The sequence below is a fragment of the Drosophila nasuta genome, chromosome 3 (genome assembly GCF_023558535.2).
Source record: "Drosophila nasuta strain 15112-1781.00 chromosome 3, ASM2355853v1, whole genome shotgun sequence".
Taxonomy (NCBI): Eukaryota; Metazoa; Arthropoda; class Insecta; order Diptera; family Drosophilidae; genus Drosophila; species Drosophila nasuta.
In genome coordinates this window covers 46,511,400-46,622,116 of record NC_083457.1, presented here as the reverse complement: position 1 = coordinate 46,622,116, position 110,717 = coordinate 46,511,400, and the positions used below count along the sequence as shown (strand labels likewise).

Sequence of the window (110,717 nt, the reverse complement as noted above, 5' to 3'; positions counted from 1 at the left end):
GCATTTAGCACTCGGTATCATCATTATTTATTTTTGTCAAGCATTTATAGAACTAACAATAAAAAAACTATAAACAAAAAACCACAACAACATATTCACAAGGCTACACAATCAATTTGATTGGCAAGCTGTCCGCCTATTTAGATACGCGACATTAAGTTTGAGGGGATTTGTGTGGGGATTATGTTTGCACCGGCGGCCGGCAGTGGGATTAGTTCTCAATATTCTGATACGTCTGGCTGGCAGCTGGTTTTATGTGTTACAAATTGGGTAATAATTTAAAGCTAAGCGATTGCACAGCCATTAGAAACGTGCTCAGTAATTAAAAAAAAGTAACGTTTTAAAATGAACTATTTTTGTTGCATACTTTCAGTAGCAACTAAATTGAGCAGTTCAGAATATTTTCGTTGCATACTTTTCGGATCTTTGAAAAATGTAAAACTGCAGTTGTTACTTAACATTATGTTAAGAGCATAACAGTGGTCTAACAATAGATTTAGAAAATATACCATATGAAGTATGACCAGGGGAATTTATTTTTTAATTTTGGTATATCTCTTTGACATTTTTGAAATATTGCCAGTGGTCACATCGCGCAGCTTTAAAGAAAGCTCTCTTTCTCTGCGTTGCCGCTCATTCTCGAGAGAGAAGTTGAACGATCGTGTCGTGTTCCGTTGCGGTTCGCAGTATACAAGTTTTATTCGCAAGCGCGCGAAACAATTCGCAAAAAGTTCAATTTGATTTGAAAAATAGTGCTTGCCATAAAAAATAATTGCAATTGAAATTGAATTGGCAAAACATCTGATTCTGCCTGCAGCAAATTTCGTTTGTGCATAATTTTGCAGTCTTTGTGTCTGTGTGTGTGTCCAGTGCTCGCGTGTGTGTGTGTGAGTGTGTGTCAAAAACGTGCGTGAAAAAATGCACTAAACACACGAAAATCAAAAGCGCAATAGGAAAAACATCAACAATGCGAAATTAAAAGCGAGCAAAAGCAAAGTAAAAGAAAAAAAAAAAGAAAGAAATTTATTATCGAAAATCGAATTAAAATCCGGTATGCAAAATACAATGCCAGCGAGTTTTCCAGCTGCTGCTGCTGCTTCTGCCGCGGATGCGTTGACGCCGCCAGACTTTGATTTCCAGATGCCTTGTCGCTACTTTAAAAGTTCTTTTGCGCGTTCGCTTTCACTGAACAACAACAACAACAGTGGTGGGAATGGGAATGGGAGCATTGCGTTGGCATTGGCAAAGAAGTCACCACAGATTCCGATTTCAGCGATTGAGGCCATGCAGCCAGAAGAGAATGGGGAGGGTGAGGTGGAGCTGGAATTGCAATCACCCTGTTTGACGCCGCCGCCAGCGCTTCCAGCGCGTCGTCACACGAGCAGCAGTGGCAGCAACAATTTGACACATTTTAACACTGCGTCGGCTAATCAGCTGCCACCACTACAACAACAACAGCAGCTGCAGCAAAAGAGGAATCTGAATCTTACCGTCGCTTGGTCGCTACAGGTTAGTAACTTCTGCTGCTTCTTCTTCTTTTGTTTCTTCTACTTGTGTGCAAAAAGTTGAGTTTCCTTTTGTGCAAAGCAACTGGATATTTATGTCACCTTGTTGTTTTCCTTGTTCGCTGTTGTGTAGCCTTGACAGCCTGCCTTCTCCCTCTACGTCTAGAGCCGCCAGTTCGTTGCCTGCGTGTTAGTGTGACAGCGACAACAACAGAGGAGGATGCTCTGACAGGGTGGTCATGTTATGACAAACTTTTTTTTGTTGTTTTAAGGTCAACTTGATTTATGTGTGCGAAAATGTAATGGATGCCATGTGAAGTGCGTGTGCGTAACAGAGATGGCAACTTGATCAATGGGAGAACTACGCACAATAAGAGTTGTACCATGAACATCAATGAGAGGAGTGCTTAATTGGGCACACACACATACATACATTGCAAAGTGCTTACTGTTTTCTCTGAGAACATTTTATCACATGCTGTTTGTGACGCACAAAGACGAAATATTAGATGCACGTAGCCAAAAGCAATTTTCATTCTTTGTCAAAATAAGAGACAACTAAAAAAAATAGTTCATAAATAGTGTCATTAAAATTAAATGGGCATTTTAAGAAATTTATAATAATTTCGTGTCGGTTACAAATTGTGGTCTATTATTTTGTAAATCTTTGTTCTAAACACATAACTCGCTACTTCGTTTGAGCCTAAACAAATTGCGACAATTAGCCTAAATGTCAATTTTGTTGACTGGCAAGCAAATTGCTTATAGCGCAATACGTATTTCGGTCATGGTCTAAAACGCACAAAATGAAGACATCTTTTTTTTTGTTGACATCTTAAAGTTGCCTGTCGAGGTTATAAAACAACACCCGCTCGACGCTAGATGGCGCCAGCGAGCGTTGCACAGTGTTGGGTAATCCGTAATCTGTTCGCAATTGAACTTGCCGGCCAAAGCTGTGTGACGTTGTCTCTTCTTCTTCTTCGTCGCTTCACTCTTGGCTTAACGGTATCCAAGCGACGATGCGTCGACTGTTTTGACAGCAGCTGTCTCTCGACGTCGATGTCGATGCGGTTTTGCCAATTGAAAGTGAAAACCCAATGCAATGAACTCTTGGGCATGCCAAGGCGGCCAAGCAACTCCCTCCTCCTCCTCCTCTTTCACCACCCACACTGCTGCTATCGAGGGGTGGAGGAGGGAGGAGAAAGCGTTGTGTGAGCCAAGCAGCTGCGTTAGAAAAATTCAAATTATGCGCCTCAGCGCCATTCAAGTGTGGCCAACAACAACAATGAGTATCGAGTGACAATCATAAAGAGAAATACAAATAATAAACAGGCAACAGTCGCTGATGCTGCTGTTGTTGTTGTTGTTGCTGCTGCTTTTACCCATTACGATTTTAACGGCGTCTATTAAAGCCACAAATCTTGGCGACATTTCGTAATGAGGCAGTCGCCAGTGGCATATCCATTTGCAAAAAGAAAGAGAGATAGAGAGAGGGGGAGAGAGATAGAGAGGGGGAGTGAGTGGCAGATAGACAAAAGGCCATCAAGTTGCTGCTGAAAAGTATCTGACAGATACCGAGTAATCGTGACGCCCGTTTTTCATTGTTGTAGTTGTTGTTGTTTTGCTTTTTCCAATGCTTTTTCATGACCTTTGCAGCCTTAATTAATGACTCAAACTGAAATGTAAATAAATTTCCAGAATTCTTGCTTTTGCCTAATTACAGGTCGAGTGCGAACCTAATCACAGTTCCCACCTCCTTAGCCAAGTTTATAAACAACAATTTAGCCTTATGTTTATGGCCTGAATTATTAACAATTCGCCAGCTAATTAGTGAAGAATTTCGAATGTAGGAAAAACTTTGCTGCATTCTTTTTTTTCCGTTTATTTTTTTTGTAGTTTTTGGTCATGGCCATGAAAAAAAGAAGGAAAAAATTAAGCTAGCTGTCTATAAAAAATAAGTCTGTTTGTTTAAGGTCATTTGCCTAAAATATATTATAGTCGATTAATCCATCTCCAAGTGGTAAAAAACTTTATTGTTTTCTTTTCCACGAATTCTGCGTGTTATGCAGGAAAACTTATCAAACTAAATATTTGCACGCTAAATCAACATTTTGAACACAAACTTTTCTTGCGGTTTCTTCAAGCGCAAAAATATTCTTGGTAATTTGACGAAAAATGTTATTGACTATGAGAATACCTGATATTATATTTGGAGGGTGTGATTAAATAATAACTATTTATTTATATTATTTATCTGCTTTTTTTTAAGAATCTATTATGAAATAAGAACTACGTTTGAAAATAATTTATATTTAATTATACAATTTAATTTAAATTTTACTATGAGCATACTCACTATGAATTTTTCTTAATGATAATGATTTTAATTGAACTTTAATTTTAAGATTTTAATTTTTCTATATATTTTTTTAAATATTGAATTCAATTTAAATAATATAATATAAAAATCTTTTAATCTATATTAGTATAGCTGGAGAATATTGATTTTTTTTGGTTTGGTGAATGTTTGAACAAAATGGACAAAATCTTACTAAAAACAGTTTTTTGTCAACTTAAAATATTACATTCTTTGTTTTGTATTACATTTTTAAAGTTTTGATATGCGATTACATTACATGAGACGAATATTTATATCTGCCAAAAATTGTTTTACAGTATTTTAGGATAGTTAAAAGATTTATTAAACAAAAAACAAAGAATTCGAAAATTTCAAATTCAAATTTTGAAAATTCTTTAGTTACAAATTACGATTTATATTATTTATAAAAGAATATAGAAGTTTCTATGTTTCTAAGTTCTCATAAAAAATAATATATTAATGACTTTTCCCTACTCGTTCTGAAGGTTTGTTAAAGTTGTATTATATTTTTTCTATAATGACAATTTAAGAATTAATAATTTTTTTTTTCAACAAATTTTATACTTTTTCTGAGTATTGCTTTTTTTTGTGAAGTTTCTTTTTAGAATATACTTTTTTATGTTATTCCTTTTTGGGTCCCTGAATTAAGCAAGCCTTGTGTTGTCTGTTTCTAATTAAAATACCCTTTCTAAATTCTGTGTATCGGGTATAAAAATTGGCTGAGTAAGTTGGTTAAAAGAAAACGACATGAAATCCCAACATCATTATAGATATATAGTATATATAGAGAAGCGTGCAGATGTGTTTGAGATTTTGTGCGGGATTCTTGGTGCTTGCAATTGGAATTGGAAATGCCACCGTGATGCCACATTTCCATTTGGCTCGTCAATCGTCGGCACAAGTGTGAGTGCGTGTGTGTGTGTGTGTGTGTGTGTGTGGGGGGGGGGAGGGAGGAAGAGGGAGGTAGGCGTGGCAGCAGTCGCAGGTCGACTGTTGATTTTGCATATGAGACTCGCTCGCATTTCAGCAGAGAAGCGGAGGAGAAGGAGGAGGAAAAGAGGAGAAAGTGGAGGGGGAAGGGATGCGGGAGAAGGAAACTGAAATCGGACAGGTCCCACATAAATTCATCCAGAGACCGCACGAAGAATTTCCTCAACTGGGAAGAGAGAGGAGAGGAGAGACGCAAGTGTTGTATTTATTTATAGTCGAAGTTTTGCGCGTATTGCGTTAAAATAGCTTAATGGCTATATCTACAGACAGACGGACGGACAGACATATCATCCAATCTATATGTATGTTATTTTTGCATGAAGAAAATTGCACGAAAATTCGAGATAAATGGAAATGGGTTAACGTGCTCTCGCCCCGATGTTTTATTCATGACTCGCAAGCCGAGGCAGTGTAATGAATGGAATAAATCTTGCAACAATGTTCGAGCGACAAGAACAGTGTGAATGAGGCGAAAGAGCGAGGGAGATGGAGATGGAGAGATAGAGAGAGCGAAAGAGAGGGAAAGAAATCATAACAATTTAAGTTTCTTCATTGAATAAGAGCCGCAACGGCAATCGCAATATGTTGCAACTGTCGAGACAATTTGCGAAACGGTTCCCGAAATTCCAAGCAACCAAACAAAAATGCAGCCAAAGCGGCGAACACAAAATGAAAATGGAAATGGAGATGGAGATGGTGCGTGTCTCGGCTAGACGTAATTAAAACCAACACACAAAACTCGACAGATTTTTTCGTCTTCTTTAATTTTGTGTTTTTTAGATTGCTATGCGCTACTGCAGAGAAGTAACAGTGGCTATCAGTAGCAGTTGGTCGAATATTAGACAAATATTGACAAACTCTGCTTAAAATTATATAGTTTTTATACCCGTTACCCATAGGGTAGACGATACAGACTATATATACATATCCGTCTGTCCGTCCGTATGCATAAACACATAGATCTCAGAAACTATGAGAGATGGAGATATCATTTTTTTCGACAGCATTTGTTATGTTTGCTCGCAGATTAAGTTTGTTTTAAATTTTGACCACGCCTATTTTCGCTCCCGCAAATAGATAAAAATCGAATAACAAGCGTAATTTTTAAGTAAGATTGGTTTTTGGCACATTCAATAATAACTATTGTATTTAACATTCCTAAAAATTTAGTTGCGATCAGATAAACATTGTACTTCAATAAATTTAAGAAATACTTTTGTATAGACAAAACCGTCTACTTACTTCGGTTCTTAGTTGCTTTGGCTGACAATTCACAATATTTAATATAGTATATTTATAATGTAGTACGCTATAAATATGCCGTTGGAATATTTTTAGTATTTTTGCGGTATATAGTCGAGCACATTCGACTTTAGCTTTCTTAATTTTTTTTTCTTGTGATGACAAATTTTATTATATTGAAATTGTATGTGATTAATAGAATTTCAATTTTTTAAATTATGATCTATTTAAAGTTTCTAATCCTTCGAATACATTCTTGGGTTTATCAATGCAAATATTATTGTTTTACAAAACAAACTTTTACTCAACTTTTTATGGAACTTAATATATTTTGGTATTCATTAAAGACAGATTATTAAATAACTTGTCAATATTTAGAATTGTTTTTTGACTTAAAATATAATCCTTGACATGCTTTGATTGAACATAGCATTTAATATGTTTCTTGATTGCCATTTAAATAGGCTATTTAATAAGTTAGAAATCAGTTGAGTACAAATTCAATGAAAACTTAACGTTTAATTTTTCTAATGGTTATATTGTAATCAATTCATAAATTTTACTTAGCAATATTGTCTAAATGCCAAGTTTTTTCTTCCTCGCATAATTCATTCTTATTGAAAGAGTATTTAGTAGTCACCAATCCATTCAATGTTTTCTTTCTTCTCAATTTTCTTTGACCACACACTTGGGTGCTGCTATTGCGCCAAGCGAAAGAATGCGTTTAACAGCCAAAGAAAGAAAGCAACTAGCTGCGGCGTCTAACCAAGCAAACAACTAAGCAACCAACTAACTAACTAACTAACTAACTAACTAACTAACTAACTGAGTGAGTGACTAACTTGAAGTTTGAGTGGAGTTGTCCATATGGAAAATGCCATCGTAAAGCATTTGGTTTTGGGTTGTGTGTGAAATCGTCGCCAGCTCATTAGGCATTTTCCATACCGGAAACTATTTGGCCATAATATTTGGTCATTTTGCAGTCGCTGTAGTTGTTGTTGTTGTTTAAGTTGTTGTTGCTGCGCCTTGTTGGCCAATTAAGCCATTTCCATGGCAACTTCGAGACAACGAGCAATCTGTCAGCGTGGCCAGCGCTTGATTGACACATTGATACAGTTTGCTTGCTTTTGGGTAACGAGTTGTAAGCTCCGAGAGCTGCGAATGACAACGGTGAGGCATGCAACATGTGGTGGCATGTGGCATGTGGCGACAGGTTGCTGCCTGGGCCACATTTGGTGCGACGCTATTTGCGTTTAGGCCATCATTTAAATGCCAGTCGAAGCAGCAATGGCTCCACAATTAGCTTTGCCATTGAAAGCGATTTAACTTCACGTTGCCCGAGTGCTGGAGTAGAGTGAAGTAAAGTGCTTCAAGTGCGCCTGGCCAAGAGCCATGAAATTGTGCTTACTCTTTGCCATTAGTGATGCACAGATCTACACAGATGGAGCTGACTGGGGCATAATTACCATAAGTGTGTATGAATTGCAACCAGCGGGAGGGGTCGCACTCTTATCTATTCTTCTCTTGTGGCAAGAAAGTTTGTGCTCTACATATCATCCCTCTTTTATTTTGAAGTATCTGCTTCCACATTTGCATTTGCATTTGTCTTCTATGTTTGCTTGGAGGAACTTTTAACTTCGCATACCCGTTAGCTGAAGGATAAAAGAATAAACTCACTTAGTGGCCACTAGTAAATGTTAATGAATTAGAGGTTTCTGTGACGCTTTAAATTATATTCAACTTAAAATTTAAATTTAATATCAATAGGTACACATATATTAATTATGTGAAAATTTTACAAAAGTATAAAAAAGTAACTTAAATGCATGGCAGATAAGTGCACAGTTGATATATTTTTGGGATATCATTATTTTGAAGTATCTGCTTCCACATTAGCACTTGCATTTGTCTGCTATGTTTGCTTGGAGGAACTTTTAACTTCGTATACCCGTTAGCTGAAGGATAAAGGTATAAACTCTCTTAGTGGCCACTAGTGTATGTAAATGAATCATAGGTTTCTTATATTTAATTCCACATCTAAGATAGATAAACATACACAGAAAAAAAAAACAGTTTTAAATTCAAGGATAATAGTATAAACTCACTTAGTGGCCACTAGTTAATGCAAATGAATTAGAGGTTTCTGTGACGCTTTTAATTATATTCAACTTACATTTTTATATTTAATATCACATCTATAATAGGTACACATAATTATGTGAAAATTACACAAAAGGAAGTTTCTGTACTCTTTTAACTTAAATGCAAGACAGAAAAGTGCACAGTTGATGAATTTTTGGATTATCAAATTTTTTATATTGTACTAAGAATGCTGTAAGATCGTTGATTTATCCTGATTGTCAAATTGTCATACAAATTCCTTTCAAATTGAATCAAAAAATCTTTATTTTTGAATTGCACATTGCAGATAATTGCAAAAATTTTTGTATAAACCAAATGTGTGCTATTATCGATATTATACATTATGTTTATACGTGGTGAATTTAACCATTGTATTGTTATGTTTTTTATTTTTATAAATACTGTGATTTGATGTTCTTATAGGATTAAAAATATTTAAAAACATTAAAATTAACTTAAAAGTAAATTGAGTCATTACAAGTAATTGAGTCATATTGCGTAAGTAAAATTTGTTCAATCAAAGTTTTTCATCATATAGTATCATATTGTCATGGTTTTTTTTTAACCTGTGTAAACTTATCAATCTCAGGGATTATTCGATATTTTCAGACAGTAATTCTTCTTTTGCCCTGTGATCAATTTCATATACAAATGCTTATCAGGTATCTCACAGTCGAGCACACTTTAAATAGATTAATTTTCTTATTTTTAGACTGCGCATTAACATGAAATTGCGCACTTTGAATGTTTTCCCAAATTCCGTAAAGTCTTTCACACGATTTTTTATCCAGAACCCATTCCAACCCTTATGTCTGACTCACAGACCCAAAAAAAAAAGAAACAAAATTGTAACTCCCGAAAAAAAAGAAACAATTGAATTTCCCACCAAGCTATTATTATTCACTTCACTCGCGCTGAGTTTTTTTGTGGTTGCCTCTCAGCGTCTTTGCTGCGCTCTTTTAATGCGTTTTTATTTAAACGCTGTTAATTTAGTTGTTACGCTTGAGGTCTGCTTTGGCAGACGGATCAAAGGCAGCAGCGAATAGATAACAAAAATATATGTGTAGAAAAGAAATTTCCCAGTTACATGAGCAACAAAGCAACAAAATAAAACAAATAATAATTTCACTCGCAATCCTTTTGATTTCTTCTTGAATGCTGACAACTCGTAATTGTTTGTAGCACTCTCTTCTGTCTCTCTCGTACGTCATGCTAAACAGCTTCAACAACAAAAAGAAGAAGAGGAGCAACATGTAGGTATTGTTGTCGAGCTAGAATTTATTATTTCCGCCAACATGTTGCACGACTCAAAAAACAGCGATATGCTTCCCCCTCAACAAAAAAAAGCGAAATAAAACGAAAAAAAAAAGAAAAGAGTTGACAGCCCAAGCGACGATGTTCCATTGAGTCATGAGCTGCGGCGTCGACTGCGCAGCAGCAGAGGCAACAGGTACGCATGCGCAACACGAACGTTAACGCCAGCGTCGCAGTCGCAGTCAAAGTTGGCGTCGCTGAGGGTGGCCGCTGAAGGGGAACGCAGCAAACGCAGCGAAACGCGTTCACTGCGGGCTGCTTTACTTTAATTTCGTCTACCTTGTAGTTGTAGTTGTTACAGTTGTTGTTGTAGTCAATGCTGCTCTTGTTTATGTTGTTGTTGCTGTTGTTGCTGTTATCGGCACAATTCCGCCTTTTGAAATTTGCTGCTCTGTTGAGCTTTTTTTTCTAGTTTTTTGTTTTGTTTTACACTTGATGAACTCTCTGCCAGGCAAGGGGGAGCGAGAGTGAGACAAATATATGCTGCTTACACTTGTTAAAGGCTACAACATAACCTCAACTCTGCTTTGGTGATATGTATATCAATTCCCAATATCAAATTATTGTGGTGGCCAACCCTCAAACAAGTTTTTTTCGCTTTTCCGAAACAACTATTTTTTGGAAGAGCTGAAATATAATGTGAATTCTGATTAAATCAAAAGCCAGAATATCACATTAAGTAAACATCTAATTAGCGCTTTGCACTTAATTGCAGTTAGATTTTAGCCAAATATATTTTCTGCTTAAAATTGTAGAATAACGGTAAACCAAACGAAATACTCCGCTAATAATCCTTGTTAAAGGATTTACCATTACTTTAACTTCGCCCTAATCATATTTCAATACCCCAAGTTTACATTAAATATGTACAAACCTCAAAAACACTGCACTTAAATGCACTACTATAGTTGGGTTTTAGTTAAATATATTTTTTTATAATTATTCTCCCAAAGAATATTTTTCAAAAAAACAGAAGACAAGGCGAGGGACCTTTACATATAGTTAGATTTACACCGAATTCATTTTTCATTTATGTCTAGCACTTTACATTTCAAACGGAGCCTAAGCATCACATTTAATATTCTCGAATATAAAAAAATTCTAAAAAAAATAACAAATAAAAATCTTAATAACACCTTGCACTTAACTGCAGCGTTGAAGTGAGATTTTAATTCAATAATGTTGCCTCTTCCAATCAATATTTTTTAGAGTAGCGGGAAAAAAGCGAGAGTCACTTGTTGAATGCTTAAACATAACTTCAATTTTGCTTTAATCATATTTTAATTCGTAATATCATAAATAAATTTGCTAAGCTAAATAGCACTTAATTGCAGTGTTATAGTCAAATTTGAATTTGAATTCTTGCAATTTTTCTTAACAATTCCAAACGGCTACAACATAATCATAACTACTCGTTATTCATATTTTACTTCGCCAATATTACATTAAATAAAGACATAAATATCGCTTTGCACTTAATTGCAGCATTATATTCAAATTAAAGGCAAATCCAAACACTACTTTTCAGAGTTGTTCAAAGTTAACCTCAACTCTGCTCTAATCACATTGCAACTCGCCAATATCACGTTAATGTTGTGTTGGGTTCAGCATTAAATAGCACTTTGCATTTTATTGCAAGTTTTATGGCCAAATCTCAGCGCTTATCCACACAACAATTCTTCTCGTAGAGTCACGCCTTAATGGCCCCAACCGAAGGTTGATATCATCTATTCAATTACTCAGAAAAGTATCTACACAAACAGCGCTGGCAGCGTTGAAGCTTTAAACAAACAAAGCAGACAATCATTTCCTAGGTCAAAGCTATCATTCGAAGATATCTGCATGCCAAGAGGGATAGCAAAAAAAATAGCAACGAAACGAAAATAATCATAATAATACAAAATAAAAACCTTAACAATTTGCTATTACACTTTTATGGCAAAATGCTCAAAACTAATTTCATGGCTTTAGTGTAAAGCTCTGCTGTGGCAGCAACAAATTGAAATGCTCGTAATAAGGTCAAATGTGTAGCCCATAAAGGTCACGGAAACGTGGGTGCGCTGCATCCATTGCATCGCATCGCATCACATCATCAGGGGGCGGGGGCTGCGGCGCTCTCTGAATTTGCATTTGCATTTCAATGCAGAGCGCCCCAAGCGGCCAAAAAAAAAGCGTCGAAACGACGTCGGCCAAGAGACCTCGCAGTTGCAGTCGCCATCACAGTCCTTTCCGCAACGAAACAAACCGAAAAGCTACCCAAAGTGCTTGTCAGGAATGCGGCAGTAGAATTAGTGTACAATGGGGAGAGATACCCTGTAATTTTTATACATTTCAATTCTTTGCTCTTCATGTATTTATTGTTATTTTATTGTAGAACAATCGTTACTATCGACAGCACTATCGTTACTATTAATAACACTATCATTGCTATTGATAGCACCATCGTTACTATCGATGACACTATTCTTACTATCGATAGTGCTGTATCCAGTCATCTCGACTCTAGAAAGTGGTGACCTCTAGAATAAAATTTAGCGAATTTATGAAGTCAATGCGATAATAGTGTCTAAGAAATTACCATGAATCATTTCATTAAAATCCAAATTAATAATAACATAAATACACACAATAATACACTTTTAAAAATGAGTAATTCAATTCATAAAATAATTTCGAAGTTCTGCTTTAATTCCTTTTTTTCTCTTCTTTATTTTGTAGTAGAAAAGTTAACACATGCTGTTGCTAGAGTGAATTAAAATGTGATGTGAAGTAAGGTTAAAATATAGAACTAATTACAAAGATTGTTGGGTCAGATTTGTTGAAGATTTCCATAGGCTTACATTCTTTATATTATTAATAGATTTTAGTGTAATGTATGATTTGAAGTTTTAAATCGAGACTTACGATATGTCATGATCATGATAATTATCAAATACTATCGATAGAGCAGAATAGTTCTTCAATATAATTAAATATCATTACTATCGACGAGTACTATCGATGGCACCGAATATCGATGGTTCTTCAACTCGATTGAAATATTATTACTATCGATAAATATAAATTACTATTGATAACGTCGAATATCGATCTTTCTTCAACTATATCGATATATGTATGTTATTATTACTATCGACGTTTATTATCAATAAATAATTAAGTACTATCGATTGCGCCGTATATCGATAATTCTCTAGTTCACAGTTCACATAAATATAGCTTCCGCCCGCTTCCGGTGTTTGCCATGCATGTCGCAAGTCACAAGTGTGACGCCCCCTTTTTGCTGCCCTTTGGAGTGCAGGGTACAAATAGCTGCAAACAAAACAATGCGAGAGAAAAACGTTGAAATAATGACAGCCCCAGGAGGGGGGCTGAGCTCAGTTCGTTTTTGTTTAATTTTCTCGGTTTTTGGGGAGTGTTGTCTATGAGAGTGTGTGTGTTGATGGCGGCAAGGCGACGCTGACAACTGTGGCTGCTGCCGCTGCTGTTACTGTTGCTGTTGTTGATGATGATGCTGATGCTGAAATCAAAACACGGCTGCAAACAATGCAACAGACAAAAAAGTGCAATGCGCTGCAAGACAATAGCAGAGCAGGCTAAAGGGGACACCCCCAGGGGGCAATGAAGGGGTGGGGAGGAAAGGGGGCAACGCGTATTTTCTATGTGGACCATTAATGAAAATGGCCAAGATGAGGAGATCGGCGGAGAGGAGAGCGGAGAGTGAGGAGCGTTGTCTATGCCCGCATTGTTTTCATTTCAGAAACTATGTTTTCGCATGCTTAATTATGGCCATTGACATGCAACGTGTTGCTGCACGGCCATACAAACTAATAAGCGAACGTTTCAGCATTGTTGCCAGTTGCAAGTTGGAAGTTGCCTCCTCGAGGCCCTATCAAATTAATCATGCGGCAGTATCGCATTTCACCCGAAAAGCCAGCGACGACAATTGCGATTTGCAGTTTTCATTTATAGCTCAATATTGCTGTTGCTGCCACTTTTCCACTTTGTGCCACATGTGGCATATGCACTCCACTCGACGCCACTTGGTTGGAATTTATCTTTTTTGGCGCGCAGCGACATAAATTACTTGCAGCTTGCAAACAAGGTGCACTGCAAAAAAAGGGCAACAAAAACGCGGACGATGATCGTGTTGCACTTTGCCGAGTACTCTTAACGGGCCAAGCTGAGAGCTCTTTTAAATTTAGACTTCGCTACTGTATCTAAATCTGCAACTGCAACTGTATCTATATCTTCATCTGGCTGCTCTTAGTGGCTCATAAATCAACTGACTTTATTTACGACTGTTTATGGCTTAGCTTTTGCCCATATTTTAATTAGTTTTTCCACTTCATTTCTGTTGTAATTGCCCAGATTGTTGAAAATAAACGTTTTAGTGTCGTTTTATAATATTTCTTGAACAACTTCCGTGTATAGCTTTTGATGTAAACAAGATTTCGAGAGATCTTAGCTAATTATATCCACTATCTATTGGGTATTATAAACGGCAGCAGAAGGGAAGATCGACTTCATAAAGTATCCATTCTTGTCTGTCTGTCTGTCCGTCCGTCCGTTTAAACACTTAGATTTCAGAAACTATAAGAGATAGAGCTATAATTTTTTTGACAGCACTTATTATTTATGCACGCTTTTCAAGTTTGCATTACAGTTTGCTTATTTTCCACGCCCACTTCCGTCTCCGAAAATCTAGAATAATAGAATAGCAAGCGTAATTTTAAGGCCAGAGTCGCAATAATAACAACAGTATTTATGATTCCGAGCGGTTAAAAATTGCAGAAGTTATTTTACAAATACTTTTGTATGGCATAAAACGTCCACTGAAATCTAGTTTTAGTTCTTTTGGCTGACAATCTGATTTATTTGTTATACTTTACGGTATATTTTCAATGCAGTAATATATCGGCTTTCTAAATATAGCCTTTGGTATTTTTGTGGTATTCTAATTTAGTATATTTTAAAATGAATGCCCCACAGATTTGTTTTGAACAAATAATAAAAACTAATAACAATAAAGTCTTTTGGTGCATTCAAAAATAACAACAGTATAAATAATGTTTCCCAAAAATTTCTTTGCAATCGGATAAAAATTGTAGAAGTTATTTACGATTTGATTTTTGTATTGCCGAAACGATATAATATATACAGCCTTCAGTATATTTTATTTTGGTATATGTTTAGAACATGGTTTTATTTGAAATTTGTAACGGATATTTCAAAGTTCAGCCCACTCGACTACTACACCGATATACCAAATATAACCTTCGGTATATTTGTTGCTTATGATTTATTACAAATGTGTAATGGGTATCTTTCAGTCGAGCCCACTCGACTATAAATTTCTTACTTATTTTTTGGCTAGTTTAAGCACTTTGCCAATTACGATTAACAAATTATTAAAAATGAAAATACACATCCTGCTCTTAGACATTTGTGTAGCTTAAGCGTGTGTGTGGCCAACTTGGCTAACTAATGAGCTCCGACGCATAGACACATTAAATGTATATTTTAATTAAACAATTTGCACAGCTTCCAGGCAACTGTGTGTGTGTGTGTTAAGAGGCCATTAAACGCAATTAGCCAATTAGCATGGGTCATCTGCGTCAGCCGAGTCGCCAAGAGCTGCCAACGAGTTGTTGTGGCAACAACTTCCGTTAGAATAAAAAAAAATACATTTCAGCTTTATTATACGTCATGTTTTGTTTTGATTTTTGTTGTATTTTTTGGTTTTGTTTCAACTCCGAGCGTGCAAATTGCTGTCCCAATTTTTCAAGCATAAAAACTGACGACCGCTAGAAATAGAGAGAGAGAGACTGCTCCACGAGAGAGAGAGAGAGAGACAGCAATAGAAAGGCGCCAAAGAGCTCATGAAGTTACTTAAAAATACTTAAAAAATATATATATATAATATTTTTGCTGTAAATGTATTAATGTTGCAATCAACAAGCGCGAGTTCGAGAGACATAAAAAAGAATTGTTATGCAATTTTTTGTTAGTCGCGCGATGATAATAGTTTTTTTTTTCCTTTTTCGCTTCGCTGGGCAGCTGGATGACTTGACTTGACTTGAGTTGAGTTAAGTTGAGATGACCTAACAAGTCAAAAGAGGCTAAAGAACTTGTTGATTATGCTAAAGATGTCATCATGGGTTGGGTTACATAAAAAGCAAAGTAGGTCCGAGTTCTGAAAGTTGCTTTCTTTCCATTTTGGGATCGTCATGAAATTCAGAGTTGAGAATCAAAGTCCGTTTATTGATCGAGTGTGATAAATTTAACGCCTCTTTTGGTTCCTTTTTTCACATGAATTTTTGATTTGATTTGACAGTTCAATGAACTCTTTACTTGGAATATATTTATAAGATTGTATGTACGTAACATCGCGTGATTTATAAATAATGTAAGATCCCCAAGGTTCACTCTCCTCTCCTCTCCTCTTCATTTCTTTTTTTTTTCGATCCCTCTCTCTCTTTCCCTCTCGACACGTCGAGCATTTTAAAACCAATTTCCACAGCTATTTGAGTTTATGTGCAATTTTAAAATTTATGCTAACGGGCAGTAAAGTTTTATGAGTGCTTCTGGGGTAGCCACAAACTGAAAGACTGAGTGCAGAACGTTAATTGAATTGCTCGGCAAACTATTAGTTGAAATGCAAACAGTGAACAATTTAATTCCCATATCCTTGACATTAGCGGAGTAGAGAGCAAAAAAAAGAGGCCCATCTGTACCCACTAAAGTGAAATAAAAAAAACACTCCGACCCACCCATTGAGACGACGCGCGTCTTTTCCAATGAAGTCAGCGAAGTGAACCAATTAAATTGCAGCGAGGAGCTCACATTGGTCGCTTGCTGTAGTTGCTGCTGCTGCTGCAGCGTCAGTTTGCAAATTAATGTTACTTCACACACTGAATTATGAGGTTGCCACAAGCGGCGCATAAATAAAATCAGTCTACCGAACCCAACAACGAACGCCGACACGACCTAAAAGAATCAAAACACACACCGGCAACGTGCAAATGTAACGAAAGTGTGACAAAGTGAAGACGACGAGGAGATACTCTAGCAAAAGCTTTCTAGAATGATGTTGCTACTTGCACTTAGTTTAGGTAACGCAATGAAAAACATATTTCCATATATGAAATTTAAAAATTCATAAAATTGTTTTTGTTGGTTTGATTTTAATTTAATTGCAACATTAAAACGAAATGATATTGTCAAATAGTTTTTGAATTTCTTAATAATTAGTTAAGGTAAAACTTCTAAAATAATTTCAGAAATTAAAATTTTAAAATGAATTATCATTATTTAGTTTGTTTTTAATTTAATTGCAGTTTAAAATAATTTACATATTGTTTGTACAATTTACACGTTTTAAGTCATATGTTGAATAGTTATTTCAATTTCATAAGACCTAATTTGGGCAAACTATCAAAAATAATTTCAGAAATTTAATTTAAAATTAATTTCAATTATATAGTTTTTTTTTTAATTTTACAAAATTTTTTTTTATAAAATTATTGACATTATACTATAGGTATACTATAGGAATAGGTATGTCAATTTCATAATAATTTTATTGATACAGATATTGTCTGTACGTTCGTATAAAGCTCTAACCAAACTTATTATTGGAATTATTGGGGATCATTTTACATGATTAAATCGTACATACCCTTTTCGCACAAGTGAACACATTCTGTCTAGTGAGAATCGTGCTGAGCTTTAGCTCGCGTCGTCATCACCTTTGTAGCTGCTGGGGCACTCAAAGAGTGGTGAGCTCATCACGTATGCAGGGCGCGCATTATGTTTGGATTTTTCTACCCCTCTAGTCTCCACTCTCCACACAGCAAAAGCAGCGGTAAAATTTGCTGCACGAGTGTCGAACCTATTTGTAGTTATCAGAAAATTAAAAAGAACGTGCGCGGGCAGAGGAAGGAGGAGGAAAGGGAATTCAGAGTGATTGAGAGGCAATGCGGCGTCGCGCAGTCGTGCGATTCTAACTGTGCTTGCGAGTAAGTGAATTAAATTTATGGCAAGAGGGCTAAATTGTTAAAGCCAATGAGCCAATGATAGCTAACTCTAAAGCAAGAGCAGCTCCACAAACACTGAAAAAGCTTTAAAGCAAAGCCAATAATATTGCGTACATGTCAAGATAAAGTTAAGCTTTCGTGGTGGGTTTTGTATGTGTGTGTGTGGGTGAGAGGGGGAGGGCAATGCAAGCTCGTCACGTTTTACGATGCCAAAGGCAAACTGTGCGTATATGTTCCTCAATATCGCATAACTATTGATTTCAAATTGTATATAATGGCTTTATAAGCTGCTGCACGTTCTCACACAGATAGCAAAACACATCAATAACAATAAAAGTTGCTTAGATGATGCACTTAAACAAAGCCACTTAATAGCTGCACTTGTGCAAGATTTTTCACCTTGAATGGTCGTCACTAAGTGACCTGCATACATACAAACTACTGCTAAACGGACACACGCAAACTCACCATCACTCTAGTAGTGGGTTAGAACCCTATTGTCAAGCGAGAAAAGGAGACAGCTTATAGCTTTTTCACCTTGAATACGCATCAACTAACCTCACACACACATAATTATGCATGTAAGTACGTACTTACTGCTGCTAAGCAGGCGCACGCAAACTCACCACGATTCTAGTAGAGGCTTAGAACCCACCCTACTGTCAAGTGACCGCGAGAATGGGAGACAGCAGCGTCGTCAGATTTGTCACCTTGAATACGCATCAACTAACGTCACTCACACATTCATATCTTTATGTATGCTTGTAAGTACATATGTAAGTACACGTACTGCGCACGCAAACTCACCACGATTCTAGTTGTGGTAAAATTTGACATTGATGCTGGTTTAAAACCCTCACAGTAAAGGGACAGCGAGAAAGAGAGAGCAGCGTATGCAATTTAGTAGCTCATTAATTGTAGCATTTGTCAAAGCGAGACAGCTGCGTGTCGCATTTACTGTCTAACTGACTGACTGACTGGGCCCATCAATATGTTAGTTGAACAATTTTCAAGTTCCGTTCAGCGCTTTGTTGCTTTGCATTTCCGTTCTACGGCTACGTGCATGACGACAACAACAGGCGGCCACTCCCCTTCCCCCTCCCCTTTCCCTTTTGCCACACGCGTCCGTTTGGTTCCGCCACTTTGGTCAACGAAGGCCAATGGCTTTTGGAAAACAAGCGACAATAACAACAACAACAGGTCTGAAGCGCAGCTGCTGCAGAAGAATATTCCATTCAATATTCCATTGATCGATGTTGTTGTTGTTGGATGCTGGCTGGATGTTGCAATTTCGACTTGGGACTCAACTTTCGTGCTGGCCTGACCAATTGATTGGAACGTTAGGCAAACTGATAATTGACTCTGAAGTAAAAGGTTAAGAACGGGCCAACTTGCTAAATTGCTAAGCGTTTCAGCGTTTCACAACGTGAAAATTTTCAATTTATTATTGGCGTTGCTGTTGCGAATTTCGTTTCGTTTCAGCTTTTTGAAAGTCTCTAGAAAGCTGAGAATTTACTCTGCCAGCCGCCTGTTAAAATTTCATTTCGAATTCTCTATAATTCAAGCGTATAAAAATACTCAAATCCCGCAAAACAAAAACAACAACAAAAATAAAGAAACAACTTCAAAGCGTCAGCATCAAAGGCGTTGGCGATGACGAAGCGTTTTTTTTGCACTCAAGCAAAGCAGGGTATGATTTAGTCGAGCATGTAGAACATGGAATTTTTGCGCCGTTCTATATATTTTGTGTACGTCTATTAATTCAATTAAATTCTGTTGCTTTTGAAATTCGTAGAACATTTTTTTTGAAAGTTTTTATGTCACGTTTGCACAGCAAAATTAATCAATTTAAAGCGTAATCAAAGCATTTTGCGTGATTCGCCAAAATTATGGATAGCTCCCAAAAACCGAAAACAAAAACAACGCGCAAACATTTTGTGAAGTGTTTTGCTTGTTTGAGTTTTATTTTTTGTGGTTTTTTTGTTTTGCCGCAGGGGCGAACCAAATTGAAGCTACTCGAAGCTTGAAGCTTGAGAAATGCTGGCAACTTTTTGCTGCAGGGCAATCAGATAAAAAAATAAAACTGTATTTCAATTGGGGTAAAACGACTCAAGTGGCTGCGAAAAAATTGACAAAAAATAACAAGAAAAAAATATGAATAATAGTTGCGAACAATCATAGAAAGCAAAGTGAATTTTTGCTTATTCATAGAAATTATCAAAAATCAACAGTTCAGCGGGTAAAGTTGTTAAATAACGCGTTAAAATTGATTCAATTTTTGACATTTTTATATTTCAAGTATGTAATGTAAATCGATATACGAAATACATACATATGTATATATTATGGTATATTTTGTAATCTATGGTATATTTTGAAAGTATACGTATATAAATATACTAAACATGTATTTTGTCGTATTTGAAAAAATTTTTATATGTCAATTTTCCATATTTCGCACTCTTAAAAAACATTTTTTTTATTTAGTAATTTGTTTAAAATGTTGGAAATTTCGTACTCCATTAAACAATAACAGAAATCAAAATTAATTTGTGATTCTTCATAGAAATTATCAAAAGTTGTTTAATAACGCGTTAAAATTGTTTCAATTTGTGACATATTTACTTTGTAGTGCAACTCGATATACGAAATACATATACATAATTTGGTATATTTTGTACTGCGTGGTATATTTTGAACGTAGCCGTATGCATGAAATACATGACATATTTTAAGTTTCTTTTTTTTTATATATATATAAATTTAGCATATTACGTACTCTATGAAATCATAACAGAAAACAATGTGAATTTCTGCTTATTCATAGAAATTATCAAAAATCAACAACATTTCATCGGGCAAACTTGTTAAATAATCGCGTTGAAATTGCTTCAATTTCTGACCCATTTCTGTTGTATATTTTAATTTTTGTTTTTGGTATATTTTGTACTCTATGGTATATTTTGCATGTAGTTGTATATCGGTATACTAAATATATATTTTAAGTATTGTTGTTTTATAGTAATTTGTTTAACAATTTAGCATATTTCGTTCCATGAACTAAAAACAGAAAACAAAATGAATTTTTGCTTATTCATGAAATTATGAAAAATCAACAAAAGTTCAACAGTTAAAGCTGTTAAATAAACGCGTTGAAATTGCTTCAATTTCTGACCTCTTCGGCAAGAAAATCTCAACCAGCAGTTAGCGTGATTTAATTACCCAATAAGAAGAAGAAGAAGAAGAGGCAAATCGACAGCAGGCGGCGAATCAGCAACGCGTTAAACAACAATTGAAATTGATTGTGCGTAAAGAGAAGCAGCAGCTACAATACAAATAGTTGTAACAAAAGCGAACAGGGAGGCGAACAAAAGGGCTTTGGCGAACAGTTGGCCATTAGGGCGCCATTTAAAATTACATTTAACCCTCCACACTCCCCTTTCGAGTCTCTCTCCCAAACATGGTTAACATGGCCAGGCCCAAAAGCAATGCGATGGTCAACTGTGTGTGTGTGTGTGGTTCACTGTCAATGCAATTGCCATGAAATGGAACGCGACACGGGCTTAAAATGTGAGCTTAACTCAACTGAGATCGCAACTCGCATTCGGTGCTTGCAACATCATCAGCACCTTGCACCACCCGCAACAAAAGACGGCTGGCCAATGCCAACTGAAGATTGACAATGACGTTGACGTTGATGTTCAAGTTGATGAGATGACGTCGCGTCGTCGCTTGGTTAATCACCAAAGCGTTTCCTTATGAAGGTCAAATGTGGTGACAACAGGCGCAGCTCGGCTGCATTCGGCAGCGTCTTCAGTTAATGCTTCAGCTTTAGGGGGCAATTGTCATTTGGATTGTTTACTCTGTCATTATAAGATAGTTGCAATGTTACGACAGCTTAATGATTAAAATATTTGACAAGGAAAGTGGAATAGGCTTGTACATTATTATAAATACAGATCAGCAAGAAACTTAAGATGCATTTCAATATTAACAATTATTAAAAAAAAAAACCATTAAACCATCTACAAAATGAATTTACATAAAATTTAATGAACAAACAAGTTTCAGTCAGAAAGTATAGCAAAAATTAATATAAACATTCATGGCTTTAGAATCTTAATAATGATGTTGGATTATTTTGATAAAATTTAAGCATACACTGAAAAGAATCTACAAAAAGAAGAGCAAATAAATAATATTAAAGTACTAACAAGAAATCTCTGCGAACATTGAATTCATGTTCATAGAATATAGAACAGATTATTTTGAAAAGATTTAAATAATGAATTTCCATCAAATTTATAATTATAATCTTTTTTTTGGATTAAGTAAAACATAAATTTCTCTGAATATTGAATTAATGTGTATAGAATAAAATACATCATTTGGATATGATTTAAACACTCAACAAAATAAAATTCATTAAAATTAAAAAATATAATTTTCTACTCTTGAAATCTTGAATCCACACAATGTTTGTTGCTATTGTATTTATTATTTTTAATTTTCTAACAACATTTCAAGAAGCAGAGAAATCTCGTTTCTGGTGGAAGGATGTTTATCCTAAATGTTCTTTTGCAAAGTATAGTCCAATACAATTTTTAACAAGAATTAATTCCAAACTGTAATATTTTGTATGATATAATTTTTAAAGAGAATTAACAAGATACTTTGACTATAATCTTGTTTTTAAATAAATCTCAAATCAAAGTTGAAGTATTGAACTTTAAATTCGGGAGTAGATATAATTTTGAGCTTAGTCTAATATTTTATAGTCCAGTAAATTCTTAAGAATAGATTATAACATGTGTTAATTTGTCATTTTCCAAAAAGGGAATCTGTCTGTCGAGAGAGTTTAATCTGCCAGATGATTCTTTGTAACATACTCGTACAATACATATATAGTTGTTGCCTGGCGGATATTGAAATACGTTCCACTTCGCAGCTCGTGCATTCGAGTTATTCGCGCAGAGCAGCATTTGTATCTCTGTATCCAGCAGATGCACAACGTAAACACATACCACGAATGTGTATTATATAGACCTGCGAAGTGATCCACTAATGGCGGCAATTTCATGGAAATGCGACAGTCTGTTGTCTGTCTGTTGTTGAATCGGCAGACGACATGACGTATGAGTAACCTAATTTCAAATGATCAAAATGAAAAGCAAAACAACGAACGGAAGCCAAATTAAAGCGACGACGCGACGTGCTGAAGATTTCCGTCATTGAAAAGTGAGAGATTTGTTTGTCGAAAATGAAATGGAATTCCTATGCAAAATAATAATAATCATAGTAGTAAAAACGAATGCAAAATAAACAATAATAATTATGCTCAATAATAAACTTGTCGATTGCAAAATGCCGGACAAACAATTGAAACTTCAAGTTTGTCATTTTGTTGCTGGTTTTTGTTTTTGTTTTTGCTGTGCGCACTCATGTGAGAAAGTTGTGCCAAATGCAGATATTTTTGTTGGCCATAATGATAATGTACCAATGATAGCGCAACAATTTGTTTATTTTGTTTTTTTCGTTATAGTATGTCTTCGTTTCCATTTGAAAGCAAAAATTTAGCTTCACTTGTTTTGTTGTTGAGGGCGTTGCGAATGACATTTTGTAGGCGGTTAGTTTTTTTTTCTGTTTAATTCAAGTGTACATAATTGTAATGACATCAATTTGGCTTAGTTGTGCGTTTGGTCAAGCCACAACAATTTGTGTGTGGCATTTAAAGTTTCCTTACCTTGAAATTAAAGAGGCCCTCCCCCACCCTCCTCCCCCCATTCAATTTGAAGTGTATTGTACTCGAAGCAGAGCACAAATGGGCATTGTGCCAAATGATATTGTTTATAACAATAAAATGGCATTAGATGTGCCTCGAGATTATGCTCACCACAACTGTCTGTAGTCTGTAGTCTGTAGTTTCATGTAGATTGTGCAATTAACATGTCTTGCATCATGTGGCAGGCAAAACTGAATGCTTATTTTGATAGCTTTCAAGTCACAGATAGAAAAGGGTTGTTATTTAAATTGTATTCAAGTGACTGTTGCAGTCGAGCATTTCCTGTATATCTGATGACAAGTTCTGTTTTAAATGTGTTTTTAATACCCGTTAAGCAGAGGGTAGAAGGGTATGATAACTTTGTAGCAACAGGAGATGCACTTAAAAGGTAGAAAGAGACACAAAGTATTTATTGTCTTGACCGTTGAGATTAGAATTGATTTAGGTTATTATTTTATATAGCAAAACAGGTTCTCTACTGTGTGCCCTTAATTGCTCTGTTTGCCATGTGATATATTTTGTACTTATATACTTATACTTGGTATATTCTGAATATATATTGATAATATGAGTATCAGTTTAATATACGAAATATATCAGTGGCTTATCTTGAACTCGAATATATAGTTGGTATATTTTTAACCCTATGGTATATTTTGAATGTAGTAGAATACCAATATACGAAATTTATACATGCAGTAGTACATACTTATAACGATATTCGAAAAACATTTTCATATTTTAGTATATTAATATACGAATTATATATTTTGGTATGTACATATGTTTTGTACTCTTTTATATATGTATATTTTAAATGCAGTAGTACATCGATATTTAAAATAAATATTTTGTCAGATTCCTAAATATCAATATATAGGTATAATTGGTATATTTTCAATGTAGTAGTATGTTCCAAATACAGTATTTTTTAAATACCTGAATATCAATATCCCAAATATATCTTTTGTTGTATATATTATTTTTACTCTTTGGTATATTGTGAATATACCATAGTATAGTATATCAATTTTCGATATACATACATTGTTTTGCCAAATTTCTGAGTATCAATATACGAAATATTTTGGTACTCTTTGGTATATTTTGAATGTAGTAGTATATCGATATTCCAAATACATTTTTTGCCATATTTCGAAATATCAGTATACGAAATTTAATATTTTAGTATGTATATTTGTATGTACTCTTTGGTATATTATTTTTAGTATTTTTGTATATACTGATTTGATATATTTGAATGTACTCTTTGGTATATTATTTTTAGTATTTTTGTATATACTGATTTGATATATTTGAACGATATTTTGATTTTATTTAAAATGGATAGCGAGTATCTCACAGCCTAGCATACTCTGTAGTTTTTCTACTTGTTCAAACACAGTTTTTTTCACACAGAACGAAAAAATCAATTCATTTTAAATTAGTTTGTTATACTCCATACTTATTATGATACTTTAATCATAATAAAGTTTTGTTGTAACTACCCAGCTCTTAAACTTTAAGTTTATAATAATTACATTATGCAAATCTTCAGTTTTCTCATTTGGAGTTTATTATTATTTTTCTCTCTGTATGTAAAACTCCCTCCAACATCCGCTTTTACAACTTCTCTTTAACACACTCCCCCTCCCTCTCCACTTCTGTGTGTCTCTGTCTCTGTCTGTTTTTTATGCATAACTTTTAGTCCAAAACAATTTAAATAACAAGCTGGTAATGGAGCTGCGCTGCTCTGCTTTTGCTCTGCTCCGCTTTGGCCTGGGAATCTTCTATTCTCTTTTCCATATGTGGCAAACCTTTGCAGCACTTGTTGCAGCTCGCTCGTGTTGTTGTAAAATTACTGGAGCATGCAATTGCCTGCTGCTGTTGTTGTTACTGGCGCTGATTTAAAATGCAGATTTCCTTTGCCAAGTGGAAACTGGCAACTTTACGGAGGTTTCATTGCATTAAAATAGTCCATTGATGTGCTAGGAACTCTGAACTGCAAATGTTGTTGTTGTTGCTGCTGTTCCTGTTCTTATTGTTGCTGTTGTTGTTGTTGCAATTGACATTTGTTGGCAGCCAGCGAAAAATTAGCATGCCAAAGCCATTTTGCAATGAGGTCGCCAGCAGCCGTCTGTTTATGCGAATTGTAACGCGCATTTTAATTAGATTTTGATTGAGAACATGGTATAATAAGCAGCATAAGGGCAGCAAAGAGAGGGAAAAACAAGAGGCAAGTGTGAGCTCCAGCATCATGTATATTGGATTACGCTGGCAACAAAACATTGCTCTTGCAAATGCGGAGCGGAGCGTGCATCTAATGGAAACCCAACCCAGCCGCTAACTTTGGGAAATGGATCTAAAAGCGTCACACGAGCTGAATATGTAATTGTTGTCTGTAGAAAAATGACGGAGGGGGAGCTCAGTTATAAGCATAATAATAATGTGCAACTGTGCAACATCGCTTTAAAAAGATACTTTAATTCAAAATGCGCAATAACAATGCATATTATAATTATGCATTATTATTATTTGGTTAGGATCAGTTAAAGGTTGATAATGTGGTATATTTTCAACTTTAAGGAATATTTTAAATTTGTTGGTATAATTTCTAGTATATTATATTTGTATGTATAACTTCTAGTATATTTGAATATGAATCTGAAATTCAAAATATGGAATATATTTTGTATTTTTTGGTTCTACCAAGTACAGATTTTAGTATATTTGAATATGAAAATTTTAAAAGTTTATCAAATTATTTGCTCTATTTTGAACTTCGAGGTATATTTTGAATTTTTTGGTATAACTTTTAGGATATTTGTATGTATAACTTATAGTATATTCGAATATGAATATGAATATGAATGTGAAACTTTTAAAAGTTTTTCAAGTTATTTGGTATATTTTGATCTTCGAAGTATTGAATTCAATTATATTTTGAATTTTTTGGAATACAGTACAAGTACCAAGTACAGCTTTTTTATTTGTACCAGTACCAAGTACAGCTTTTTTATTTGAATACTAATATGAAAAATTGAAAAGTTTTTCAAGTTCTTTGGTATATTTTGAACTTCGACGTATATTTTGAATTTTTTGGTATACCGTACTACCAAGTATAACTTGTAGTATATTTGAATATGAATATAAATGTGAACATTTCAAAAGTTATCTGGAATATTTTGTACTATAGAATACTTTTTGAACTTTTTGGTATATTGAAATACCAAATATAATGTTTAGCATATTTAAGAATTCCTTGGGTATGTTAATTGTGTATATTTGAACAAAAATTCAGTTCTCACACTGTTTTGCTTTTATTGTAAATGGATAGCTGGTATCACACAGTCGAGCACACTTGACTGTAGTTTACTCACTTGTTTAATATCAAAATAATGATTGAAGCTAAAAATCCAGTTTCAAGATTGAAATCTTGTTTAAATTGAAAAAATATAAAAATCAAAATTTTTGTCCTACATTTTAGAATGTCATGTTTTTGGGAAACATTTAATTCTAACAAATTCAACTTTTAATGTGCTAAGCGTTTATTTAAGAGTCTTAAGAAAGCTTCACAAAATAATATGTTTGTTGAAATTTCGTTAACCTAGTAAATTATATAATTAATAAATTAAACAAATGTAACACAGTTAGAGGACCATAAACACAACTCATTTGCTGTGCATTAATTAGTTGATGCACTTTAAAGTAAACTTGTATGAAGCGAAATGAAAACACTAATTAACAAGCGTTAAAATTGAACCAAATTGAGTGTTGGCCTTGTCCACACTTAATACAAAATCGAAAAAGTGGGCGGGTCAGCCACAAATGGCAGAGACTTGAAGTTTAATATTATGGCCAGTCAACAAGTCAGGTAATTTATTTAAAGAAGGGTATGTTTGAAGCTGGATGAAAGAGATTTTGAGTTCATTATTGTGCCGATGATGATTATCAGCTGAGGAAAGTGCGCAACAATTAGCTAATTATTTTTTGGTAGACACTTTTTTAAATGCGGGTCAAATGGGCTTGTGAATTGTGATTACTTTTAAGCACATGGCTGTTTTCTTTTTCTATGCTGCATTGTGGGTCAAAGTCTTTGGAAAAATGACGTTATAAAAGAAAAAGTAAACCACGAACATAAAGCCCAAAAACAAAAAATGTTGTTATATGAAAACAAAACAAAAACAAAAGCAGAAAAAAACCAAAATATAATATGGCGCATAACTGAGAAACGGGTTCTGCCAGACAGACAGATAACAAACAGACAGCAAAAAACTGAAACTGAAACTAAAACTACAACTAAAAAGCTGCGCTTGAATAAATGTTGAAAATTTTAAGTATACCAGAAATTTATTGCAGCGCATTTTTTAATGTAGTGTGAAAAAAAGCGCACTGGAAATACACATGTTGTTAGATGAAATGGAATCGCAAGAAAATAAAACAAGTGAGAAAGCTATAGTCGATGTGCTCGACTGTGAGATACCAGTTATCGATTTTAAGTAGAAGCAAAATAGTACGGTATTATTCTTAAAACATACCGAATTAATATACTGAAATGTACTAAAATATACCACTGAAGCTATGGTCGAGTGTGCTCGACTGTGAGATACCAGCTTTGCATTTTTAGCAAAAGCAAAACAGTGCGGTATTTTTCTTGAAATATACCAAATTAATATACTAAACAAATACTAAACTATACCAATAAAGAAGGCTATAGTCGAGTGTAGTCTACTGCTTGCAAAAAAGTGTGGCAGTCTTAAAATATACCAAATTATTATACTGAACAAATACTAAAATATACCAAATGCTATATTTGGTATATCGCTGTACAAGTTGGAAAGCTATAGTCGAGTGTGCTCGACTTTGACATTTTCAATTAATGAAAAAGAGTGCAATATTTTTCTTAAAATATACCAAATTCGGATATTAAAAAACTAAGATATATCAGTAATGAAAAGTATAATCGAGTGTGCAACAACATTCGGTAGTATTCTTATAATTTCATACCAACCTTATCTTTTAACAAATTAATATACTGAAAAAATAGTAAATATACCATATGCCATATATGGTATATCAATACTGTTACATACTGGCATGTCTATACTGTATCGCGCTTTAACGCTGATCTAGAATAGTAGAATGGTAGATGACTCCTTCTGTCTCTTACATTCATCTTTTGCAGGCACAAACTTATAACACCCTTTTAGCCTATAGATACCCGGTATAAAAAGAGCAATGGCGAAAAGCTAGTTGCAATGCTTGTACAAAATTGTGGAAATGGCAAAAAAAAAACAAACAAACGAATGCGTTGTAAAACAATTTCTCTCTAATTAATTGTGTACATTTAGTTGGAGGTGGGGGAATTTGCTTTAGTTTTGATTTAGTTTGTGTATTTTATGTGTGTGCATTTTCCGCTTTTGGGCCTTGTGTTTATACGCCTGAAAAGTGCGAAACATGGCGCAAGATTGCTGCCATGTTGCAAGTGCCACCCAGGGAGGTTGCAAGCAGCGACAACATTGTTGAGATGGCAAAGCTGTTGGCTAATTTAACGCGCATTTTTTCTAATCTGTTGACAACATTTGCAGGATGCCGCACCCAACAACAGCAGCAACAACAACAACTACAACTTGGCACAGCATCAACAGCAACCACAGCAATCGGCAGCAACAGCGCAGCAACAAACAGCACATGAGCAGTCGTTAAATGTCGAGGCTGTCATATTGCAAAATCAGGTGGATACATTGCAATGGCAATTGAAGCAGGTGAGTGCAACAACAACCACAACAACAACAACGAGAATGACAACGACAACTTGCAGATTGAAAGACTTAAGACACAAACCTAGCATGGCAGCCAGACAAAAGACTTAAGACACAAACGTGACTTCGAGCCGCTCACTTTGCATTGTTAACTATGCACAACTATATTCTGCCCTTCTCCTACCTCCCCCCTCCCCTTACCCCTGCCCCTCTGCTAAGCAGACCTGCTCCAAATACCTTCAACTTCAACCTGTTCCCTTGACTTGTCTTTGTCTTTTGCTTTTTTTTTATCTCTCTGCCATTCTCGACTTGGCAGCTTGTGTTCTCACGCCTAATACGCTCATAATTACCACTCAATGCCAACGCGAAAGAGAGACGTTGTTATCCGCCTGGCTTCCAGCTTGCTTTTCCCTGTCTTTCCCCCCTCCCATTCCTCTCCTCCACTTTCTTGTCTAGGCTTTTCAGCGCCATGTTAAGTGGCCTTTGTTGTTGTTGTCGGGTTTATCTATAGTGTTGGCAGCAGCATTTCCTTCATTTGTTTTTCTTTATTTCCATTTCTTTTGTATTGTATTCCATGTTCTACGTTCTGTGTTCTGTTTTGTGCAGCTCTTCAAATTGATGGGTTGTGTGTGTTAGGGCGAATACGACGTCCAGAATACCACGTCCACACAATTAGGCGGCACATTCTTTTTTAACGCTTAATTATAGAGCCCGGTGGTCGTTTCAAGTCATTCTGTTCTATGAGTATTCTGTTCTGGTCATCATCTTATTGTCTTTTGGCTTTGACCATTTCCTCAATGCCGACATTAATTTTATATTTCCTCATTGAATACTGCATAGAAATGCTTAAAGATTACGACGAAAAGATTTTAAACTTTTTATAAAGGAAAGGCAACTTCCTTTATTAGGAACAAGTCGAGTGTGCTCGACTGTGAGATGCCCGATTTTGAATAAAATCAAAACTGTACGGTTTTAGTCTTAAAATATACCATAAATATCGCAAAAATACTAATATGTAACTAGAGCTATATTTGGCATATTGACATAGTAGTATTTTGTATAACAAACGAATATACCACAAAAATACTGAAATAAACCTAGGGCTATTTTTGGTATATTGGCATAATGGTAAATGGTAAAACTGTGTGGTCTTATTCTTAAAATATACTAAATTAATATACCACAAAAATATGGAGAAAAAACTTTATTCTTAAAATATACCGAATTAATATACCTTAAAGTACTACAAACAAAATTCGTATGTGGTATTATTCTTAAAATATACCAATTTAATATATCGCAAAAATACTGAAATATCCACCTATGACTATATTTGGTATATTGACATAGTGGCATTTTAGTGCTTGAAGAACAGCAGTACGGTAATATTCTTAAAATATACTGAATTAATTAATATATATACCACAAAAATACTGAAATTTACTTAGGGCTATTTTTGATATATTGACATAGTACTGCATTTAAAATATGGAGTACAAAATATGCCAGATTGTCAGCAAAATCAGCTAAGATCCGTAGACGTTCATACGGTCGACAGACAGACAAACGGACATGTCTATATCGTCTTGTCAAGAATATACATCCGAGATGCCTTCTTCTCCCTCTTACACACAAAATTATAATACCCTTTTAATTCTATGGGCACCGAGTATAAAAAGTGGAAGGGAGTCTCGATCACATTGCGTAATTCCCATTAGCCACAAGCCAAACGAATCGACTTGACTCGCCTCAAAAAGAGAGCAGAAGACTTACCAAATATTTAGGCCAACTTCTTGGTTTCTGCGTTAGAGCCAGTTAACCGGGTTAAAATTTAAAGCTTGTCTTGTTCCCAATACTTTGACTTATTTCAAGCATTTTTCCAATCCATATTTGAACCACAATGACCTTCAACTTTCTTTGCAACACTTGCTGAACAGATTCTATATATAATTCATCAGTTAGTGGCCAACAATGGGAAAATATTTACGCTTTCATTTCGTTTTAATGCGACTCTTAAATGAAGTTGTCTGCAACCGAAGCTGTGTGTGTGTGTTTGTGTGAGGAAAGCCGTCGAGGTGCCAGGAAAATTGCAATATAATCAGTGATAAACATTTTCCATTTCCATTTTACTTTGGACCGTGTCTATCGACACCGTGAGCGCTGCCAGCGTTTGGAATGTTAGCAAGCAGAGAAGGAAAACTTGGCAACGAGGCAAAAAACTGGGTTACAAGACAAACCAAAGGCGGTCAGCACGAGCAGCAGCAGCAGCAACAACAGCAAACTGGCAGCAGCATAAAAAAAAACTTCATTAAACTGCAAACAAATCACAGACGAAGCGTGGGCTGAGACCAGACCCAGAGACTTAGCCGGTTTGATTGATGGCGTCGATTGATTGCGGCGTGGACGGAAGCTTAATCTATGCAACAGTCTTGGAACAGCAGTCCAGAGCGGATGCTGTTCCAGCTCTGAGATGACTTTTTAATGAACCAAATTTCAAAGTTGAGTACTGGGAAGGGAGGGGGAGACAGGAAGTGCGGCCAGGCAAAAGGCGATTCGCTTGTCAAATGCAACTGAAATGCGCATTAATGAATTAAACAAGGCATAACCGAGCTACAGGCATATTTCAACATAACTACAACTAATGAAACTACAACAATACAAATAAAAATACCTGGAGAGCGATTCCTACTCGACAACAACAACAACAACAACGTCTCATCGCGTAACTCGCATTTTGCCATCCTCAGTGCAATAAACACGCAGTAGGAAAACGTTTGGCTGCTTAAACGGCAGCTGCTAAAAACCCCAAAACGGAAAAACACAACAACAACAGCAACAACAACATCTGAAACAAGCAAAATAAAGCTACTGTTGAGTGTGCTCAACTCGGTGATACTTGCTATTAAATGTTAACTAATTTTGGAAACAATTTAATAAATCATACCAAATGAGTTATAAAAGATTTTTGCGCTTTGAAATTGCGTATGAAATAATTACTTTTGGATATATACTTTGGATAATTACTTTGGATATCGAAGGATTTATGTAGATGATTGTTGTTCATAACAATAATCGTTCCAGCGAGACATTAGTTAATAAATGTAATATTCTATTAATAAAAAATAATAATATTATTAATAAAAAACATAGTCATTTTTCTTGACAGTTTTCTAAAGCCTTTGGACGCTAGTTATTTTTCTTAAAATTTTTAACATTAGCTTAAAAACTGAACTTAGTTTTTATATTTATTTAAAGTGATTCCTTTCGCTACAAGTATTATGACATTTTGATGAATGCCAAAGTCAGTTCAAATCTATTTTTTTAGAGTGTTTATTTATATAGATTTCATACACTCTTATTTTTTTTTTTTTTTTTTTTTTGTAGATACAAAAATAATTTTAAATTTTTTTTTCTTTAATGTGTACAAATGCGAAATTAAAAAAAGCACAGATTTTAAATTTTACCATTTTTTGTTAATCATAATTTATTTATTTATTTTAATCATAATTCAAATACAATTCCGAAATGAAATGAGCCAGAACAACTAAAGCTTCCAGGCGATGTTGATCATAATACTAATATCCAAACAATTTTTATTTGATATAATGTAATAAATCTTAAATTGGGATGTTATGCCAAGGCTAAGGTTACTTTTTATAAGCATAGGAACTGTTGAAAGTTGTGATTTTTTTAATATTCACAGCTGTACGTTATGAATTTTAGGTTCATGTATATAAAATTAGATATTTTTTTAAGATTTCAGTTACATTTCTGGCTTTAATATCACTAAATTATACTGCACTTCTACCATCCAAACTAGCAAGTATCGACATTAACAACGATTTGAACCACCGCAGCAACCAACATCAGCAACAACCAACGACAGCAACAACAACTGCAACTACAACGACAACTACAACAAGTCTTATGCAATCAGCAGACTGGCTTGCTGGCCAAAATACACATTGGATAAATTCACCGCCTGCCAAATTGCATTTGCCAACGGTTTTTTTTTTCTTTTTTGGGCGTCGTGTGAAACTCTTTTTTTCCTCTCTATTGGTGTGGCCAAATTCGGTTGCTGTGTGGGCGTGGCAGTGGGAGATAAAATGGGCATATTGGTCAGGTGGCATCTTAACACTTTGAGTTGCCAATTTGGCAAAGTGTTGCCTCTTAATTAGGCACTGGAATTATAATATCTTGCTAGCCTAAAGACTGTGTGCTATTTGGCTCGAGTCGTGATTCCATAAAAGTACATTGAAGAAAAGATATATATCAGATTTCAAGTGAAAGTTGAGAGAGAAAGAGAGAGAAAAGTTCGATGACTGCTCCAATAGAAAATAATCACAGAAAACGAAAATTAACATAATCGATTAATCGCCAATAGATTCATATCAAATATGATTTTCATTAGAGGTTATTGTGACACACGACACGCTGCATGCAACCAACGACCTTGCAACGTGCTGCTGCTGCTGCTGCCACGAAAGTGAGTGAAATGCGAAGCAGAGATGATCGAAGAATGTGTTAATGCATTCGCAAAAGAAATACAGAAAGCACAGACTTTAAAAACTGGATCTGAGTCTGAGTTATTAGAGCAGCGAGAGAGAAAAACAGTTACAAAGAAAACAACAAACAACATTCCAGCTGATTGGGAAAATGTGTGCGAGAAAAGTGCATAAATCACAAAGAAGAAGACACATACTCGTAACATATCACAAAAAGAATCTCAAATACCCTCAAAGATTGAAAAACTGTCCAAGCTCAATTTGCATGCAAAATTACTCGAGATAATTAGCATAACAAATTGCTACAAATGAATTTAAACTGCGCTGAGTAGACGAAGCGTAAAATGATATCTACAAGAGTCAAAGAGACAGACACACACTGTTGAACACATAAAGAACAAAGAACACAAACTGTTTTGAGACAATCAAGATTCCAGACTTGTTACGTTTACAACACGACAAAATCTCTGTTGCGCAACAGTCCCTGAATTATTATTAAATTTTCTACTGAGATCACTTCTGCTTAGCTTAAGACTCTCGCTTTGGTGTTTTAAGTCGAGTTAGAAACCTGATTTCGTTACACTTTCTCTGTGGGTTGGGCTCGTGTTTTATAGATCTTTGGTTTTTACAATAAATGTAAATCAATCTTTCTTTTAGCAAAGTGAATCATATCGCTGCGAGCATCTATAAAAGATAGTAACAACTCTGACAAATTACTTTTACTTTTACTTGCTTTTTACTATTATTGTGCCTGTTTCTCACATTACAAAGAAAAATATAAATTGCAGCTAAAACAAAATGTATAACTTATAAATTTATAAGCTCATGAGAAACTAAACAAAGTAAGAAAGCTACAGTCGAGTATGCCTGAAACAACTTTTATTGGTTTCTGAAAATTTGGAAAATTTAGAAGTTATTTAGAAAATATTTTGTATTAGTTACTTTGACTGACAATCTGGTATATTTTGTACTTTTTGGTATATTTTGATTATAGTACCATATATAGCCTTTGTTTTAGTATTTGTGCAGTATATTAATTTGGTACATTTCATGCATCGTACCGCACTGTTTTACTTTTATTCAAAATGGGTAGGGAGTATCTCACAGTCGATCACACTTGACTTTAGCTTTCCTACTTGTTTCTAATAGTGGGAAAACATTAAACAAATTTTATTGACATACGAAATGATTTGAGTTGAAACTATAAAATAAATATTGGAGCTGGCGAACAAATGAAGCTAGAATAGTTTTTTTTAATTAGATATAATTCTTGCGCGGATGAAAGCTGTTAAGAGAGTTTATACTGTACTTAATCAATGCTCTCAAATGCCAAGGCAGCTATGCTAATTATTCTCCACTAACATTAACATTATTGACGATTTATTGATTCCTACTCTTTGAGATGAGATAAATCACAGAATACGTCTGAGATTAAAATGAAACAAATGTTGCATTTTTCAAGACATTCTTAACAAAGGGTGGAAAGCCAATATGCAAGAGTAACCAAAGTGGCATTAAATCACATCTTACAAATCTTAACGATAGTATGTCTATGTATGTGGGTTTAAATGTTTTATTGTGGTCTTCTCTATTTTCACTTCTAGAAACACCTGACAATATCTGCCATTATTCACACATTCTTTTGCTTTCTATCAAATGTCTAATTTAATGTCCACTTTTGCAGACGGAAACGAATTGCGAAATGTACCGCGCTGTTATGGAGGAAGTTGCTCGCTTCTTCGAGCGCTATCAACAACAACAGCAGCAGCAACAACAACAGCAGCAACAACTGCAGCAGCAACAACATCTCCTGCGCCAGCAGCAAATGCAAGCGAATCGCCACAGTCTAGGCGGAGGCAGTGGAGAGCAAATCTCGCGCTCAAAGAGTTTGCATCATGTGCAGGGCAGCGTTCAAAGTGATCCCAATGGCTTCACGGAGAACTCGACAAGTTCTGCATCGAACTCAGCCTCTGCATCGTATCTGCGAGCACGCAGCAGCACCAACTTGATGTTGAATCAATCGATGCTGACGATGAACGAGGATCACAATTACGAAAGCATTGCGCCCGCTGGCAGTTATAATGCCTTCAAGGATTTTACCTGGTAAGTGAAAATCGAAATGCCAAATGACAAGTAATTTAACTATTTGTCTTTTTTTTTTTACAGGCGACGTTCGCCGAAAAAAGTTTGGCGGCTGCAAGGCGCGATTGTCATCGCCGGAAGCAGCCGAGGAGAAACTGAACCAGGAGGCGTTTCGCCTGGCGCGCACCATACGCAATCTGTTGCACACATCGCAACAGCAACCGGATCTCACGCAGCCGCGTCATTCGATTGGAGTTGGAGTTGGAGCTGCAGGTCATCGGCTGTGCATGACGCAAAAGACGAGCTCAGTGCTGACTCTGCACAATGCCACAATGGATGCTACGACGCCTAGTTTGCCAGCTGCCAAGACAAGCAGCAACAGCAACAACAACACCACCGCAACTGCCACAGCAACTGCCACCGCTGCTGAGATGCTCTTTCTGCGCGCCAACACAATGCGAGACTCACGTCTCTCGCTGCGCAGCTCCACCGACAGCTCTGTGCATTCCACCATCTCCTCGACATCGTCATCGAAGCTGGAAACCGACGAGGAGATCAACGCAATAACCACAGCCAACAACAGCAGCAGCAACTGCAGCACCAGCAGCAACAGCAGCGGCAGCAACAAGCAGAGTCCAACCACTGGCTCCAGCACTGAGGATGAGAGTGGATTCAGTTCGATTAGCTCCTTTCACGATGTCGGTTTGCCGCTGAGCTCTACTCTCATTGGGGACACTTCGTCGAGACGCCTCTCGATGTCCACGGAGAGCCGCAACTCGACGCTGAAGTCGGCGCTGAATGTGGTGGGCGTGCCGACCTGCTCGCTGAGCAGCAACCAGTCGCCAGTGCAATCGCCCGCCAAGACGTATCGCAATGCCAATCGCTATCAGCAGCGCTTCTCGACGCTCTCCAACGAGGATGCAGCCGCTGTGCTTTGGGTTTAATCTCAACCCATTAACTATGTACAGTGGTTCTTTCCCCGCATAAATTATTTACATATTACATTTTAGTTTTTAATGATATTTCTTGCGCCGCGTCGTCGTGAAGTGCCTCCTTCTTTTTTAGTAGTTATCAGTTGTTGCATAAGTTGATGGCAACTTTCTTAAATACTTTTACGATACAATTTTATCGATTGCATTTTTACATTTAACGCTTTTTTTATATCATATGTATGTAAAGTGTTAGGCTAAGTTTTGCAGTATTTATGTTTAATTGTGCAGTTTGTAACAAAATAAAACGACAACTCTAAAAGTTATATGACTGACAGTTAGTTGACTTTCGATTTCGATAGCATAGGCCTTAGAGCTTGTGTCAAAAGAAAAAAAAGGGACATTCTCTAATTTTATTCGATTCGTTGTTTCGGTTTTTGGCACGTTTCGTTTCGCTCAAAACTTTTCGGTATTTCTTTCCGCAATATTCCGGCACTCAACTTTTCGTACTTTCAATCAAGTGCACTTTCCAATTTTCTTTCCCAATCAAAGCAAAATCAATACCTAAAAAAAAAGAGAAGAAAATGGCCAGCGCTGAGATCCAAATCCCTGAGCCATCGGTGTTCGAACCAAACAAGTTTTTGCAGAGCCGCCTCGAGCTGCAAGCTCAAGCGCAGTCGCCGCAATCGGCACATGATGCCAAGCAGGAGCTGCAGAAGCCACCACGGGATCAAGAGCTGGAAGGAGCTAATAATAAAAGTGTGCCCGAGCAACAAAACGAGCAAACATACAAAATCGAATATAAACATCCACTTGAGCATGTCTGGACGCTGTGGTATCTGGAGAACGATCGCACCAAGCACTGGCGGGACATGCTCAATGAAATAACACAGATTGACAGTATAGAAACATTCTGGAGGTAAGTATAAGGACCTTATCTTATACCCGATACACATAGAGTTGAATGGTATAATAACTTTGTGCCTCCCTGAAATGTATGTAGCAGGCAGAAGTAGAAATCTCCGACCCTATAAAGAATACATATTATTGATCAGTATCAACAGCCGAGACGATATAGCCATATCAGAAACTGTATGAGATAGAGCTATCATTTTTTTCTACAGCACTTGTTATGTTTGCACTCAGATCAATTTGTTTCGAATTTTTGCCACGCCCACTTTCAACCCCCCAAAACGACAAAAACGCACTCTTACTACGGGCCTTAGTATGTAGCTTCGGCTGACAATATAGTATACAGTAGAATCCGGTTATAACGACGCAGCTTATAGCGTCCGTCCGGTTTTTGAGACGAAAATTCTATGACTTCTTGGGTCCCCATACAAATTAAATTGATTAAAACATTAATTAGTTGCATTTTAAAAACCTATGGCAACCATAAAATAAACAAAATGTTATTTTTCAACTTTTGGTTTGTAGGTGTTCCGGATATAACGACGGTCCCTTGAATATACCAAACAAAAATTTTGATATATATATCAAAAATAGATGTTGGTATTTTTGTGGTATTTTAATTCTTGTATATTTTATGAATAATACTGCAGTAGTAATATATTAATATACCGATTACAAATTATGGTATATTTTGGTATTTTTAGTATATTGATTTGGAATATCTTAATAATAATACCTCACTGTTTCGCTTTTATTCAAAATGCTTAGCGGTATCTCACAGTGACTTGCGTTCTGTTAATCAAAATTAATTTTACTTTTACTTTCAGTTTGTACTACACTATCAAAACACCATCGGAACTCAAGGTTAACTGCGATTACTATATGTTCAAGCAGGGCATTCAGTATGTATAAAATACTAAATTCTTTCACTTACTAAATCTACTCTACTCCATTCTTAGGCCCATGTGGGAAGACGAGGCCAATATTAAAGGTGGTCGTTGGCTTTTCACAATGGGCAAGAGCTCGAAGGATGCACTCGATCGCGTTTGGCTGGACATCTTGCTCATGATGGTGGGCGAATCCTTCGAATATGCCAGCGACATTTGCGGCGCTGTCGTCAACATACGCGGCAAAAGCAATAAAATTTGTAAGTCAATCGAATATATTTCATACTATATTTTATATATACTTTATCAAATTCTCACTCATTTATTTTCGATTTCTACAGCTGTCTGGACTGCGAATTACACAAATGAATTGGCTGTCTTGGAGATTGGCTTTAAGCTGAAAACATTGTTGCATCTACAGTCGCATAATTTGCAATATCAACTGCATTCGGATGCCATGTCGAAAATGAATTCAGCAGTTCGATCGGTATATAGCCTGTAAAGTATTCTACTTTGTATATTTACAGATTAGGATGGACAGCTGAGATAAGATTCGCGTAATTATGCAATGCATGTCGTTGAAGAATTGTGCATGTAGTATATGAAATTATTCTGGCATCAGCCCAAATTGTACACATTGAAATTCCAGCAAATTCTGTCACAAAAAATGCGTGTTTATAGATTATACAAATAAAATTATTCGCCGTAAAATCGGTAAAACAGCATTGAATTATTATTTTCTCCAAGTTTAAGAAATTTTAGTTAACTGTTAGCTCTTAACTTCTTCGCATCCTTGTAAATTGGAAAAGGATATGGTTTTTGGGCTCATCAAGACCCAATCTATCGATTTGCATTCAAAGTTTTTGAAAAAAATTTTTTGAAATTTTTTTAAGGGGACCATGCAAAAATTGATCAAAAATCACAAAATGAGCTGTAACTCCTGCATTTTAAGGACTAGCTGGATGTCCTTTACAGCAATGATAGAAATTGGCATTAGAGACCAGAAAGTGCAATAAAAAGGACGAAAGTCCTTACAGGAGCTGAGATATTCGCAATTTTATCTATAGCAAAAATACGTTATAACTCGAGAGTCCTTCAAAGGATAACAGTGAAACTAGTGTCAATCGATGGCTTTTGAATATATCTATCACTTGGCCAAAGGACATCCCAATCGCGCCAGTAGTTCAGCAGTTATCCTGGATTTTGTGTTTTTGAACAGTTTCTGTGCAAATTTTTTAAGCCTTCCCACCGAATTTTTTTTCCCTCGAAACTTTCCAAATCTTTTTGAATTCCGCGCTTTCTAAGAGCTTCCTTACATCCTTCGACAGGATGCGCAAGGATATACAACATTTATAGAAATAATGCGCATTTTCCGCTTATCCTGCGGAATGCCAAATCCAAAAACAATGGGAGAAATAAAAAATCGCATTCTTGATAGATTTATGTCATAGTTCATATATTTAAGATTATCATACTCAGTTAGGATTAAACTGCTTAGCTGTACGCCGTCCTCAAAACAATATTAATTGAGTATAACATTAACTGTTACATAATTTTTAAAAAATTTACTCAGTAAACATTCACAGCTTTTGTGCAAAAGTGGCGACAAGCCGACGAAAGGACATGAAATCGAACCGAACCGATTCGAATCGATCGAGAATGACCGATTAAAAACGTTTTCAGTGCGTGAATGCGATTTCAAGTCACTAATACAATTAGTTACATTATGCGGTTATACATTGAACATATCGATAAAAATTAGTTTTTAGTTGTAGCGTATAATAGAGAACTATTTACAAATTAATAATAGACTTGACTTTACTTTGGGGAGAACAGAAATCAATTCGAGATCGCCAAATTCGAATGCAAACGCTTCAACATTTGCGAAATACGAAAGCTCTGACAATCAAAACGAAACTTACGAATTTGTAGCTTATAAACTAAGGGAGATTGGACGCGTGAATGTGAGATTACAATTTTGAAATAATAGTTACAGTTAAAATTAAATGTTAATGCTTAGCCTACGTTGAGCACAAATTTGAAACACATTTCAAGCGAGTTTTTTTGTTGTGCCTACACAAAAAAAGAGAGTTCAAATGGAATACACTTTTTGGGAGCATCTCAGCTCAACAGCATTCATGGCTAAATTCGACCCACGACGGCCTTGTTTTTGCGCGTGGGCTGCACAGAAAGAGGTGGCACGACCAGCATCTCGGACTGCGCGGATGGTGAATTGCTGCGCATGCTTGAGCAATCCTCATCTGCAACTTCCTGTAATTGAAATTAGTTTTAATTAGATTCCAGTACACACAAAAAGAAGTCATTAAAACTTACGTTAATGTTGGTGCAGCTGGCAAGACGCATCTGTGCCAACTGCGAGGCGGGCGTCAAGGAGTTGGTGCTGCCAAAGGGGGAAGTCATCATCGTGGATACGGCACGCTTCAGCTTATTGGGTGTTTTGTTAAAGGAAAAGGCGCGTCCCACCTAGAGAAAAGCTACACAGATTAATAAAACATACTTTCGACTTGGGAGCTGTTAATTAAAATTACCTTCAGGCGCGTTTTGGCTGCCAATTTAAATGCTTTGCTCAATGTGCTGACATTCACATCGCTGATGTCCACTTCCAGTTCCAGTGAGGTGCGACTCAGCAGCATTTTGTCCTGCAGAATAAGAGTTTTAGTTAGCACTCAATTCAATCATCACTTGGCGCTTTTACTTACCGCATCTGTGCGACAGGTGTGCGCTGCAATCTGCATGCAAAGCTTTTTGAGATAGACCAGCTTATCCGTCTCCTCATCGATAATGCTAAATGTGTATAGCTTCTCCTTCTCGCCACGCTGCAGCAGTCCAAATGCACGCGGACTGTCCGTGATGTCAATGACAAAGCGTATCGTATTCAGTGATATCAGCTTGATGTGTTTATGCGTCTTGGCCGTGCTCGGCGATTTGGCTGCGTTGAAGCCACGCGAACGCTTCTTACAAAGTTCAATGGAATCGGAGAACAAATATAGCAGCAAACTATCGCCACGACCGCTGAGTGAATCGGACAGCTCGTTGACCTCACATTTGGAGATGAAGCTGCGATTCGAGCTGACCAAATGCGCAGGACAACCATCGATATCGTTGAATATATCAAAGATGGCCATGCGTGACTCTGTGCGTCGCTTGTCCTCATTGATGTGTAGCGTCACCTGCTTGATGGCCTTCAGCGCCTCCTCAAGACGTGCATGATCCACATTTGCGTTGCCCGTGTGCTTCAGTATATCGTTGAGCAGCAGACTAATGCTAGGCAATCGCTGCACGGGCCGTATCATCAGATCCTGTAGACTCTGGCGACCGCATTCGGGCTTTGTCTGATTGATCTTGAGGAAGGCGTGGAAGCGCGGGTATTCCCGATCACAGTATAGCAGCTGTTCCTTCATCTGCTCATAGAAGTTCACATAGGGCGGATAGGCTTTGATAAGTTCATCGCGATGCTGAATGATAATATCGCCAATGAGGCAATCCTCTCGCCAATTGGCGTGCAGTTTACGCAAATGCTCCAGCATGCTCTGATGCACCTCGTGTATGGGCAGAAAGTTGCCAAAGATGGATTTGATCTCTGATTTATTCAGCAGTGGATCATTCGTCTCCGCGAGTTCTTCCAATTTGTTTTTAAAGAGCTGTGAAATAGAATGAGATTAGAACTGATTGTTTTGGCATTTCATCAAGCTACTCACATTTAATATGGTATCTAGAATGCCCACATAATTCGACTCTGTGGTGAAGAAGTCCATAAAATGATTGAAGCGCATGGATTTCTTTGTGGGCGTCGCTTCACTTGCTTCAGGCTCAGCGTGCAACAGTTTATCATTCTCCAGCTTATCAGGACTGGTGGTGCAATCAAAGAAGCTATTCGAAACGGACAACAGACCAGCATCGGACACCGAAGAGCGTCGCTTGCCCGAGCCCAAAGGTGTGCCCTCCAATTGAATGCGCTGTGAGAAACGCTTCCGTTTCCGCTTGTTGAAGCTAATAGGCAGCGAATCGCGACGATCGGTGCTGGGCGTATTCGTAATGCTGTCCAGATACTGCAGACAAAACACATACGTCAATAAATGTATAACAAAGGGAAAGAGCTGTCAATCTTACATCGCCGAATAGAAAGTCCATCTCGTTGGCGTATCCATTCTGGATCGTGTACCAGAACCAATCCGATTTCAGAATGTGCGTATTGTGATTCTTTGGCTCCGGCTTCGCGGCAGCCGTGTGTTGATCGACAACCTGATGGAATGAACAAACAAATAATTAACAATTGTTGCCAATCTATATAGTGCAAAAATGTGGGGAATAAAAATGTTTTGTTTGTTGCCCAATAAATTTGATCGAAACTCGCATGCGTCTAACTAATTAAATCTATTGTACAGTGTTCACACAACGCAGCAACAGCAGAAGCAGCAGCAGCAGCACAATATATGATGATGTTCTTCATTATAAAAAAAAAGAGGCCAAACAAAACATTTTTAATGCACACACATTATATCTTTTTTTTTCATTTTTTGGCAACACACTTTGAAACGGCATAAAAAGAAATCGCAAGCAAAATGTACAAGAATAATTGGAAATAACGAAATGGAGTGAGCAATAAAAGTGAATAAAAAAAATGAGTGAACAAGCAAATTGTTGAACAAAATTCCTTCCATCTCAAGTGTAGTGAAACATTTGTGCAAATATTTGTTAGTCTATAATCAAATGGAATTCTTTAAAGTCTCTCTGACGCGAATTATAGATCTAGATATGTATGTGTTCATTATATTGTTTAATTATTTCAACTTTTTTTTTGTGCGTTTTGTTCTTGTGTGAGTTTGAAGAAGGCATTTGAAACATTTATTCACGTGGAACGACGAAAACGACGTGTGCTTTAGCTGCTCTCGCCTTTCGCAAATAAATGTTTATCAATATTTATTGTGCTGCTTCTGTTTTTTGTACGCTTATTTTGTTTGTTGTTGTTGTTGCGCGTGATCGGATACCATAAAGTATATAGCATAGCATTAGAGAGGAAGTGTTTGGATATGAAAAGAATAAAGGGATAGAAGTCAAATTTACCGCACCCAAAATCAAAAAATTATGACTTAAGCTACATAACATAACCATTAACAATTAACATGTAATTTAATTTGAAGAGTGAGATCATTAAATCTGATTAAAAAGCAGATAAAATCGTGACGAACATGATTCGCGAAATGAAATACGATTTAATAAAGAGCACAAAATGTTTCAATGCAAGTGGAGGGGCGAAGCGAAGTGCGAGAAGCGTGTGAAAGAGAAGCGATGAAGAGAAGAGACGTTGAGGGGAACCATTTCTCAATTGCAATTAGAATTCCCTATGCGAGTCGTTTCAAAGCGTATTCCAAGTGTTAAAGTGTATGCCTTATCCTGGCTATTTTAAGTGTACCATTGGCTCATCTGCATCTGCATCTGCAGCGGGTGTCTGCTTGACACCATCGACATCAATTACTTCCACAGCTGGTATCAACGATGATGGGGACGGCGACGTTGATGATGATGAGGTGATTTGAAGTGGCACCATGGCCGTGACAGCAGCACAGCAGGCAATTGTGGATGAAGTGTCATTGGATGTGGTGGAATTGCAAATGACATTGGGATTGTTAGTTGTTGTGAATGCAGCAGCACCAACACCACCTCCAACAGCAGCAGCAGCAGCAGTTGCACCCACCGGCGGACCAAAGAGACGTTTCGCTGTTTTCTTCGTCGATGCCGATGCACTTCCGCTGGCGCCAAAACGTTGCAGTGGCGCCTTGGGCGTCTTGAAACCGCTGTCCAACAGTCCCAACTCTGGCGTTCCTTCACGTTCGACACGTCGACTGCTGCTACGTGTAATGCGACCGCAAATGCTGCGCAGCTTCTCCTTGACTGGTTTGCGTATGGATTCATTCAGCGTTGTACTGATGCTGCTGGCCAGCGAACAAACCGAATCATCTGCGGCATCGAGTGTCTCACTCCCTAGTATGGAAGCATCTGCACCAGCAATCGAGCTGCGACGCGTGCGCAGCGTCTTGATGATGGGCGTGCGATCGGCCACAAAACTCATGGAACGCTTCAAGGTGCGCGTTATGGAACCGGTGCGTATTAGTTTCGGTTTCTTGGTGCTGGCGGGCAAAGCAAACGAATCCACAGACATCAGCGAGACGCTGTCAAAGCTGTCGCGTTTGCGCTTCAAATCATTCTCGGTGGCCAGCAAATCATCCGACTCCATGTCGCATTCATTGATTGTCTCGATGGCCAGCAGCTTGGCGGGTGCTTTGAGTATGGGCGAAAGACTTTCGGTGGTCGGTTGAAAGCCATCGGTAGATGGACTGCCATTGCAGCTGGTGGGCGTGCCAGCTGTGATCGTGATGCTTGGTTGTTCCAACTTGTGCTGCATGTGATTGCTCTTCTTGGGTGTGCTTGCCTGCACATCTTCCTCGTCAGCGGAGTCGGGCAGCGGCAATTCCTCCTCTGGTTGTTGCATGTCGGCTGCCTCCACAAAGAGGCGATCATCAAAGTGTATATCATCGAGATCCTCCGCTTCTAGATTCTCCTTATCTGTAGTTGGTGATGTTTCCATCTTGAACTCCTTTTGCTCGGCAGCTGAGAGATCAGCAATGTCCGCGTCATTGTATTGAGTTGTGGTGTTGGGTGGTGTGTGTTTTGGACTGTTGTTCCTGCTGCTGCTGTTGCTGCTACAGCTGGTGTTGCTTATGGGATGGGGGGGCTTGGGGTTAGTGCTGTGGTTAGTAGTAGTAGTGTCAGTGCTAGTAGTAGTGCTAGTGCTAGAGCTTGTAAAGACTGCGCCCGTATTGGGCATCACCTGCAAGATATATACACGAGAATCGAACCATAAGACACACATAGAATATAAATCAAACTCAAACAAATAAAGTAACAAGAAACCAAATGCCAGCATGCAAGTGTTTACTTCAACTACTGTAAGTAAGATTGGTTGGTAACTAAATAAGTGGCTGTTTAACTCACGACATGCGAGCACTCGGGATCATCCAGTTCAGCACAGACTCCGCCATTCTCCAGCAGCACATCGACCATGTGCTGATGCTCCTCGGCGGGAAAGCCAAAGAAACAGATCTTCTGTCCCTCGAATGCCCTCAGCCGATGCGTCTTCGTGAAACTGTCTTGCGTCGCCTCAAACTCCAGTGAATCGCGTGCTGACCAAGCGGCATAGACCCAAGCCGGACGCACCACAGTCAACCGAAAGGTCTTGGCGTATCTGTGGAGAGCAGAAAGTGATGTTAATAAAAGGAAGCAAATAAAAGGGAGAAAGGAAACACTATTTAACATGTCTAATATCCCTTTAAGTATTGACTTTTTATCAAAATAAATAATAATGAAAAGAAGTAAATATAAAGAGGGAAGAAAGCACTTAAAACCTCTTAATTTATTCACTTTTTAATAATATAAATAATAATAATAGGAATTAGATTAAAATTAGAAAAGAAGCACTCCATAAAATATCTAAAATCCCTTCAAATATTCACTTTTTTGACAACATAAATAATAATAAGAGGAAGTTAACAAAAAGGAGACTCCTTAACATGTCTAAATACCTTAAAATATTCATTATTATTCGAGCTTTTATCTCTTAACATATTAAAGATGTTTAGAGATCAGCGAAAAAAGTACTGATAATAAATTTAAATGCTACATTTCAAATAAATGGAACAATTTTCAATTTTTACGTTGGAATAAATCATCTAAAAAAATTAATGTGTCTATTAGAGTCAATACTTGGTTGAAGTAAATAATGTTTAAATGATGCCAATAAAGTAATAATTCAATTTAATTTAAGCTTAAAATGATGTGAGTCAATTAATATCTAAAGAAATTGCAGTTTATGTAAAGTCTTTATTTGTATGTTGGAGTAAAAAAATAAAGCCAAATGAAAGGGTCTATTACAGTCAATACTTGGTTGAAGTAAATAAAGTTTAAGTGATGCTAATCAATTAATATTTGAAGAAAATACTAATAATATTTTAAAAATCAATGATCTATTAAATTAAGGAAAGTCTAATCAAACTCTAGTCATTGACGAAGTAATTCTAAATAAGTCTCAATTAAAATCAATAAAATGAAATTGAAAGCTCTTATATTTCTAGTCTTGCACACTTACTGATACTTTTCGCCGCCACTGTGATTGCATATCAGATGCGTGGTCTTTGTGTTCAGATCCTTCTTGATGCAGCCGCCCATGGAGTGAATGAGATTCACCAGCTTTGTCTGCAATGAAGAAGAGTTTTGTTAGCTTTGCTTGCTGTTCAATAAAAGAAGCAGATCTCGCATCCACTTACCAGCTCATCCTTTTTGCGTATGCCGGTGAAGCAAGTGACGACGCCGCGCATTGCATAGTTGTAAATGGGCCGCGTGTTCTGGCCAAGAGTTTGCTTCATCTCGGCGGCATACTTCAAAGCGGGTGGACCCAAAATGCTGTAAAGAGAGAATTGTAGAGAAAAGCCCATTAAATATTTATGTTTGTGGCACACATTTTGAGTTATGCAAGGTTATAGACGAGACGAGACGAGACTATAATCTGTATCATGTAACTTTCTGTATCTTGTTTTTAATGCCCTCCCCAATTGACCTTGGCGTTGACCATTGCGATGATGCTGCAGCCATATCTCAATTGCTCGATACACAATAAATCGGTTATAAGCGCTTCCAAATAGTTGAGGCAATCGTCGTCGTCGTTGTTGTCGGTGTGTGCACAACCGTGCGATCAGGCCATCCACGAGTGACTGCAAGTCAACAATCAGTTGAGATCAAGCATGTCGAGTGGCAAGCAACAAGATGTGAGAAGAAATATACACACGCGACACCAGGTGGCAAATTGCTTGAGGCAATGTAAACAACAATCAACAAGACGAACTTTGCCTCCCAGAGATCACATCGTTTAAGGGCCTTTTGTTTATGACTAAGAGACACAGAGAGTGAGAGAGAGAGAGAGAGATAGAGAGCGAGAGGCAGATGCACAAGCGCTGCCAGCTGATGATGGGAGCGTCCACAACTGGCCACGAACCGGAAGTTTTTGTAAACAAATCAATCGAGCCGAGCCAAGCGAGCGAACGGAAGTGGGCGGATGCCGATTGCTCCTCTTCGCTCCTTCATCTGCCTCTGCCTCTGCACTTGTATTTATGATTATTTTTAAATGAACCACAAATCCAACAATATTGCCAATTAATTTATGTACATCGTTTTGTATTCATCATCATTCAAGCATATTCATTCATTCATGCGTTCGTTCGTTCGGTTCGTTATTTGCGGCTAGGATACGCGAGTTGGTTGAGTAACAATGAGCAATGAACAACAATAATAATCAAAAGTCAGAAATAAATATGGGAATTCCAGGAAACACTTTTTTTGGCATACAAATGAAAAGTGGATTATTAAAATAGCACGACGATTGACATGCGAAATGTTGCCACAATAATAATAATCAATTACATATTACGAATTACAGTTTTATTCATTTTATTCTACACAATGGATTCCTCTCAGTTAACCGGCATTTAAATAACACGATAAGAACTGACTTTTCATTTTAGGGGCGACATTTTTCACACACAATTGAAAGCGATGCAACTCGCATTTTCCCACACACATCACGTTGCACATTTGACCTTACCAAAGTTGAAAAATTTCCATGTGCAGAGCACAACAAACAAATATATTTAAACACAAAACGTTGACTTTTATTTCCGTAAAAAGTAGAAAGAATCCCTTGTAGTTCACGTGGAAAACTCTTGAGCAAACACACAACTGTTGACCACGGGGGAAAATTGCCGAAAAATGCGAACAGCGAAAAACCAGCCAAATGCCTGAACTGAACGCAATGGAATGAAAAATTGTGGAAATAGAAAAATGCCATACGAATATATATTTGTGGCACTCACACTCAAGTGCCAAATGTCATATATAGTATACACACTCCCACACACACACATATTAACACACACTCACACTCACTCACACATTGTCTATGAGTCAAGTGTTCTCTGTAAGCTGTGCAAACATTTAGGCAACGTTAGAGAGAAGAATCCACAATGACAAAAAAGGAAAAATGGTAAACAAAAAGCGCGACAGGTGCATAAATTGCAAATATTTCAATTCAAAGCGAAAGCATATCATTTTATAGGAATTTCTTTGGAAACAGGAAAACCCAGTCAATGCTTAGTCAAAGCACAAAAATGCGCAGCAAAGAGTTCATAATGATGATGATGATGATGATTTCTCATCGACGACCTCCGCGTTTTGGGCTGCTTGTAAAGTGCGCTGATCTTTTGCCCCCCAACACGAGACAACACAGAAAAAACCAATCGAACTTTGCGAGGGTCAAAACTATAGAACAGTCAATGACAGCAGTATTCTGACCCCCTTTCCCCTCCTCTCTGTCATCACCCCCTCCACAATTAATTAGCCATGCTGAAGCATATAAATTATAAACATGCATATACATAAATAAATACACGCACTGCCACAACTTCGTAGTATATAAGCTACAATAAAAATGTATGCATATACTTTTATATATATTTATTTTCCTGCGATTTTTTTCGAATACTTTCCCAGCAGCGAGTGTGTTCAAGAATTTCGGAATCGTTGGCGACGATTTTCACACTTTCTTCTACGCGTCGAGTTCCCCCAAAAACAGACGACATTTTTTATAGAGAATAGAAAGAATCTTGGCGCCAAACGATTACTGCAACATCCCCCACCCAAAGATCATCACCAAATATCGTCCCACCTCAAGTATTTATCAAAGGCGTACGATTCATTTCGATTTCGTTTGAACTACCCAAAAGTTTTTCCTCTATGAGAAAATTGTCATCTATTTGTAATTTTAATTTTCATTTGAATTTTTTCCCAGCATTGTTTATTTAATGTCAAAGCCTTGGATGGTCGATGAATGAAAGCGCCCCAAAATAGGCAATGCAATCGTGAGTTGCTATGATTCAGATCGTCATCGTCAGCTATATATAATATATGTAAATCTCTTTATGTATAGTATATAAAGATACGTATATAGCCATGTTGCCGAATAGCAATTAACGAGATCTTTGTGGCATTATTCGAATGAGTTTAAGTGGTCGTCAAGTATACGCAGCGTTGTGTCTGTCTCTGGTGCAATTCTTGCAAAGTGTTCAGGGAATTTTCTCAATAGCCTGATCCAATTTGTTTCACTTCATTCTTCACAGGAAGTTAACGCAATTTCTTCAGAATTATGCATACACTTTGTATTGTATTTATTTTCGCAACTTGCAGCGCGTGTTGCAAGGCAAAGGTTATCATCAGCAGAGATTCGATATTGAGGGCAATGAAAGCCAGAAGGAAGGAATTTATGAATCAAAATTTCCCATTCGAATTGTGTCATAATTTTGTGAAAGCAATAATTCTTAGCTGAGAGATAATTGCCATATTATGTAAAATATTGTTGTAAGTGTGCCCATTTTACATATCATAATTAGCATAACAAAAGTGACCGTATTAAGTTTAAAATATCCTTTACTTTGTTGTATGGTCACACTTGATCTTAACTCTGTTTTCATCTGTATATTCGATGTGGTGAGATACGAAAATATAAGTTCATTGAACGTATTTAAAACTAAAATATAAAATTAAATAATTATTGCAAAAGTGACCATATTACATATTTAGCATAAAAAAGTGACCGTATTCACTTTTAAATATCCTTTACTTTGGTGTATGGACACACTTAATCTTAACTCTCTCATTGTTATTATATGCGAAAATATACGTTCATTATATGTACTTAAAACTAATTTGATGTTGTTTTCATTTGGAAAAAGATATTGACAATCAAATAGGTTTGTTATGCTAATTATAATATAAAAAATATGGGCACATTTACAAGATGTATGAAGTTAAAGATAAGTTGAATTTTACTGAACAATTATGATACTATAATTACTAAAGAATTTGGATAATGTGTTTTGGAACTTTCTTTGCTACAGAAATATCTAAGAAATAATTTTTAACTAATTAGGGATTATTTTTAAAACATATGATAAATGTATTTCGAGCAGTATGCCATAAAAAATATCCACCACTTATATTTATATATGCTCCCCGTTCGGAATCGGGGTGTACGTATTTCTGTATTTACTGCTAACTAAAAACAATTTTATGTGCACAAAACAATAACAATAACAGAAATGAAAAAAACCAAAAAGATGAAAATACAAACATTCGAAACATGAATGAAATTTTGGCAAATAAATAATAACGTTGTGGGTGGTGTATGATACCGAGGGGCAAAGGGTGGAGAGAGGGAGGAGATGCTGGGGGCTGAAGGTGCTTTGGTGGCTTCCGCTTGCGGTGCTCTTCTGACGATTTTTACATGTTGTGTGCGAAAAGTAGGAACGATGTTTAACATGAAAGCAAAAGCATAGCGAAAACAGGGAAAAGAACTCCCCCTCACTTCTCTCCCATATGGACTGCAGGCACAACAAACGCATTTGTTGACCTTGAATATGAGTTGGTAAATATAATAAATAAAATAAAAATTATTGTTAATCACTACTAATGAGGCAAGTCGCAAGAGTTTCTGCTGCTGTTGATATTGATGTTGTTCTTTGTTGTTATTGATGTTTTATTTGAATGCTGCTATTACTGCGCAGCGGGTAAATTAATCAAGCGTGGCGAATAATGCCGCAAGTTCCAAATTTGACAACAATTTGTAGCAAATGTGCAAAAAAATAAAGAGGAGATTGCGGGGAAATGTCAGCGGTTTGCTGCTGTCAATCTCCCGCAAAAGTCAGCCAGCTAAATGGCAAAAGGGAGGCGGAGGGATTGTTGTTGTTGTTGTATTAAGAGAAGTAGATGATGGGGCAACACATGCGTGTCTCAATTTCAAATTTGGCTGCGACTACAGCTCCACTCGTGGCATTTTGTGGCGTCTGTTGTGTCGTGTCCAATTTGGTGACATTATTGTGCTAAGGCAGCGATATTTTTAGATCTACTAGCAACGTTTTTTTCGTTTTTTTTGTGTTCCTGCTTCACCCGCATTTTCATATCAACTTTGACCTTAGAATTGACCAGCTTGCAATGCAAATTAGGTTAAAAGGCGTCACATATTTAAAGTAAAACAAGACCTTCTGGCGTCTGTGAAAATTGCAGCCTTCTAGCTACTACCGTTTGTGCAGAACGTTGACAAATGAGTCAGGCAGCCAGTCACACAAAAATATTAAACTTAAGGCAACAACAGCTGTGTTGTACAAAAATAGCAACCTCTTAGCCACTACCGTGTATTGCTGTGAGGTTGATAAATCAGTCAAATAATTAAGTATGGAGTCTGTCATTCAGGGCAAATATTATACCCAGGACAACAATAAGTTGTGTATAAATTACAGCCTTCTAGCTAATACCGCTTGTGCTGTACTTTGATAAATTAGTCAGACAGTCAAAAATATTAAACTTAAAAATAGCAACCTTCTAGCTACTACCGCTTATGCTGTACATAGATAAATAAGCGAAAAAAGTCGAACAGTCAGTAAGTAATTAATGACAAATTGCATACAGTGTAAAAATAAGAACCATCTAGCTACTACCGATTGTGTTTTACGTTGATAAATGAGTAAGGATGTCCATCAGTCCGTCAATCGAGACATATAATACGCATCGAGTAACGTTATCTGTATTCTATAAAAATAACAACCTTCTAGTTACTACTTTTATTGTTATTCAAAATGAATATTACACCCATGACAATACTGAGCTGTGCAGCCTTCCAGCTACTACCGTTTCTGCTGTTGGTTGATAAATGTGTCAAGAAGTCAGCCAGTTATCAGAAATATTAAACTTTAAGCCTATGAGTTGTATAAAAATATCAGCCCTTAAGCTACTACCGCTTAGACTGAAAGTTTGATAGAACAGTTAGCATTTAGTCAGTCATTCGAAACAAATAGTACACCAAGGGCCTCTTAGCTACTACCGTGTAAGTTGTACATTGAAAAATCAATAAAAATTACAGCCTTCCAACTACTACCGAGATAATGAGCTGTACTTACCATTCCTTTTGCTTGTGTATGGCATCAAAGATCTCATCTTCGAAATCCTGCAGCACATAGAACGTGCGCCATTCCGTGTCGTTGATGATGTCCAGACCCGTTTGCGATTGGATGACGGGCATGCCGAAACTCTCGGCCGCCTGCACCGTGCCAGCATCTCGACCAGCCTCGCCCACCAGACAGATGCGTGTGGGCAGCTTCGACATGATGGACATCTCTGCAAAAAAAAGAGAAAATCGCAAACGCAAACGAATGACAAAGGCATTAGGATCTATATATACACATAATACTTTCTATATTTATAACTATAGATTATAGTACTTAAGTGCAGTGAGAATCATCGCGATACGACTCGAAAGACTTTCTCATGCGCTACAAATTTTTCATTAGCATCACATTTGACTAATTTGAGATCGACAATTGTGCAGTCGATTGTTTTGGCTATTTTAGCCTTCAACCCCTCGCCGCCCTATTGAGTGGATAAACAGATAAACAAACCCAATAAATTTAAGTACACTTTTGGGCGAGCGTAGAGAACGTCATATTAAAAGTTTGGCGCTATGATTTATGGCCATCGCTTTTGTTTGTTTATGCAAATTGCAAATTGCAAAGTGAGGCGCTGACAATGGCATTGACAAGAGGAGAGCGGAGAGCAGAGTAAAGCAGATCTTAAGCAGAGGGCAGCGAAAACAAAACAAAACAAACGAACGAACTGAATGATGAGCAGAACTAAGAGCAGGAACTCGAAAGATCGAAGGGCAGCAACAGAGACAGAGAGAAAGTGAGAGATAGATAGAGGGAGAGAGAGAGAGAGAGAGAGAGAGAGAGAGAGACAGCCTCACGTTCGTCGATCATTTAACAGCATTTTGTGAGCTGTTGACATCAGTTTTAATTGTGATCGCCAAGTGATGATTGTTGTTATTATTATTGTTGTTGTTGTTGTTGCTTGGCATAACATACTACAACGCTCTGCTAGTTGCGCCCCGCCCCCTGTGACCTTCACATCAATGCCAGGCTTCTTAGATTTTGACAAGCCAAAAAACAAAAAATGCAAACAAGAAAATGCAACGATGCTGCTGCTGCACTGCGTCGCCACCCACACGAGAGCTCCACAAAAATGTTCAAGTGCATTCAATTTTTCCACAGCACAAGCAGCACCAAGCTCCGCTCCGCCCCCCCCCTGCTCCATGCATATTAATTTTATCCAGAACTTGGCGGCTGTAACTGATGCCAATTGCGCTTTTGTATCTCCGCCGCCTCGATTCAAAGCGAAACGAAACGAGACGCAGTCGCCATCGCCATCGTTGTCGTCGGGGCAAATTGAGCAAAGTCCAGACTCCCCCAGGAGAATGGGGATGATGATGATGATGATGATGATGAGCAGCAGATGCACTCACTGCTGCTGATGCCTTTGTCGTCGCCATATGACGCATGGAATGTTTTAGAATAATCTCGGTTCATAAACACGGCAAAGGCAATGGAATTTTCTGCAGCTATTCCAAATATTTATAGTGTTTATAAAGGTATTAAAATGGGGCTGAGGAATGTGCATCGCATGACATGCACTGTTAATCCACTCTCTCTCTAACATTATTATTATTATTGTTGCTGTTGTTGTGAGTCAAGTTTTGAGAAATGACAGTGGAAACAACACTCAGCAGCAGCAACAATAATTGCCATAATGATACCAAAGCAGTTCGTACACTTGACAACTGAGAAAACAACAGTCACAGTTCACTATTTACATTAAAGGTGGCTAACACTCCATTTATATAATATTATAAGCTGTCTGTGACTGTTACCGCTTTAAAGACCAATTCCGAATTGAATCACTTGATATATATTGATTTATTTGTGCAGCCAACTCGAAAATCTGTTTGGATATATTTCATTTCATTCCAAAGAAATGGAAAAACATTTTGAAAATATTTTAAACAAGTACGAGGCATAAAATTACATTAACAAGCAATACAAATGTCCCAAGGGGTGGGATAATAAATTAGGTATATATTGATTTTAAAATAACACTTATGATTTCATTTTAAACAAAATTGTTTAAAGTTACATAACAAAAACTTTAAGGTACGATTCCAATTACATTTAATTCATTTTGTATTGTGGGTGGGTAATAAATCACTTGATTGCCTACTGAATATTTCCCTTTATTTTTATTCACTAGATTCCATTAATTTCAGTTTTCAACGTGCTGCGTGTAGACTTTATATATTCTATGTGTGTGTCTGGACTGCAATATTTATTTATCTTGCATGCAATTTGCTATCGGAAATAAAGAATTTATTTGCTTCAATTAAGAGTTTCTCTATGTTCGTCTGGCTTTCTACAAATTTAAATGCACTGACTGCATTTATATTGTAGTTTCCCAAGCGTAGAAAGAATGCATATATGTATGTATGTAAATATCTTCGAGGAACTAACAAAGACATGCTTGAGAAAATCCATGTGATCCTGAGATTTTCGAAATAAATACCTGTGAAATCCTCATACACTTGACAAAGTGCAGCCTGCTTAAGGTTCCGCTGTTTGCTGAGTTCATCCTGCTCCGAGTAAGTGAAATATGACCAGGCATCGCGACGAACCGTGACCAAATTAAGGTTCTTCTTGTAGACAGAACCGAGCTGAGCAGAAGCACCAGCTTGTGGCAAGTGTAGCATGGTGAACAGTCGACGTTTATGGATCAAACACAAAATTGCAACTGAGACCCAGACGAATTTCTGCATGAAAACGCAGTCAGGCGAAAGCCACAGGTGTTGCCCCTTGTTGAGGAGGCACGAAAGCAAGGAGAAGAACTCTCACTCTCACACACACACCAATTCATGTGCAGAAGTTAAGGGCAAAGTGCGAAACAAACTCACACAGGTGGCCACTGGGCATGGGAACGAGCAAAGGACAAGGAAAGGGCATGTGACTGAAGGTGGGACTTGGAACAGGGAAATAACGGCAAGCAATTTGCGTTTGGGAATTTCCTTTTAGTGAGTGCGGTCTACTGTTGCTCTGCTCTTCTCTACTTAAGCTTCTTCTTTACACTCACTGGCCGCATGCCAAAGACAAGGCGAAAAACTAATTGAATAGCATTTGCTGCTTCACACACACTCACACGCACACTCACGCAGATTCGTCGTCAAACTTTTGTCAAACAGACTCATCAAAGTGGAATCTTGTAAAAAAATCACACGAAATTTACGTTTACGTTTGTCAAGCCTTGACGCCGTCTCTGTCTCCCTCATTCACCTCACGCTGACCTGAGACCTTCGCGTCGGCGTACATCTCTCTACACACAGACACACACACTCATTCGCGCATATGCATGTGCAGCATGTCATTAACATTGAAACAACAGCCGATTGCAATGGCATGTTGTTGTCCTCTGTTAATCAGCGACCCGGAAAGAAGGAAGAAGGGAAAAACAGGACGTGCAAGCGCAATAGGTAAATCTCTAGGCAAATGTATCAATAACAAACGCCAGACAGAGATAGAGAGAGAGTGTGCGCAACCAAATTTGTTTCCTTCGCTACCTAAGACAGGCAAGCTGGCCTAGGGCTGCAAGCGAGTTTATTTTGTTGTTGTTCTCGGGTACAGTGCCGGTAGAATAGGGGGAATCTGAGGGTAGAGGGTAGCTGGTCAAGAGGGGTGCAAAATATTTAGCACACATTTTTATGCGTGGTCGACGATACATCAGTTGAAAGCGAAATAAATTAAAAAAATAAGAAAGCAGCTTAAAATTCTCTGACGCGTTGGCGCTAGCTTTTTTTAGTCTCTGCTACAACAGCAACAACCAGAAATAAGTACTACACATAATATTTATCTGCTGTTAGTGACATTTTTTATGCTTCTCTGGCGGCGACATTGAAAATTCAACAAATATAATAAAAAAAACTACAAAAAGCTATCCAAACAGCTGCTGCTTGCTTTCGTCTTTGTTCTCTTCTAACTCACCTGTTTTTGATTGTTCCTCTATGGTTTCCATTTCGTTTGAATTGCATTAAATTTGGCAGAAGACGCCACACACAACACACGCACTTAAACGCACACAGTCACAGTAATAGGCCTTTTTGCAACTGTCCTGCTAAACGTTTCTTTGTTTTAATTTCAATAGTGGTTTGTTTACTATGTTTTACTCATTTCTGCGACAGATTCATCGTTGTTTTTCAAACAATTAAATTGAACAAATGTGTTTGGTCAATTAAAAAAGCGGCGCGCAAAATTGCTCAGCGTTCACACACACTCTCAACAAATACAAGCCAGTCACAAACACAGCCACATTAATCGACGAACTCCATTGAATGCAAGTCGGCGTCGCTTTTATTTTAGCACTTTTCTTCAATTCTCAGTACTCGACTACGAATTACTTTCGAATGCACACGATTAATTGCACCAATGTCTATTGTAAAATTGTTTTACAAATTAATTACACCGCGCCTAGTACGTGAGTTTAAGTTGCTGGCGCAGCAGCGCGTCGGAATTAAAAAAATCAAAATCAACGGCCAAACACGTCCGGTCGCACGGCTGTTCGTCTCGCTTTATTTTACATAAATGTTAAAGCTGCTGCCTCTTCACACTCAAAACTGCTCTGTTAAAATACTAATTTTTAGCATACAACTCACAATGGCACTGTTAAACTGTATTAACACTGACGAAAATTGATATCGATAAGTGCGCATCGGTCGCGGCATTGATACTAAACAGTGTTACCCTATAAGCTGAAAGCAAGCACTTATGAAAATAGTCCACACGCCAATCTGCTTATAACCCATGTAATGTTAAATATGTGGGCGTTTTCGAAAGATGTCTGTAAAAATAATTAGTAACGATAAATCTGCAATCGATGTTAAAACAGTGTTCACATATGAGTAGCGGGAAAAATAAAGCGAGCAACACTTGTTGCTGTGACGTCACACACACAAGCGCAGTTACGTCAATGTAGCAATATGCCCAGCAATCTGTCAAACAACCCACCACCAACACAACTACAACAACAACAACAACAGCCCACTGACATTTCGTCAATAGGTCCATACATAAATTTGTCATTTTTTCAGCCAAGTGCAAGCAAAGCAAGAGGCAACATTTTCGGTGGCTAATTTTTTGAAAGTTGCATTTGAAAAAATGCTCCATCAACCGCCGCCACCGCCACCGCAATCGACGCACAGCATCAAGATCATGTCCGGAGCCGAGGAAAATCGTCATTATCTGCGTGCCTTTATCCAAACGTATCGCGACATGCCCGTGCTCTGGGACACTTCACTGCGCGATTACACGAATCGGGAGAAACGCGCCGAGGCCTATCAGCGTCTGGTGCCCATCTATCATTATCTGAAGCGCGATGCGACAGTCGAGGATGTGAAGAAAAAGATCAACACGCTGCGGACCAACTATCGCAAGGAACTCAAGGTGGTGGAGAGCGCCATGCGCTCGGGCAACTTGCACACACCACGTTGCTGGACATTTCAGGAGCTCGACTTTCTGCGCAACACCGAAAAGTTTTTGGCTGTCAATCCGACGTTCAAGAACGAACCAAGCTTTTCGTTCAGCGAGAACTCCAGCTCAACGGCCGCCTTCATGGAGCAGCACTCGGGTGGAGGAAGTGTATCAGCCGCATTGCATTATCCATATCGCCAGACGCCCAACATCAGCGAAATGTTTCACAAATCATTTGGCCATGTGCAAAAGGTGGATCCGCTGCCACCGCCAGCGGTGCCTGTCATGCACCACCAACAACAACAGCAGCAGCCGCAGCAGGCGACGCATGCCACACAAGGTGACTACGCGGGCGCCAAGCGAGCGCGACAAACGCCGCCTTGCAACAACGCCTCCTCCAGCACCGTAAGCACTCACAACACGGATGAGCTGCTGAACATTGCCTGTGAGTACTTGGCGGGCACATATCCCGAAGAGGAATCGATAGCGCGCACCTGGACACACAAGCTGAAGCGGTTGCCACGCGAGCAACGACTTCTGGCAGAGCGATTCATTAATGAGATTTTGTTCGAAGCCGAGTCGAATAATCTGCATCGCGGATCGGTGCAGATCAACAACAGTTTCGAGCCCTACGTGCGCTTTGAGGAGCCGCCCGCTTGTCACGAGGAGCAGGACAAGTCACAGAGTCCCAGCGTACACACTTCCTCGGAGTCGACGCCTAAACCCAGCGCTGGAGGTACAGGGGGAGGAGGTGGAGGTGCGGCAGCAGCAAGCAGCGCACTCAACGAGACGCCGAATGCGGGCATTCGAGAGTTCTAGAATTAGTTATATTGTATTAATAAGTGTTATCCAGTTTTTATTGACGTCACAAATTGTAAATAGCTAAAGCAGTGGCTCCAGTGAGTCTTTGGTATCTGAGATTCACAGCTGTACTCTCAATCGATACGATTGTAATCGACGAGATTACGCGTCAGCCAAACGTACGGCGAGGCGCCAGCGAGAAAGAGGCAGGCGCCAATCACGGGACGATGCAATATCCAGGCGACGGCAGCGATGGTCAAGGCCAGTGAGAAGGCAATGATGAAGTTTCCTGTGACGGGGAAATGTGAATCCGGAGCCAGAGCAATCAACAAAGGAACACGAAGCACTGCAAGATGAAGGTGTAAATGTTAATATTAAGTATTAAGACTAAAAATAATATAGAATATTATTATAAAATGAAATTGGAGAATTGTTTAAAATTAGTGTGAGAAGGAAGTGCATATATTTGTGAAGAATCGACAATTTCTTTAGTTGAGCCACAAATTATAGCAAGGATTTTAACCAGTGCTTAGCGAAAGAATCAGCTGCAACTCCCAAACGTATTTTAAAAGTTGCTTTGATCATTATGAACTTACGAATTACGCGCAGCAGCTTTGAGTTGCACGTCACGCCGAAGAAGATGAGCACCCAGCCAATGAAGCGCCACCACCAAGTGTGCAGCACCTGTGCCCGATACTCCAAGCGAAACACTTCCAGCGCGCTAATTTCACCCGGATAAACGAGCAGAACGGGCACACCGCGAGTGGTTAGATATGGCTCCACCTTGTTGCCCTGCAGTCGACCCACTATGCTGTACATTTCACCCTCCATGCCGGCGTAAGTGAACAATATGCGCAGATCTCCAATCTCGGGATTAAACACATCATTTGTATGATAATATAAACCCAGATGAAGTTTGATGCTGCTGTCATCCGGGCGAATGTCCGAAGTCAGCTCATTAAAGCTATTGAATTTGTGCTTGACCTGGGCGCCTAGCTCGTATTTGCCAATGTAGACGGCGTCTGCCACCTGGACGGCGCTCTCGATGGGAAAACGAGTGGGATTCGTGTGTCCGTGGCGATTGTTAAAGTTGCGCGAGTCGACAATCTTGTCGCGCCACTCTCTAGTGTAATAATAGGTGGTCGAATCCGATTCCAGACTGCTGCCGGCCCCAACACTTTCGCCAAAATTGTGTTCTACCTTTTCCTCGACCCATTGATACATTTGAACGCGACGCTTCAGCTTCACAGCCATCAGCTGTATGTTGTAGTCGGGTTCGGTGAGCGGTTCACCGCATATGATGGGACCCGACAGATGTACTATGCGATTCTCAAAGTTCTGATCCTGCTCCTCCTCTGTGAACTGCATCGAATAAACATCGGCGTAGGCCTCATCCAAGGCGAGCATTGTGTGCACCGCTCGTCCCTCATTCCAGTAGAGAACGCTGCCGCCCGCTGCGAATAGAATCAGGCCAAACACCGATATCAGCCAGTGGGCGCGAAATGTGTCCTGTAGTGTGGCCATTTGCACTGTTTGCGCCGCTAGTCACGCATTTAAATTGTTATTAAACAGCAAATAATGCTGTGCCGAAATTTTTGCAGTTCTTCTTCTTGAACCGTAAGCAGTCGCAAGCCACCGTTTAGCCGTTGCAGCAACAGCTGTTGAGCATAAAACAGCTGTTGCGTTTGTTTATTAAATTATATTAAGACAATATTGTGGAAGGATAATTATTTGCTGTTTTACTTTTATTGTTGTTTCAATATTAATTGAAAACTTATTCAACTAACAACCGAAAACTCGTTCTTCAAAAATAATCCCATTCATTGCTCCACTTAAACCCATTTAGTATATTTATACCAGACGGTCAAGTCGTGGTCACACTGGCGTCAGATGTTTTGCAGTAACAGCTGTTCGTTGGAGCTAGCAAACGAATTTTTAACAAAAATACAAATAAGAAAATGTTTAGCAGTAGTTTGTCCGATTATCAGTTCACAAAGCTATTTAAAAATGGAAAATTCAGTTCAGTTTACAAAGCCAATCATACGATCAACAATCGTGTTATTGTCATCAAAAAGTTTACGCTCGAGGAGGAAAACGATGAAGCATTGAAGAAACTCTTTGCCGAAATTTTATGTTGTCGTCAGTTCAATCATCCAAATATCAATAAAATTCTGCACAGTTTTATATCGGACATGGATGTGTATGTCCTGTATCCCTATATGTGTTTCGGAACGTGCCAAATTTTACTCGATAGCATTTTCATCAACGGTTTGCCAGAAACATTGATTGCCCTGATCTTTAAAGATGTGCTCTCGGCTCTTATGTATATTCACTCCAATGACTTTGTTCATGGTGCGGTAAGAGCACATCACATTCTACTGGACAGCCAGAGAGCAGTATTATCGAATTTTCACGAAAGTCGCAGTTTCATAAAGCATGGAAAGAAGAAGAACGTGCTGCACGGTGTCTCTCAGATGAAAAACTTAAACTGGGCGGCACCCGAAGTCCTTGATCAAAATATCCATGGATTCACCGAGAAGTGTGACATTTACTCCGTAGGCATTACGGCGTGTGAGTTGGCCAACGGAATTCAACCATATATTGAGACACAGCCCACACTAATGTATACGGAAAAGATACGAGGAAATGTGCCTTCATTGCTGGATAGATCGACTTATACCATGCTCCTCGATGATCAGGGAAAAATGCCATTTGAAAATTCAACAAGACGACGATCGTTTGAAGTGTACAGTCAACGTGTTCTATCCGAAGATTTCCATCAGTTTGCAGAGATCTGCCTGAATCGCAATGCTGAGAATCGTTGGAGTGCCAAGAAGCTGATGACACACGCCTTCTTCAAACAATGTCGACACTCGAGCATCTCGGATCACATCAAGAAATGTCGCACCGAGTTGCAACACAATTCGTCGCTGGACGATGAAGTAATAATTGGACTTCAAGATGAGCAGCAAACCGAAAGACGAGGCAACTCGGATCATGTTCAATGGAATTTTTAATGTGTTCGTTGCGATTTGTAAAATGTCATAGACAAATAAGCATAAGATTAATAATAAACAAAATATACAGACAAAGAAAGATATATTTAACCAGATGCATTTATCTATGTATATAAGACGCTGTTCAATTGAAATCAATAATTTATTTCACATAATTTTCTATATTATAAATGTGGCTTTATTTACAGTATATTTGTTTCGTTTTTATATGTAATATATATATATATTTCTTTTGTTTTGTTTGTTAGTTGTTGTTACTCAAGCCAAAGCCAATAATGCCGTATTTTTGTATTTGCATTTAAATGTTTCTTAAATTGTGTCTCCCATAATATATATATATATAGTTTGTATATAAATGTGCTTGACAAAAAATAAAATATCACTTGGCGCCTTTAAAAACTAATCGAAATGATATGCATTGGAAACAGAAACAAAAAAAAACTGCAACTGAAAACGAGGAATTAATTAGTTAGTCACTTTTGGTTTCCCTTTCTTTCGTTTTATTATGTATAAACAAATTAATAACAACTATGCGAACTAAAATTAAAATTATTTAACAAATAACTCTATATAGAAAGTTGCGTTGTTGTTGTCTTCTTTGCGTTAGTTAACTTAAAAGAATTAAAATTCAACTAAATATTTGGACAAACATCACGCACAAAATTTGCTTCCGAAAATGGGCGCTTCTTTAGTATGCTTAAGGTTTCTTGGGCATTTTCTTTAAAACTATAATAGAGATATAAAAACATAACTTGCTTCATCTTCTTCTTCTTTAACTGTCAGTAGAGCGCATAAAATGTACAAATTTAAATCTTAGTATTTATGTAGATGTATATATATATATTTATATATTGTTTATACTTTATATTTGCAAATATTTAGCGGGCTATCACTGACAAATAACGATTATTTCATCTAGATTTATTTAGTACGTAGCTAACTCTTTGCATATGTGAAGCATAATTATTAGCACAATTTGTGTGTGTTATTTTTAACTAAAAATGTGTTACGACCCAATTGTGTATTTTCTCTTTTTTTAGGCAATGCTGCGGCGCACTGAATTAGTTAAATAAATTTTGGGTGTATTAATAGAAACTAAAGTACGGTGTTATTTTTGCTAGCCCTTAAGAGTTGGTATCTCTCCATAACTTGTTTATAAATATATTCATATCGACTTAAAGCAAAGTTAACAGTTAAGAATTCCACAGTCGATGGCGTTCGACTGTCCGATACCCGGTACTCGATACAATCTTCAATCGTAAAGAAATTTTCTTGAAATATTTAAAAGAAAAACGCTGGTAACTCAATATTTAGGAGTTATAACTGTCGGACAGATATAGATCAGGAATATATATACTTTATGGTATCGGAAATGTGTACCGGGTATAATTGTTAATTAGATTTAACGTTGACTAACATGCCACACAATTAAATAACTCTTATCGCCTCGATTTTCGATCGTTTGATTTGGTTCCAGTTGAATACTGTTTTCCATGTCATTGTCATCTGTAAAATGCGATAAAACATCATTAGCAATCATTGATCATAATTAATTATACACTATTTACACATAGTTAGTGCTGCAGCGAAACACAACTACAAAGGATCATGAAAGATTTCTCATATAGTATATTACAGAAAAGCATTGGAATATTATAATTATTATTGTTTAATCTATTATTTTAATTTGCTGCAAAGCTACTTGGAGTATTTTTTGTTTAGTTTTAGATTAGTATTATTTTTGTTTTGTTCTTTTAAACTGAAAGTGCGCGTATTGTTTGGTAGTTTGTAAGTAAGCCAAGATTTCTTTACAATTTAAAAGATAATAAATAATATTAAATTGAAATAAAATAGAATTGTTAAAATAAAAAGCAAAAAGATCAAGAACTAATACCATAATAATAAGTTAAACACCGCGTTTAAGTAAAAGTGTGAGTCTTTGGCTTAAGCTTTTGCCTTTGCTCCGAGTTGAAAACTAGATCAATAGAAATATGGCACAGAATTAGAATTAGAATTCATTTATATACACAAGTTCGGAGATATATTTTTTTATATAATTGTTCCTTTGATTCGAGTAGGACATTTTACAAGGACACCACGTGTGACCAGTGTGTGGATTTTTGGTGGATTTTTGGAACTGATAAGAACGTGATAAGGTGCACAAAACATATACAGGAAAGTGATGTCAAAATTTGCAACAGAACGAAAATAAAACATTGAACATAAAGTATTCGCATAAACCTTAACGGGGGTCGGGTACTGAATCAGGTCACAACACAGGTCACGGCACTCGGGGCTCAGTTAAAATGCTGCATTCCAATTTGAACTTGTGCCTAGCTACAAGCTACAAGAGGAAGCCGTCCACGGAGGCGCTGAGCCGAAGCTGAGCACTACAAATTGAAGGTACTACGCTCGGCCGTTGGCAGGTTAAACAACAAAAAGAAAATGCGATTAAATCAACGAATACGAATGCGATTACGAATAATAAAAAACGTTTACAAAACGAAGCAAAAAAAATAATCAAAAAAGTAATCGATGCAAATCAAAAGATACAGAACGCAAAATCGAAATCAAAAACAAAAAGTCAAAATCAAAAAAAAAATGCAAAAGGCTTACGTATCGACTTTCCAAACTATCAAATGCGCTGCATTATCACTAGCATCGAATTTATCATGTCCTGCAGGAGGAATATGGAACGATTATACAATTTGCATTTGCACATTATTTTTGTTTGTGTGTAGTAGAAAGCTGGTCGCGTTTTGGCGGCTTTACTTTTTTAGAGATCTGATCTGATCTCTGTTCTGGGTAAGCTAGAGCTTGCACGGCCGTTGGCTCCACTTACTTATGCGAAAATCGATGTAACCCTCGCCGCCGCACATGACCAACATATCGGGACGTTTGTTGCTAAAGGTTAACGTGCTGCTATTCGGTTGTTGCAGCATCGGCACCGACACAAAGAACTTGACCGCATCGCGATGACCGTGGAAGGACAGTTGAGCATTGGCCATGCAGCACAATGGCATTTGGCCATGGGGATCAGCTGATGAGAAAGAGAGTATTAGATTGGTGATTGAAAAAAGATAGAGGTAAACTTCAGACTCACATGACTTTTGTTGCGCCTCTGCAAGCGGTACAGAGATGATGACACCATTGCTGGTGCCTATCCAGAGGCGATTGCAGGACACCATCAGCGCTGTGATGCGCACAAAGCTAAAGCCCAGCTTGCCAGTGCCCAGCATCTTGGACACGTAAGGCTCAATGTCCACGTCCTGCTTGTGCTCAAACGTATGCGTGTTGTACAGACGCAGCGTGGAGTCCAGACTGAAAATGAAATAGAATACAATATATAAAATAATATATACAATATAATATATATAATAATATAATGTGAAAATATAAAATGAAAACCTTAGTTGCTCTGGCTCATTGCATTCCAATATATAATAAAATAATTGAACACCAATAAAAATACTATAATAAAAATATAAGTTGAATTTGTGGTTGTCTGTACAGTGAATTGTTTAGAAAGCTTGAGAATTTATATTAAAAGTCTTTTTGGAGACATCTGCAAATTATTTGCTTTTGCTTGCCTAGTAAAATTAGGTATTCATGCTATTCAATTCCAGAATAAACTAATTGGGTAAAGATACTATTCAATTCAAGAATACTAACTTACTTTAGTGCTCAAATTAAAAATAAAATAAATATATACTATTGATTTCCTTATCTTTTAAGAGTAAAGGTTTGTTCTGGCAAAATGTTGGCTTTTGTACGGATTGAGAATTAGAGGACAACAACTTTGGATCGCCTATACTTTATAAAAGCAATAAAAAGCTAACGAAAGCTTGTTCATTGATCTGGGTTTTGTGTTTTGCGACCTTTAGACTATCAGCAACACGATTGTAATTTTATTTCGAACAACAAACGTTTGAAATATTAAAACTAAACATTTCTTTAAGTCGCGTTTTTTGCAAAAATGATTTTTTCCTCCGAATTCATAATTTTTCAACTTCAAACCGAACAAACATAATTTGTGGACTTCCTTTGTGGACTTAGCAAAACTAAGAACGAAGATAAAAAGCAATAAGGACAGAAAATTAAAGGGTTAAGATATATGATAGTTAAAATGGAGATGATGCCATAGTGCGTTAAAGTTTTAGTTGAATTGTTTGGGAATTGTCTTCTGCCATTTCAATCTCTTTCTCTCTTTTTAGCTATCTTTTGCTTTATGAAGGGGAAACTTATGTTTATCAACTCAACTATGAATTCGGAGTGTATAAACATTTGCTTTAATTTAGGCTTCTCTCTTCATCTTGTCAACTGACTGGGCTTAAGAATTTCTTTCTTTTTATTGCTAATCCTATTAACTTACCGTATGGAAACCCAAACGCCGGCACCTGTGGCTGCCATCTGTCGCACTTGGCTCTCCTTGCGCGGATGTGCGTCCAGCGAGTGCACAATGTTGAGCGATATGGGATCAACAATGAAGATCTTGTTGCGATGCGCCGCCCAAATGCGCTCGCCAGCCACGCAGAGGCAACGTATCGAATGATTGCGATCACCGAGCGTAACCAGGTGATAACTATTCAGATCCCATTGGCCGTCTGTTTGGCGGCGAAACACAGCCAACTGAGCATTGGCCAGCGCAACAACCACACGCGACTCCACATGCACAATCGCCAGCACCGCATCAGGCAAGAGCACCTTGTGCAGACACTCGTGCCACCTTCCCACGCTGCTGTGGACATATAGCCAACCCTCCTGGTCACCCAGCCACATTGTCGGTCCCACCGAACTCATGGCGGGTTCATCACGCTCCTTGGTACCCAGTATGGGATTCAGCGACTTGATCGTAAACTGCGAACTGTTGCTGCTGTTGTTGTTGTTGTTCGCCTGATTGTTGCTCTCGCTGCTGTTGCTGGGCAAGCGTTGCGGTGCTCCAGGCAACGCCTGACGTATCTTGATAGCCTCCACATTGCCCAAAGGTTCGGCTGCATCCACCGCAGGCAACTGCTCATTGGACTTCTCGGTTGCCTCCTTGGCCTCAGCCACGCCAGGCACAGCAACTGCTGTGGCTGCTGCTGCTGTCGCTGCGTCATCGCCATCCTCCTGCGAGTGCTGCTTGCTGTTGCTGTTCTGATCCGCTTTGGGACGCACGCGTATAAACTCCACCTTGCCCAGGAGTTCGGCACCTTCGCCCGGTCGCTGCAGCATCTCACCGGCCTTGACCACTTCTGATTGCTCCAGCAGCGCATAGTCACTCTCCATGGCACCCTGAACCGAGGCTATGCAGAGTAGATGCGATGCACAGATGGGAAATGCATCCAGCACAGTCGCCGATTGATTCGCATCCACCACACTCACAGTGCTTGCGCCGTGAGTACTTGTGCAGATCCAAACATACGAACTGAGCTGCGTCTCCGGCTCCAGAGTCTCGAGGCTGGCCCGCGCCATTTGGCGATCCAGCGCCTCGGCGCTTTGCTCGGCCGTTGGACTAGTAATCTCAGCGATTTTGAGCGTCGAGCGTGGCGCATACGGCGAGTCGGCGGGTATCAGCGATTGGCCATCCTTGGTGAAGCCGCCCTGAAGATTGACGCCCGCGGCACAAAAGACCTTCATGTGTGGCGATGCCTCTGCGAGTGGATTACAATAGACGGGCACTGGGACACCGCCAGAATGGCGACTCGGATTCGCATCCTGATTGGTCTTGTTGATGGGCAGACTCCAGCCGTAGGCATGCAAGCGTCCGTCCTCCTTTTGCACATGGGCACGCAGCTGACGATACTGTTCACGCCTCCGGGCGCTAATGCGTTCCGAACTGCCTTCCTCCGCATAGTCCTTGGCCATGATTAGCGCATTGGCGAGTCCGGCGCTGGCCGGATGCGGCGGCGGATGGGCACCGGCTAGGGCAAGGCGATTGTCGCTTCCTCCACGGCTGGGTGATCCATGGCTGTGGGCAGGGCTTCCTCCGCCTGTGTGACGAAACATCGGCCCCCCTCCAAGCCCGTCGGCAACGCGTTCCGTCGGGCGATTGGAAGGGCTGAAAGTAAGGAAAATAATCAATAGAAAATCGTTGAACAAATTACAAAAGACTTACGTAAAAAGATTGCTAAAATATTTCCAAATGCTTTGCTTCGACTTCTTGTCCAAGTTGTCGACTGTGCGCGAGGCGCGCAATATCTCCGTGAGACGCACCGCCTCCTGCAGCTCCATCAGCCTCTCCTTGTACTGATTGCGCTCCATCAGCACCATGGCCATCTCGACACGCGTGAAGCGCTTGCGTTGCGCCAACGGCACATCGTTCTCTTCCTGTTCGGTGTCTGTTTGAATGGAGAGAGGTGAAGTGAATTAGTTTCTGGGCATATTTAAATTCGAAACGAACTTGCAAACTTACTTTGTTGCTTCACCTGTTCCTTGACCTTCTTCAGCTCGTCCTCCAGCTCACTGATGCGTTGCCGCAGCTTCGTTCTCGACTGTTGCATTGCGTTCAGCTCTTCGCGCACAATTTCGATTTCGCCCGTCAGCTCATCCACTTTGACTATCAAATCGTCCTTGACAATGTTGAGTGCATTTCTGTGCGGTTGAATGAACGTTTGATTGATTGATTGATTGCCAAGTGGGTCGATTGGTTTAGTCACACTTACTTGGTTGCCAGCAGCTCATTGTTCTCCATGATGAGGTTCTCCACCTCTTTGCCCATGCCTGTAAATGCATTCAGAATGTCGTTAGCATCATTTGAAAGTGTATGAAAATGTAAATTGTGAACAAACGAAATCCAATTAAAATGTGTGTGTGGAATGCAGGTGGATGTTAAGTGTGGATTGTAAGTAGATGAAATAAATTAGGGTAAATGTTAATCTGAATGAAGGGAAAGGACATGCTTTTGGGTGATATTGATGTGGAACATAAGTGGATCGTATGTGGAACGTCAGTAAATTAGTGAAATAACGAGAAACGGAACGTTAAATTAAAGTTTGCGCAAGAATTGATGTAGATCGAAATCAAAAATTAAAAAAACCTGAACCAAAAATTGTTTACAAAACTGATCTACAAATAATAATGTCAACTGAAAACCAAACTATGATTAACCCCAATATCCATTATATGGCTAGCTCACCCACTGACACCAAACGTAAAAGGTAAAGATCAATGTGTGGAAGAGAGAAAGTTCAAATAGAGACGCTACTTACAAGAGACTACGATAGTTTATGAACTATATGGGAACTATAGCTATTTACTATGTGTGTGTATGAATATCAAAGTTATATCACACTACAGAACTTACCAAAATAGTTGTCGTTTGCTTCATAATCATAAAAAATTTGTTGTTTTTTTTTTGTTGTGCATGTCGGTGTTTTGGGTTTGTTTTGTGTTTTGTGGGTATTTTTGTACAGAAGATTTGTTGTTTTGGGAAAATGGGATTTGATATTGAGAGAATAAGTTTAAGAGGTTTCGGCATAAAAAGAGAAATTGAAATTTTCATTAGAGGTCAATTGGTTATAAAGATAGTTTTTATTAGGTTTTGCAATTGTGACAACAGTATCTCTCTCGAGCACATCAATTCCAACACATAAGAGTATCACAAAAATATTAATTTCTTTTTTCCGATGTCATATTTCAGTCGAATCAGTTGATTGATTGATTGATCAGTCGATAATCGTATGATATTTGATGTATTTACAGGTTATATAGATGAATCCATATATGTAGGAATTATATGGTGTTGGTGGTGGAGTTTGTTGTTGTTCGCGATCGCGTTCGCGGACTTGAACTTGATCGAGTGTTGTGTTCTTGTTCTTGTTGTGGTACCTACCTGAGGATGCGTACTCTCCGGGATGTACCCAGCTGCCTGCAACAGGAAGACAGAAGACATACAGAGAGAGTGTGTGTGTGTTTGAGGCAGATTCGCAAGTTTCCGATTTAGTTGAGTTGAGTTCAGTTGTGTGTGTTTTTTGGGTGCATTGTGTAACGTATTGTTGTGCATTCAAGTCAGAGAGAGAGAGAGAGAAAAAAAAGAGAGATGAAAACAAGGCATTGAATTGAGTATTGGGATACATTTCAAAAGACAAACGCGTGCGAAGAACAGGCAGCTGGAAGCCACCTCTTCTTACCTGTGACAATCTCATTCTCTTCGCTCTCTTCATTATCCTGGAAGGACAACTCTTGGTATAGGTTATTGTCCGACCGTTGCTCCTTCTTCGTGGTCGATCGACCAACTGGGGGAATTGTTTTAGTTTTTTTGGTGGGTTCGATTTGTTTTTTTTTGGTTTTGATTTTTAGTGAAGTTAACACAAACACAAAAGAAAGTAGAAAATTGTCGGAAAATTAGTACGAGTTGCAGTTACAGGTTAGCTAATGGATCAACCAGATCAGTTGCTCTAGATATCTCCACCTACCATTTGCGGGCACATTTGGCACAACGGGACTGATGTCGGGACTCTGTGGCGATGTCGCTTGATGTTGTTGCTGCAACGCATCTGTTGCTGCACCACGTTCCACAGTGCCAGCCAAATTGTCGAGCTCATTCTGCAGCGAAGGCGGACCCGAGTCATCCGACTGACTGCCGACACTGCAAATCGTCTCCGTGTCGAGCATCACCGAGTTCTCCAGCGATGCAAAGCCATAGGAAACGGGACCCGAGCTGCGTGCGACGGGATTGAGACGTGCTCGACTCACTTCCATGCGATCGGAGGCTGTGCTCATCTGCGAATGCGTTGAGCCCATTAGCATCTTTGTGCGCTCCATGTAGTCCACATGGTTCTTGAATAACTCCGTGTATCGTTCATGCAACCTGGCATATTCCTGAAAAGGAGAAAATTTTTGAAATGAGTAAAGTTCAATGAATTGTCTATGATTACTGCTCACCTTCTTGAGGTCTGTCTCACGCTCCTCCAGGCGACTGGCGTGCTCCACGCTGTTCTTGTGCTTCAGCTCCAGCATGCGCACAATGCTCTCCAGCGATTCCAGACGGCTGGCCAGCTCTTTGTTCTCCTGCTCGGCCAAGTCCTCAGCCTCCAGCAGCTGCGCAGAGAAAGTTTTAACTTCTGACTTCGAATTAATTCAACTTCGACTCACCTTTTGCTCCGACTGTTTGCGAGCACTTTTCTCTCGCTCATATTGTGTGACAAGCTGTTCGTTGTCCTCGCGCAGCAGCTCCACCTCAACGTCCTGCTCCTGATTGATGCGATAGGAGGCATCCAGGCACTCCAGCACGTTCACCAGCAACGGCATCAGGTTCTTCACCACATCCTCATCGTAGCGATTGATCATTCGCTCGAACTCCTGATAAATGCTACCCGCCAGCTGCTGCACCTGAAGTATTAAATTTTTGTGGGTGGCATCAGTTTCAAAACGTTTGCAATTCAGACATTCACAACAACAACAACGACAACAAGACAAAAAGAGAAAGAGAGAGAAAGATAGAGAGTGTGTTAGAGACAGAGCTAGAGAAAGATGGGCGCACTTTAATGGCTAATTAAATGCCAAGTATCGTATTCGCGGTTTGCGGCTGCTTTTGTTTTTATTATTATTTTTATGAATGAAATTGTAAATGAAAGCGCTGGAAATTGTGGCCTAATGAAAACGCAAGTCATGCGTTGCCAACAACAAGAGATGTTTCCAAAAAAAAAATATATAGTTAAGTTAAGTAAGATAGAGGAGGAGATGGGAAAGCTGAAAGGTCAAAGTTAAAAACTTCCCATGCCATTTTGTTAGGTAGAAAAAAACAAATAAAAAACAAAAACAAAATGCAAAACAAAGCTCAGATAGTGCAGAGCGTAACAAATTAGGAGAGTAGAAGTTATACACAAACGAAATAAACAAATTTAAAATTTAAATATCGTGCAATTAGAAAGAAAACGAATAAAGTGAGTGACAACAATAATTACAAAACAAAAAAACCACCAACAAAATTTTGAACTCACGATGCTGACAACCTGTTCATTCTGAAAGAGAAAGAAAAAGAAGAGAAAAGGACACATAAAAAACCAAAAATTAACAACAAAAAATTGGTATTTTAATTTACATTTAAAAATGAATATAAAACACAAAATAAATCAGGTTAAATCCCACATAGTGCAATGAATAAATGAGGAATGGGTGAAATGGCATTGAATATAAAAAATTAAATAATGTTTTAAAATTTTAGAGTTAAAATAAAATTTAGTTTAAACACATATAAGAAAATATATAAAAATCATAATTGAATTGGAAATGTTTTAAATTCAATCAGTCGTGACTCTCTTTCCGCATTTTAGAAGCCCCCAAAGTAATGTCTTACTCAAGGCTAGACTCCGATCCACACAACTTCGACTTATAAGGCCAGCAGCAAATCATGCATAGACAAGTGATAAAGCTGCTTAAGAGGGTTTGACTATAAAATACCCGCTACCCGTTTTTAGTGAAATGTAAGAAAGCTACAGTAAAGCTTGGAGTACAACTAACTATTTTCTTTTGTTTGAGTTAATATGAACAGTAATTTTTAAGTTCAAATTCGTTTACGCTTACTTAACTTAAACCCAAAATTGTGTTTTTTTCTGCAAGGGATTTGAACAACCTTTTATGAATGGTTAGCACATTATTCGAAATTCCCGGAGTTTTGAGAAAAATGTTTTTGAAGTAAGCGAGCAAAATATTATTTTTAAAAAATGTGCTAATAGTGTTTATATACACAATCATCGCAATTTGACTTTTATATAAATTAATGCAATCTTTATGTAATCCCGTAATCTTCCAACGTTACTACGACCAAGGTATTAATACAGACTAATGTGACTAAGTTTACTACGTTTCTGATGCTGATTCATATATATTTATAGTTCATGTCATAAGGTTTCTGATAATTACGAACCTTTTTCACTTAAACAACAAACTTTTTCAAATAATTAAAGAAGTAATTTATATGATTATTACTATCATAATGAAAATGTTTGAAATTATTTTAAATATCGATTTTATAGCTATACAATTATTCTTCTAATAGGTTCTCTTTGCAATCTGAAAGAAACGTGTTCGATACTTCCTCGAGACTTAAACATTTATTTACAATTAGCACTAAACTAATATACCCCACTACCCAACTAGAGCATGTGAAGTTGCTGAAATGTTAAAACCAGTTTTACTGCTCAGCTGCAAATGTTTGTAAGCTTATGCGTCACATCTGTGACGGAGTCGCTTGAATGAGTTAAATTGAGTTGAGTCGAGTTGGGGGCGGAACTGAACGGAGCAGTAGAACTGGGAGGGGCTTTAACACAATTAACAGGTAGTCAATAAGGTTAGTAAAGCATATGTCTATGTCTAAAGGGTTCTTGTCGTTGTCGTTCATTTAGTCGGTCGATGAGCTCATTTGCATGGATGGCGATTAAAAAAGCCCTGCGACGAAGCTGATAAAGTGCAAAAATCAATGACGCTGCTTTGATTGCCAGAAAAATGGCAAACGTCGGTCGGAGGGTAAAAGAGGAGGGGACGAAATGCACATAAAAATAAACTGGTCATAGAAGCAGTAAAACAAGAAGAAGAAGAAGGAAAAGGGAATTGCGTGAGGCGACATTACATTATGGCAACTGACTCTTTATTGATTTCTATGTTTCGTACTCATTCTCGCTCTCTCTCGCGCTCTCTGTTGCTCTTTTGCGGTGTCTGCATGTCTCGCTATTTTTGAACTCCTTTTTGGTCAAGTATTTTGAATGTCAATGACTTGGGCTGTGGTCAGCTGATGCATAATAAACAAGCCAAGGCGACAGAGAGAATGAGTGAGCGAGAGAGCGAATAAGGAATGAGATAGCTTAAGAGACAGAGTGCAGACATGAACTGCGATTATAACACTTCCTGCTGGGGCAAAAATGCTTTCAATTATAAGAAACAACAACACAATATAGATATGATTGTCCCCTTATCAGCAAATGAACCGTTACTGTGAGTTGAATCATATCGTTTATTATAGCAAACATATCGTAACATAACGTACCTTCTCCGACATGACCATATTGTTGTCCTCGGTGCCATAAACGGTCTCGGCGCCCGACTGTGGACCACAGTTATTGAGCATTGTGTCATCGTTGTCCATCATTTTGGGTGTTTTTGGTGTTCAGTTGTTGTCTCTCTTTTGAGTCTCTTGTGGCTTCTGTTTCGTCTCGAGTCGATTTCCTAATTACGCATTTGTGGGTGTGAGGTGGCACTTGTAACTTGTAACGTGTGCGACACTTTAAAGGGGGTTGTATAGAGACACTACCAAAAACACACACACACACTCACACGTCACGCGTTATGCAGCTTTCAACCCCAAAAACAACAACAACTCAATAACACCAGCTATTGTGTGTGTGAGATGCGCCCACACACACTCACAAGTAATACACAAGTGCAGTTCGTTTGGATTTTTGATCTCTTTCTCTCTTTCACCGTATGTGTGTATGGTAGTGTCAATGAATATATTTTTGTATATTAATTTGTCTTGCTTATTTACAAATACAATTGCATTATCTTGCTCTGCGTGTCACTTATTTGCGTTTTTTCGCTCTGTGGCTATGTTTGGCCATCCATCATCATCCTCTTTCCCCCTCCATTTGCGACGTATTTTTGACTAGATTTCATTTTTTCGTTTTACGTTTTTCGCACATTCCTACCACGTATTGCATGTGCATTTAATTTTTATGACATGACCGCACTGTCATAGCACAAGCTTATGCACTATTTATAACAAACAAACACTTTGTTTTTAACACATTTTTGGCATAAATATTGGGAAAATTGTTGGCGACCGAACGATTTTCATGATGAATGAGAGAATGACTGCAGCGTGACCGCATTTCCAATTTTAAGATTTATTTTTTATTGTCGATAAATATACTAGAACTACTACATCCGCAACTGCATGTTGGGTCTTACTTTGTTGAGAACGGGGAGCTCACTCATTGAAGGCGCAGTTATTTGAATGGGTTTCTGCTGCTAACTTAAAGGACTTTCTTAACAATTTAAATGCTCTTATTAACTTATACAGCAGGCTTGTGAAAATTTGGATTATAGAATAGCAAATTTTCTTATTAGCTGTCTCTTATAAAGTCAAATATTAAATAAGCAATTTTGTCACCGGCCAGTATTAAAAAACGAGAAAAGACTATCAGAAGCTACTCTCGGAGTTCTTCCCAGTGTAACCAGATTGCATTTTCATTGCGGAAGCGGTATGTTTTTTGTATTAGTAGCAAATAGTATATTAGACAATTAAAAAACGGTCACACTGTCTTTTGACGTTTACGTTGTTGCATTTTGCTTTCGCAGCTGAGTTTCGTATTTTGCATTTAGAAACTTCGAATATCATCATCATGGTTTATGTGAAGAACTGGGAAGATTTTGAAATCGCTGCCGAGAATATGTATATGGCGAATCCACAAAATTGCCGATATACAATGAAATACGTGCACTCCAAGGGTCACATACTGCTCAAAATGACGGACAATGTCAAGGTACGAAATGTGCAAATTGATTAAAAACGTGTATTATTAACATTATTGTTTACATTGCAGTGCGTACAATACAAGGCGGAGAACATGCCCGATCTAAAGAAAATTGAGAAAATCACAAGCAATCTGGTCGGTCACATGGCGTCCAAGGAGTAAAGCAAGCACACAAAATTGGCCACGGCAGCAGTTTGGATGTGGAGCAAAAACAACAATAACAACAAATGCCTTGATGTTATTGTCACTGTCGTTGTTGCTGTTGTCTGATGCTGAATAGCCGTGTGTCCCACCTGCAATTGTTTAGTTTGTAAGCGCCCTGACCAATGAGGCGACTAATTAAGTGTGTGGTAACAAGAGTAGTTGTTTAAATAACATTTTATAAATGTTAGCTCTGTACACACCAGTCAGCCTAATTGGCGCCAGTGCAGTTTTAATAATTACGATACTTGTATATTTATTGTAATGAAGAATGAATGGGTAAAGTTATAGCTGCATTATTGTGACATATTGAGTTTAGTGCATATTTCCATGAAATGCTTAAAAAACGAATTAAATGGGGTGTTTTCTAAGAAAATTTCGTGTTTTTGTATTCGAATCAGGAAACTTAGCTAATTTCTCTAAAACCTAGCTGTAAATATCTCAAGTGGCATCACTGACGTTTCAGTTGCTAGTGTTGTTAGTTTTCGCAGAGAGCAGCAAAATTCGAGCCATAGATGGCGCTACTATAAACGTTGAAGTTTAAAAATTCAAGGCGCGTGTTTAAATTGAAATGTTTCGCAACATTTTGTACACTTGTAAGCAAGTCGTTTTGTTTTTATGATTTTAGTAATTTTGTGGCTACCACTTTGGTTGAAAAAATGTTAATTGCCTAGCCATTAAAGCGATTAAACAGGCAAAGCAAACAATTTGCAATGCACAGCTGAATGACTCAGTGTGAAGAAGAACGCTGCTGTTGATGTTGTTGTTGTTGCTGTTGCTGTTGATGCTCAGTCGCTGACCGCTGTTACTCACTTAATAAGCGGACAGTAAATATTTGGTTATTTGCATATCGAGACACTCGAGTTTATTTGCCACAGGAGATTGACAGCAGCAATATGAGCTGCGTAAAGTTTCGATGGATGAGAAACAGAGAGAAAGAGAGAGACTGAGAGAGATCAGTAGCTGGCGAAGCAAAGTGTTGTTGACCAAATGCCATAAGAAGTGTTTGCACTTTTGCAAGAATGAGTACCTGCAACTAGGCAACTCAGTAGCCACTTTGGATTAAGGCAACGCTTCGCATCGCATCGCATAGCATCGTTCTCTCTCTTTGTGTTTGACCCAAAGAATCGATTCGGCCGCGTTTGATCGACACCGTCACAGGCCCTACAGTTGCAGCTCAAGCAGTTGCACTTGGCTTTGATTAGAGACCGCAGAAGCCGACGAAGTTGACATCGTCACCAGACAGTTTCCGGCCATGCGATGGCTTCAGCGATGAGAGAGAGACAAGCTCATTTGGCTTCTGTTTGTCGACTTGGCCTTGTTAGAGACTACTTGACTTGAAAGTGTGGAAGGGTATGATGAGTGAGTGCAACAGGTAGTAGAAAGAGAGTATATATTTGGCAATAAACTTATGAAAGATATTTTTTATAATTTGCAATTTTTGAGTTGACTTGAATTAGATTTATATAAAAAAATGAATCATAAGCTTTAAAGAACTTAGCATTCATTATAATAATTTCAATTTTCAAAATATTTAATAGTTATTCTCAAAGAGAAGATTCTATAAATAAAAGCAAAACATATTTACCTTAAAGTATTTTATACAACAAATTAAAATTTTTTCAATATGAAATTCTCGTTTGAAGATTTTTTTTAAGATCGACTTTGATTCTAGTTTTTAGTAGGTAATATATTCACTCTGTATGGAATGGATTCCAAAAAAAAGATTTTAATTTTAAAATAAGATCTTTTAATTTTAAAATGCTAATTGAGGTTGAAAGAATTTTAGCTCTAGATATTGATTTCAGTTTTTAGAAGTTCATTTTGTCTTTTCGTATCGAATAAATGATTCTTGAAGCAAGATTTCAAAATAAAATTTATCTTGTCCTAAAATGCAAATTTAATATTTGAAAACTAGGTTTACGATTGTTTAAGATCAACAACTTTTTTAGTCAAAATTTTCATTCTTTATGTATAAAAGCAAGATTTTAATCTTAAGAAAAGACTTTATAAATCTTAAAATAGAAATTTAACTTTGAAATCTTGTTTTAAGATTTGTTCAATAGAGAATTTCGGCTTCAAGATTTTTTTTAAGATTGAAAATTTTTCAAAATTAAGATTTGCAATATATACTTCTTAACATGTTTTGTTTTTCGTTCTGAGTACTTATACATCTATAAATAAATGCAAACAAACAATTTTATTGGGTATTTCAAAGTCGCGCACACTCTCTTTCCCTTACAGCTTTCTTCATGAAGACATCTTCGTCGATCGGATGTTTGTGTTTGACGTCTTGTGCTTTTGAATACGCTGTTTACCGTGCATGCATTGCAATCACAATCTCAATCTCAATCACAATCACAATCACTTTAGGCGGTTAGCTTGAACACCACTGCAAATGCACCATCGTAAAGCATTTCCCTCTCTTCCCCCCCCTGAGTTCTCCTCCTTCTCCTGAGTCTTGGTTCCATAAATTTAAAGCACAATTGCGGCGGCAGCTATCGAAATATAGAAATCAAATATAGAAATAAATAAAAAGAGTCAATCTGAAATATACGACACGAGCAGAGGCAGAAAGTCAAGTCAAGCTACTGGTATTTGAAAATCATAAACGCAACATTCAAGCGATCGTTACATGTCGATAAAGCAACACCTCCTCCTCCACCTCCCCTACCTCCCCCCACCTCCCCCACCTTCTCCACCTCATCGACTACTTGCTTGGGGTTTAATTAGGCACAGTGGTTGGCCATAGAAGTCATATTCGTATCCACATCGATGTCGCTTCACTGCGCTGCGATAAACTTGACAAATAACATAAATGCTTTTTATTGCGGGTGGTGAGGTTCCTTCACCCCTCTAACTCGCCCCTCCTCTGTGTAAGCTTAGTCAAACACATGGACATGAACTATGTGTATGTATGTGAGTACTTACTACCCGTATTACGCTGCGATGCATTTTACGACACCCACTGGCGTCAATTATAAAGATATTTAAGTACAGTTAGCATGCAATTAGATAGGCCAAAGGCAAAGGGATCTGTTTCGACTGCGCCTTCGTCGCAACTTATAACTTATAACTGCAATCACACACACATGCCGAGCAATAAATCCCCCGAGATTTCACATTCTACTTGTATATAAATTACAGCCATTGATATAGTCGCTTTGGTCATATGACAATTAGTTGTAAATTAAGACCATGTCGCCGCGTCTTATGCAAGTGCAAAAAACTTTAAAAGGCTTTGCAACTCGAGGCTAGTCAGCGAACTAACTGCAAAAGTATTACCAACTCAATTTTAGACACTTTCTTTCCTCTACACAAAATGGTGGCCATGGCAGTTGAAGTTGTTGCCTGCCTGCCTGCTCTTAGCCCTTCACTTCAGTTATGCAAATAAGCCAAGTTTAATTATGACCATTAGCCACTGTTGAGCTACCGTTTAAAGTCAATACTTTTGGTCGGCTTTCGATGGGTTGGCACACAGCGAGAAATTGAGAATTGCTAAGTGATTTCATTTGTCTTCGAATCGAGTCACTAAACTCAAATATGGTCTATCAACCTATAAAAAAAATAAATCCTATATTTGAATTGATTGCCAATTTATTATTTATTTATTTCAAAATGTTAGATATAATTAAAATTAACAATAACACTATTACTAAAGCAGTCAGTGCTTGAAGGCCTTAAGCTTAATTGTTAATTTATATAATTTATTATTCAAATTAAACGTGGCTTTCTTTAACTCTTATATATCTTTGGTTATTATAACAATATTGATACTACTTATTGCTATTTAAAATTGTATGAAAATGATTAAGGAATAAAAACTATTTAAATATGGATCCAAGAAATCTTTCTTGAATTTAAAGTTAAAATAAATAAATAGAATATATAGTCGCTTTAAGAATATATAGTCGCTATAATAATGTTTTAAATGTAATTGTTGTAAATGTGCCCATATATTATTTATATCATAATTAGCATAACAAACGTGATCGTATTAAGTTTTAGTTATCCTTTACTTTGTCCTTTACTTGATCTTACTTAATCATCATTCTTGCTTTGTCTGTGCTCTCAGTGTGATTAGATGAAAATATAAGCTCATTATATATACTTAAAACTAAATTGATCTTGAGCGTTTTATTTTAGAAACGGATATTGACTATGAAATAATAATAGCATAAAAATAATTGTTAAAATATAACTGAAGAATATAGAAAAATGTAGATCTTTTAATGTTTAAAATAAAGAAATTTAATACTTGTGAAATTAAAAAAGAAAAAACTAATAGGGAAATTGTATTAGTCAAAGTTACAGCCAAGAACAGTTCGAAATGATTAGTAAAATTCCTTAAAACCTTAAAAATGTTGCAATTTCTGTGGCATTGTTGAAATTATTGAACGAAATCAATTCCGGTAGCGATTTTTGGGGCACTCCGGATTATCTGAAGATAAAGCTCATAAAATAGAATTAAATTAAAATAGGATAGAATCTAACAGTTAAGAATATAATTAGATCTTTTTCAAAATTAAGAATAAATATAATTTAGTTGAGGATTCGAGATTTCTATCTGTATTTACAGTTGATAATGATGAAACTTAAAATAATAATAGAATTTTTCAGTTATAATACTAAGTAAAGCCATATAATGATGAATGGATAATTTCGTAGAAGTAGAGTTTTAAACAACTTTATTCAACCGTAATAAAAAGAAAATAATAGCACAAAAAAACTTTCAAAAGTGAGATTTGCTTTGATTTATGATTGGGATTTTGAATTTAATCTGAAGCTAATAAGCGAATAATCACGTGAAAGTTAAATAAGAATGGGATTTATATGCACAGCTATTTGAATGATTTAAATTTAGAACTAGTCGAAGGCAGCCATTGCTATCAAAATTTATTATGTAGTGTTAGCTGTCTGATAAGTTTATAAATAAAAAACCATGTATAATTTATAATTTAAAGAGGTAATGCTTGATGTGAAGAATACGGACTATGACTAATGCTACAATTAATAAGCTTAAACTTGTTGAACTAGAAAGCACTAGAAAATATAAATAAATACAAATATCAAAAAAAGATAGAAAGCACTAGAAAATATAAATAAATACAAGAATCGAAAGAGATAATCACAAGTGAAAAATGATTACAAATAATGTTAATTTTCTAGGCCACTTTTTTCTCACTGTGCAAGTTTTTATGTTAGTCTGAAGTTTGTGACTTAAACTTGGTCGGCTTGGGTTAAAGATTCGCTTTGTTGTGCAAATGGCAGCAGCAGTAGAAGCAAAAGCAAAAGCAGTGGCAGTGGCGATAATGGCCATTAATGAGCACTTTATTGACGCAAGCCATTGACCGTATGCCGAAATGATATGCCAAATATCGGTGACTCAACCCCCGATCATCGAGTTGTGGGGCGTCATGAAACTTGTCATTGAATAAAGAGTACTTTTAACAGTAATGAAAGTAATGCTGGCTCATTAAATGGGCAATGGGTAACATATCTATTATTAACAACTGACCCTCCCTTTTTTTTCAATCGAATTCACACAAGGAACTGAGCCCGCGAATTTCAAATACATTATGATTAACCGGAAGATACAATATCTTTTGGACTTTGGCTGACGTCAAAAGCTAAATGCCCTTAGTAATAACTAGAGCTTGTCGTATCAATGTCATTCATCATCAGTCAGTTAGTTGTTAGAGTTGCTCAGCTGGCTAATCAACGGTGACACAATGTCTATAAGGAAGCAATAAAATGACAAAAAAAACGTATATAGTATAGCATATAATTTCATTACAATTGAATCACGATGAATGCGTTCGACACACATATTTCGAGAATTGCCCAGAGATACTTCCTATCACTGCGCTGATACTGAGCGATAGAGAAGTGCTACAACTAATTGGCAAATATGTAGGTAAACAGTAAACAGATTTGTCATCCCATTCAACCACAAGGACTTCCGCGCCTCCCCGCTTTCCCCACACATTGTAAAGTCTAACGATTAAGTTTAATTAGTTTTTTTGTACCCCAAAGAGATTTTCGATAAAATTCTTTAAAAATATAGAATTGATTGTTTAATATTAAGCACAAAATTTTCGAGAATGTACTTTAACAAAACTTGAATTTGAATGGTGTAATAAAAAATATACATACATACTTACTAACTTTGCTTAACAATAAAATACAAAATAAATTCCTATCGTGAGTTTGGGTTTTTCTTTCAATTTGTGTACGTAAAATTTGATGAACATTTATAATTTAATCATTAATTTGAAAGCAACAAAATTTAAAACTTACGATATTTGACCACTTTCTTTAAAAATATAATTTTTTTTTTATTCGAAAACTAATAAAATTAAAAAATATATTTAATTGATTCTTGAATTTTAAGCCTTTGATTTTCTTTAAAATTAAAAAAAAAAATATTGATTCTTAAATTTAAAATGTAAGAGTTTTTATCATATTCCTTAATAATTTGATTGATTCTTCACTTTGAAGTACAGATTTTTAATACGAATCTTTAAAAATGTAGAATTGATTCTTCAATTTGAAACACAAAAATGCTTTAAAATATATAATTGTTGCGTAAATGTAAAATACTATATTTCTAATAAAATTGTGAGAATATGATTCTAATAAACTTCCTTTTAAAAATAAAGAATAAATTCCTAAAAGATGAACAGAATAAAATTCTCTTGGAATGTAAGTTTGAATATTATCGATGTGGCAACATTAATTAATTAACAGTGCTCTGAAAGCATTGAAAAAATGTATTATTTGAACATCCGCATTCCGTTTTGTAATCTTGAATAAATAACAACCAATTTTGATTTAACTTTGCGTTAAAGTATTGCGGATGCGAAGCACACCATTTAAACCATTTAAAATACATTTTTTTCAAAAATATCGATTTACTTATTAAGTAATTGAACCTGTACAGTAATAAACTTATTCGGGCTAAGCATCGTACTTTTCAAAAATATAGAATTAATTCTAACATTTTAATGCTGGCTTACATATTCTAATTTTATTTGATAAATAAGCTGAAGGCCTTTGCAGCCATGACTTTACTAACAGTGTTAGTATTAATTTCAATTATAGCTAAGCTTTTTAAATAATTAAATAAATTGGTAAATACTAATAATTTCAAGACAAAAAATGTACAATATAAACATTGATTTTTGAATTTATTTTAAAGTTTATACTCAGTTAAAACCCCTTTTAGTTGCTAGTATTAAAATTAATAAGCATTGTTACTTTTAGTTTTAATATTCCATATTATTTGCAGGTATATAAAATAAAATGAAAAAATATTAATATAAATATAAAATATGAATAATATATAAATATTTAGGTTATTGAAAACCGATTTGAGCAGCCTTGATATATTGAATGGTTGCCAATAATAATAATAATAATAAGTACAACAATTATATGTTATACGACTCGGCGATTCGTAATGTGTTATTTATAACGAGGCTGCCTGGTAAATCAACGTCTATGATTAGAGCTTAATACATCTTGATAGGCAAGTGTAGCAAATTGATAAATCAAATATTTCTACTGGACTTGGTCGCTTATCTAGGGAAAACCAATCTAACATATTATTAAGGCTAATCACGCGATTTGCCACACAACTTTATAGAGGAACTTGAAGTGCCCATTTCCGTGCGATAGTTTTCCATAAGCACGAGACGCGCACGACTCGCGACTCGCGACTTCGAAGCTCGAACTTTGTCACCGCCTTTGGATCTTCACCGCATCATCACCGCAGCTCTGTTTACCCATTAGCGTTTTTGGGCGACTAAAATGTTTGCTCTGTGGCGTCGATAACTTCGCTGTCGTCTGGCGTCGGAGTCGGAGTCAGAGTCTGTGTCTGTGTCTTTGGGGGCCTTTTTTGGGGGCGCGGCTTGAAATCAGTTTTCTCTAAGCATTTTTGGCATTTGTTTGCCTTCGAATTATTGCAAATGTACAAAAGTACAAGCAAAACGCGTAAGTGCGGTAGCTTCAGCTTCAGGTTTCCACTTTTAAGCCACCAAATTTGACAACCACTGGCGCCACGTTTTTTTTTCCATTGAAATTCCCTTTTAATGGAGATTAATACGCAGCTTTTTATACTCGGTATTTATAGGGTAGAAGGGTATTATAAATTTATGGTGGCAGGAAATGTATGTACGTAACAGGCAGAAGGAGGCATCTCCTGCCTATAAGGTATATATGTATTATATATTATTCATCATCTTCAAGATGTCCGTCTGTCTGTCCGTCTGTCCGTCTGTCCGTTTGAACTCCTAGATCTCAGAGACTATAAGAGATAGAGCTATAATTTTCGACAGCACTTGTTTGCACGCAGATCAAGTTTGTTTCAAATTTTTGCTACGCCCACTTCCATCCCCGCAAATCAATAAAAAATCCAATAACAAAAATACTTTTGACTCTAGAGTCGCATTTTTTGGTAGATACATATAATAATATTTATGATTCCTGCAAATTTGGTTTCAATCAGATAAAAAAATTGTTTCAGATTTCAGAAATACTTTTGTATGGATAAAACGCCAACTTGTCATACTCAATATACCAAATATAGCCCTTGATACATTTATAGTATTGTTGTGGTATATTAAATTGGCATATTTTAAAATTAATACCGCACTGTTTTGCTTTTATTGAAAATGTAGTACGAACTCAATATATAAAGTGTAACATTCGGTATATTTTTAGTATATTTGCGGTATATTGTTTTGACATATTTTCAAATTAATACTGCAACGCTTTTTGATGTGTTCAAAATGTCGTACTATATATTAATGTGCAAAACATAGCATTTGACATATTTTTTGAGTATATTTGCAGTATATTAATTAGGAATATTTGTAAATTTGCTCGTTATGGTATATTTTACAGACATACCAAAAATGACATTAGGTGTATTTTTAGTATTTTTTTTTTGTTTATTAATTTGTTATATTTTCAAATTAAAACCGCACTGTTTTGCTTATATTTAAAATGGGTGGCGGGTATCTCACAGTCGAGCACACTCGACTCTTACTTGTGGTTTTTTGATGTGTGGTTGAAGAGGCGCCCGATGCTGTTGACATTGCTAAATGTTTTCGAAAAACTTTGGCAGCTATTTGTACAGACATACATTTTGCATTGAGCGAGCTAATTAAGAACGTGGGAAACACATGACGTATACGCAATATCTGGGAAGCAAAGCGGATGTTTTGGTTATAATTTGATTACAGCTTATTCCATTGAATACTATTTATTACAATTATCTTATTATTCTAAAAAAAAAGATAAACGTACTTAATTTCCTGCTAATTTATCGCTTTATTTTTCATTTTTCGTTTTTATTTCGGGTTTTCTATGCCTATCGGGGTCGATTGAGAAATGACCCTCTGGCCACTTGAGGAGGCAACAAATCTATAGCCCACATAACCCAACAAATAGTAAACCGATTAACAAACAATGGGAGCTAAGAAATGCGCCACGACTATTTCACATTTATGAGCAAATCAATCAAATTCAATGCAATTTCAATTAGAGTGCCACAAAGTGGAGGACCGATAAGGCCTAAAGCATAGTACGAGTATGTGGTTGGGGATTGTATTTGTGGTGGCTTCTGGTGGCGACCACAAACCAATCAAACTGACCGAATGGTGGCCATAAAACATCGACAGCTCGAAACCCGACGTCAAATGAAACTCCAAATGGGCAGCAGATGAAATGCTCGCTAGCTCGTTATCAATGGCATTCAGGGGGAATGGGAATCGGAATGGGAATGGGAATGGGAATGGGCCGTGTATAATAAACAATTTTAATATTTTTTAATTATGAAAACAAGCTGATTATATAAATTAAATCGCAGACGGCGATTAGATTGTGGCTGAAGTGACACAACGACGCTTAAAGTGCAATTTAAATGGCTTTAAACAAATTTCTATAATTTTTTCGTTTTTTCCAACACAAACAAAAAAAAAAGGCTAAACCAAGCTGACGTTATCGCAGTTGATTAAAGACCCGAAAAAAAAAAAGACGAAAGACGAAACGGGGTCTTGAAACTGATATGCGCTTTGAATTAATTGAAAATTGATTATTGGCGATGGACGAAAGAAGAAAAAGATAAGGCCACAATGGAGCTCAACTAGTTGCCCAGCTATTGGCTCGATAAGCAGCTTGGACAGCGACATAGTGACAGAGCTACAGAGGTTTTAATAATTGAAAATTAATCCATCATAATAGACGTCAAAGTCAAGAGAGAGAGAGAGTTGAGCGAGAGGACAACTCAAGAAGAGTGAGAAAAAAAAACTGAACAGAACAGAGATAATAAATTATGAGCACACACAAGAAGATAAACAGAGCCTAACCGAAAATAAAATATTGATATCTAAATAGGGACAGCGACGAAGACATCAGGATATCAGCAGCAGAAGCAGCGTCATCATTATCTGGCAATTGAATTTACAAAACAAATAATTACAAAATGCAGTTCAAATATAAATACGGTAAATGTGACAGTCGTAACTCTGATCAAATACGGAATACGGAATACAAATCAAAATGCGATTTTCAAGCAGCCCAAAAAAAAAGAAAAAATAAAGGTTGTGCTCTTATCTCTCAGCTCAGCTCACGTTTACCTCTGAGCTTGGGGTTCAGTTCAGTTTACGATTACGCCCTGGCGCTACAAGGAAGAAGCGTATGCCCTCTCTTTCTACTTTCTCTCCCTCCCTCTCTCTCTCTCTCTCAGTTTGGAAAAGGTTAAAAAACTTTGTCGCAACAACTTCGACGGCAGCAAATGTATCTGAGCAAACAACTGCTGTGTTGTATTGCTACACATTTTCTTCCACTATCCAAGTGGTTGACTGACTGAATGAATAACTGACTGACTGACTGAGAGAATGACTGACTAACTGCCTGACTGACAGATTGACTGAGTGACTGACTGGCTCGTTGCCTGACTGATGGTTTCAATGGCAGCGAATTTGTTTACGCTGCGCCTAATGAGCCAACTTTATTTGTGCAGCGCAGCAAGTCGCGACCGCAGCTCACAGACTGAACAACATACACATAGGTGTGTGTGTGTGTGTAGAGACAACTGCAGATACAGATACAGCTCAAAATGCAGATACTGTTGCAGATAAAGATATCCAGTTACAGATATTTGTATTTAGTTTTAAAGTGCTTGCTCAAGACAGCAAATAATTTACATTTTCAATTGTTTAAATACACACAAGAGTTGTAGATACTTTTAAGCCGAAAGATACATTCGTTGATCAGCTTTAACTGCATATAATAGCAGGTGCAACTATTAAGATAAATAGCATATCTATAATATTTTGACTATATATATTTCACATACATAGCTGTGTAAAGAGACAAATGCAGTTTGAAGATAGAACTGAAGATACACCTATATATATAACAGATACAGATATTCTTCTTGAAGATAAAGACAAGAGTTGAAGATACTTTTAAGCCAAAAGATATATAAACTGATCAGCTCTAACAATATAAATTAATTAAATAGTATTTCTATAATAATTTTACAACATCTATTTAACAGCTATTTAGTTGTGCAACACAAAAACTGCAGTCTGTAGATACAGATGCAATAGAACTGAAGATACACCCACATATAAAGCAGATACAGATACTCTTCTTGCAGATAAAGATGTGAAGCAGTAGATACTAGTTCGAAATCTAAAAATGATTGTTCAAAAGAGCAATTAATTTATATTTTCAATTATTTAAATACATATTAAAGATATAAATACTTTTGAACTAAAAGATACATTAACTGATCAACTTTAACTATATATAATGACAGGTGAAGTTGTTTAAAATTCAATTTTGTTTATTAGCTAATCCTGCCAGAGCTGAATGGAATAATTTGACAACATATAAATAAATTATATGTGCATTGAGACAACCGCAGAAAGAGATGCAGATACAAAAAGAACTGCAGAAAAGAAAAAGAACTTCTAAGGCTAAAGCTTTTGCAGATAAAGATATGCAATTACATTCGTTCATATTCTTTAAATAATTGCTGAATACAGAAAGTTATTCACATTTTCAACTATTGAAATTCAAATAAAAATTGTAGATACTCTCAATAGCCTTAACCCAAGAGATAAGAATGTATCTCAAGAGCTTTAACCACATTTAGCAAACAGGTGTAACTGCTTAAAATCCCATTCATTTATTATCACTAGAAATCTAATCCTTCCACAGCTGATTGGAATAATTTGTAATCGTTTAGCAATCGCTTAACACTCGCCCACTTCACAGCGCGATTTCCTCTTTAAATCCTCTTTTATAACTCGACAGATTAAGGTGCAAAGCGTTCGCAGCAGTTGCTTATCAATTACGGAGGCAAGAATTATAAGCACACCCAAAAAAAAAATGAAAGAATTCATGAGTATTCACGTCATTGCTGGAAATCAAAAGTCCGAGTCCCCATTAAAGAGCATAATATCATAGCTGTACATATAGTATAGTAAAAAGTATATATTGTAGTCATATACATACATAATAAATTAAATTCATTGAAAGTCATTTATCAGTTTTTAATAAGTTTGCTCTGTTCACGAAGCCCAACAGCAACAACAATAGCAGCAACAACAACAAATCAATTCGCACACTTAATGAAAAAAAAACACAACTCAATTATAAAGTTTATCATGCGTCCGAGGCGACCAAAAGGGGTGACGGAAGTGGGGGGTGAAAAGTCCATACGTTATAAGTATTTTTCAATGTTGGAATTGAATTAAAATTTTGTGTCAATAAATGGCATTTACTTTAGTAGCGCCATAATTTTCCGTACATTTGTACAATATACGTATATACATATGTATGTATGTTTATATGTATGTCTGTGCACTCGAATTTCCATTATGACAAACATCGTATATACCTTTAAGTTGCTTTTTAATGCAACTTTAAAGAGCTGGCTGGGGAATGACTGAAATGACTGACTCAAGTTTTGTGTTGATGAAGAGTTTACTGTTCTATAGAACCCATTAGGAACGGGGTTTCCCTTCTGTTGGCTAACTTATAAATGTAAAGTTCAAAGTTCAAAGATAAAAAAAATAGATATATTACTTATATTTTTGACGGGTTCTTTTTGAGGGCTTACAACTCAAGTGTACTCCAGTGTTTAGTAGGAAAAACTATTTCCGCTTTATAAATACAATATAAATTGCTATATTATTAATTTGATATATTATATTCCGCAAATTGTACTACTGCTTTAGTACATATATTTGTTTATATCTACATATTTATATGTTTATAGGTATTAATGAACCTGTAAAGGGCTGTCTGCCAACTCAAGTTGCGTTTTTATACTTTTGAATCTATAAAATTTATCTTGAAAACTTGTATGTTTAAAATTTCCAAATTTATTTTATTTATTTTTGTGAATTGCCTGTTTGAGAGATTCCAACTCAAGGGAAATACCGTATATAGTATATCCTATATATTCATCTCACTTTGTCTTTTTAAACTGTCATTTCCCAAGTTTATTAAATAAAATATTTTTTGTGTTATAGTTTTTAGTACATACATATACATATACATATACATAATGAAACTTTAAAGAGCTGCCTTTGGGAATTTTTCGGGAATTGACTGATCTACAGAAGTATTTCTTATAGAACCTTATTACTACAGAGTTTCACTTGGAAAACTTTTACATTTTATAGTGATAATTTATATTATTTTATATTTATTTTTGCTTCTAATTCAAGGGCTTCCGTACTTAAAAGATTCCATTTCCCATCGGAGTAAACTCTTATTTTTAAATTTCATTTTTTTTTACAAGTTTATTAATAAAATTATTACAAAATAAACAAAAATGGTTATTATACTTTTGGTACTATAGAACTACATTTATAGTATGTTAGATTTATTGAAATTAAATAAATTTTAGTAGACTTTCTGAGGAGCATAGTAAATGTTGAACTTCAGTTTGACAACTTTTATATGTGAGAGACAAAATGAGTTAAGAAAGGAGCAAATGAAGTGAAACTCTTGTTTAATGAATAATCTATATAACATTAGAGTATAGCAAACGATTCTAATAAAATTTGTATTTTCTTTTTAGTTTAATTAATAAACATTTAATACTTAGAAATATATTTTAAATATTTTTATGAAGAGTATCAACGAAAGTTATTTAGAAGATTTTATATAACATCAGAGTAAACTTTATGATGAGTCTGTTTAACATCAGAATACATTTGGCTATGTTCTATTTTTATTATTACAAATATTTATTATATCATAATATAAATATATGCTTTCCTTTTAATTCGATTTATATTTATTATATCATAATCTTAATATATAGTTTCTTTTTTATTTGATTTATAAGATAGTTATTAAATCAATAGTAAATTATCTTTAGTTAATCTTAACTAAATAAATTGTTGCTAACTATAGCCTTAAGCTTCGTTATATATGCTGCATCGGTTAATAAAGTGCTGCAACTTAATCAATCAACGTCTCGCCTCAGTTTACATTGTAAATTACAAGCGAAATAAATAATAAATAAAAAAAGCAGCACTCCGCAGTTACAATTTAATCCAGATAAAGCGACTGCAACTCGATCAACATAATTAGCCAATGCTTAAATATGCGCCACGCTACGTGCAATCTGTAACTGCAACTCGCTTTGTATCTGTATCTGTATCTGCAGCTATGGACGTATCTGTATCTGTAGCTGTGAGTGCAACTGCAACTCTGTGACTGTTTAACCATGACAGTTTATATCAGCGCTCAATTGTAAAAATTATTTATTGATAACGCAATTTAATGCCAATTATTTGTACATAAATATTTGTTTAATTATCAATTGCATGTCGAGCTCAATTGACGTGGGTGTGTGTGTGTGTGTGTGTGTGTGTGTGTGTTTGGCATCGCCATCGCCATCCGCGTGATTAATGACATCGTTTTTACGATAAAGATACTGCGCATTGTTTTTCAAAATGTTTGCAAATCTTGTCAAATTTGCTGGCCAAACAAATCGTTATGCTTTAAAGTGAGGAATTCACAAAAAAAAGTTACCCTCTACATTGTTTACTCAGAAATTACGTGCAACTTTGGCTGGCGTTTAGCATTTTTATGGCATTATTGTGCACTTATCGGATGAATTAACACCCCAAAAGGGGTTGCAGCCCTTAAACCGAGAGAGGGTTGCCAGCTGGCACGCCCTTCTCTTCCCCCTCCAGCCTCGCTTAACCACAAACTAAATTGCAGCAACATATGCGACAATTTTACGATTTTTATTGGCATCTCAATTTTTGACATTTGCCAGCTGATTATAATCGTCGTACTAATGTCATTTAATGGTTTGCAGCTCTAATTGCATCAAAAACTAAAACCCAATTCCAACATTCTGCAGTCGTTGTTTATTTTATATAATATTTGGAAAACAAAAGCACAAATCATGCTGCAGACGTTCATTCTCTGTTCTCTGCTGTTGTTGGCCGTTGGCCAGCTTGTCTATTCTGTTTGCTCCCCAACTGCAAATGTTGGTTAAATGCACGTGGATGAGTAGATAAATATCGTATAATGAAAATAAAATAGGAACGGGCTCGAACAACAACAACAATAACAATAACATTTGAGCAATCAGTCGCAATCCAACGTTGCAGTCATCGCACTAATTTGGAGCTAGTTTTCGGGGTTTACAAACTGGACTCGAGCTAAGACTGAAGCTGAAGCTGAGTACGTGGCCAAAGAAAATACACTTTAGCACGTTTCTTGTTAGCGCACAGTTTTCCACATTGCATGATATACTTACACACGTTTGAAGCGAAGAAGTGAGAGAGAGAGTTTTGGAGAGTTCTACTCTGGTTGTGGCAGCTGCAAGGTCCGTTTGTTTATCTTGGCATAGGTGAATAGTTCAAATTAAGGCTCAGACATAGAGCATGAACAACAAAACTTGAGTTGGGAGTTGGAGTAAAAGAGCTGCAACTTCCTCTCGAATTGAGTTTCTTACTTTATTTTAACAGATCGCTTTGTAATCCATCAGTTGCGAATCAAGAGCCATAAAACGCTTGCTAAACGAACCGAATCGAACCCAAAATCGTGTACTTAATATAAAAAATGCATTATTTTGATATTAGCGGCAGTTCGCAAGCATCATTAATATCATTTATTGTGCGCTCCTCAGACGCGACACAACGATTTGAGTGGTCATAACAATTGAATATCAATGAGCGAGAGTTGGAAAGGAAAATGGCGCAAGGACATTATCGATTTTCATCGGAGCTTAAAGCGCAAAAGAATTTCACGGCTTGAAGCGACGTTGTGTGTCAAGTCAAGTAACAAACTGCCTCCTTAATTGCTGCTCTAATGATGTGCCGGAATGGCATCCTGGCAGACAGAGACAGAGTCAGCGACAGCGACAGAGACAGACTGGAGACAGGCCCAAGTTGATTATGAAGTCCAGTCCCCCCCATAAAAAAACCCAATGCGAGGTTTGCTGCTCAGCTCAACTGGCTCAACACTCCATAATGATGGCAATTATAGCTCGTTTTTCCAACAATTTATATGAAATTTTTGTGCCCGACCAGCAGCAGAGTCAACTCAACTGGCCACGCCCTCCCATCTACAGGCACACGACATTTTTTTCGTGTGCTATGTGGCCCACGCATCGCAGCAGCAGCAAAAGTAACAGCAGCTGGCAACGCCCAGCGCATATTGCCGGCCTGCTCTAGCCGACGGCGGTGTGAATGAGTCGGCATGCGCTGAGCGCCTCCATCTTGAAAGCACGCCAGCCAAAAGAGAACGGCAAACCAACACAGAGCGAGAGCGAACGACAGAGAGAGAGCAGACAACACGAGTGAGCGCACACTCGGCATGCAATGCGGAAAGCAAACGTGAGCGAAGAAGGTGCTAACGAGTTTCGTCTGGTGGTGGGCAATTATCAGCTTACAGTACTCTACACTGAGAGAAATGAGTGGTGAGTGAAGTTGTCAAAAGAGCGTAAGGGAAAAAAGTTAAATACTTGAAATTTTATTTAAGATATAGAGGAAGTCAAAATTTATGTCAATTAGTAGAAAAGAAATTTAAGATTGAGTAAAATTATAGAAAATATTTAAACATTTCAGTTGATAACAAACATTTAAAAAAGTAAGCGAAAGCATAGTTAAGCTAAGCTAAAGAGTACAAAATATTTTAGGATGAGTTAAATTGTAGAATACTTTTAAATATTTGAAGTAGTGGTAACTGAATGCAAAAAATGTTATGAATAAAAAAACTAGATTTAAATAATGCCATGAAGATTGATTGCAAATCAAACTTATTAGTTTAGGTTGAGTGAAGATGCTGACAAATTTATAAAATAAAAATTATATATTTATATTATGTAGTCAAGTAAAAATATTAAAAAAAAAAACAAAGTGAAGACGCTGAAAATTTATAAAATAACAATTATATCAATATTATGAAAGCAAGTAAAAATATTGAAAAAATAAGCAAAATATTATGTTAAATAAAAATGTAAAATTAATTATGAAAGTTAAAATCTGGAGTACGTCAAAGTGTTGCGAATTAAAGAAGCAAACTAAATGTTTAGAGCACTTATGAAAATATTTTAATTATTTCAGTTATGACAATTTATGAATTTTGAATAAAAGGGTGATTAAATTTTAATGATATTAAATTCAAAAAGAAAATAAAAACAAACTATAAACAAACTCAACATACGCATAAGGGAGTATTTAGATAGATCTAAGAAAGAATGCAATATTAGTATTACCAGAAAATGTTAATTTAAAAATGCAAGTTTTTAAATAAATTAATTTACAATGAAATATTTTTAAAAAATACAAGCAATCAAATAATATTGAAAATAAAAAAAATTCTTATATTTTTTTTTATTATTATTATAAATTAAAAATATATAAATACAATATTTTAACATTTAAATAAATATTATAATAAAAGAATTATTGTGTATTCCTTTAAATTTATTGAAAATGTTCAACTTTCTTTAATTATATTAAGTAAGTATTTTAAATCTTAAGTATTATGATTTTTAAATTATTAAATATTGTAAAGAAAGAATTATTTTGTGTTCCCCTAAATTTACTGAAAATGCTCAACATACTTTACTTGTACTTGGTTTGTTTCGCACAGTGCACGCTTGGCATTGCTCTCGCAGCCACCCCGGCACAATTACGCTCTCCTTACAACACACACACACTAACGCACTCACACACCGAGGCATTTGGGAACAGCCCAATCATCGCGATATGCGACTCTATATGACACAGCGACGGACCGGCAATGAACACAGTCGTTGATTAGCGCTCGTCGCGTCGAGTTCGCAGTCGCAGTCGCAGTAGAATTCCACAGACTCAAAGACGTCAATCGTTCGTACGTTTTACCAACGTCGTTTCAGTGTTACACCCAAAAGTGTGTTTGCCAAGTGTCAGAAGCAAAGAAAAGAACGCATTGCATAAGAAAGCAATTAGAAGCAAATAAGTCGCGTGCGCAGACAAAGCATGTCCAGTGCACAAGTGTCACAGCCGCCGCCGCCCACAACGCAGCAGCCGTCGCAGCAGCCCCAACAACTGCAACAACAACAGCAGGCGCCACACATTAGCCAGCTGCTCATCAGTCACATTGCCGCCGCACAGCATCAACAGAGCCGTGCCACAACAACAACGCCACCAGTTGCCAACGATTACGATCAGAGTAGCAACAACTCGACGTTGTCGCCTTCGCCACGATCGAGTGGCAGCCACAGTCCAGCGGCAGCAGCAGCCGCTGCAAGTCCCACACACTCCTCAGCCACCACAGGATCACCGCACAGCGCCTACGCCCCAACACACAGTCCAGCTGCAGCTCAAGAGGCAGTTATCCAAGAGCAGCAACAACAGCTTCAACATCATCAGTTGCAATCGCAATCGCAGTCACATCTTGCAACAGGCATGCCGCTGCTTGTGGCACCCATTCCCATGGGTCCAGTTGGTGCACCGCCAACGCATCATCCACACGCTGCACCGCCACATCCGCGTCTCTATGTAGAAGGCGGCTTTGCCCCCCATCATATGCCACATTCCGCTCTAGTCAATGGCGCTTATCCGCTGCCCCGTTTGCCACTTGCCGCCGTCATGTTGCCCGCCAATGCACCACAAGCTGCACCAGCCACAGCTGCTGTTCCACCTCCTCCGCTGCCCGTTCCCATTCCCGTGTCCAGCTGCTCGCCTCCCTCGACGGGCACCGCGTTGCAACAAGCGCAGAGTCAGCCAAAGAAATCGTTTTGCATCGATGCGCTGCTCGCCAAGAATCAACATCAGCAGTCAGCCAGCGATAGACAACCTGCAGCGGCTGCTGTCGACATGATTGTCGATGATCATCGCTTGGCCGCCTTGCATTACGCCCGCGATCAGGCGGAACTCAATCACGCCTTCGTTGCTGCATCGAATGCGGCTGCCGCAGCCGCTGCCGCCGGCATCAGCGATCATGAGGCTCTGCAGCGGATACGCGAGTCGCGGGAATACGATTCACCCAGTCCCGACGGCATGTCCAGGTGTGTATTGCAATTCAACTGAATTAATGTGATTCATTTTATTGGTTAGTAATGATATTCATGAGAGAAGATACACAGAAATATGTCTGGTGAAGTGATTCTATCATGTTTGAATTGCTCTTAAGACAAGCGGTATTCATTATTATTTAAGAAGGTTAGATGTAATTAAAATTAACACTAACGTAATTTTAAAAGGCCTTCGGCTTATAATAGGAATGATATGTTTTAAGTGATATATCATTACAGCAGTTTAAATATTCAATGCAGATCTTTTGCAATACAATTACATTTATTTTTCATGATCAGTATTATTATTATGAATATTTGTAGAAGTTTGAATACCCAACACGTTTTTTCAGAATTTAAATTGCAGCCTATTTCAAACCGTCACGCAATTTAAATTCATTTTATAGTTATTTATTCAATTCATAAATTTACTTCAATAGAAAACTAAACAACAATACTAAAAATAATTCTTTTCGAAAATATTTTCAAAATTGTTAGATTTTATCAGAGATTAATACTTGCAACAGTCAAATTCTGTTTGATAAGTTGAAGGTCAAGAATGTTAACGATTATCTTTTGTAAATAGATTATATTATTATAGATTATTCGGAAATATATTCACAATATGATTAAAACCATTATTGAAAAATAAAATACTTTTTTAATTTTGCATTAAAACTAATTCTCGGACTAATTATAAAGTACATATTACTTCGTGTTAGTCAAATCATCATTATACGAATTACTTTTAAACTTGTGTTAAATATTAATAAATTTTCAAATTTTCATTGGAAATATCATTGAAAGATTTATTACTTATCTATGATATACAATAAATTCATATTCTTATTACTAATTTTATGGTGATTTATATTGTGACATTTATATTATTTGACACAAATATTATTTCATTTCAATTTGCGTTATTGAAATAATTATTATTTTATTTAAATTTTCAATAAATTCCCAATCTTATTATAAATAACTTATACTATTATTTTATAGTGCTTTATAAGGTGATTTAAATGCTTACTGAAGCAATTATTATCTTATTTTATATTGTTTTCTTATTGCAAAATAACTTATAAGACAATATTTATTTATTTATTTAAAAGGTTAGCTATAAGTAAAATTAATACTAACGCTATTGGTAAAGCAATAACACAATAATATTTAATAGTGCTTCATAAAGTGAATGAAATCATTATTGAAATCATTTTGATTTTGAATTGTTTCCTAAGTCTATTTCTTTTTCTTAAATGAGACCTTCAACCCTCAACATGCACAAACATTGGAAAAAATATATTGGGAAACACAATTGCTTTGTCAATTCTTTTAAGGCTAACACTTGACTCCGCTGAGAGCAGCAAATGCAGCTAAATCCAATAAAATGCAATTAGCAAAACCTCAAATCGAGCAAGCCTGCAATGTTGTTGGCCAACGGGCTTTAAAGCGGCTTTGTTAGCACTTGACAACATGGCCGAAAAGCTTAATGGGAGTAGCCTGAGTTACCGAAACTGGTCACGTTACGCTCTCCCTCTCTCTATAACGTATACGCAGCGAGTGACGGGTGGGGTAAAAGCAAACACATTAGACAGTCGAGGGCTTTTAATTGTTTTTCAAATTGTAATTGGACGCTATTTATGCAGCTGCTTAGCTAAAACAGGGTGTGCATTTTATTTATATCAACTTTTTCCTATGACTTTTACAGATCTGAATCTCCCAGCTCATCGCATCGCTCCAGTCCGCCCATCAGCCCCGGCTGCGAAGATCAACAGCCGCTGCCCGCGCATCATCATCACGCCCAGCATCTGGGCATGCGAATGTCCGATCTTCACGATGAGTTCAAGAAACCCGTGCCACCACACAGTCCGATCAGACCGCAGGACTTTCCTCTTTATGCCGGCGGACATCCTTATCAGCTGCTGGCGCAAGGTGGCTCTGCTTTCCATCGGCCACTCGATCCCTCTGGGAAACCCATTCCGGTAAGTAAAAGACAACTCTTCAGGTTTTTATACCGGTTATCTTTAGGGTTGAAGGGTATTATAAGTTTGTACCGACAGGAAATGTATGTAACAAGCAGAAGGAGGTATCTCCGACCCCATAAAGTATTTATATTCTTGATCAACGTCAACAGCCGAGACTATTTAGCCATGTCCGTCTGTCTGTCCGTCCGTCCGTATGAAACACTGGATCTCAGGGACTATAAGAGATAGAGCTATACATTTTTTTCTACAATTTTGTTATGTTAGCACGCAGATCAAGTTTGTTTCAAATTTTGCCACGCTCATTTCCGCCCCCGAAAAGTCAAAAAAAATCGAATAACAAGCGTAATTTTAAAGCTAGAGTTGCGAATTTTGGTATATACAATAATTACTACAGTTGTTATGATTCCTGAAAATTTGATCAGATAAAAATTTTCGAAGTTATTAAAGAAATACTTTTGTATGGGCAAAAATAACTACTTTCTGGGGGTCTTAGTTGCTTTGGGTGACAATCTGGTATATTTGCATTATATGGTATATTTTGAATGTGACACTATATCGATATACCGAATATACCATTTGCTATTTTTCTAGAATTTTGTAGTATATTTTTTTTGTATATTTTGAGAATAATACCGCAATATTTGGCTTTTATTCAAAATGGGTAACGGGTATCACACAGTTGAGCACACTCGACTGTAGCTTTCATACTTGTTTTAATGTAGTGTTATATCAACATACCAAATATACCATAATGTATATTTGTAGTATTTTTGCAGTATATTATTTCGGTATATTTTGAGAAAAATACCGCACACTCGACTGTAGCTTTCTTACTTGTTGTAATAAATATTTTACTAATTGGAACTTTGTTTTATTCTTCACTTTTTACAGATCCCCATGGGTCCCAATTTCATGCCTTCCCAGCTGCAGTTTGAGTTCCTGGCACGCGCTGGCATGCTGCATCATCGCATACCCGAGCTGGCCGCGTATCCGCATCATGCAATTCTGGGCAAGACGCGGCGTCCACGCACCGCGTTCACCTCACAGCAGCTGCTCGAGCTGGAGAAACAGTTCAAGCAGAACAAATACTTGTCGCGACCCAAACGCTTTGAGGTTGCTAGTGGCTTGATGCTTTCGGAGACGCAGGTTAAGATCTGGTTTCAGAATCGACGCATGAAATGGAAGCGCTCGAAGAAGGCACAACAAGAGGCCAAAGAGCGTGCCAAGCAACAGCAACAGCAGCAACAACAGCAACAGAGCAACTCGAATTCGAACTCAGCATCGGGAAGTTAGTTTGTTGTGAAGCGAGGAGAGAGCTGAAACTGAAAAGCATTTCTAGTCAACCACATCGAACAACCGTCCACCTGGTGAGACACCCTGTATGCGACAACCCCCCCTCTACCCACACTTCCCTCCCCACCACTTTGAAATCATTTCATGAGATTGCGCAAAATTAGCTTCGCAATTAGTTGAAATTTTGTTGGTCGTCGCGATGTTGTTGTTACCGCGTTGTTGTGATTTTATATTGTTGTATTTATTATAAAATCGATGTGGGAATTGACAACAGCAACAGCAGCAACAACAACAACAACAGCGAACGCACTGTGTGATATATGTAAACAAACAACACAAAAAAAAAAAAAAATAAATATAAATTAAACACTGCTCTACAAAAGTATTTTCCAATGTACATAAAACTCACCCAAAAAAAAAAAAAGAAGAGAAATAAACATTAACATTAACATCAACATACATTTGAATTACGTTAAATATAATGCAAAAACATTACAATAAATGAGATTAGTTTAGTTAAGTTTAGTTTACTTTTATTGTACAATGGTAACGACACCTTTTCTTATATAATTGTGTAAATATATCTTTGTCATGTAATTATGTAATGTATGACTAAAAAACCGCAAATGCTGCGGTCGAGTTAGTAAATTTTATTAAATTTATTTTCAAATTCAGAGAATGGCGTTGAAATGTGGTATAAATTTGAAAAAAGGGATTTTGCAGCGCGGACAATTTTGGGCAGATCTAATAGCTCGGTTTTGATTGTAAAATATGGAACAAATTTCATCACTTTTAAAAAGGATTTTTTGCTGACGGTAAAAGCTTGCAATTATTTGTATAACATGGAACAAAGTTCATAAATTTTAACCAATTATTTTGCAGTACGGGCAGATTAAATACCTTGCTTTTATTTGTAAAATATGAAACAAGTTTCATACATTTTAACAAATTATTTCAGCGCGTACAATACCGGGCAAACATATGGAATAACTCGCTATTTTTTTGTGAAATATTTTACAGATTTCAAAAATTTTTAATAACCTTGTTTTGTATCGGACAGACAAAATATGAAACAAAATTTTCTAAACTTCAACATAATATTTTGTGTTTAATGCCGGTCAAATTAAATACATCCCAATTATTTGTGAAATATGAACCAAATTTCATAAATTATAATAAATTATTTTGCAGCGTAGGCAAATATGAAACGAATTTTATAAATTTAAATGCCGCGCAAAATATCAAACAAATTTCATAAATTTGATCACATTTTTTGCATTGCGGGTTTTCTTTAAAAAATATGGAACACAGTTTACAAATTTGAACAAATTATATAATAGATCGCTTTTCCTTGCAAAATATAAAACAAATTTCATTAATTTTTTAAAAATATTTTTGCTGCGCAAGCTCGGCAAAATATGAAACAAACTTTCAAGATTTGAACAAAGAATTTGGCAGTACAGCAATGTTAGTCAGACATATTAAAAATCTCGCTATTTTTTGTAAAATATGAAAGAAATTTTCTAAACTTCAAAAAAATATATTGTAGCGCTAGCAATGCTGATCGAAATATCCAACAAATTTCGTAAACTTCAACAATTATTTTGCCAAATATGGAACGCATTTCATACATTCGAAAAATTATATAATTGCTCACATTTTTTTCTAAAATATAAAACAATTTGTAGCGCGGGCAGTCATAATAGCTAGCTATTATTTGTAAATAACTCTTATAGCTCTCGAAAAACCAAATAAGAGATTAGATACTTGGCCAGAATTCGGTGCGGAGCTATCTTCGGGTGTCCGGAGTGCTATTAAAGGTGTATTTATAAATGCCATATATACTTACATATACTCGTATAGTCGAAGTCTGTTGTGGTTGACTGTGAGGGGGCCAATCAGGTACAATTTTTAATTTTATACGAGCCTCGTTTCACAGAGATAGCGACTATCATGGCAAATAAATCAAAAGCGAGCAGATAATCAATTTAATTGTTGAGACAATAATTATGTCTAAATTTATAGTGTCACTTAAAAATTATTTCGCTAATTAAAATGTTGCTCGCATTAGCAACAATAACAATAACCAAATGCCACTTATATAAAATCCAAAATCATGGTGAGCCTCCATTTCCGCAATCAACTTGGTAAAAAAAAAATTAATAACAAAATGGAATTACAAATCGAGGGAATTCAACTTTGAAACGTTTTTTTTTATCATCACCAAGCAGGGGAATCATTTTCGAATTTCTAGATACGTGGCCTAATCGAAGCTAATACGGCTAATCAAATGTGACAACATCGTTGAAGAAATCATTCAACGATCGATTGAATGTCCAATAATCAGTGTTAATTGGAGCAAAGTTTTCCCAGTTTAGAACACGATGTCATAACTCTAAAAATACCGAACAAATCTTTCATCGATTCACAGAGTCCTGTGACACAATAAGCTATTGAGGATTATGATCGAAATGGGGCCTGTGAATGGTCGCTAATTGTTGTTGAGTGGGGGGGAAATCGGGGAACAATTCTGGCCACTTTATCACGTAGTCATCAAGTATCGCTTGGCTCGACCTCAGCTCATAAACAGCTCGAGAGGGAGGACTTTGGTTTGCTTTTCTTTTCGGGAATTGCCCCGAACTATGTGTCGCATTTCATTGTCGTTGTTCTTGTCTGATATGATGTTGTTGTTGTTGTTGTTGTTGCTGTTGCTGTAGCTCTTGTTGTTATTATTATGCAGCAGTTCTTGTGTTGATTATGCGCCTGTGATGGGCTAATAAAAATTCATTTGTTACCCGCCAGACACTCGTCAGCCACTCACAAACACGTAACGCATTGCGTCAACAAAACTAGTGACGAGAGCAAAAAGGGTGGAGAAACAAAGGAATGCGGAGTGAAAAGAGCAGACGAGATAGTTCCATGAATGAATTGTACGCGTATATTGAGCTTGAGCTTTCATTTCACAGTGGTTCACAAGCTGCATAAATTTATTCGAACTATAAAAGATTTACTTATTTTTGTATTTTGTAATATTATTCTTTATTACAGAGATTAAACTGATTTGTCCATAAATAAGATAGGAAAACATAAAATTTGAAATTAAATGAAAATGTGAAATTTATTTATGAATTTAAAAAAAAAAAATAGGAAGCATACATAGTAGGATTGATAGAGGATTATGTTCAAAATAGTATCTTTTTATTTCTTTATTTTCAATATTATCAATTTTTAAAAAGTTAATTCTCTATTTCATTCAAAATATTGAATAAACTTTTTTGAAAATTAATATTTACTTATTATTTCATTTTTAATATTATCAATAGTTCGTTGGTTGCTATAATTACAAACTTTAAAAGAAAATATTTAAACATTATTTTGTAATTGAAGAGAATAAATATTTTAAAATATTGTGCTTCGAAATCGAGAAGTATTTGCTAGAAAAAAGTTGATATATTTGAAATTTGTATAAGATTTTTTTTGTAAGCATATTTTTCCCAAAAAAATCGTATATTACATTACATTACATTTAATAAAATTATTACATTATATTTAATAGAATTATGTAAAAAATTAAAAATAAAAATAAAATTATGTTTATGCAAAATAGAGAAAATTAACCTTTTTTTATTCTTTTTAAAATAAATAACATTGCCTTATAACATTCATTTATTTTGATTAATTTAATAATGTATTCTACAAATATGGAATAAGGTAGAATATATTCTTATTTACATAAATACTTATATGTTTTTTTTTTTATGAAAGTTTCATGTTAAATGATCCTCTATTTATATATGACGACTTTAGATATTTTATCATGCATTTCTCTGTGGTGCTCCTTAGCAATAAATTAAACTGAAATTAATTGAAATTAATTGTTAATTGAAAATGACAGGTAATATTTTTTAGGTAACCTCAGCAAATTAAACTGCAATTCCATTGAAGTAACCCTCTCACCGATCTCTTTAAAATCCAAGCAAGTTCAACAGCTTCCACCTCTACACTTTTGAACCACTGTGCGCTGTGATGCTGTGTCTGTAGTTGTGGTTGCGCTGCCTTGAAGTGGCCAAAAGTGTTGAAGCAACAGTGGCAGCAGAAGCATTAAAAGCAAGAATACAAAGGATGTCAGAGCAAATTCAATTCATGAGCTATTAGCGGGTAATTTGTAACAATTGCCGAGCACAATTTCAGACGCAAAATAAAAAAAATAAAGAAAAGGGTGTCAGAGTTCAAACCGAAAACCGGAGTAGGAAAAAGGAACGAGGAAAAGCAAGGAGAGGGGATTGAGATGACGATTGGCATCGCTTAATTGTGGCACAATCGCAGTTGGATTTTGATGCTGTCGCATCTGTTGCAAATTAAATTTCAGTTATAATTTCCTATAAACAGACAATGAATGAATATCCGAGCGTGTGTGTAAGTGTGTGTGTGTGTGCGTGTGTGTACACACCCAGTAAATTGCCATTTGAATTGAGGGGTCGAAAATTCCCCCCCGCCCTTTCTTTTTGCGCTCATGACTTTCAACACCAGTTTTTAGCATTGTTGTTGCTGTCGCTGTTGTTGCTGTTGTTGTTGTTGCTGGTGTTACAATTTGGTTACCCTCGGGGTTGTTCCCCCCTCTCTTCCAACAAGCATCGTCGTTGATCTTCATGTCAACACAGATGATCACATTTTATGCTTAATTTTCTATATGTGTTTTTCGACCCGTTGCTGCTTGTGTTTACTTTTGTGATTTCCAGCTGAATTTAGCTAATATTTCGAGGGGTGGGGGAGGGGAAACGGGGGGAAAACATTTTCCCTAGTTGCATTTTCGTGCATTTTCCGTTTGATTTTATTGTCAAATATGTGCGATTATTTGTCATATGTTGCATTTTATTATTGCCAAATTTGCATTCGCCTCGCAAAATTCGCTCGTTAGTCAGCGTTCATGTTTTGTTAGCCGGGTCAAAAATAGGAGTAAGAGAGACGGGATGCGGAAGTCAGTTTCAATTGATTGTTTGCCTGGATAAATTGCGAAACTGATATCACAATTTATGTGACAATTTTGTTTTAATTGCGCATTTTACAGAGCTTTGTTTATGCCCCAAAATACACAATGAAATATGATTTGATTTCGTATTACATTTTTGGATTGCATATTTGGAATAGAAAACTGAATTATTATTGCAACAAATTTAGAATATAGATACACCAATAAACCTAAACTATGGATATGCAGCTGAAGCGGAGACTACGAATAAAATTGTTTGATTTACTTGAATAAAATGCAAAGTTTTTGAACTGTGTTTCCTTTTAATTTATTATTAGAAAGTATGCTATGTTACGTCTTAATATAAATATTTATGAGTTATGTGCAATTTATTTATATTTTTGCACGAACTATTTTCTGTTTAATTTTTTTATTTGAAAAACTTCTAAGTCTTGTAAAAAACAAGTAAGAAATCTACAGTCAAGTGTGAATAAAAGTAAAACAGTGCGGTATTAAAATATACCAAAGGTATATTGGTGTAGTACTGCATTCAAAATATACCATAGAGTGAGTGCCAAATATACCTAGAAAGTAAGTTTTTGTCCCATATAGAAGTATTTCTCAAATAACTTCAAAAAAAAAAAAAAAAGGAATAATTTAAACTTGATTACATACTTTCTATGACTATTTATTCCCGCTACCCATGGGGTTTTATATTAACTCTACAAAGTAAAATGAATAAGTTTAAATTCTGTATATCTCAAGATTTTTCTTAAAATTTTCTATAAGTATTTTCAGTGTTATATTAAGTCTACTAAATAAAATGAAAATCTTTGATATCTTTGTCAATTTTATTTCTTATTTAAAAAATTTTTTCTTTTCAATACTTCTACGTATTACTCTTGCAATCATAGAAAGAGTTCTATGTTGAGACTACTAAAGAAAATAAATAATTTCAAATCTTTTCTGTACATTGTATGATAATTCTTTTTAGTAATTAGGATCTCTTTTCTATTAGGCCCACAAAGTAAAATGAATAGGTTTAAACTATGTTTATATATTTTATAATTATCTTACTTTTTTTTTTTCAAGCAACTTCTATATATAATATATTTTCTATTTAATTTGTTATAGGAAATACTTCTTTGTTGAGTCTACTAAAAGAAAAGGAATAATTTAAAATAGTTTAAACATATTCGATAACTCTCTTGGCATTTTCTATTTGATTTGTTATTAAAAAGAATTCTATGTTAAGTCTACTTACATTACTATAACAATTTATACTTAGAAAGTATTTTATTTAAATTGTGTACATATTTTCTATGACTATCTTAACATTTTCTATTTGATTTTAGTTCTTTGTTATATCTACTTCCATTCCTGGGGAACAATTTACATGGCATTTAAGCAGTTCTGGCTCAATATTGATTTATGTCTCTGGTTATCAATTAATACTCGTACTTTCACTGACAAGAACTACAACGCATATTGCTGCTTAATGCCATAATTTCCAGCTTGTTTACACAATTCATCTGGCTATATTTTCCTCAAACACACACATGGACACTCACACACACACACAGACACATGTCCGGTACAATCATCAGGCCCAAGCTGAAGTCGCAGTCATCAATCTATTGAAGGAAATCCGTGCGTGCGCGTTGAGTAAACAACAAAAATGTGCGACAGAGAAACGCAGCCAAAAACTGAATTAGAGGAAGAGACACCGAACCAGAAACAGAAACAGAACCAGAACCAGAGCAATCCTCATCAGACAGCACAAAGAGCCATTAGGGCACTACAAGCACATACAAACACACACACACACACATACTTAAACGTTGCATTGAATTTGTCAAATGATTTCGATTTAATCGCCGGGAAATTTTGCAATCAAAATGCACGAATATCAGCGGCTAATTGCAAATTGGCGAATGCACTGCATTCTGTTTGATTCTCATTCTGTTTATATCAAGAGGCTACACTGAAAGAAAAATTATTATATGTTGTACATAGTACTTTATCAATCTATCAGGTTTATATTTTTAATTCAATACAATTCTTCATTGAGTATTAATAGCTTGATAATTAATAGAAAGTATTTACTATACTTATATATTAGTCATTATTATAATAAATACCACATTTTCAGCTCTATTTAAAATTAAGATAAATTCAGTTTTATACATTAATAGATTTATAGGTTTGTAGATGCAAAAGTGTAAAACACGTTTAATACGCTAAGTTCAAAGGTTTGTATCTTCTCTTCTAATTTAGTTTTATTTTTTTTTCGTAGGTTTAATTTATCAAAAAGTTTAAGCCATTTGATAATAGGAGAAAAAATCTATATATTTTTGTAAATATTAGAATAATAACAAAACACATTTTACAAGTGAACGAAACTTCAATTATAATTTGACTTTTTCTACTCAATCAAACATATTTGAAGACAAAACAATGAAAAGAACAGAATATATGAATTTGTAACAAAAAATATTATTTTATATTAAGAAAATATATATATTTAAATATATTATATTTTAAAAATAAAATCTAAAATAATATGAAAATAAATAAAAAAAATGTTGTTCCTATAAAAATTGATTAAAAATATTAGTCGATTTGATTCAACTCAAAACATAAAAATATTTTATCAAAGATTTCAATTTTTTTTCTAACAAAAATAAAAAAAAATTTCTAGTTTTAATTACAAATATTTTATCAAAAAATTCAAAAAATTTTCTGACAAAAATGAAAAATTTTGAGTGTCTTTAACATTTAAATAAAAATATTTTATCAAAGAAGTCCAATTTTTTCTGATAAAAATAAAAAATTTTTAGTTTCAGTAAAATTTGATTTCAAATATTTTATCAGAGAATTAATATTTTTTATTTTACTTTACTATAGTAAAGAAAATTAGTCGCTTTGATTCAACTGAAAACTTAAAAACATTTTTTCAAAGAATTTAAATTTTTTTCTGACAAAAATAAAAAAAAATTTCTAGTTATTGTAACATTTGATTAAAAACATTTTGTTAAAGAATGAATATTTTTTATAGTAAAGTCAAGGCAATTAGTCGGTACGATTCAACCCAAAAGTAATTGGATTTTTCTCTCAGTGTAAGCGCATTAGATCCCCAGAGAAAGCGACAGATTCGAAGCTGACGGCAGATCCATGGAGAGACTGAGCAAATTGTCACCATATGCGTCAACACGCAATAATTCACCAGAAAAGTAATCCAAACAATTGACCAGGAAGGACGACGACGAAGCATCGACTCGTAATGGAGCGGGTGTGTCTGCTGATGCTGACTCTTAACTGCCTGCAGCAAGTGCGGCAACACCCCTCTGCTGACTCGCCTCCCCTTCCCTCTCAAACACTCTCTCTCTGTCTCTGCCAAAGGGAAAACCCATCGCTGGTCTCTAACTCTCAGCTCGCTGGGTGTTTTGGTGCTAATTGAATTCATTGCCGTTGATCAAGTGCTGCCAAACAACAAATCATCCCCAGAGACTAATGATACGGACGAACGAGCTAACTGACTGACTGACTGACTGCAGTGCTAGGGAACAGGACGAGGACCAGAACAGGACGAAGTTAAAACCCAGAGCAGAACTTCAGACAGGGCAGAAGAGGCAACGAGGGTGCTAAATGGGAGGGCAACAATCGACAAGTTCTTTCTCTCGATGCGTTAAATGAAATTAGAAAACCTTATGTTGAGTTAATTAGCAAATTTAAGGACATTGCGGATAGTTAAGGACTCTAGGGAAAAGGGAGGGTGTGAGGTGGAATGGGAAAGCGGAAAATGAGGAAATTAGATCAGCAATTAAGTATTGGAAATATACAATTCATGTTGACTTTGAAGTACGAAATGGGAATAGGAATTACAAATTAATTAAAAAGAATTTAAATATATAAAAACATTAATAAGAAGATGGCTTTTAACAAGTGAAAAAGTTATAGTTAAATTTTGATTTCACTCTTTGATGGTCTCTTGAAAATTGTTGGATCTTGAATACATTTACAATTATTAGTATAAACAAAGTTCGGGTTCTCTATAATTTTTTAAAGAGACTTAGTATTTTGATAAATTAAAAGTTAATAAAACTATCTGAATTATAGTAATCTTATTCAATTTCTTTGCTTTACTACAAATTTAATGAATTCGAATAACTAAATAAAAAATAATACAAATATTCTTTCTTTCTACAAAATGATTCTTGACTTATTTGAAATCGTGTTTTAATCACTAAAACTTAATGAATTATCCAATTAAAAATACCTGCGATTTGAACGTCATTTAAGATATATTTTAATTAAAATAGTCATTAATAATTGATTTGTTTTCTTTCTTCTCCCAAAGTTCAGTAAGTAATAAGTAATATCGAAATAAAATATTATAATTGATAAATATAAAATAAATAACTCTTTTTATAAATCTTTCATAAATGGTTTTTGCCTAAAAAGGGTTTTAATTAGTTAAAATAACCTAATCTTTTAACTACTTAAAAACATATTATATAAACTATCTGAATTTGACTACCATTTAATTAATTGCTTTACCCAGTATTCAGTTATCATAAAAATCTATTTCATAAGCAGGAAGTAAGAATACTATACAATTATTGCCAATAAAAATGTCCACATATTTCTTAGGATTTATCTTTTCATTATATCCGCTTAACCAACTATGGGAAACCCTTTTGCCAATTAACCACCTTGAATCCAGCCAAGTGCTGACAATTTGGCAAATTCGAAGTAAGTTGCAACCCTTTTGGGCCACGTTAATTGCAACAATTAAACTACAAATGTTTTGCCACAAAAGTCGAGGCGTATGCTAATTAAGCTGTTGTGTGCTGCTGTTGTTAATGTCGTCAGCTACCTTTTTGTCGAATTGTGCTCTAAACTCTAAACAAACAACCGAATAACAACAACTACAACAACATGAAGAACAACAAAACAAACAGAAATATTAAATTGTAATCCGCTTAAATGAGTACGAAAGCAAAGGCATTAGAGCGCATTTGCATAATTGTTGGAAATACGCGAGCGCAGAAGCAGGACTAAAAGTATCTGCAACTTTTTGTTGTTCAGCCAGAGCAATCCAATCAAAAGTGAGGAACACAACCCTCAAGGGCCTCCAGAGCTCGGCACGATGCACGTGAGGACAATATTTAAAAATGTTTAGCATAATTAATGCGGACCTCGGGTACGCTTCGCTTCGCTACGTTTCCTTTTGCATTTTGCCTTCAGTTCGGCATTTTGGTATTGGGATTTGTTGTTCGTCAGACAAGTGCACGGCAAAGTTAACAAAGAATTTGGCGTGCCTAATCAACCCCTAAAACGGCGTTAATTGGCGAGGTGCTCCGGGAATGCCGACGGGTCGCATTATTCACACATACGCTCAACTGCATCCCCTCTTACCCATTCCTATTCCTTTTCCCATTCCCATTCCCTAGGGTCTGGCCAAAAACTGGATCCACAACCGCAGCGTGTGCGTGAAATTGAATTTATTTTATTGCCACTAATTGGCTGAAATACCTGAGGGCGCTTTGGTTTTTGCTTTTTAGGGTCGCGTCCATGTTCCACCATGTGATGTGTGGGTGTGAAGTCGGATGCGGATTCGGTTTCGGTATCCAGTTGAGGTTGTTTGTTTTGGCTAGTAAGATAAGCACAAAGTTTGCATAGTTTTGTCTTTGTTAACTTAAGACGAACTGGGGATGGAATAGGTCTAAAATATATTCTGAAAAGCAAGAAATAATCCCAAATTAATAAGAATAATAAAAGCTTTAACTTTAATCTATAATTTTCTTCACAATCTTTCCCAAAAATAAGATTTCGAGACCTCTCTATAACTTAATAATAATATTCAGCTTAAACTTCAATCTCACAATTTATTAAATTGTTATTAAGAAAAAATGGTTTCCATAAAATCAAAGCCAAATCTTAAGAACTCTCTAAACACTTTTCGTAATAATAACTATCCTTCAATACATACAATTGGATTCGAATTTTATGAATTAAAATGTTTTAAATTTAGATTTTATGAAAAACAAGCTTTCCCAACAGTCAGACTCAAGACCTCAAATATGTTTTTAATATATATTAAGCTTTATGTTTAACCTTAAAGTGTTTCAATTTTTTAGAAAAAAGTTTCCATAAATCCAAAGATAATTCGTAAGGTTTCTCTAAACACATTTCATAATATAATTTTAATTTCCCGAAAGCCTTAGTCGCTCAGGCTTATCTCATTGCAACAAGGTATTGTATTCATTATTTCAATAAAATCAAAATCATTCATTAATTACATCATTAGAACTTCATTAATTAACATTTCTTGAATTTAAATATTATGGAAAATACATTTTCCAACAAACCTTATAATATTTTTATATATTTGAATATCTTAATATTCAAAGATATTTTTTAAGACATCACGAAATAACACGTTCTCAGCTTAAGATGTAATCTTAAAACTTACCTCTCCATACACTTAAATATTCATAAATTTTCTTAAATCCTAAAATTAAAGTCAAATCTAAGATATCACTCTTACAATTTCTGCATGTTATGTTTAAAATAAATATTCACAAAATTTCCGAAAATCTTAGAAATCAAAGACAAATCTTAAGTTCTCACTAGACGCATTACATAACATGGAGAAAACAGAAATAAAAAAATGGTACTCCATTTTTTGCACACACACTCAGATGATATGATAATGGAAATAAAAGATGATAATGTGCAAAATCCTTTGGCCAGATTCGCAACAGCAGCCCCAGAAAACCGAGCAAAGCCACTGACCCAAAATAATATGAAGAGAAAAAAGTAACTTAAAAAGTATCAAAGGGACGAAAGAGACGGAAAGAGAGAAAAACAACGCACAAGATGAAGAAAAGTAGCAACAAACTACGACAACAACAATAAACATGAAAACGAACAAGTAGAAAAGGAAGAAGAAGAAGAAGCGACGGAGCCGTAAAAGCTATTAACATATTAAAGCAATAAAAGAAATGGCATATAAAATGCTGCAGACAAAAAGGCCAACCTCTGGATGGGCACCACACCCAAATGTTTAGCGGCAAGTGGCATTTACCCTCTTGCCACACTGTGTCTCGTTGTCTCGCTGTCTCTGCGTCTGCCATCATCAACATCAACATCAACGCCGTCGCCATCAGCAGCAGCAGAAACAGCGGCAACCCTGGCGAACAACCGCAGCGCTCTCTCTCTCTCTGCTCAGACTGAGGGGGAGGTAAAGTGGGGGGAGGAGGACTGATGATAATCATACTAAATGCTGCCATTTGCCATTTGTGAGGTTTTGCCACTTGCCCTATAGAACAATACAAGTGTACGACTGTGCGTGTGTGTGTGTGTGCGTGTGTCTGGGTTGAGTTGAAAATGGGCGTGCTTCGAGGGTGGTTGGCAAAGGCAAATTGTGAAAAGTTTCATCGGCAAGTACT

General features: G+C 36.5%; 9 protein-coding genes across 25 annotated transcripts; 6 read left to right on the top strand and 3 right to left on the bottom strand.

Annotated features, from left to right (window-relative positions):
• The first annotated feature begins 649 nt into the window (after positions 1-649).
• Positions 650-36,237, top strand: LOC132790537 (GATA zinc finger domain-containing protein 10). The gene is made up of 4 exons (XM_060799094.1): positions 650-1,509; positions 28,983-29,159; positions 35,346-35,764; positions 35,828-36,237. The coding sequence occupies exons 1-4, from the start codon at positions 1,054-1,056 to the stop codon at positions 36,093-36,095; spliced, it is 1,320 nt and encodes a 439-aa protein (XP_060655077.1). The 5' UTR covers positions 650-1,053; the 3' UTR covers positions 36,096-36,237.
• Positions 36,238-37,035: 798 nt separating this feature from the next.
• LOC132790538 (eukaryotic translation initiation factor 4E1) lies at positions 37,036-39,190 on the top strand. Its single transcript, XM_060799095.1, has 4 exons — positions 37,036-37,591; positions 38,412-38,486; positions 38,544-38,731; positions 38,813-39,190. Exons 1-4 carry the CDS (start codon positions 37,257-37,259, stop codon positions 38,971-38,973), a joined length of 759 nt encoding a protein of 252 aa, XP_060655078.1. The 5' UTR covers positions 37,036-37,256; the 3' UTR covers positions 38,974-39,190.
• A 709-nt stretch (positions 39,191-39,899) lies between these two features.
• LOC132792041 (protein ECT2) lies at positions 39,900-95,272 on the bottom strand. Of its 6 annotated transcripts, none has more exons than XM_060801243.1 (12): positions 56,501-57,099; positions 52,547-52,763; positions 46,814-46,949; positions 46,636-46,742; positions 45,486-45,735; positions 43,906-45,321; positions 42,603-42,734; positions 42,191-42,541; positions 41,192-42,133; positions 41,021-41,131; positions 40,806-40,955; positions 39,900-40,742 (listed from the first exon to the last, which is right to left on the bottom strand). In XM_060801243.1, exons 1-12 carry the CDS (start codon positions 56,529-56,531, stop codon positions 40,614-40,616), a joined length of 3,972 nt encoding a protein of 1,323 aa, XP_060657226.1. In that variant the 5' UTR covers positions 56,532-57,099; the 3' UTR covers positions 39,900-40,613. The 6 variants fall into 6 exon arrangements, 5 of the variants coding, with proteins under 5 accessions (XP_060657226.1, XP_060657229.1, XP_060657227.1 ...); XR_009632961.1 differs by having other exon boundaries at positions 40,601-40,742; positions 40,806-40,966; positions 56,501-57,101; XM_060801246.1 differs by lacking the exon at positions 43,906-45,321 and having other exon boundaries at positions 56,501-57,095.
• LOC132792047 (uncharacterized) lies at positions 57,262-58,803 on the top strand. Its single transcript, XM_060801260.1, has one exon. The coding sequence runs from the start codon at positions 57,671-57,673 to the stop codon at positions 58,799-58,801; it is 1,131 nt and encodes a 376-aa protein (XP_060657243.1). The 5' UTR covers positions 57,262-57,670; the 3' UTR covers positions 58,802-58,803.
• On the bottom strand, positions 58,822-60,479 carry LOC132792046 (transmembrane protein 43 homolog). Its single transcript, XM_060801259.1, has 2 exons — positions 59,380-60,479; positions 58,822-59,129 (listed from the first exon to the last, which is right to left on the bottom strand). Exons 1-2 carry the CDS (start codon positions 60,305-60,307, stop codon positions 58,918-58,920), a joined length of 1,140 nt encoding a protein of 379 aa, XP_060657242.1. The 5' UTR covers positions 60,308-60,479; the 3' UTR covers positions 58,822-58,917.
• LOC132792048 (putative serine/threonine-protein kinase STE20-like) lies at positions 60,659-61,845 on the top strand. Its single transcript, XM_060801262.1, has one exon. The coding sequence runs from the start codon at positions 60,742-60,744 to the stop codon at positions 61,798-61,800; it is 1,059 nt and encodes a 352-aa protein (XP_060657245.1). The 5' UTR covers positions 60,659-60,741; the 3' UTR covers positions 61,801-61,845.
• LOC132792043 (JNK-interacting protein 3) lies at positions 62,825-74,600 on the bottom strand. 12 transcript variants are annotated; one of them, XR_009632962.1, is made up of 17 exons: positions 73,766-74,600; positions 71,724-71,744; positions 70,876-71,112; positions 70,666-70,821; positions 70,197-70,602; positions 69,912-70,016; positions 69,614-69,649; positions 69,086-69,103; positions 68,445-68,502; positions 68,195-68,373; positions 67,898-68,120; positions 66,173-67,840; positions 64,904-65,121; positions 64,643-64,840; positions 64,417-64,477; positions 64,042-64,206; positions 63,220-63,306 (listed from the first exon to the last, which is right to left on the bottom strand). XR_009632962.1 is itself a non-coding variant. In XM_060801253.1 (16 exons), the coding sequence occupies exons 1-16, from the start codon at positions 73,865-73,867 to the stop codon at positions 63,303-63,305; spliced, it is 3,690 nt and encodes a 1,229-aa protein (XP_060657236.1). In that variant the 5' UTR covers positions 73,868-74,600; the 3' UTR covers positions 63,215-63,302. The 12 variants fall into 12 exon arrangements, 9 of the variants coding, with proteins under 9 accessions (XP_060657232.1, XP_060657233.1, XP_060657234.1 ...); XM_060801253.1 differs by lacking the exon at positions 64,042-64,206 and having other exon boundaries at positions 63,215-63,306; XR_009632963.1 differs by lacking the exon at positions 71,724-71,744 and having other exon boundaries at positions 73,766-74,599.
• Positions 74,964-75,736, top strand: LOC132792049 (signal recognition particle 9 kDa protein). Its single transcript, XM_060801263.1, has 3 exons — positions 74,964-74,978; positions 75,076-75,260; positions 75,321-75,736. The coding sequence occupies exons 2-3, from the start codon at positions 75,120-75,122 to the stop codon at positions 75,411-75,413; spliced, it is 234 nt and encodes a 77-aa protein (XP_060657246.1). The 5' UTR covers positions 74,964-74,978; positions 75,076-75,119; the 3' UTR covers positions 75,414-75,736.
• On the top strand, positions 93,765-98,696 carry LOC132792045 (muscle segmentation homeobox). The gene is made up of 3 exons (XM_060801258.1): positions 93,765-95,004; positions 96,722-96,995; positions 97,890-98,696. Exons 1-3 carry the CDS (start codon positions 93,974-93,976, stop codon positions 98,289-98,291), a joined length of 1,707 nt encoding a protein of 568 aa, XP_060657241.1. The 5' UTR covers positions 93,765-93,973; the 3' UTR covers positions 98,292-98,696.
• Positions 98,697-110,717: the final 12,021 nt, after the last annotated feature.

Bases quoted from the DNA above. Each gene is read 5' to 3' on its own strand.
- LOC132790537 (XM_060799094.1), top strand. From the start codon at position 1,054: ATGCAAAATACAATGCCAGCGAGTTTTCCAGCTGCTGCTGCTGCTTCT. The intron at 1,510-28,982 runs GTTAGTAACTTC...CAACATTTGCAG, and splicing joins CCGTCGCTTGGTCGCTACAG to GATGCCGCACCCAACAACAG. The intron at 35,765-35,827 runs GTAAGTGAAAAT...TTTTTTTTACAG, and splicing joins GCCTTCAAGGATTTTACCTG to GCGACGTTCGCCGAAAAAAG.
- LOC132792045 (XM_060801258.1), top strand. From the start codon at position 93,974: ATGTCCAGTGCACAAGTGTCACAGCCGCCGCCGCCCACAACGCAGCAG. The intron at 95,005-96,721 runs GTGTGTATTGCA...TGACTTTTACAG, and splicing joins AGTCCCGACGGCATGTCCAG to ATCTGAATCTCCCAGCTCAT. The intron at 96,996-97,889 runs GTAAGTAAAAGA...CACTTTTTACAG, and splicing joins CCTCTGGGAAACCCATTCCG to ATCCCCATGGGTCCCAATTT.
- LOC132792048 (XM_060801262.1), top strand. From the start codon at position 60,742: ATGTTTAGCAGTAGTTTGTCCGATTATCAGTTCACAAAGCTATTTAAA.
- LOC132792041 (XM_060801243.1), bottom strand. From the start codon at position 56,531: ATGGAAACCATAGAGGAACAATCAAAAACAG. The intron at 45,736-46,635 runs GTAAGTGTGCAA...TGCTCTCCACAG, and splicing joins AGTGGCGGCGAAAAGTATCA to ATACGCCAAGACCTTTCGGT. The intron at 42,134-42,190 runs GTGAGTAGCTTG...TCTATTTCACAG, and splicing joins TTCTAGATACCATATTAAAT to CTCTTTAAAAACAAATTGGA.
- LOC132792043 (XM_060801249.1), bottom strand. From the start codon at position 73,867: ATGATGGACAACGATGACACAATGCTCAATAACTGTGGTCCACAGTCG. The intron at 70,822-70,875 runs GTGAGTCGAAGT...TTCTCTGCGCAG, and splicing joins GCAAACAGTCGGAGCAAAAG to CTGCTGGAGGCTGAGGACTT. The intron at 68,121-68,194 runs GTAAGTTTGCAA...CCATTCAAACAG, and splicing joins GGAACAGGTGAAGCAACAAA to ACACCGAACAGGAAGAGAAC.
- LOC132792049 (XM_060801263.1), top strand. From the start codon at position 75,120: ATGGTTTATGTGAAGAACTGGGAAGATTTTGAAATCGCTGCCGAGAAT. The intron at 75,261-75,320 runs GTACGAAATGTG...TTTACATTGCAG, and splicing joins AAATGACGGACAATGTCAAG to TGCGTACAATACAAGGCGGA.
- LOC132792047 (XM_060801260.1), top strand. From the start codon at position 57,671: ATGCTCCATCAACCGCCGCCACCGCCACCGCAATCGACGCACAGCATC.
- LOC132792046 (XM_060801259.1), bottom strand. From the start codon at position 60,307: ATGGCCACACTACAGGACACATTTCGCGCCCACTGGCTGATATCGGTG. The intron at 59,130-59,379 runs GTAAGTTCATAA...TTCATCTTGCAG, and splicing joins AAAGCTGCTGCGCGTAATTC to TGCTTCGTGTTCCTTTGTTG.
- LOC132790538 (XM_060799095.1), top strand. From the start codon at position 37,257: ATGGCCAGCGCTGAGATCCAAATCCCTGAGCCATCGGTGTTCGAACCA. The intron at 37,592-38,411 runs GTAAGTATAAGG...TTTTACTTTCAG, and splicing joins AGTATAGAAACATTCTGGAG to TTTGTACTACACTATCAAAA. The intron at 38,732-38,812 runs GTAAGTCAATCG...CGATTTCTACAG, and splicing joins CGGCAAAAGCAATAAAATTT to CTGTCTGGACTGCGAATTAC.